General features: G+C 39.5%; 7 protein-coding genes across 9 annotated transcripts; 4 read left to right on the top strand and 3 right to left on the bottom strand.

Moving 5' to 3' along the window:
- The first annotated feature begins 2,283 nt into the window (after positions 1 to 2,283).
- On the top strand, positions 2,284 to 4,167 carry LOC113122901 (olfactory receptor-like protein COR6). The gene is made up of 2 exons (XM_026294563.1): positions 2,284 to 2,802; positions 3,751 to 4,167. Exons 1-2 carry the CDS (start codon positions 2,284 to 2,286, stop codon positions 4,165 to 4,167), a joined length of 936 nt encoding a protein of 311 aa, XP_026150348.1.
- Positions 4,168 to 18,196: 14,029 nt separating this feature from the next.
- LOC113122900 (olfactory receptor 4Q2-like) lies at positions 18,197 to 22,297 on the top strand. The gene is made up of 3 exons (XM_026294562.1): positions 18,197 to 19,106; positions 21,808 to 21,847; positions 21,946 to 22,297. Exons 1-3 carry the CDS (start codon positions 18,197 to 18,199, stop codon positions 22,295 to 22,297), a joined length of 1,302 nt encoding a protein of 433 aa, XP_026150347.1.
- Positions 22,298 to 23,753: 1,456 nt separating this feature from the next.
- Positions 23,754 to 24,695, top strand: LOC113122898 (olfactory receptor 8D1-like). Its single transcript, XM_026294560.1, has one exon. The coding sequence runs from the start codon at positions 23,754 to 23,756 to the stop codon at positions 24,693 to 24,695; it is 942 nt and encodes a 313-aa protein (XP_026150345.1).
- An 8,654-nt stretch (positions 24,696 to 33,349) lies between these two features.
- Positions 33,350 to 50,208, bottom strand: agpat3 (1-acylglycerol-3-phosphate O-acyltransferase 3). 3 transcript variants are annotated; one of them, XM_026295111.2, is made up of 10 exons: positions 49,987 to 50,208; positions 41,358 to 41,415; positions 40,893 to 41,123; positions 40,226 to 40,395; positions 39,928 to 40,089; positions 38,310 to 38,463; positions 38,116 to 38,218; positions 37,555 to 37,630; positions 36,844 to 37,042; positions 33,350 to 36,294 (listed from the first exon to the last, which is right to left on the bottom strand). In XM_026295111.2, the coding sequence occupies exons 3-10, from the start codon at positions 41,068 to 41,070 to the stop codon at positions 36,203 to 36,205; spliced, it is 1,134 nt and encodes a 377-aa protein (XP_026150896.1). In that variant the 5' UTR covers positions 41,071 to 41,123; positions 41,358 to 41,415; positions 49,987 to 50,208; the 3' UTR covers positions 33,350 to 36,202. The 3 variants fall into 3 exon arrangements, with proteins under 3 accessions (XP_026150896.1, XP_026150898.1, XP_026150897.1); XM_026295113.2 differs by lacking the exon at positions 49,987 to 50,208 and adding an exon at positions 49,898 to 49,916; XM_026295112.2 differs by lacking the exon at positions 49,987 to 50,208 and adding an exon at positions 49,184 to 49,348.
- A 2,076-nt stretch (positions 50,209 to 52,284) lies between these two features.
- On the bottom strand, positions 52,285 to 58,721 carry LOC113123999 (pyridoxal kinase-like). Its single transcript, XM_026296435.1, has 12 exons — positions 58,668 to 58,721; positions 57,693 to 57,821; positions 56,945 to 56,999; positions 55,228 to 55,332; positions 55,051 to 55,134; positions 54,920 to 54,954; positions 54,637 to 54,722; positions 54,457 to 54,502; positions 54,247 to 54,358; positions 53,808 to 53,944; positions 53,630 to 53,696; positions 52,285 to 53,455 (listed from the first exon to the last, which is right to left on the bottom strand). Exons 2-12 carry the CDS (start codon positions 57,771 to 57,773, stop codon positions 53,331 to 53,333), a joined length of 933 nt encoding a protein of 310 aa, XP_026152220.1. The 5' UTR covers positions 57,774 to 57,821; positions 58,668 to 58,721; the 3' UTR covers positions 52,285 to 53,330.
- Positions 58,722 to 61,074: 2,353 nt separating this feature from the next.
- On the top strand, positions 61,075 to 67,810 carry chpfa (chondroitin polymerizing factor a). Its single transcript, XM_026296174.1, has 4 exons — positions 61,075 to 61,562; positions 62,843 to 63,407; positions 65,036 to 65,218; positions 65,391 to 67,810. The coding sequence occupies exons 1-4, from the start codon at positions 61,279 to 61,281 to the stop codon at positions 66,651 to 66,653; spliced, it is 2,295 nt and encodes a 764-aa protein (XP_026151959.1). The 5' UTR covers positions 61,075 to 61,278; the 3' UTR covers positions 66,654 to 67,810.
- A 6,256-nt stretch (positions 67,811 to 74,066) lies between these two features.
- On the bottom strand, positions 74,067 to 143,606 carry asic4a (acid-sensing (proton-gated) ion channel family member 4a). The gene is made up of 10 exons (XM_026295747.1): positions 143,031 to 143,606; positions 85,362 to 85,506; positions 84,836 to 84,963; positions 84,568 to 84,721; positions 80,365 to 80,418; positions 77,978 to 78,131; positions 76,156 to 76,247; positions 75,903 to 75,982; positions 75,252 to 75,359; positions 74,067 to 74,204 (listed from the first exon to the last, which is right to left on the bottom strand). The coding sequence occupies exons 1-10, from the start codon at positions 143,604 to 143,606 to the stop codon at positions 74,067 to 74,069; spliced, it is 1,629 nt and encodes a 542-aa protein (XP_026151532.1).
- Between the last annotated feature and the right edge of the window lie 573 nt (positions 143,607 to 144,179).

The raw sequence follows: 144,179 nt of genomic DNA, 5'->3' as shown, positions 1-144,179 counted from the left end.
AAGGTGTTTGCAAGTCTTGTACTACTTCATATGCTTTGAAATGGGCCAAATTTTCAATGTGGCTGCACAAAGGGTGTCTCTTGTCAAGGAAATTTCTTTAAGATTGAGAGTTGCTAATTCTCAGAAACAAACACAAGTGTGATGAATCATCTCAGGTTTAATCACGGGCACCCGGAGAGAAGTCTATAGAATTCTCTGTCGATCTGTTACAGATTAAGGGTGATATAGGTTGACAAAAAGGGGTGGACTCCTATTGGAAAAAGACCCCAAATGTTTGTTCAGGTGTCTTCTACCTTCAGGCCTCTACCACCACTAAACAAACTGTTGGCAGTTTTTTACAGGCCTCTAAAACCCTAAAACACTACACCAATAAAACACTAAACCCCTAAAAACCAAATACTGTGCATTCTTTAGCCTAATGTATTGAAGTGACCATTTGACCACCTATTCCATGCTGTGTAAACACTCTTCTTCCACCTGTCTGCTCCCTCTGGTTTTAATTTTTTCATCCACTTACTCCCAGAGATGAATTATGTTTTTAGCACCATTAACACAGAAGAACACCATTAACACAAGAACTAAAAAGGCCTCCTCGTGTTCCTTTGTTTTTTATTTGTGGGACATTTGGGTTAGGCTGTAATGCACTGGTTTTTCCCCCTGGTTTGTTGGGCCCAGTGAGGTGTGGAGAATTTCTGGATATTGCTTTGACCCATAGTGATAACCCAGATGGCTGCGCTCCAGTGAAACAGAACATTGGTTACATATTGTAACCCTAGATTCTGTGAATTGGGTTCAGCCCTCTGGGCTTGGTCCTTTGAACTACCTGAAAAACAGGCTGGTTCTGTTTTTTGGGAATTGTCTACACCCACCACGGGTGGGTGTAGACAATTTTCTTTTCATTCTGAATTAGTGGATTTCTACCCAATTCACTTTTTTACACAGGTGAAAGAAATGAGTTTCAGTTCATTGGAATAAATAACAATATGAATGTTTAAAAACAAAGTGTCTTAATATTTTCAAGCTGGCAGTGAAAGATCTTGTTTTCCTCTGACAGAAAAAAAAAATACAATCAACTTTTGTAGCTCCCTCATTAGTGCCAATATTAAGTACTGTTATCCAACTGTGGTGCAACTGCAGCTGTTGGTTGTGCACAACTTCAGTGCACATATAATTGCATACGTCGGTGGCGCAAAGCTGCTGCATGTTTTTGCAGCAGTTTTTTTCAGATCTTCTTTTGCTGTGGTTGTAATGCTTAGTTCGTCAATCACCAGCTGCCACAGCAGCATCTGCTTCACTATACTATATTGAAGTGTTGGGTGATTTATGCTTCTCATTTAATGTGGACTGATAGTCTCCTTTGCATCCCTAGTTCCCTTTATAGGCAGGATTAATGAGATCTTGCCTAAGGACCCCTACTAAAGGTGGGCCACAGCCGGGCTTTGAAGAGAACAGGTGGCTACGGGTGGAACTGACAGCAAGAGTGGGAAAACTGAGTCAAGGAAAAACCAGACCAAGAAACTACAGGTGGAGGACAGGGAAGGTTCTGTGAAGTTGAAACCCTGAATTATGCAAAGTACATGCAAATCAAATAAAAGTCTCTAAACACGTGGTAGACTCTCTCGCAACAGCTTTCTGCATGCACTAATGCTCGTGAGCCTTCTCAGAAAGGTTGTGTGCATTCTTGTTGTAGATGACCTCTGTATTACATGTCCAGTCCAGTGTGTTGTCCAGGTGGACAACAAAGTATCTGAAGCTTCCCACCAGCTCCACCTCCTCCACATGAATGAAAGTGGCATTGACCTACTGCAAGTCCTAATGCACAACCATCTACTTCTCCTACTTTTAAACCACCAATGCTCATCATCATTCTGGCTCAACTTTGACTTATTGTACTCACTGAAATACAAGCATACAGCTCTCCTGTAGAATAACAGATGACTACAGATGAGATGGGTGAGTTCACCAACCTGTCTGATTGTCTGGCTCAAATCAGACTTTGTTGCATGGATTCAGAGTGCTTAGCAGTTGTTTTAACTTGTAATAAAGTTTATAATAAAAGAAAGTCTTATACATTAATATATTTATGTTGACTGCTTTTTAGTGAAAGTAACTGCCACATCTCCAATTGGGTTTCAAATCCCAATATAACTGAGTGTCACTGCCATGAGGTAACATAAACAAGTGCTAGATCATAACACACAGGAAGCCCATTTAAATTCTTCCTCCAACACATTAGGTGTTGAAAATACAATTCATAATGAGAAATACTTCAGTGAATTTATGATGGATAATGTATCAGTTATTACAACGTTTACTCTGTCAGGGTTAAATGGTACAGCAAACTACAGGGTCCCCCTTTTTGCTCTCACTTTACTGTGTTACTGTGTGATTTGGCTGGTGAATGTGACTGTTATTGTGACAATCATTGTGGACAAAAGTCTTCATGAACCCATGTACATCTTCCTCTGTAATCTGTGCATCAATGGACTTTATGGGACATCTGGATTTTATCCTAAATTCCTGATTGATCTTCTGTCTCCCACTCATGTCATATCTTATGCTGGATGTTTTCTGCAGGCTTTTGTGTTATACTCTTCAGCTGGTGCTGATTTCTCTCTGCTAGCTCTAATGGCATATGATAGATATGTGGCTATATGTCAACCACTGCTGTACCACTCTGTGATGACTAAACAAAGGATTTGTGTGTTTGTGTTTTTTGCTTGGGTTATGCCCTTTTTTCTGTTGTTCGTGTCCTCTATAACATCAACAAAGTTATGTGGCTCACACATACCAAAGATTGTCATGATTTGTATATCAATTTGTATGGATCACAACCCCGTCTAACACTAGCACCCAGGACACTGAAGCAGAGTATACCAAGGTTTATTAAATGCAGTACAATGAACGAAATGTGGAAAGTGGTTGAAGGCCAATGGTGATTAGTGATGATCCAAGATGAGTCGGCAGGTGGTGGTTTCTCCGACGGCCAGTACCGGTACAACCGGGCTGGTCCTCGCAGATGGAAGTGATATGACCGTCTCAGGTCCGCAGAGCAATATCTGACGGTGTATGGTTCCCTCTGTGGCCTGCCAGAGGCCGGGCTCTCTCCAGGCTCGGAAAACAGGAAACAGATAAGAGAACCAGGTTAATAAAGGAAAGACACAGTAACAGAAACAGTTCTCGCACCTGAACCTCCTCCGGAGCGGGGCGCACAGTAGGTGCCTGTTTAGTGTCAACGAACAGTAAGATAGTAATCCACTAGAGAGAAAGCGTCCCCCTCGCCGAGTCTATTCCTCTCCGTGGGTCCGATACTACAGTGCAAGGTCCATAAGCTAGCTCCTCCGAGCCGTATCCTCTTAACCAAAAGAACAGAAGAACGCTGGTCACACTGGTGATTCCTCCGATCTCCAGTAGTGCCGGGAGCTAACCGGCTCTCTCGAGAAGAGTCTAACACAGTCACCGAAAAGAAATGAAAAGTCACTTGCCGTAAGCTGATGATTCCTCCGATCAAAGCAAACAATACCACCAAACATATACTGCCGAAGCGTGAATCCTCACGGGAGTAATGCAAACAAACAATCTGGCGATCTGTGTCCCCACGATCCCTGCTACTTAAGCCAGGTCCGCAGGTGACACAGATCAGCAATCAATAAGCAAAGAAACTGAAAACAACCAAACCCGTTCCCGTCATGATCCACCAAAGTAAAAGCAACCAGGAAGTCCAGACTGCGGATCATGACAAAGATCTACTGTGTTAATTTTTACATTTTTAATCTAGCTTGCTCTGTTTCCATATTAAGTATTATTATTGCATACTTTAATTATACCTTTTATTTTGGCCATGCTGTTTTTGTTGTTTGGACTTATATATATATGATCAAAACATGCCTAAGATCCAAGGAGAATAGGAGTAAGTTTATGAAGACATGTTTGCCACATTTATTGAGTTTAACGGTTTTTGTTGTGTCTTTGCTGTTTGATGTGTTCTACACACGACTTGGCTCAAAAGACTTATCACAAAGTGTCCAGAATTTTATGGCACTGGAATTTCTCCTTTTTCCTCCAATTGTCAATCCCCTCATTTATGGTTTCCAACTAACACAGATAAGGAAAAGAATTCAACATTTTGTGAGTGGTACAAGAAGAGTTTTTAGACTAACATCCTGAATTGTTCACATTTTGGTTTGTGAAATACACCTGATATATCTAACACTAACTGTTCTAATTCTTAGACTGCGACATTTATACATTAGTACCATTCAATGTACAGTGTAAAGGATGACTTACAGAATTAATTAAATTGATGTGGTGGGAACATTATGTTATATCTTAAGAGGGTCAACTAACAATATTTCTCTATTTTCATCATATTTAATGTGTTTTCAAACATATGCGGCTTTCACAAAATGTGTGCATGATCATAAATCATAGCCTGGTCATCAAGTTGTTTTTCGAGTTTAGTATTTTTAAATTTGTGTATGACAGCTCATTTATTTCTTGTTGCACTGTGCATTTATTGAACAATATCTTTGAGTTTTTCTATAAGGAAAAAAGCAACACACAAACAGCATGTGTAGGAAAGATTTGCTATTTCTAGTGGCAGATATTACTTGTCTAGTGTAGATGATGTACACAAAGCATAAAACATACAAATGCTTTCTTAGATTGTGAAATAACTACATTAAATCTGATGTACTAATTTATTTGCAAAATTTTGTTTATAATCATATAGTGTCTGAACAATAGAAGTAGTGCCAGCATCTTTGCATCTTGGTCAAAGCATCTTTGAATAATATTTTATAAAATTGAATAAAGAAATTAATTGTGGTCATCTGAAAAATTACTAGTTTAATTTTTTCCTTGTGAAGCCTTATCTCCTAGAAATTACATTTTCTGTATATACAACTAGATATGTTAATTTACATATGTATTAAATTGCAAATATATTGACCCTGTACATATCTGTTGAAAGGTTTACAGTAAGCATAGTTGATTTCTTCCAAAGTATTCAATTTTCCAGTACAATGTGCACCTGTAGTTACTACATTAAATGTTTTATGGGCATATTTGGACACTCACAGCAAGGGAGTTAAAGGAAGGGAATGAATGCATTCCCTTTCACATTCAATTCAATTGTAAAAATGTGTCCAAACTTTTGGTGTATATGAATGCAGCTTCGGGATATGCTTATCTTGTGGGAAGCTGCAGTCACTCTGGTAAATATTTTTTTTACCAGTCTCAAGTATAAAGCAGTCTTAAACATTAGTATCAGTATCAGAAACAGGTTTATTGCCAAATAAGTGAGGGGTTCACATTATAAGGAATTTGTTTTGGTGAGATGGTGCATACATAGAGCATAGACCTGACGAGTAACATATAACATATAATAAGTGTATAGAATAATATAATAAGCAGCATAGATAAAATAAAATAAAGTAAGGTGCAGTGAAATAAAAAATACTGTATGTATACTTTTCTTATTTACAAAATGAATTTACAGAAGAGCAACACAGTGTGGCTAAGTAGTTCAGTGGGATAAACAGTGCAAAAGTCATCAGGTGGATGACAGGAACAAGGTACGCTGACTGTGCTAAAGTGACAGAGTATAGCAGTGTTATTTGGAGTTAATGAGTCTGATGGCAGATGGGAAGAAGCTGTTTTTATGGCGTGAGGTTCTGGTCCGAGTGGACCGTAACCTCCTGCCTGAGGAAAGTGGCACAAAGAGTCTATGTCCAGGGTGAGAGAGATCAGCTGTGATTCTACCTGCACGCCGCAGAGTTTTGGAGATGTACAGGTCATCAATAGATGGGAGGTTGCAGCCGACCACCTTCTCAGCAGAGCGCACAATGCGCTGCAGTTTGTGCTTGTCCCTGGCAGTGGCCCCAGCGTACCACACGGTGATGGAGGAGGTGAGAATGGATTCGATGATGGCCGTGTAGAGCTGAACCATCATCTTGGCTGGCAGCTTGAGTGGTCTCAGCTGCCGGAGTAAGAACATTCTCTGCTGGGCCTTCTTGATGAGGGAGCTGATGGTTGGCTCCCACTTGAGATCCTGGGTGATGGTGGTGCCCAGGAAGTGGAAGGAGTCCACAGTGGATATTGGGGTGTCTGTCAGGGTGAGGGGTGTCAGTGGAACTGAGACTCTCCGAAAGTCAATGATCATCTCCACTGTCTTCTAGGCGTTCAGCTCCAGGTTGTTGTTGCTGCACCAGGATTCCAGACGGTCCACCTCCCTCTAGTAGGCAGACTCATCACCGTCTGAGATGAGTCCGATGAGGGTGGTGTCATCCGCAAACTTAACCAGCTTGACAGACTGGTGGTCAGAGGTACAGCAGTTAGTGTACAGGGAGAAGAGCAGAGAGGAAAGTACACAGCCTTGGGGGGTTCCGGTGCTGATGGTCCAGGTGTCGGAGACATTCTTCCCTAGCCTCATGTGCTGCCTCCTGTCTGTTAGGAAGTCAGTGATCCACAGACAGATGGAGTCAGGCACGTTCAGCAGGGACAGCTTGTCCTGAAGGACAGCAGGGCACATTGTATTGAAGACAGAGCTGAAGTCCACAATCAGGATCCTGGCGTAGGTTCCTGGGGAGTCCAGATGCTCCAGGATGTAGTGCAGGGCCAAGTTGATTGCGTCGTCTACAGATCTGTTAGCTCTGTAGGCAAACTGCAGGGGGTCTAGGAGGGGGGCCGTGATGGTCTTGAATTAGGGAAGAACCAGTCGTTCAAATGATTTCATGACTTGAGACGTCAACGCCACAGGTCTGTAATCATTGAGACCAGTGATCCTCTGCTTTTTTGGAACGGGGACTATGGTGGAGAATTTGAAGCAGACTGGCACGTGACATGACTCCAGTGAGGTGTTGAAAATGTCTGTGAACACAGGCGTCAGCTCATCAGCACAGTGTCTTAGGGTGGAGGGGGAGACACCGTCTGGGCCGGGAGCCTTGCGGGGGTTCAGTTTCCTGAATATCCTGTTTACATCCTCCTCCAGGATTGAGAGGGCTGGAGATGTGGGGGAGGTGGTGGGGTTGAGAGCGGCTTTGATGATGGGTCTTCTGGGTGGTGTGGGCAGGGGGTGTGAGTGGCTGTGTTGTGATGGGTTGAGTGTAGGTGTCAGGGCAGCCTGATGAGTCCTCAAAGCGACAACAGAACTCATTCAGGCTGTTGGCTAGTCGAAGGTCATCAGTGGAGTGGGGGGATTTAGGCTTGTAGTTGGTGATTTGCCTAAGCCCCTTCCACACAGAGGCCGAGTCGTTGGCTGAGAACTGTTGCTGGAGTCCTTCAGAGTACAGTGATTAAGCTCTTCTCACCTCCTTGCTAAACCTGTACTTAGCACTTTTGTAGCTCTCTCTGTCCCCACTTAAATGCCAATTCCTTCTGTAGCCTCAGCTGTCTGAGTGTAGCTGTGAACCCGGGTTTGTCATTGTTGTAACTCACCCTGGTTCGTGTTGGTAAAATACTGTCCTCACAGAACTGTATAGATGACGTCACAGTGTCTGTGTACTCGTCCAGACCGTCTGTAGTAGCTCTAAACACATCCCAGTCCATTGAGTCCACACATGCGCAAAGCTCATCCACAGCCTGGCTAGTCCATTTTCGAGTTGTTTTTACCACAGGTTTGGAGAGCTTCAGCCTCTGTCTGTACGCGGGAATCAGATGGATCACGACGTGGTCCGATAGTCCAACAGCAGCACGGGGCACTGCGGGATATGCTCCGCTTATTGTGGTGTGACAGTGATCACGCGTGTTTTCCTCTCTGGTTGAGCATTTGATATACTGTTTGTATTTTGGTAGTTCTCTGCTCAGATTTCCTCCATTAAAGTCACCAAGGACGATAACTAAGGAGCTCGGATGTTTTCGTTCCACACTCAGTATATGGTCCGCGAGTACACGCTGAGCCTCGTGCACGTCCCCACTCGGCGGAATGTAAACACGAGCGAGGATGAATGAATGGAACTCACGCGGAGAATAAAATGGCTTGCAGTTAGTAAGTAAATATTCCAGATCAGGAGAGCAAAAATGGGAGATCACAGTCACGTCGGTACAACAACCACTGTTAATGTAGAAACAGAGACCACCACCTTTTGCCTTGCTGGAAAGTTCCCTGTGACGATCCGCTCGGAGTAGCTGGAATCCCTCCAGCTGTAGCGCGGAGTCCGGTGTTTGTTCACAAAGCCACGTTTCCGTAAAGCACAAGACACAAGATGAAGAAGAGTGCCTGTTTCTTCTCATCAGCAGTGCTAGTTCATCCAATTTCTTGTGGAGTGAGCGGACGTTGGAGAGGAAGATCCCAGGTAGTGGTGTGCGCATTCTCCATTGTCGTAGACGCACAAGCGCGCCGGCACGCTTTTTTGACCAAAACATGTTTAAGAGCTCTTCTCTGGTGTAAGAGCAAGCAGATACACAGTTTACGCACAAAAACAAGCAAAACAGGACGCACTAACACACCAGGGTGACCGTACTCGGCGCCATCTTGGTCTGTTTTTTTTTTTTTTTTTTTTAGCTTTGTGCTTTTAGGTTTGAGGACATGGAAAAGGCTTGACAGAACAACTGAGTTTCTTATTAAATGTTATTTGTATAGCGCCAAATCACAATACAATCATCTTAAGGCACTTTGCAAAGTACCCCAACACATCCTTTATGAGCAAGCACTTAGGAAGTGGAGAGAAAAAACCTCCAGCAGAACCGGGCTCAGTTTGGGCAGCCATATGCCTCGACCAGTTGGGGTAAGTGGATAGAGGAGACAGAAAAGAACAACTACAGCTCCATCAGCAACAATAAACAACAAATAGACACTGAAGGTTGGGGGGGCCAGTAACTGCACATCAGCAATATACAGCTCCAGGACCAGGGACCCCTGCAGAAGGTACAGGGAGAGAACAGTGAGAGAGGGAGAGAGCTCAAACTAGGGGAGAGAGAGAGCACAAGGTTAGTGACATTCAATGGTGGAATATACATGTGAGGGGGGAGGAGAGGGGAAGGGAAGGGAGGGGACGGTTAGGGTAGGGGAGCTCAGTGCACCGATGGTCCTCGGGCAGTCTAGGCCTATAGCAGCATAACTAAGGGATGGTTCAGGGTTACCTGAAGCCAGCTCTAACTATACGCTTTGTTAAAAAGGAAGGTTTTAAGTCTAGCCTTAAAAGTACAGAGATTGTCTGTCTCCTGAACCCAGACTGGGAGCTGGTTCCACAGGAGAGGAGCTTAATATCTAAAGGCTCTGCCTACCAGTCTACTTTTGGAAATTCTGGGAAGCACAAGTAGACCTGCACTCTGAGAGCAAAGTGCTCTATTGGGATAATATGGTACTATGAGGTCTTTAAAGTATGAAGGAGCTTGATCATAAAGGGATTTGTATGTGAAAAGAAGGATTTTAAATTCTACTCTGTATTTTACAGGGAGCTAAGGAAGAGAAGCTAATATAGAAATGAGTTACCACAATCTCATTTACAGTAATAAATGCATGGACTAGTTTTTCTGCACAATCTATGAGATGTTCCGGGTCAATACCATGTGAGCCAACAGCGAGTACTGTCCATGATCCAGTAAGCGGCCACAGAAGGCAAAACAAATCAGCACCCAAGGGTAAGTCAATCCACATAAACAAACACAGATTCAGAGGGAAATCCAAAAATCGGGGTCAGACAATTTGTAACATGGTCCAAGAGCAAAGAACTGATAACAGCACAAAAACCATACAAAACGCCTGGGATATCTCAGTGACTAGACACGTCCCCTGGCAGACACTAAATAGTTGATTTGGGGAAAGTACACCTTTGCTGTGTCCTTACAGCACGGGAAGCCTGATCAGGGGACTGCTGCTGAGCTGCCATAGTCCTTAGACTCCCTTCCCTGCAATGGTAGTCCTGACAGTTTTCCTCTTAGTGATAAGTAGTATGCAGCTCTGGCTTTACAGAGAGTTTTTTATGTTATTATACTGTTTTTACAAGCTAGAGGCGCGGATGTGTGAATTGTCCTTTGAAGCTAGCTTTCTCAGATTCACTACCTTCTTTTTTCTTTTTTCCTCGGAATCAACAGCCAGGCGTCTCCAGTGCTCCAGCCAGTGTCTTCAGTGTCACAGCCTGTTTCCCAGCCGGTTCTTGCTGTGGCCCTGCCCGGGTTTCCATTGTCCACGGCAGGCTTTCTAGTGTGCGTGCCAGGCTTTCCAGTGTCAGTGCCATGCTTTCCAACAGCACCAGAGTCTTCAGCCAGCCTGGCAGAGTCTCCAGCCAGCCTATCAGAGTCTCCAGCCTGCCTGTCAGAGTCTCCAGCTAGTTTCCTGGAATCACCAGTACCTCAGCCTGAACCGCCAAATCCTCAGCCTGAATTTCCAGTCCCACAGCCTCAATGCAGGCAACATCACCAGAAGAGGCCATCTTAGCCTTCAGTTCCTCTGTCTGAATCTTCGGGGCCTGAGCCAGCTCCACCTGAGTTCCAAGTTCCTGGAAACCACTGCAATGATTTCCTGAGTTTCGTCACGGTGGGTCAGTCTGTCCAGCCGAGGCCACTACGTCCCAAGTGCAGGATCTTCCTGGTGTTACTTAGATGTATTAACATATATGGGGTTGCAGTTTATACATTTATACACAACAAAAATCACCAGTATAAACCATGCCGACGCCATTGCATGTTCTTTATCTCCTGGTCTTTCCAGTGGGTTGGTTTCCATCGTGAATGCCAATGTTGTCATGGCCCTGATCATGGACTTCCTAGTTTTGGACTTTTATTTTGCTCTTGTTTCCTGTGTCACCTCGATTTATCCCAGGTAGTTTTATGTTCTATTATGTTGATTAGTTTTACCTGTGCTTGTTCTGCCTTGGTTGTCTCTGACCCTTTTGTCTCTCTCCCTTTCTCTGTGTGTGTTTGTGTCTTCTTTAGCAACTGGGTGATTGGCCTCACCTGACCCTATTCAGTCATTAGTAGCAGGTGTATACAGACCTGTTCTTTGCCTCACCTAGTTGCTGGATTATTCCCCATGTCTCCATGGTCCGTTCTCCATGCTCCTTGTCTTTGTATTGCTATGGCAACTTCCTTTGTTTCCGGTGTCTCACTGTCTCCTATTCTCTGAGTGTCGGTTACCTGCCTGTTCCTGTGCGAGCCTCCCTTCTCCTGTGTCTCCCGGTTCCCTGGTGTTGTGTGAGTCCATTATCTCCTGGCTATTCCTCATGTGAGAGAGCGCACTTACCTGTTCCTCCGTGTTCTCTCTCTGTTCTTGTGTTCTTCGTTCCTGGACTCTAGCTCCCTGGTGTGTGCATCTCCTGGTCCCTGTGTTACCTGTGTCACGCACTGCCTCTGTGTTCCTGTCCTCAGCACCATTGGACCTTCCCTGTGTACAAACTTCAGTTTGGTGATTACCTGTGTTAATAAAGTGCTCTGTCTGCACCTTTGGGTCCAGTTACATTAATACATGGCACCCCGCTGTGATAACTGTATCTCTTGCTCCTGGTATTCCCAATGGGTCGGACGCCAATGTCGACACCAGTGCCGATGCCACTGCATCTATTGTTCCTGGTCTTACCAGTGGGTTGGTTTCCATTGGCGATGCTGCTGTCTCCTGTTCCTAACTTTCCCAGTGGGTTGGGTTCCACCACCGATGCCACCTCTCTGGCTTCGGCAGACGCACTTCTGCTTGCTCCTGCTTCTGCCAGTTTTACTTTGCTTTTATTCCTTTTTACTTCATGTATTCTTACCTGATGATTTTATAATATACTTTTTAACATTATTTTACCCCTTTTTTACCGCATTTGGAATTTTAGTGAGGATTTTATTTTTAATTTTATTTTTGATCAACCTCCGATGACCATGCCTCTCTTCCCTGAGGACGATCACAGCAAACTCCTACAGAAAATCACTATGCTGGAAACTAAAGTGCAAAGGTTAGAGATGTACGTGGAGATAAATGGACTATCTGGGAAAGAGGACACTACTCTACCACTCTACCATAGTAGCAGACAAGAGCATGCTAGTATACAGATAACTAGCACTAACAAGACCGAGCAACAGGAGGGTTGTGTCCGGGTAAATAAAACCACTGGTATCAGTCCTCCTTGGAACGCTCTCGGAGCAAAGCCAAAGACTAAATCAGGACAAGCAACAGGCAGAACTCAGCGCCCAGAAATCTGTGATGAGACAGGCTGGCCAGCGTTACCATCCTCCTCAACTCCTGTGCAGAGGAAAGCACAGCCATGGATAACAGCTAAAGGGAAAAGGAGCAACAAAACTCCTAAGAAACTAACTGTACAGCTACAAAATAGATTCGCTCCACTATTGCAGGACCCTGGATCTTCATCTGATCACTTGGACAATCCTCCACATCCACAGAGAGGGGTAAGGTCTGAAAACTCAACAGAAGACAGAAAACTAAGAGGAAAGCTAACAGGGCCTCAGACTCTGATTGTGGGCGACTTGGCCATAAAAGATGTGAGACGGATGTGCAGTAACAACACAAAAGTGCTGTATTTCCCAAAAGATATGGTCTCTGACACTACTGACAAAATCCTGAGCATGGTTGCAGAAAACCCAACTGTGAAAAACCTCGTACTACACACAGGGGCAAATGATATTGTGAAGCAGCAGTCCGAAATCCTCAAAAAGGACTTTAATAATCTGCTAAACACAGTAAGGTCTCTAAATGCAGAGGTTTTTGTCAGTGGACCTCTACCACCAGTCAGAGGAGGAACTGAGAAATTCAGCAGGTTACTAGCACTGAACACATGGCTGTCAACTGCATGTGATGTCCACTCAGTACATTTTATTGATAATTTTAACCATTTCTGGGATTGCAGGCATCTTTTTAAGGGAGACGGATTGTCTCTAAATAAATCAGGAGTAAAAGCTTTCACCTCCAACCTATTTTTCTTCCTGCGCCACAATCTTCCCTCTGCCAAGGACAAGATACGACGGGAATCTGCCAAGGACAAGATACGGGAATCTAAACAAAATGAAGAAACATCAAAACATCCAAAGCCAACACTTCCCCCCGAATGCTCTAACATGGAGAGAAGTCAGAGCAAAGATGAGGAGGCCACACCCCCTCCACCAGCAGACACTGCCTGTGAGGATTCACTTCCCACAACCCCGCAAACCCTACCTAGTTCACCCGGGGCATCCCATTCCCCATCACCAAGAACCTCGCCAACCTGATGAAGCACATCACTACTGGGCCCAAACTGACCTCCTCCCCCAGTGTCATTTTCACCCCCAGAAGCCCCTCAAAGCGGCATGCCCCACCAATTCCTCAGTAAGCTCTGCTGCAATCATCACAATTGCAGCATCCACCAACCCCTCCTCCACACCGTCACCAAAATCATTCTTTGTCTCCACAGCCTGATAACAGCACAGTAAGCTCTAACTGATATGTGCTGGGTCCAGGCTGCAATACTGTTAGTCATGGCTCTCTCCAGGAAAAGCCGGGGCCCAATATGCAAATAGCTGTTTCAATCCCAGTTTTGATAGGTAACAGAAAAAGTTTGGTAAATCTACAGAGAAATATGACTTACCCAACACCTTCTGCAAATTTATATATCCCTTGCCAACCACAGTATGTCCCAGAACATGGGGAAAACAATGTTTTTAACACACTAAATTTAGCTCTTTTAAATGTCAGGTCTTTGGTAGGCAAATTATTTTTAATCAATGATTTTATTATTAAGCACAAGCTTGATTTTATGTTTTTAACCGAAACATGGTTAGGACAAGATAATAATGCTGCAGTTCTTATTGAATCAACCCCTCCAAATTTCAGTTTTATGAGTGAAACAAGAATACATAAGAAAGGAGGTGGAGTTGCTATTTTATTTAGTGATAGCCTCAAATGCAAAAACATATCATATGGAAAGTTTGACTCCTTTGAATATGTTGCTCTTCATACCAAATCCTCCTGTCGAGCAATATTTGTAACTATTTATAGACCCCCAAAGTACAATGCACATTTTTTTGACGAGTTTGCTAAATTACTATCTATTGTATGCATTGATTTTGATTGCATTGTTTTAGTGGGTGACTTTAACATTCATGTTGATAATCTCAATGATGCAAGTGCAAATGAACTCTTGAACATCCTGGACAACTTTGGGCTTTCTCAGCATGTAACAGATCCAACACACATCAAGGGACACACACTGGATCTAATAATTTCTAAAGGTCTTAATATTTCTGAGGTGGAGGTGACCGATGTTGCTCTTTCTGATCATTACTGTGTTTTTTTTAAAACAACCACCCCTGCTGTTTTGCACACAGGCGAAACAGAGGTAGTCAAAAAGCGGAACATCAACGAGAAGAGCTGTGCATTATTCATTCAGGCTTTTACATCATCACCAACCATGCCATCAGCCCCTGTTGATGATCTTGTAAGAAGTTTCAGTTCCAAAGTTATGACTGTTATTGATTCCATTGCCCCAATTAGGACCAAGGTATTGTCAGCAAGAAAAAAGTCAAAGTCACCTTGGAGAAAAGCCACAGTGGTTAAAATTCAGAAAAGAATATGCAGACAAGCAGAACGCAGGTGGCGAAAAACCAAACTCCAGGTTCATTTCGACTTATACAAAGAGAGTCTTCAACACTATAACCAAAAACTAAAAAATGCAAGGCAATCATTTTTCTCAGAGGTTATCAATAGAAACAGCAATAATGCCCGCGCATTGTTTTCTGTTGTAGACAGACTCACAAACCCAGCACCCTCTCTTCCTTCTGAACTGCTGTCCAAAAAGTCATGCAATGATTTTGCAGCCTTTTTCACAGACTATTAAAGATATTAAAGATAAGACAAACTATCTCTAGCTGCAGTCCTAGGAACATGACAATATCACCTGTGCCTCCTTGTTCTCCAGCGAATCTAGAACATTTTGATCTCCTTGATCACAGAGCTCTGACAGAAACGCTTCTACAATTAAAATCTACATCATGCTGCCTTGATATTTTACCAACAAATTTTTTTAAAAATGTTTTTAACAGCTTAGCTCCAGATGTATTGCAGATTGTCAATAGTTCTCTTCAGTCAGGGCAGTTTCCCCAGGCCTTAAAAACTGCTGTTATAAAACCTCTTCTTAAAAAGCCTAATCTAGATGCTTCAGCAGTAAGTAACTACAGGCCAATATCAAATCTTCCATTTTTGGGAAAAATAATTGAAAAAGTAGTTTCTCAACAAATTCACAGATTTATGGTGCAAAACAATCTTTTTAATGCACTTCAGTCTGGATTTCACACCAACCACAGCACAGAGACTGCACTTATTAAAATTTTAAATGATTTACATTTAAATAATGACGAATCCAAAACCTCTGTTTTAGTATTACTGGATCTCAGTGCTGCATTTGAAACAGTTGATCATGATGTGCTGCTTCATAGACTAGAAGCTTGGGTGGGAGTTACTGGCTCAGTGTTAAATTGGCTAAAATCTTACTTACAAGATAGAGACTATTTTGTCTCACTTGGTAACTATGAGTCTGAGCGAACAAAAATGAAATGTGGGGTTCCTCAGGGGTCTATTCTTGGTCCTCTCTTATTCAATATCTACATGCTGCCCCTTGCTCAGATTATGGAATACTACAACATTGACTACCATACCTATGCAGATGACACCCAACTTTATATATCAGTATCATCTCATGATTATAGTCCTCTAATTTCATTATGTGAGTGTATTAATCAAGTCAAAGAATGGATGTGCCAGAATTTTCTCCAGCTCAATACAGACAAGACAGAAGTGATTGTTTTTGGCCCCAAAAATGAAAGGTCAAAGGTCATTGCTCACCTTGACTCCATGTCATTGAAAGCTACAAATCAAGCCAGAAACCTTGGTGTAATCATTGACTCAGACCGGAATTTTAACAACCACATAAAATCCATCACTAAATCTTCCTATTACCACCTGAAAAACATTGCTAGAATAAAAGGTTTTCTTTCTACACAAGATGCAGAAAAACTTGTTCACGCATTTATCTTCAGTAGGTTAGATTATTGTAATGGCTTGTTCACAGGTCTTAGCAAAAAGTCAATCAGGCAGCTGCAGCTAATCCAGTATGCTGCTGCCAGAGTCCTTACAAACACCAAGAAACTGGACCATATCACACCAGTTCTCAGATCACTACACTGGCTTCCCGTTAGTCAAAGGATAGATTTTAAAATTTTATTGCTAGTTTATAAAGCACTAAATGGTTGTGGATCAAAATATATCCAAGATATATTAGCTCCCTATGAGGTTTCCAGACCCCTCAGGTCATCTGGGACAGGTCTATTGTGTGTTCCCAGAACCAGAACCAAACAAAGTGAAGCAGCATTTAGTTACTATGCTCCTCACTTGTGGAACAAACTTCCTGAACACCTGAGGTCTGCTCAAACTGTCAGCTCATTCAAATCTGGACTGAAAACTCTGTTGTTTAACTGCTGCCTTCGAATAATTGTTATCTTTGTTTTCTTAATGTGCTTTTATGTGTTATTTTAATTTACTTTACTTGATTTAAATTTATTTTATGTTAAATGTCTTTATTTTTAAATGCTCTTTTCAATGCTTTTAATGCTTTTAATGTAATTATATGCCTTGTAAAGCACTTTGAATTGCGTAGTGTATGAAAGGTGCTATACAAATAAATTTGCCTTTGCCTTTGCCTTTGCCTTTGGACCTCAGTGCGCCAGCAGCAGCACCCCCTCTCCAGGTTATCCTAAGACTCCTGTTTTACTCCTGTGTCGCCTGTTTTAGTTCCAGGTAGATTTATGTTCCTCTTCTTTGATTAGTCTCTCCTGTTAGGAGGAATTAGGTTTTCTCTGCCCCCTGGTTTCTCTCCCTCATGTGTGTGTATGTGTTCCATAGGCAACTAGGTCATATCAGCCACACCTTACAGTGAATAAGCATTAGTTGTAGGCAGTATTTATACTAATTCTAAGCTTCACCTAGTTGCCAGATTGTACTGCAAGCTACTGTGAGTGTATGGTGAATTTACCGTGTTCTTATCCTTTCCCTGTATGTGGCTTCACTCTCCTGAATCTCCTCGGTTTCCATCCTGGTTCCTGAGTTTGATGTCTCTGGATCCTGTTTCTCTGTGAGTAGGCCACTTTCCCCTGAGTCCTTCCCTGTAACTGTGTTCTGTGTCTCTGGAATCCAGTGTTTCCCCTGGGCCCCTTTTCCCTGTGAGTTACCTTGCTCCTCTGAGTCTTCCCGGTCTCCTCCTGGTTCCTGAGTCTGGTGTTTCCTAGTTCAATTGCCAAGTGAGAGAGCACACTCTCCTGAGTCCCCTTGGTGTCCCTCTCTGTTCCTGTGTTCCATGTCACTGGACTCCAGCTTGCCTGCCACACTCTCCCAGGTCTCTTCCTGTTCTGGTGTTCCACGTCAGCAGACTTCAGCCTCCTGGTCCCTTGTTCCAGCCAACGTTTCTAGTGTCTCAGCCGATGTCTGGTCCCAGACTTCCTGGTTCCCATGTCTCCTAGTTCTCCCCCTGCATTCTTGGACTCCTTTTGTAAATTCTTTGGTTCTTCTGACTTTTACCTTTTGTGTTAATAAAGTCTTTGTCTGAATAAAGTCTCCATCTGCAATATTGGGTCCTCATTAAATACATTTAATTTATATACAAACATGACAAATGTAACTGCAATGAATGTGACAACAGAGTGTACTGAAGGCAAAAGCATCCTGTGAGTTGTAGGGTTTTTCACCTCTTTGGGGAAGAAGTCCTTTTTCACTGTTTTCTGCAGCCACAGGGCATGGGGCTTATGTGTTTGCCGTTCAATTACAAAAAGAGCCTGGTTATATTAAATGATCAGAAATGTACATTATTCATTTAATACATCAATGTCCTGAACCTTTAAAACCACCAAAACGCCTTATCTTTCTGGCTCAGCTTTAAATTATTGTATGTGCTATAATACAAGCATACAGCTCTCCTGTAGAATAAGAGATTAATACAGACACCAACCTGATTGTCTTGCTCAAATCAGACTTTGGGGCATTGATTCAGAGTGCTCAGCATTTATTTTATATTTTATTACTTTACAATAAAACATATTATACATTTACATATTTACATGCATTTACTGCTTTCTAGTGAAGGCAGGTGCCACTTCCCTGATTGGCAGTTTGAAGTCCCATGTTAACAATGTTATTGAATGTTGCTGACATGAGATAATATAAACAAGAAGCCCATTTCTTCAGTTCTTCCTCCAACACATTAGGTGTTGCAAATACAATTCATACTGATCTGGTGATTTTATGATGGATAATGTATCAGTTATTACAATGTTTACTCTGTCAGGGTTAAATGGTACAGCAAACTACAGGGTCCCCCTTTTTGCTCTCACTTTACTGTGTTACTGTGTGATTTGGCTGGTGAATGTGACTGTTATTGTGACAATCATTGTGGACAAAAGTCTTCATGAACCCATGTACATCTTCCTCTGTAATCTGTGCATCAATGGACTTTATGGGACATCTGGATTTTATCCTAAATTCCTGATTGATCTTCTTTCTCCCACTCATGTCATATCTTATGCTGGATGTCTTCTACAGGCTTTTGTGTTACACTCCTCAGCTGGTGCTGATATATCTGTGCTAGCTCTAATGGCATATGATAGATATGTGGCTATATGTCAACCTCTGCTGTACCACTCTGTGATGACTAAACAAAGGATTTGTGTGTTTGTGTTTTTTGCTTGGCTTGTGCCATTTTTTCTGTTGCTCATATCCACAGTAGCATCAACAGCAAAGTTATGTGGCTCACACATACCAAAGATCTACTGTGTTAATGGGTTAATTTCTAATCTAGCTTGCTCTGTTTCCATATTAAGTATTATTATTGCATACTTTAATTATACCTCTTATTTTGGCCATGCTGTTTTTGTTGTTTGGACTTATATATATATGATCAAAACATGCCTAAGATCCAAGGAGAATAGGAGTAAGTTTATGAAGACATGTTTGCCACATTTATTGAGTTTAACAGTTTTTGTTGTGTCTTTGCTGTTTGATCTGTTCTACACACGACTTGGCTCAAAAGACTTATCACAAAGTGTCCAGAATTTTATGGCACTGGAATTTCTCCTTTTTCCTCCAATTGTCAATCCCCTCATTTATGGTTTCCAACTAACACAGATAAGGAAAAGAATTCAACATTTTGTGAGTGGTACAAGAAGAGTTTTTAGACTAACATCCTGAATTGTTTATATTTGTGATTTGTGAAAGACACCTGATACATCTAACAGTATTGTTAATCATTAGACTATGTGACATTTATACATAAGCACCATTCAATGTTGTACACTGTAAAGGATGACTTACAGAATTAATGAAAGTGATGTGGTGGGAACATTATGTGGTATGTTAAGAAGGTCAACTAACCAGTTTTATCTGTTGTACTTTTAGTATTTCTCCATTTGATTCATATTTAATGTGTTTTCCAACATATGTGGCTTTTACCAAATCTGTGCATGATCATAAATGAGGCACTATTTACATTTTTTTTAATCGAATCTTATTTCACAAGTTGTTTAGTATTTTAAAATTGTGCGCAATAATATATTTATTTCAAGCTGTCCTGTGCATTTATTTAAAAATACCTCTGTCTCTGTGAGTTACCCTAAAGAGTACCACACACAAACAGCATGTGTAGAAAAGAATGGCTGTTATTTTTGGAACAGATATTACTTGTCTAGTGTAGATGATTTACACACAGTACAAACAATTCAAATGCTTTTTTAGATATAGAAATAACTGCATGAAACTTGACTTGTAGAATAGAAGTTTGACTAGTAGAATATTGTTGCTAGTCTTATAGTGTCTGAACAGTTGTGACAGTGCCAGAAAAAGCACCTTTAACTAATATTTCATAAACCTGAACAGAAAAAATGAATGGCCTTATCTCCTAGAAATTACATTTACTGCATATGCACAACTAATTTGCAACTGGACATACATTAATGAAATGTAAATTTGACTGGATTACATTTTCTATTAATGTATTGAGGATATGTTGTTAATTTACGTATTTATTCCGAGTTGCAAATATATTGATACTGAACAGAACAAAATGTCTACAGTGAGCATATTTGTTTTCTGCAAAAATATTCAGTCTTAAAACAGAGGGCAGTTATTCTTCCTGCAGCCTAAACTGTTTGTTGGAGTCTGCTCCTGTCATGTTTGATTGCCACACTAAACCACACAGTGATGGATGAGCAGAAAACGGACTTAATGATTCCCCTGTTGAACTGTACCTGGAGCCTGAGCTTGTGCAGGTGGTTGAGCGGTATGGACTAGAAATAGTTGGGCTCACCTCCACACACAGCCTGGGCTCTGGAACCCAACTCCTTGAGAGGGTCTGGACTCTCTTCTACTATGGAGCTGCTCGCCATGAGAGGCTGCGAGCTGGTGTGGGCTTGCTTATAGCTCCCCAGCTCAATGGGGAGCCTATGGGCCTAACAGCAGTGCAGAGTACCCAGCCTTTTTGGAGTCTCTGGGAAGGGTGCTGAAAGGTGCTCCACCTGGGGACTCCATCGTTCTGTTGGGGGACTTCAATGCTCACATGGGCAGCAACAGTGAAACCTGGAGCGGCGTGATTGGGAGGAATGGCCTCCCCAATTAGAACCCGAGTGGTGTTCTGTTGTTGGACCTATGTGCTAGTCACAGCTTGTCCATAACGAACACCATGTTCAAGCATAAGGGTGTCCACTAGTGCACATGGCACCAGGACACCCTAGGCCGGAGGTCGATGATCAAAATTATGGTTGTGTCATCTGACCTTCGGCTGTATGTCTTGGACACTCGAATGAAGAGAGGGGCACAGCTGTCAACTGATCACCACCTGGTGGGGAGTTGGATCCGCTGGCGGAGGAGGCGGTACAGATTCAGCAGACTTAAACGTATTGTGAGGGTCTGTTGGGAATGTTTGGCTGAACCCTCTGTCAGAGCGGTCTTGAACTCACACCTCCGAGAGAGCTTCAACCAGAACCTGAGAGAGGCTAATTTTTTTTTTTTTTGGCAGTTTTTGCCTTTATTTGACAGGACAGTGTTGAGACAGGAAGTTTTTAGGGTAGAGAGGAGGGGAGGACATGCAGGTATATAGGAAAGACAGACTCGGGAGTCGAACTGGCGTCACCTGCGTATGTGGACGGGCACGCTACCGCTATGCCACCAGCAGCCCCCATGGAGTTTAAGTATCTTGGGATCTTGTTCAAGAGTGAGGGAAGGACAGAGCGTGAGACTGACAGACGGATTGGTGCATCGGCAGCAGCAGTGCGGTCAATGTCCCGGTCCATTGTGGTGAAGAAGGAGCTAAGCTGAAAGGCGAAGCTCTCTATTTACTGGTTAATCTATGTTCTGACTCACACCTATGGTCATGAGCTCTGGGTCATGACCAAAAGGACAAGATCTCAGATACAAGAAATCAGCTTCCTTCGCTGGGTGGCTTGGTGCTCTCTTAGAGATAGGGTCAGGAGCTCGGTCACCTGGTAAGAGCTCAGAGTAGAGCCACTGATCTACCACATCGAGAGGAGCCAGCTGAGGTGGCTCGGGCATCTGTACCGGATGCCTCCTGGGCACCTCCCTTGGTCTCTGGCCTTGAGGGGGGAGTACTGTTATGAGTCCCCTTTTGGGACTTCCTGCCATGGACCTTTTATGCTGAAAGGACTTCCTGTTTTCCCCCTGCATCGGTCCCCGGCAGCTTTACGTTTGTCTTTAATCATTTGCACCTGAGTTCAATTACCTGTTTCTGCCTTACTATAAGTACTCCTTGTGTTCTTTGTTTCTTTGCAGAAGCATTAACCCCAGTTGACGTGCGTAGATGGTTGCTGATTGTTTAGTGTTTTTGTTATATGCCTGATGTGGCAAAGTACGCCGCCTCGCCAGCAACTACGTTAACCGTGACGACCGGTAATATTTGTGTTTTCCCTGAATCCTGGAATTTCCAGGAAAAAAGATTAAACGATTCTGTCCTGCATTTGGGTCCTGTCTCTCCTTCCTCCTTCCAGCACCCCAACACATATCATTATGAGTGTCATCCACTCAACCAGATGTGGTCAGAAAGCGGCAAGGAAGGGTTTTCCTCGGAATCAACAGCCGGGCATCTCCAGTGTTCCAGCCGATGTCTCCAGTATCTCAGCTGACTCCTGTACTCCAGCCAACGTCTCCAGTGTTCCAGCCAGTGTCTTCAGTGTCACAGCCAGTGTCTCCTGTTTCCCATCTGGTTCTTGCTGTGGCCCTGCCCAGGTTTCCATTGTCCACAGCAGGCTTTCTAGTGTGCGTGCCAGGCTTTCCAGTGTCAGTGCCACGCTTTCCAATGGCACCAGAGTCTTCAGCCGGCCTGTCAGAGTCTCCAGCTAGTTTACTGGAATCACCAGTACCTCAGCCTGAACCGCCAAATCCTCAGCCTGAATTTCCAGTCCCACAGCCTCAATGCAGGCAACGTCACCAGAAGAGGCCATCTTAGACTTCAGTTCCTCTGTCTGAGTCTTCTTGGCCTGAGCCAGCTCCACCTGAGTTCCAAGTTCCTGGAAACCACTGCAATGATTTCCTGAGTTTCGTCACGGTGAGTCAGTCTTTCCTGCTGAGGCCACTACGTCCCCAGTGCAGGATCTTCCTGGTTTTACTTAGATGCATTAACATATATGGGGTTGCAGTTTATACATTTATACACAACAAAAATCACCAGTATAAACCATGCCGACGCCATTGCATGTTCTGTATCTCCTGGTCTTTCCAGTGGGTTGGTTTCCATCGCGAACGCCACTCTTGTTATGGCCCTGGTCATGGACTTCCTAGTTTTGGACTTTTATTTTGCTCTTGTTTCCTGTGTCACCTCAACTTACCCCAGGTAGTTTTATGTTCTATTATGTTGATTAGTTTTACCTGTGCTTGTTTTGCCTTGGTTGTCTCTGCCCTTTTGTCTGTCTCCCTTTCTCTGTGTGTGTTTGTGTCTTCTTTAGCAACTGGGTGATTGGCCTCACCTGATCCTATTCAGTCATTAGTAGCAGGTGTATACAGACCTGTTCTTTGCCTCACCTAGTTGCTGGATTATTCCCCATGTTTCCATGGTCCGTTCTCCATGCTCCTTGTATTTGTATTGCTATGGCAACCTCCTTTGTTCCCAGTGTCTCGCTGTCTCCTATTCTCATTAAATACATTTAATTTATACACAAACATGACAAATGTAACTGCAATGAATGTGACAACAGAATGTACTGAAGGCAAAAGCATCCTGTGAGTTGTAGGGTTTTTCAACTCAGGAGCTTTGGGGAAGAAGTCCTTTTTCACTGTTTTCTGCAGCCACAGGGCATGGGGCTTATGTGTTTGCTGTTCAATTACAAAAAGAGCCTGGTTATATTAAATGATCATAAATTTACATTATTCATTTAATACATCAATGTCCTGAACCTTTAAAACCACCAAAACGCCTTATCTTTCTGGCTCAGCTTTAAATTATTGTATGTGCTATAATACAAGCATACAGCTCTCCTGTAGAATAAGAGATTAATACAGACACCAACCTGATTGTCTTGCTCAAATCAGACTTCGGGGCATTGATTCAGAGTGCTCAGCATTTATTTTATATTTTATTACTTTACAATAAAACATATTATACATTTACATATTTACATACATTGACTGCTTTCTAGTGAAGGCAGGTGCCACTTCCCTGATTGGCAGTTTGAAGTCCCATGTTAACAATGTTATTGAATGTTGCTGACATGAGATAATATAAACAAGAAGCCCATTTCTTCAGTTCTTCCTCCAACACATTAGGTGTTGCAAATACAATTCATACTGATCTGGTGATTTTATGATGGATAATGTATCAGTTATTACAATGTTTACTCTGTCAGGGTTAAATGGTACAGCAAACTACAGGGTCCCCCTTTTTGCTCTCACTTTACTGTGTTACTGTGTGATTTGGCTGGTGAATGTGACTGTTATTGTGACAATCATTGTGGACAAAAGTCTTCATGAACCCATGTACATCTTCCTCTGTAATCTGTGCATCAATGGACTTTATGGGACATCTGGATTTTATCCTAAATTCCTGATTGATCTTCTGTCTCCCACTCATGTCATATCTTATGCTGGATGTCTTCTACAGGCTTTTGTGTTGCACTCCTCAGCTGGTGCTGATTTCTCTCTGCTAGCTCTAATGGCATATGATAGATATGTGGCTATATGTCAACCTCTGCTGTACCACTCTGTGATGACTAAACAAAGGATTTGTGTGTTTGTGTTTTTTGCTTGGCTTGTGCCATTTTTTCTGTTGCTCATCTCCACAGTAGCATCAACAACAAAGTTATGTGGCTCACACATACCAAAGATCTACTGTGTTAATGGGTTAATTTCTAATCTAGCTTGCTCTGTTTCCATATTAAGTATTATTATTGCATACTTTAATTATACCTTTTATTTTGGCCATGCTGTTTTTGTTGTTTGGACTTATATATATATGATCAAAACATGCCTAAGATCCAAGGAGAATAGGAGTAAGTTTATGAAGACATGTTTGCCACATTTATTGAGTTTAACGGTTTTTGTTGTGTCTTTGCTGTTTGATCTGTTCTACACACGACTTGGCTCAAAAGACTTATCACAAAGTGTCCAGAATTTTATGGCACTGGAATTTCTCCTTTTTCCTCCAATTGTCAATCCCCTCATTTATGGTTTCCAACTAACACAGATAAGGAAAAGAATTCAACATTTTGTGAGTGGTACAAGAAGAGTTTTTAGACTAACATCCTGAATTGTTTATATTTGTGATTTGTGAAAGACACCTGATACATCTAACAGTATTGTTAATCATTAGACTATGTGACATTTATACATAAGCACCATTCAATGTTGTACACTGTAAAGGATGACTTACAGAATTAATGAAAGTGATGTGGTGGGAACATTATGTGGTATGTTAAGAAGGTCAACTAACCAGTTTTATCTGTTGTACTTTTAGTATTTCTCCATTTGATTCATATTTAATGTGTTTTCCAACATATGTGGCTTTTACCAAATCTGTGCATGATCATAAATGAGGCACTATTTACATTTTTTTTAATCGAATCTTATTTCACAAGTTGTTTAGTATTTTAAAATTGTGCGCAATAATATATTTATTTCAAGCTGTCCTGTGCATTTATTTAAAAATACCTCTGTCTCTGTGAGTTACCCTAAAGAGTACCACACACAAACAGCATGTGTAGAAAAGAATGGCTGTTATTTTTGGAACAGATATTACTTGTCTAGTGTAGATGATTTACACACAGTACAAACAATTCAAATGCTTTTTTAGATATAGAAATAACTGCATGAAACTTGACTTGTAGAATAGAAGTTTGACTAGTAGAATATTGTTGCTAGTCTTATAGTGTCTGAACAGTTGTGACAGTGCCAGAAAAAGCACCTTTAACTAATATTTCATAAACCTGAACAGAAAAAATGAATGGCCTTATCTCCTAGAAATTACATTTACTGCATATGCACAACTAATTTGCAACTGGACATACATTAATGAAATGTAAATTTGACTGGATTACATTTTCTATTAATGTATTGAGGATATGTTGTTAATTTACGTATTTATTCCGAGTTGCAAATATATTGATACTGAACAGAACAAAATGTCTACAGTGAGCATATTTGTTTTCTGCAAAAATATTCAGTCTTAAAACAGAGGGCAGTTATTCTTCCTGCAGCCTAAACTGTTTGTTGGAGTCTGCTCCTGTCATGTTTGATTGCCACACTAAACCACACAGTGATGGATGAGCAGAAAACGGACTTAATGATTCCCCTGTTGAACTGTACCTGGAGCCTGAGCTTGTGCAGGTGGTTGAGCGGTATGGACTAGAAATAGTTGGGCTCACCTCCACACACAGCCTGGGCTCTGGAACCCAACTCCTTGAGAGGGTCTGGACTCTCTTCTACTATGGAGCTGCTCGCCATGAGAGGCTGCGAGCTGGTGTGGGCTTGCTTATAGCTCCCCAGCTCAATGGGGAGCCTATGGGCCTAACAGCAGTGCAGAGTACCCAGCCTTTTTGGAGTCTCTGGGAAGGGTGCTGAAAGGTGCTCCACCTGGGGACTCCATCGTTCTGTTGGGGGACTTCAATGCTCACATGGGCAGCAACAGTGAAACCTGGAGCGGCGTGATTGGGAGGAATGGCCTCCCCAATTAGAACCCGAGTGGTGTTCTGTTGTTGGACCTATGTGCTAGTCACAGCTTGTCCATAACGAACACCATGTTCAAGCATAAGGGTGTCCACTAGTGCACATGGCACCAGGACACCCTAGGCCGGAGGTCGATGATCAAAATTATGGTTGTGTCATCTGACCTTCGGCTGTATGTCTTGGACACTCGAATGAAGAGAGGGGCACAGCTGTCAACTGATCACCACCTGGTGGGGAGTTGGATCCGCTGGCGGAGGAGGCGGTACAGATTCAGCAGACTTAAACGTATTGTGAGGGTCTGTTGGGAATGTTTGGCTGAACCCTCTGTCAGAGCGGTCTTGAACTCACACCTCCGAGAGAGCTTCAACCAGAACCTGAGAGAGGCTAATTTTTTTTTTTTTTGGCAGTTTTTGCCTTTATTTGACAGGACAGTGTTGAGACAGGAAGTTTTTAGGGTAGAGAGGAGGGGAGGACATGCAGGTATATAGGAAAGACAGACTCGGGAGTCGAACTGGCGTCACCTGCGTATGTGGACGGGCACGCTACCGCTATGCCACCAGCAGCCCCCATGGAGTTTAAGTATCTTGGGATCTTGTTCAAGAGTGAGGGAAGGACAGAGCGTGAGACTGACAGACGGATTGGTGCATCGGCAGCAGCAGTGCGGTCAATGTCCCGGTCCATTGTGGTGAAGAAGGAGCTAAGCTGAAAGGCGAAGCTCTCTATTTACTGGTTAATCTATGTTCTGACTCACACCTATGGTCATGAGCTCTGGGTCATGACCAAAAGGACAAGATCTCAGATACAAGAAATCAGCTTCCTTCGCTGGGTGGCTTGGTGCTCTCTTAGAGATAGGGTCAGGAGCTCGGTCACCTGGTAAGAGCTCAGAGTAGAGCCACTGATCTACCACATCGAGAGGAGCCAGCTGAGGTGGCTCGGGCATCTGTACCGGATGCCTCCTGGGCACCTCCCTGGGGAGGTGTTCCAGGCATGTCCCACCGGGAGGAGACACCAGGGTAGACCCAGGACAGTGGAGATGGTTGTGGACTTCAGGAGAAATGCCCCCACCCACCGCCCTCTCACCATCATGAACAGCACTGTAGCATCAGTGGAGTTATTCAGGTTCCTGGGCACCACCATCTCTCAGGACCTGAAGTGGAGCCTGCACATCGACTCCAACGTGAAAAAGGCCTAGCAGAGGTTGTACTTCCTGTGCCAGCTGAAGAAGTTCAACCTTCCAGAAACGCTGCTGACCCAGTTCTACTCAGCGGTCATCGAGTCTGTCCTGTGCTCCTCCATCACTGTCTGGTTTAGCTCCGCCTCTAAATCAGACATCCGAAGACTCCAGAGGACAGTTCGGACCGCTGAGAAGGTCATCGGTGTTCCCCTACCCACCCTCCAAGACCTGTTCACCTCCAGAGTGAGAAAAAGAGCTCAATCACTCTGGATGCCACCCACCCAAGCCACCACCTCTTCCAGCTCTTACCCTCTGGCCGGTGCTTCAGAGCTCCAAACATCAAGACAGCCTGGCACAAAGGAAGCTTCTTCCCTCAGGCCATCCAACTCTTAAACTCGTAGCTCTCCACCATTCCCTTCCACCACCTGCACTATGACGCTGGCACCTTTTTGCTCTTTGCACACCAATTAGTTCCCCTTTCATCCTGTTTTTCAGGTTATCTGTGCATTTTTCTTTTAGTTTTTTGTAGCATTTCTGTAGCATTTATGTTTACTGTTTGACCCTTTGTAGCATTTGTATTTATGTCTGTTTGCACTGGAGTACCTGCCCCGTACCTAAACAAATTCCTTGTGTGTGTGTGCACACTCACTTGGCAATAAAGCTCATTCTGATTCTTCTGACACGCTGGAGGACTATGTCACTCGACTGGCCTGGGAACGCCTCGGTGTTCCCCCAGATGAGTCCAGGGCAACAGAATCCCTGAGAATCTCTGAATCCCTGCTTAGACTACTAAGACTGCACTCGCAACCCAGCCCCGGATAAGCGGAAGAAGATGGATGATGGATGGACAATGGAATGTGCCAAAAACTGGTAGAGCCTTCCTCTGGAAGCTCCCTATCTATCTGCTCTGTCATGTGGCCTCAAAGTGGGGTGTCTTCATTGTGGGGTGAGAGTACAGGAAAGCCTACAGGGTCATCAGGTTGGCACCCTTACAATAAACAGTGTTTGGTGAAGTTGCTGGTGCACATGACACCAAGAAGGCTCAACAATGTGTTAGAGCATCCCAGAAAAACATCATCTTTGCCCGCACCCACACCCCCAGCAAACTACTCTACCAGACCTCAGGCCGACCTTAAAGATTGCTGCTGACTTGGACAACTGGACAACTACTAAACTAACTAAATTAAACTAAGCTAACAGCAACAACTTAATGGGAAAACCTATGTTCTCTGGTCCATATGTTCCCCAGGACATACTGCACATGGTGGTTTTCTGCTACATCGTGTGTCGGTATTTGAACCAGTTCTTGAATCCTGGATAAAAGCTAGCAATTAAACATAGGTACCAGGGAACATAGGTACCTGGGAACTCAGAAACGCACCCCAAGTTAACCTAGTTAGTTTCAAGCCTGCCTTATTTACCCACCATTTTTTAGAGCTAAAAAAGAACAAAACAATTGCTGCTGGGTTGGACAGCCTGCACAAAAGCAGACAAAGCAAAACAACAAACGTCAGGCCTCTTACTTACTAAAAAATAAAATAACCATTCTTGCCTGCTTGGACAGCCCTGTTAGCAGAAAATCTAAGCTAATAGCAGCAAGCTAACAAATAATTCAAAAGCTGAGAAAAGAAAACAAAAGAAAGAAAAAAAATAACTATCCCTGCCAGCTTGACACCCCTCTGGGCAGCATCCAAAACTGAGATGTTCAATTAGTAGCAGTCATCAGGCCTGCCTTATGAACTAAATATTTTAAAAGGATTAGGCTAATAGCAACAAGCTAAATGTGGCACATGGCGCACATAAATAAAAATAAATATAAAACAATAAATATCACTGCCGGCTTTGACAGCACACTTGAAGAACAAAGTAAGCTAGTATCAAAAAGCTAACATGTTAGGCCTCAAGTCTGTGTCATACACCAAACATTAGCACAGAGATTGCTGCCAAACACCAAGCATTTGCTTGAACTAGAATTGTTGCTGGCTTGGACAAAAAACAGGCAGACCTTACCTGTCCTGGTCCCAGTGACACACCTTTATTGTCCTCCAAAGCCATTTACTGGAGGTTGATGCACGATCAGCCATATTTCTTGATGCCTGCTATAAGCTCTGTCCTTTTATACCAACTCACCCATCAGAGAAAAAACAGACTTGCCAACAAACCCTCTACAACAGGGGTATTCAACTAAAATTTAAAGAGGTCCAGTTAGAGAAAATTTCTTGAAGCAAAGGTCCGGAAGATCATAATGTCTAACTAGTTAGTGTGATATATATTTAAGTAGCCTAGTAGTTTTATCAATATCTGCATGTAATCAATACCTGACTGTCAAATCAAATGAATTCAGTACAATTCAAAAACTTTTTGACAATATTTATTGTCATGTAACACACAACTGAACATATATGTATGGCTGTAGATATGTATAATGTTCTCTCATTAACTAAGTTCTCTCTCTTTCTCCGTCTCACTTTACAGTTTCTCTCCCTTTGTTTTCTACATGTATCGCTCTTTCTTTTTCTTTGTACTGTCTTTTCATGCAGTGTTGCCAACTCGTCAGTAAGGAAAGTAGCTATTGGCTGTCCTAAAAGTCGCTAGAAGTCGCTGAATGACGTCATCGCGTAATTTGCATAATATCCATGGCACATGCTGTAATTGTGATGGACGCTTTTGCCAACTTCAGAAATGGAAAGTAAGAGACAATTGTGATTCTTTATAAGAAATAAGGGACAGAATAAGGGACACTCAAAATATTTGTACTGTGCCATATAATGTAGCATGACGGCCTGCAGTTAATAAGTTCTCAGAACTAAACACATTTGCCTTGCTGTAAATGGCTGAGGCTGTTTGAGTCAAATGCAGTGATTTATTTTAGACAAAGAACATTTTACTTTTTATTTTATTTTTAGGGGCAGCATGGTGGCTGAGTGGTTAGCACTGTTGCCTCACAGCAAAAAAGTTCCTGGTTGGAAACCCATCAGGGGCCTTTCTGTGTGGAGTTTGCATGTTCTCCCTGTGCTTGCGTGGGTTTACTCCGGGTACTCCGGTTTCCTCCCACAGTCCAAAAACATGCATGTCAGGTTGATTGGTGACTCTAAAATTGCCCGTAGGAGTGAGTGTGAGTGTGTGAGGTTGTCTGTCTTTGTGTGTCTATATGTGGCCCTGCGACAGACTGGTGACCTGTCCAGGGTGTACCCCTGCCTTCCACCCGAGAGAGAGCTGGGATAGGCTCCAGCGGATCCCCGTGACCCTGAACAGGAAAAGCGGGTATAGAAGATGGATGGATGGATGGATGGATTTTATTTTTATTTTTTTATTATGCCATGCATAGTACAGATCACGCACATACATGATCGCACGCGCGATTCATTTGCAGTCGGGACGCGGAGGCGTGAACACTTCCTGCTGTGACTGCAGCTGGGGGGAGGGACTGCTGCGAGAGGACTGGGCCGCCTGTGAAGGCTTTGGGACGGGGGAGGGGCTTGCGGCTGCAGCTGATTTGAAGTCTTACGGCGGCAAATTGAGAAGTGTAAGAATGGTGCAGTACAAACACATCAGAGAATCCAAAATTCTCAAGTAACACCAGAAAAAGTCGCCAGATTTGTCGCTAGTCGCTTTTAAAACAAAAAGTGTCGCTAGAGGGGTCTGAATACTCGCTAAATATTGCACAAAGTCGCTAAGTTGGCAACACTGTTTTCATGTGTAACTTGCCTCTAGCTCTGTTTACACTGTAGAGTTGTAATATTTACCGCCTAGGATGCACAGACTTGATTGGCTGAGTGGTATCACGTGGGATGACTCAACTCGCATGCAATTGGTCTGTGTGTTTCCACTACTGTAAAGTTTTAAAAAGCTGCTCCGGTGGAAATAGAAGCGCCCCGTTAGGTTTTAAATCATAATCTTCTGCTTTGGCTGTACGTCCGGGTCCGTATGGGGCGGCTTCTGGGTCCGCACCCGGACCGCGGTCCGCCTGTTAGTGACCTCTGCTCTACAACCTCCACTTTCTCCTTGCTGAGACTCCTGGCCCTGTGCTTTGCACTGCGACATCTCTAGATACTGAAAACATCATCTCCAGTCTGGCCTTAGCACGTTTAAACCCCTGCACAGTCGATCCTCTGTCTCACATACTTGGTCAAAATTACGATTGTGTTTTTCCACCAGTTGTCATTAATCAGCATAAGAGGTCCCTCTACTGTCCACTCTCTGTCCCTGTAAGAACTGATGGGTATGACCATGAGGAAGGTCCGGTTGGGCACATGGCAATGCAGGCAGCCATATTACTGTTTACCAGGCCAGGGTCGTGGACAAAGTAGAGTATCAACTTTTCAGGGGTGTTAACCACAATTGCTTTATGCCCATCGTCAAGAACAGTCTATCTCCTAACACACATCTTCACGTCTCTGCTGTTGTGAAACAACTGTTGGCCCAGTATGGTGTTTCGCAAGCTCTTCTCCAGCCAGTTGTGTCCCAGGAGGATAACCCTCAGCTTGCTAAACAGTGTTTGTCTTCTAGTAGGAAACAAAGGTATTGATTAGGTGGGAGTGAAAACAGTTTATCGTATCATACTCAGCCATAACTCAAGTTTTCTAATAATTGTTTAATAATTATTAAAATTTTATGTGAGAATCAAATATAAAGATTCACTAGCTATTTTAGTAGGGAAGTTAATTTCAAACGGATTGTCTTCTTCACTTGAAAGTTCATTTTTGGATCATGTTTGTCACCAAAACAAGCTCAGTCCAAGCTTTATTTAGTAGCAGAGTTTTTGAGAACAATTATGCAATAAAATAGAAAACTGAAGATAAATGCGGCAAATTTGTCAGCTTATTTTCTAAGGTCTAGAATAAATTGAGGGGTTGTTTTATAAAGTCTGTTTTTTATGATTTGACAAACTGAATTACTACTGGCAAAAGCAAAAGTAAAAATTTTCATATACTTTGACAAAAACACTGTATACATGTTAGTCTATACTATACATTTAGTCTATACATTTCAACCAAAATGTGATGAGTTGTTGTTATTCAGATTTGACTGACTTACACCCATACAGTCCTGATAAATCAGGTCTGCTGACTTATTTAGTCATGATTATATTGATAAATAATTTCAAACCAAGTTTTTGGAGACTTTAAAGAAGACAGGCCAAGCTATTTAAACATTTAGTATTAACAAAAGCGAGAATCACACCTCCAGCTTCCCCAGACAGCCTTTTTATTCAGATTCAAATTCAGACATAATGCCACAGCCGTTGCATTGCCAGTCCGTTTATGGTCCCTGAGTCAGAATTAATTCGATTCAGTGACTGTGCAATAATGCACATCGTGCAAAAACCAACTGATGACAGTAAGAAACCATAATAAATTACAAAGCCTGAAAAATGTTTTGTGAGCATCAACTGTGACTACAGCCTTCTTGTCTCTGGCTTTCATTAGATGAGAGCAATTGCTGAAGGTATTTACAGCTTCAAACCTGATAGATGAGTGTTGAGTGCATTTGCACTCAAGAGGCAAGCTCAGTTTAAATGTTCTTTTGTAGCTTTTCATCATTAGTATTGTTCATTGTAGCCTGAATCCATAGTTCCGTCATTCAAACTTGCTTTTGCAAAAAAAAATAAAAAAAATCAAGAAAAAAAATCAAGAAAAAAAGAGCATCTGCCATTTCTAAAAGTGACCACTGTCATAATTTACATAATTTACATATTTATAGTCTCAACACCCTGTCACATTTTGTGACTACAAAATGTCCAAAAGAACAGCTACGTACATCTTTACATTTTCTAAAAGTGGATTTGACATTCATAATGTATTTTATGTACATTTTTTCAGTTTCTACATACAGTCACACTATATGCAATAATTTAATGGAAAACTGTAAATGTATGATGGTGAATGAAAGAAGATGGATGCCGGTGTATCTTTGTGAAAATGGCTCTTGATAGAGGATAAGAGGCGGAAGGTGGAAAGAGTGGAAAATTGTTTTGTGTGCATTCAGCTAGCCCTGCAGACTGTTATCTCACGCTAGACAGAGAGAAATTCACGCAAATCCAAAGAAATTGAGAATAAGAGCGCTTAGTGATTAAATCCTTTAATATTCTCAAGTGATTGAATAGAAGACATAAAAATAACCTTAGAAAACAAAACAAAGCTGATACAAGAGGTATCACTAACGGAATCATCTTTGGGTGTCAATTTGTAATGTTATTTAAATCTACTTCAGATTTCCAGGAAAAAAAAAGCACTGCAAGTTAGTTCTTTACTGAATTTTTCTTTACTCACACAAATAAAAAACAGTGGTTTGAACTTTTTTCTGCCTTGGACAGTTATTCATTGACAGGAGGAACTGTGTTTGTATCTGGTGATGAACGTTGGAATTTAAGGAAAAATGGATTTTTAGAAGAAAAATGTCACAGCATAAGACCCCAGAGCTTTTTACAAATATCTGAGGTAATGCAACTCAATCTCTGTAAAAAATATGGATTAATTGTGAACAGCTCATACATAAGAGCTGACCTCATCCAGCCCTCATTCCTATATGTTCTTACAGAATCTTACAATAAGCTACTTCACAACTACTCCCAGCAACTTGCTTTCTGTACTTGACATTTTTTAATTTTCAATCCTTCACTACAACAGGGGCTCAGTTTGAGTCTAGATTATTATACAACACTAAAGCAGCACTGTCTATTAAGGCTTGCATGAAATCTGTCTGGATTGCAAAAACTCTACAGGAAGAGAAAACACAAAATACACCTGCTGAGGAATGATGATCCAAAAAAAAAAAAAAAAAAACCCCTTTATACTACATGTGGCACAAGAGGGCAGAAGTGAGGAGAGAGCTGGACGTAAATATATTGTTTGCATTTGGGGACCAGAAAATGTGGCTTGACACACTGGTAGAAAGCTGCTTGTACTAGAGCAGCTGATGTTTTAAGATAAGAAACAATATAGATTAATGTGAGAAACAATATAAAGCAACAGCATCTGTTGTAATTGATTTTAAAATTATAAAATGTATGACACTTCAAGTGCTCCAACACACTATGCAAACCATTTTCCTAGGTTTCCACTTTAACGGCTACAAGTGGTTTATAGACCTGCATCCATTTTCACACTAAATGAATGCATGTTACTACACCAAGCATTACTGTAATGGGAAGATGAGGGTGAGTATTCAAATATAATATAAAAGGTAAGGGGGTGCTGCGATGGACTGGTGACCTGTCCAGGGTGTTGCCTTCCACCCGAGAGAGAGCTGGGATAGGCTCCAGCAGATCCCCGTGACCCTGAGCCAGGAAAAGCGGGTATAGAAAATGGATGGATGGATGGGTAAGGGGGTGCTGTTTTAAATGGGTGGTGAATAAACAATCACATAAGCAAAGCTTGATTTAAGGCAAAGGTTAAAACATCACTACTACTGTCTAAATGCAGAAAGGAAACTAATATGCTTTGAGGTTACACAAAGACAATTGGTCGCCTTTTTCTTAAATATAGGCCCATTGCTATTGAATAGTATTTTAAACAACTTTACTGAGTGCTGATTGAATGAATGCCACCATATGGGGGTCAGAGATGGGCAAATTATGTTTTCAACATTAATGATATTGCTTGTTTAAAGCAAATGCAAACAGGAATAGAGGTTGGAAAGAGAATAATGAGATTGAATCAATGGGGTGTTGGTGCTATGGGCTACAAATGACACCTCTAACAGATAGTGGGTATTCTTGCTAAGGATGATTTTTTTTATCCCCAATCAAAGCTCTTGTTGTAGTTTAACAGATACCAGTCTTTCCAAATCAATATATTAGCAGGTCAGTTCACCAAGATCACAAGATTAAAGTAAAAAATGATTTTGCCACTCTGGTGATATTTAGCCCTGGAGATGATGTGGGAATTATAGTTTGAGATCACTGCCCTGAGATGTCTAGTGTTAACTCAAAACAGAGCGGGTGTGAATTTAATGACATTGGTGGTCATATAAAAATGACTTGTGAAAAACTAAAAAGTAATGTGCCAACCATTCAGATAACCCAATAATGTCAATGTAGACAGTTTCTGATGAAAGTGTCGGTAATTGTGCAGAATAAACACAGATACTGCTTTTGGCGCACTGCTGTTCAGTTTTTCATGTATGCTTTTACAAAGATCTGGGCACCACCAGCAACAAAATTTTATTCACTTCCTATTCTTGGCATGGAAGGGGAAATCCCAGATGAGTGATGAGTGTAAAAAAAAAAAAAAAATCCAAACTGGAAATAATTTTTGTTATTTAAATAAATTGACTGTTTAGGATTAAGGAAACCAGGCTGGGCCTCAAGGCACCGGTTCCCAATACAAGTCCCTCTTAGTGGAAAAAAAGAAAGTAGGGACCCATGCATGTTACAGACTGCAGTAATACACTAACCCTAGGTGGTGGTAAAGACTTACACACACACACACACACCCTCACACACACACACACACGCACGCACAAAAAAAGATCACACACATTGGTTTGTGTTATGTGCGGGAAAATTAGTTAATCACTACTGATGACAGTGACAGGAGGTGGAGGTAGGTAAGTGCAAAGCAGGAAATGGGCTGACTGGCTGTCCATGTGACCTCAGAGAGGTTAGGAGCTTAACCTCAGGTGTTACCAGGATTTAATGGGGCTTGGATGGGGACAGGATTAGGCAAGATGCAGAGGAATATAGTAGTGCATCTCTCCCTCCTTATGTTCTGTGTTACAACAGAGAGCTTGACCACTCAGACCTTACATGGTCTCTCTCACTGTAGTGCCATTATTATTTCTAATTCTGGTCTCTATTATGTTTTCACAGCTGGGCCTCCTCCTCAACCTACCAAGTGACTCAACAGTAGGAGGAGAATGGAGATGGGCAGGGGTGAGACACCGTGGGGCGACTGCACAGAAACAGGTGACACACTTTAGTTTTGTTTTTTGGCCTCCTGGTCACCATAACTGGAGCCTGTTTTCTTCACCTCAGTGACCCCTATGAGGCGGCGGATAGCTACGGAGGCTGGGGAGAGAAGACAAGAAAAAGGTGGTAAAGGAGAACAGCAATTCATATATATTAAAGAGTAACTAAACCCAAAGAATACTTTTTTCAGCCAGAAACCAGTGCATATGGGTATTTAGTAATGTTGTTGATTGACTCAGATCCAAATCTTGTCATTTTAGTGCAAAATACTTTAATTCCATATATTGTTACAAATATGCATAGATACTGCCCTCTACTGGTTGAAACCACACTACTGCAATCGAATTAATTGGTAGCAGGTGATGTGTATGGTGGCAGTCTTTGTCACCACCTGCTGTCTCCACCTCAAAAGATATCTCTGTAGCATATGTGCTACAGACTAGATGTCACTGTTCATTTTTCCCTGGACTCACACTGACTAACTCCAGCCTCACACATCCACAATCCGTCCCCAACTTCACCACTTTTTTCTCCCCCTCCCAGCCTCAGCCCACATTATTGTATGTATGTAAGAGCTTAGTGAAAACAGGAAAGAAGTTTATAGATACACTGGTTCTATTTTAGACTCAATGTGCAGAATTTGCTTACCTGTGATGAGGAAGATGATGAAGCCAATGATGAGGAGAGGAGAACCACTGACTACTACTCCACAAGCAAAGTTGATTAGGGGTGAAAGGAGCAGAGTAGCCCAAAACATGAAGTTCAGCAGTGTCCATGGACGTCGATGCGGAATTATTGTTGGTCCAGGAAACTTGCCTTCCTTGTTGTACAATTCCTGCAAGGCATCCTTTGGGGGAAGAATTTATTTATATATTATAAATTGATCACCCCTGCCATTTCTTAATTTGACCTGAAAAAGGTAATATCCATTAGACTTACATTAAACATGACAAACTATAAAAAATGATGAAGTGATCCATTAAATCTGAACATAAATGTTCTCACAAATATTTTTTCTGTGATAAATGATCTAATTAATGTCCAGTCAACATGTAAAAGCTAGGAAAATATAATTTTATAACTATGGCACACACCTCCAAACACCTTAAAAATGAACAAAAAAATTACAATTAAAAGTTAGAGAGAAGAATATGTGTTTTTTGGAACCTTTACCAGAATTTTAACTGTGGGGCACCAACCTGCAAGTCAAACCATGAATTCTCTGTGGTGTTGGGTTGCGTACAAAACAAAACAAAACTTGGAAATTGTGTCACAGAGCTTCCAATCCTATTTTTTTACTCAACTTTTGTCCTTTTTGATTTTGATCATGGAAAGTGTCTTTAATGTCTTCATTTTTACCTTCTCCTGGTAGAGCTTGTGCAGCCAGTTGGCACAGTCCTGCTCATTGTCTGGTATATCTTCCACAGGGAACCGCCTGAATGGAAAAGAGTAAATAAATATAAGACTAAATAGTCATTTTGGTTTCAGTTACAATAAACACAACACATGTAGCCCGTCATAGCATTTTCTCACCACCAGAGGACTCCCCCACCTAAAACTGATTTCCACTCTGCACCATAGAGAATCTATTTTTCTGTGGATTGATTTCAGTCTCTAACTTTAAGTTTAATTGTCTACTGCAAACTAAACCATGGCTCCAAAAAACAGAAATTATTTTTTAGTATTAACTTTTTTCTAGTATTGTTTTTGTAAAATCACAAAACACTGTTTCTTTAACATTACCACAAAAATTAAAACAAAATATTATGTTTTTTTTTTATGTGTGAAAGTGTTCCTTTCACTAGTTCTTTACCCCAGCTTTTTACTCATTAGGAATATCCTGGGCGACAGTTACTGTTGTGTACAGTATAGTGCATCAATATTATAATAACTGAAAGGTATAAACAGCCTTACACTTACCTTACGCTCATGTCAGCTTTGTATTTCTTGCCATTGACGATGCCCAGTAGGGTGGGAGTTTGGTTGTCTTTGAAGTTCAGAGTCACATCATAAACAGCAGTTACTGTAAGACAGGGAAAATAATTATTAAGAATAAAAACAACGCATGTGAACATGATGAGCTTTGGGTGCGTGTGTGTCTTTGTATACACCACCTGTGCCCTTAAGGCACTGCAGCGTGGTAGTGAATCCTTTGGTTCGAGGTAATAGATGATATTTGAGCTTGGGCAGGCCTTTACTCTCTGCAACCTGCATACTGATTTGGTGCTTTTTCTCTGTAAAGCGAGTGCCTTCGCAATACAGAAGAAACTGTGGAGGGAGAAAAGCTTTGTTAATACACATACCTGCAAAAAATAAATAAATAAATAAATAAATAAATCACATAGACTTAAGGAAATCTCCTTTCTCATGTCCCATCTACGAACCTACTTCAGCCTGTTTGAATTACAACCTCAACACTTATTAAAAAGAAGTCACTAACTTATATCATTGCTAATAAAGCAGGTGGGTGGACAATAGCTCTACCAAATAAAGAGTAATTTGTTTCTTTAAACACACAAAACTTAGCACTGCCCTGCTGTTTGACCTATGTGTATTTAGATCAGGTGCCAATCTACCTAATGTCATGTGGTGAACTGGTCGAGCCATTTGTGTTGAATCTTCACACCTTCAGTAAAGAGCTGCAACAGACAGTGGGGTCTGCTGCCACCAGGTAAGATGGCTTGAATATAAAGTACTTGTTTATTTAAGCTGAAAAGAGATGAGCACTGAAGCACTTGGAAAGCTTCTTCACACTGGGTTGGCACAGTGGAAAGTCTAGTTCATGAAGTTTTACAGGAGGGAAAGAAAAACACCCACATCCCCTCCTGTTGAGAGGGTTCACAGCTGGTGAACTCAGTGAACTGCTGCCAAGAGGAATCTAGGTAAGTAAAAGTAGGTCAAAGGGCAGCATCCAGATTTCTTCATATTTTCTAACAGTTTGCATTTTATTTTTATAAGGATTGGCTAAAGTAAAAAAGTAAAAAGCAAAATTCAAAATTTTCACAACTTGGATCTTGTTTTTCTACTCCTGGTCAGTGTTTCTATTGGTAGTCAAGGCACTGTGCTCATGCTCAAGTTAGCAGCTAAGATCTGGCATTATAAGCAACACACAAAATCACACAGGGTTTTAATGTTTGAAAAACTTGTGAAAAAAAAAACTGCTCAGTGTAAATACATATAGACTACATTTCTGCATGGCCTTTGACCTACTTTACTTGTTCACACAGATTTCCTCCGCAATGAAGGGTTAATGCATGATTGTTACATTAGATTAGATTATTTTTACTTTCACATACGTTCTGACAGGTTTTAGTGTCTGTTTCCTGACCGCAACAAATGACTTGGTTCAAGGTTATCACAACTCACAGAAATGAGGACTAAAATAGTAACACTTAAGTCCCCCTCTTCCATTTTTATTAAATGTTCACATGGGGAGACTTCTACCATTATAATTGCTAAAACTAGGAAAATGATGACTGAGTTGTTATAAACTGAAATAAATAAACCACCTTCACACTGTGTATCTAAAATTCTAAATGGAAACATCTACATCTACACTTCACTTAACTGATGTACAACATGACGGTTTTTTATTAAGAGGCCAATTCTTAGGATGTATTTCAGAAATCTGTTTGTGTAACTGTGCTAAAAGTTGACTGATAAATGGATGTGCAGAAGCATGAAAATAAGTCTAAAAATCACACAAACACTGCATGTCTAACTTGTACCTACCCACATATATTCAGGGTAGTCTTTGAGCCTGTTAAGTCCTTGGAAAACCGTCTGTCGGTCCTCCTCCCACTTTCTTTTGCAGAAAACTATTTCTAGGAAGTACCAGGTCCAGCCAATCAGAGGAACCTTCAGTAGCTCATGTTTGGCTAGCACTTTGGAACTCTAAAGAGGAAGGACAGATGCATAATTTTCATAATGAAACATGGATTTGTCAGAGTCAGGAATGAAGTACAAATCTTTCTTGAGGCTGCACACAAACACCCACAAATTCACAGTCATATTTTGCTGCATTACTAACCCCCAGGACTCCAAATCTTTCACACATAGTCCAGCCACAAAGGAAGTCGATCTCGAAGTTGTGGTTGAGGATGATGATGACATGTTCTTTTCCAAACTTGTCTACCGTAGCCTGGTCAGTGTATAGGGTGCATTCTGTGCCTGACCACCACTCCAGCAGCATTACCAGCTCTGCACAGACAACAGCACATAATGTGCATTAGGAAGGTCCTGACAAACACATCTGTTGATGATTTCAAAAAAGAACTGCACTTAAAATTACTCATCTAAAGCTTTGTCCAATTACATGCCTGGTCTGCTTCTCCTTTTTGGTGAATGACAGTAATTAATTATTCAATACCCACAGAGAATTATCAGCAAATGCTGCAGGTGTATGCGACTAGCTTCTTTCATTAACATATTAGCGGCCATCTGCAGAATAAGCTCTTATGAACACACTGAACACCATCTGCCCAGCTCCAAACAGCTGACAAAGTTAGTAAGAGCCTGGTGACACTGTGTGAAAATTAATCTCAGAGCTAAAAGAAGATTGAATATTAGACAGGTAGCCAGGTCATTACTGGACCGGTTGTCTATTTCTTGGTTACATATTTTGAAATATAAACAACGTATTTGCAATAAAGGAAAATCAATTACAAAGCAACAAAACAGGTGAATCATTCACTCACGGCTCCAGAGAGAGTAGGAGAGTCGGCAGTTAATTCTGCGGTAGAGCTGTTTGTTGATCGGCCAGAGGATGCAGGTGCAGAGCTGGATGAAATTTATGATGAGGCCGCTCACTACGAATACAAAGCCCATCAGCAACTGCAGAATGAACAGGCTTTTCAGGTAGGTCAGCAGAGCCATGGCTGAGGAGCATGAAGAGTTGAGTAGGCTCCTCTCTATGTGCTAGGACGGACCTGAGGGAGGACAGGAACAGAGGAGGCAGTTCCACAGCAGTGAGAACAAATTCAGTCAGAGTTTTAAAAAAAAAAGGGAAAGCACAAAGGGTGAGAGGGTAAAATAACTGAGGTGCAGGGTGACAAATGATTAGACACTAAACAGTGTAGACTAAGGGATTTGACCTGTTTTTGTCTCATACTCTGCAGGCAAACATGCTTCCAAAAATTCAAAAGGAGAACAGTGACTCTTACCAGGATGTGATCAGTTTACAAACCGCGTTTACACGGCCCTTCAGCCAATACTACAGACCTGAGAAAGACAACACAAGAGAAGGTGAAGTAACAGTGGCAGAAGAAGACAGGAAACATAGATGATACAGTGTCATTGCAGTAAAATTTAATGAAGTATGCTCTGCGTGTTGCATTAAACAGGTTGAGTTGTGTTAGCCAATGACACGGGGAGCAGACAAAGCCTTTATCACTCTGACTATGGATGGCAAATTTACATGTACCAAAACATAATGCTATGACAGGACATCTTACACTGTGGCGTGCACACTGTAGAGGCTGTAGCTGCATCTAAACACCACTGACTTTTATTTTTGCCATGAGAAACATGTTGCCTGTGTGAGTTTCCTCCAGACGAACTGGACACATTAAATTAACACATGATGTAACTGCCACTAGGTAAGTATGTGACTATATTTGTTTAAGCTTTGAAACAGCCTGTGAACCAGTCCAGGCTTTTTTCAAGTTTAAGCAAATCAAGGATAGGCTGAACAAGAATAAGCAGCTGTACAGAACATAAATGGATAAAATTGATAGATCTCTATTATAGGTAGGGATCTGTCACTGATCTTTAGATTTATACAGGCTGTGTGCTGTCAAAAAGCCAGGTGCCCAGTACATGCTGTTTTATTAAAGAACATCTCACATTACATGATATCCAAGCCATAGACATTCTGCTTGCTTAACTTCTATCACCATAAGATCAGTGCCAAAAATATTAGGCATTTTTGTTTGTGTGACAACAGGTGCAGGCTGTCCAGAGGCTAGTTGGCCTTGAATGGACTGTTCTCACATCTGTACCAAAGCCCATTAGTGTTGGTTAAGCCTTTTTAATGCTGTTCTGAGAAACATGTCTAATCAGCCCATAAGGTGATGGTTGTAGAGAGCTGTAGTTGACTGGGCTTCAACTTTGTTTGACATTATTTGTCTATATTTTTAGTGGCAGAATCAAATGCCAACATCTGATTTTATAGCTAAAAGGCATATATTTATATGCCAAAAAAAAAAAAAAAGATCTAAAAGCTCTAAAAAGAACCCACACTTGCCCAAATAGATAAAACAAATCTAAATATCATTAAACCAAGCCTTTGTCGACATGAAATCAGTGTCTTCTTATAAATTAATTAAAACTTTAAAAAAATTCATTATGGGTCTGTTTTAAAACAGCTTGAAGCTGTAAATCACATAGGTCACCTATGAATATGATTTGATTTACCATGACAAGCACTTCAAAACTAAAGCATCTGTATTACACTTCATAAAGTTTAATTCATTGTGTACAACTGGCAAAAACGAAAGCTGTTCGCTTTTAGACCAACGGCCTGTAAACTAGACAAGAGAGACAGAAACAGTGTGGTTGAGCGTGTCACACTGATACGTCTTAAAACACAGTCTTGTTGACAGAACAGAAATCTACTTTTTGTTTCTTTAAATATTGCTGATTTACATACTTTTTCATAAATACAACTATATGACCATGCAAATGTCTGAACATCCAGCCTATAAGCAGATACAGAAATCCAAACACATGTAAAAAACAGTGTAACATGAGTTCTACTCTGAGATCCCGACAAGTAATAAACCTGCCTCTAAATACTGATGATCAGAAACCAGCTGAGAAAGCATCTATCTTTACCTCAAGTCGACATTAAGCTTACAGCATTCACTGAAACTCAAGTGAACCAACCTAGGCTTCAAAGTTGAAATGAGGTCAGTTCATTGTGTGTAGGCAACAGGTCTCATCCAGTGCAAATCAATCCTCAAAAGACTGCAGCACAAAACACAGACCCAAACACTCCCTGGGCGTCACAAAAAGAAAACCTTGTCCACAGAAATTCAGTGCCCTGGGCAAACAAACATAAAAAATGTTTCCAGGACATGTCTAAGTATGACACCACTGTCAAGAGTATATGTGTGTCATGTACCACCTGACTGTTCTGATTATCAGTCCAAACATACATTATGTTATAGATATAACCTTTGTTCCTACTGGGAAGGGTAAAGTTACACTATTGTACATTTCACTTGTGGCTTTTGTAACACTTAAATAATCAAGGTGAGCAGTGTTTGTTAAACAGCTGAATGCATTATAACAATGTAGGAAGTACCAATATAACAATATAAAAGGAGGTGTACAGCCAGTAGTGCAGAAAATATTTCACAATTAGTTCCTAGTAAGTTCCTCAATCTGTTGTTTCTCTGTATTTGTATATAATCACAGGGCTTTATCAGTGACTGCAGTATAATCTACACTGTAGGTGTGCACCTTTGCCACAGGCAGATCATTCGTAGATCAGAAAATGCCAGGTCAGATGACAAATTGTCTGATGCTTGATTAACCTACAATGCACGCAAAGTAAACGTCTGTTGTGACATTTTCAACAGTTGATAAATATAGGAATGTAATTTTAAAAATAACCAGATTTGAAATGACAGATAAATTGCTTTATGCAATTGCTTTAACTTATATCTTCGGGATCAACCTATTAACTTTTTTCCCTTTTCAAACATTTGCTGGTTTAGATTATCGTCATGAACTAAATTGTTGAAACTGGAAACTAGCTAGAGACAGCAAAAACATTTCAGTCTGCGTTGTTCGGCGACTAGCTGACAACGGAGAGATTCCCTGGGCAACTTGTCAACTCTGCATGGGGCAGCTCAGACAAACATGCTATGAACTTTGTTCTCATTCCCCTCCACCTGTACCTCTTTCTGCCCTGGTCTCTTTCTGCATTCTCAAACAATTTAACCGCAAAATTTCATTCAAGTTTAAACACAGACCTTGACTGACACATTGACATGTCTTACCATAGGTTTGTGCACATTAACAGTACTTTGAAATTATAACTTCCCTTTGCAAACTGCAACAAACCAGCATCATTTTTTTAGTACTGATGTAAAGTGACAAGCCAAGGTCTTGAGAGAATATCAGTCCCCATTCAGCTGCAACTGAAAGAAGCAATATGTCAGCAATGTGATTTGTTGATGTATGCCGGGCAAATTACTTTTTTATTTAAGCGTCCAAGTCATCTGTATAATTGGCCACAAACATCCTGAAAACGCTACATCAGCCAAGCAAGATAAATAGTATGTGAAATGCACTGACGCTATTTGGAATCTTTCCAGAGCTGTTTTTGCATACAAGCAACAAAAATGTGTGACAGCAGATAAAAGACAGATGATTAATATAATTAAACTGTAAGGATAACAGGCAGCAACCTTGCCACACATCATTAGGCACAAAATCAGAGTATGTATTACCCCATTGTACACACATCATCTGTACCAACACAGCAAAATGACCTCAAACAAATAATTTCCAGTATTTAGTCCACCGAAGTAAATGTCAGTACTAGAAGAATACGGAACTGTGTTCCCACATTCCTCAGGTGTTACACAGCAATTCCCTCAGTATCACTTGTCTTACCATTGGCCAAAGACGTATTAGTGAAAACTACTGCACTTAGGAAACACAGGACTTCGTCCATACAATTATTAAAATAATTAAGCAGGAACCTGTAATGTCCCTTCCACAGCAGAAACGGGCCTAATACTACAAGAGTAGCCGAGACTTCAAAAGAGATGAGATGAAGCAGGGTACCAGACTAGTGCGTCTGACCTGGCCTGCTCCTCAAAACAGTGATACCGCCAAAGCTCATAAGTGCAATTAGCCCTATTTATATGCCTAAGATCAGCAAGTATATTCTATTGTTACAATAGGCTGACAGAATGATAGAGCCCAATACAATACAATAACAAACAGTTTTGATAAGGATCTTTTAACAGTTGGAATCAAGATATATATCTAATGGGTGAATGCAGAACCTTCCAGGGCTCTCTGATAAACCGTCTGTTAAATAGAAAAATTTCTCAAGCACCTCTCACATCACTGAACTGTATTTTCCATTTTTTATGGGCCTACAATTGACTTAACGGTGGTCAAAATATATCAACAGTTTCTAAGACTGCACTAAATGGCAAGGCTGTACGTCTGCTAAAATGTTATGAACAAGCTTTTTCTCACAATAAATAGCACATTTGCATAGAGAACTAAACACTGCAAAAATAAATCTCTGTATCAGCAGCAAATACATAAACAATTCTGGATTACTCAGTCCAAGTGTAATCGATTGGATCAGTACTCAACCAGCTATTTGGGTTAGTAGTTCAGTATTAAGAGCACACAGTAAACAAACACCCATTTTGGTGCTCACACTTAAATCTCTCTTCAGACTATCACCAATACTACACTTAAACCAATAACATTACTTCATCACATCATGTTAATCAAAATAAATCAATACTTTCTGTAATGCTGTGGTTTAGACAAACCTCAGGACCTCTCTTGTAAAGACCATCTCTCAAGTACAAGAACTAAAAAACAAAAACAAGAACAAAAAAACACTATTTGTCAGGAAAAAAAGCTCTAGAGAAACAAACAACATTGGGTTTGACTGAAAAAAAGCCAGTGATAGTGACTACAGGGACGACCAATGACCCTGCTTGGCCTGAAAGAAAGATTAGAGACGGTGACTGGGTTAAAGCTGCTTAAGGCCAGGCAGCTGCTTCTGCTTTGCATCTCCTGAATACAGCTTCTATGCCAACAAATAAACACGGCTTGCTGTGAGTCAGATATGAAGCAATGTTGATATGCACTTGAAAGGACGCCAGCTACATATTGGCACATCGTTTTATTTCTAAAATATGCATTTGGCTAGTGAAGGGGTACACTCTTATCAGTGCGAACAACTTATTTACCAAAGTGGTATGCTGACTTGTATCTCTTTTACAAGTTCTAACTGGTCTGGCAGGACTCATCCTCACCCACTACAGTCATAGGCCAAGCCATCTCTCTCACATTTAACTTACCAATAGACATAGTAGGCCATTGCCATGACCACCAACGCCCCACAAATCCCAGTGAAGATCATCACGGCACTCTGATTAAGCATTTTGGCTCCTGATATGTCACCAAATCAACACCAGAATAAAAATATAAAGAAAGGCCTGTCAAGAGCAGTGGACAGTCACAGGCTGTGCTGCTTCATAGCCATGATAATCCAACAGAAGGAAAGGGAGAGATGATGATAAGAAAACATTCAGATGCCAGATCTGGAATTTCTGGTAACCTGAAAAATTACCAAAAAACATGGATCTCCATTGAGAGCAAGTTAAAAAAGGAACAAAAAACCTCTAAAGGCCAAAGTGTACTCTGAATAGACCTAAATAACGAATGCTAGACAGAGTGAAAGATGGCTTGCTTCTGAAAGGAGGGAGGCACACATACTGTAAGTAGTGTCTTACATGCTTTCCCATCCTCTAATCCTTGGATCAGATTAGAGCTGATTAGCAGGCTATGTGCACCCTGAATATGTCAGATTTCATTAACATTAACAAAAAAAGGTTGTGCTCGGTCCAGGAAGGATGGTGTTAGCAGAATGGCACCTGTTACACTAGAAGAACTGATCATAATGTGGAATTACTTGCCTCATCTCGCCACTGGCCACCTGTTGGTAATACCTACCATTAGGCAGAAGTGATGAATAGAGGTCAATTGTTTCCCTAAAACCCTGCAAATGTGTGTTGCATTCTCTGTGTAATTGCAGATAAATTAACCCAAAGTCTGGAAATTAGAAATTTTCATCCTCTACCATCTACTGTCTTCTTGACAGTACCATATGTACTGAAAATTATTTACAGGTGATCTACAGTATAAATCTGCCACACAAGAAGTCAAGACATGCTAAAGGGCAATCCAACAAGAGCCTCTGGGTTCTTTCACAGAGCTAATGTGAAATGTAGTTCAGACCACCTGGGAATGAGATGCAGAAATAAACTATCAAGCATTGAGTGAAGCAAATAGAGCAAAGGTTAGAGCACAGTCCTGAGGGCTAGTTACTGGGATTAAAGCCAAATATAAATAAAGATAAAAACAATACATTGTGAAAGCTGGGCAATGAAGATCATTCATATTTCAAAGCAAGAAGCGCTCTCAGTCCTGCACACAGTATAGCTGTACTGTCCACTATGCAATAGCAGCTTCAGTTATGTAACTGTTTGTTAGGCAATGGGTGATATTTTAGAGCTACATTCCTTACTACCACTACAGCCAAAAGATGCACTTGAAGTTACTCTTGTCAGGTAAACAGTACTGAAAAGTGCAGGAAATACCTTCGTACACACCTACTCCAGACACAAAACAAAAAATAACAGTGGATGACATGACATATGGCAATAACACATATAAAATAATATATAACATATAAACAATCCATAATGATGACAATTATTTTTACTTATTGAGTACATCCCTCTTGGTGTACCTGGAGTAGGACAACATAACTGAGAAGGTTAGGATACATTAGGTACTCTTTACTGCAGTCAGCAAAATAATGGATTCATAACGAGTAAGTGAAATTGTGAGTGAAGAGAAATTGTAAGGTCGAATCTTAAGTCTCTAGGTGTCACACAAAATTATTGAAGAGGTTCATAGAGGTATATATTGTTAATGTGGGATTATACTCTAAGATGATACTGCTCAGATAAAGACTTATCCAGACATGCATCTTTCAAAGTTGCACAGGGGTTTGAAGAGACTGGACTTTAAACTAATTTGCATTTGTATTATATGCATGACTCAAGCTGGAATTTTTCCTTCACCAGGCTACACGTAGGCAAGTGTTTACTGGGGTCACTCAGATTAATGTGGTGGTTTGTTTTATACTTGACTGTAGTATTTATGCGTTATTTAATAACAGTTTCAAAGATCTGTCCTGTCAAGAACTGAAATAATAATTTAGCATGCATGTTGTGATTTCAGTCTGTCTGCAACCTACAGTTTACCTATCACACCTTTCTCTGCATAGGCATTGTGGAGATGTATAAGTGTATCTTCAGGCAGGCTTAATTCCAGAAGAGGATATACAGCCTGACATGTTTTGAAATAGATGCCTTAATCTGGGCACCACTGCAACACATGCGTCTTATTATAGAGTATGTAATTTGTTTGTAGATATCATGTTCAAAAGCAGTGTAGGACATTTATGTACAGTCCTGCTCTGCTGAAGGACAAAAAAAAAACACACACATACATACTTTTAAAAAAAAAAAGATGTATACTGTATGTATTTAAAATTTAAAGTAGATGAAATAGTTAAGGACCACTTCTTACCCAAACATTAATCACCAGGTTAAATGCTGTTGTAGTTGTGCAATGTATTGTACATTATAATCATTATAATCGCAATTAGTGTTTGGTCCACGTTGTGTTTAATTAAAGAATAGCCAGAAATCACCATTACCACTAACTAAGAAGACTTGAAAAAAATAAATAAATATCAGATAGCAATGTCATTTACCAAATAACTTAAAGACACATACACACCACTTGCACAATAAAAACTAATTATTTATTACAAACAGTCATTAATCACTAGTATCACCCAGTGCACAGCAGCCTACATATCTCTCCTGCATATCTCTCAAACTCGGTCTGTGTTCAGAGGCTCCTAATGTGGCTCTAAAATAACTGTGTGCAACCAATGAGCAAATGTATTGTACAAAATCCCATCTAATGTCCATAATGGCTCATTACATCCAGCTACTGAATGAATGAATTCGCTATATAAAGCTGTAGTCCAACTTGACTGGGCAGTCCCGTGAGACCACAGCTGCGTCTTGCTCAAAGCATGAACTGTGACTGCATTATTGGGATCACTGGTAAACATCAAAACAATAAGAACAACCGTTCATAACAGTGCTAGCGAAAACGGCACAGTACCAATACTTGCCTGTCACGTTCTGCTCTCCCCTCTGGTTAAAACTGAGACTGAAGCCTAAAGTTAGCACTGGTTTAAAGAGCCGCAGACCTGAATGAACTCAAGTAACCTTTTACGTATGATATGTGGTAGATACGCCAGTGGGCGCACGTGACGTAGTGACAGTGGACCACAGACGCCCTGCAGCGTAAAAAGCCTGCTTATAGGAACTCGTTGGCAATTACACTTTATGCTACGTCAGTATACTTCCAGCTTTGTTTCGCAGCTTCTGAATAAAGGTGCACAGGTAGACTACGCATCAGTGCGGCATGGCTAGTTTAGCAAAGGCTCTGCTAGCAGCCGGAGCAGCATGCCGCTGGGTTTATCTTTCCACACACGTCTGGACTGTACCGTGGCCGGGCACCTCAGCTAGCTGCGCAGTCAACTCTAAGTTGCAAACAACAGACACAGCTATATTTGAGAAAACACGACTAGGGCTAGCAAACCTGCCCAAACTATTGCCACCATAGACGACACATAAGTAAATCTCGGCTGACACGTTAACGTCAGTGAGCAACTTAAACGTCACATCAAGGAGGACACATTGAGCTGCTAATGGGACACTAACATGCTAAGCTAGTCAACCGTCCTAACTAATGTAATGTTAATGTCTGTATTGTGGTGGCTATTTGGACTATTTAATTGTTAACACAAGTTGCATACACTGTTTGTAAATAGTGCACTAACCTGTACGGCTTTCTAACGCCGTGCTATGCTAGTTAGCCAGCTAACGTTAGCAGTCAGTAGCCGTTACAATAACGGTACTCGGGGCTTACCTGAAAATGATTCACTTGGGAGTGGGGTCAGTAGATGCTGATATACTTCCCGTTGCTTTCTGGCCTTCCGGTGCATAAAATTACGTTGCTAAGAAGCTTTTCTTATTTTCTCCGTGTTCTGAAACGCGATAAAAATTAGCTGAGGTGAAACGATTTGTAGCAGCGCTATTGTTTGTCGGTTATAGCCCCACATTTCCTCAGAGCCCATCTGAAGGTGCCCTACATCCGGTGCGGCTCCTGCTTCATTGACATACTCTAAATAAATAAAAGTCTGAAAAGCAACGAAAACAATGGGACAAGTTCAACTACCGATTAAAGTAGTGGAACTATAATTAATATAACATAAATTTAATAAGTGTGTATATATAATCCTATAATCCTATATATAATATATTCGTAGCCTGCTATAAATTGTTAATAGAGGAGGCTAACGTTATAATTACTTAGATATTCTCATGTTTAAAATTCATGAATGTAATTGAAAGTATGTCTTTGTCTCACAAAGGGAAAACATGTCAGCAACATCCAAATAATGTACAGTATAAATTCCAGCAGTAATACAAATATTTTTTTTTATGTTATACTGGATCTAACTACCTTATATAGACATACCCTAATCTATTTGTTCTGTGCTACAACTCTGCAGATCAGATTACTCTAATACATTTCGTTGCACTTGCTACTTAACAACCAGTGTCTGGCATCTGCTTTTTCTTGTCTTTACCCATTAAGTATTGTGCAAAGTGCACGGCTTTCTAACGCTGTGCTATGCTAGTTAGCCCGCTAACGTTAGCAGCCAGTAGCAGTTGCTACTCTTTGCACATTTTCCTCCAGGCTATCAATTTTACAGATCAGTGTTTTTAAGGTGGTTTCATTCCCTCAGTGGTTGTACACGTCTTATTAAGTTCAGAGTTCTTCAGCCCTCTGCTGGTCTATATGCAGAGCTGCTTTAGTTATTATGTGAGACAAGCTTGGGAAGAGTATCTTGTCTTAAACATACAAGGCATTTGGCTACTGAGCTGTTCACTACAACATGTATTTCTCCCCTTCCTTAAAATCTGGAGTTTGTCATTCACATTACATTGTGGGCTATGAATGAGACATACTTTTAATTTTATGTACTGTATTCAGGTTGCGCTTGGGCAGACATGCTGGCCTGCCTGGTTATTTGGGTTAATGCTGGCTATTCATACTGTGGATTAGGTGTTGGCAAAACAGTTGTGTCACCTGTCACTAATCACAAATTTACCAGGCAAGACAACTTGCTTATTTGTTTACCCTTTGTATGTCTTATAGTTTATTTCTTTTTTTTTTTTTCAACCTATTCTTTACTATCATGATACATTAAGATCCAATGCAGTCATATACCTTGTTTTGGGGATTATATTTTTCAGGCTTGCAAAAGAAAAAATAAGTAGATATAGTAAAACAATCTTGGGGAATAACAAGACTCATCATGTACAAGACTCATCTTGAAGCTTAACAATAAATAATTCAAATAAAACAGTTTCATTAAAATATTAATAATTTATTATTTCTGTTCTTATATTGCTCTATATGAGAGCAGCAGCTCAAAGTTTGGCACTTGACTTTCTAATGTTATGTGTGAGGATCGGATGTTACATTGATACACAAACATTCACAACCAATGCTTTTTCGTTCTAACCCTGTTAAAGACATTATATAGCCTGGTCTCTCACAACACAATCTTTTCTTGAGATATGATGACAGCCAAAAATGAGAACAATGACGATTAGTAAATATATTAAAGATTATCTGTGCAAATACCTCAATTTGAGATGTTTGAGACATGGATCTAACACTTCTGCTAGTTAAAGAAAGCATTGTATAATTTAAAAAAGAGGTGAAAAATATTTAGAAAAATTACTAAAGTAAACAATTTTAGACATCAATTAATATAACTATCAGTACAGTTAAAAGACAAAATAAAGTCAAGTATATTGGATTAATGAAACTGGATAGACCACACAGTTATGGAGCTTTTTTGGCATTATTCAATTTGTAATTCATTTTGCCAATTTGGTCATGCAATTTGAAAATACAGAATGCAATTGACAATTCAATATGAAAAGTGGCAATTCACTACTCATTCCCATGGTGTGAAAAAGTGTTGGCCCCCTTCCTGATTTCTTATTTTTTTGTTTAAGTTTAAACAGTTTTTCACACAGGGCCATTTAGTTTTGGATTTTGTTTCCCCTTAATAATAAAAACCTTCATTTAAAAACTGCATGATGTGTTTACTTGTGTTATCTTTGACTAATATTTAAATTTGTTTGATGATCTGAAACATTAAAGTGTGACAAACATGCAAAAAAATAAGAAAGCAGGAAATGGACCAACACTTTTTCACACTACTGTGTACTGTTTATCCTACTGGATAGATCATGATATATAGCTGAGCCAAAACAGATTATGGTCTGTCCATAAAAACCTAATATGGCACTGTGCATATTAAATTATCAAATGCAGAATGCATTGTTCAAATTACATGACCAAATTGCAACTAAATGAAGAGGCCAAAAAAAAAAAAACAAAAAAAAAACTTCCATACATACTAATTGCATAAGATGTTTGACATTTTGTGGGAATTACAATACATATCTCAGCTCTTTCAATGCACCCAATCTGAATGTATAAGGTGATAACATTTTACCTAAACTTCATAATAAAGCAGTGCATTTATTTCTTTGTATTGTAAATATCAGAAAACTCATGATGTAACAAAATGTTCTTTGTCTCTGAGATCAGTATTTTGAAATTATTATTTTTACCAGAAGCCATTCAACCTTTTGCTTTTGCATTATGCGTTACTTCTGGCCTGACACATAATGCTTTGATAATATTACAGAGAGTGTACTTACAGTATTACTCCTTGTGAGCAACAATTTAAAGTACTTTTGACGAGTGCTTACTTACTATCACAGCCAAAACAAGTAGAGGTGTGGTAATGCGTGCATCACAGGTTTTGTGCATCTTCTACTCAGTTTAACGAGATTAACTGTTTTATGGCAAGAAATCATTTTCATTACAGTAAATACAATTGAAGTGCACCTATTCTATCATTAAACCTACATACTGCTTGTAAATGTCCTTTCTTTCATTTTAAGGGTAGATGATGTCTACACAGGCCTTTGTACAGACACATATGGCAGTGACTCCAATGTGTTTGTGAGCAGAATGTAAATAGAAATCCTGCTGAACCCTCTTATGAAAACAGTTGTACTCATCAGAGATTGTGTAAGGCAGAGACACGTGTGAAAATCCTACATTTGGCAGACTGCCATGATTTGAAATGTCAAACATTCATGGAAATGTTACAGTTTTCACTGTGAAGACTGTAAAACCTTAGCCTCCACTACAGTGGCAGGATTCTCTATGTCAGCTTTGCTCTGAACCATCCTCAGCTCCAGTTGTGCAGGACTGGGCCTGTTCCCAGGGCCAGCTAGCTCTGAAAAAAAGAGGTTGGGTTACTGATCCACTTAGCAATCCCAGGAGAATTCTGGAGACATCATAAAGGGAGCAAAACAGTGTCCCTTTGTGTCTGGTAAATTACTTCATGACAAAGTAGAGACTCCAAATGACAAACAGAAATTAAACACACACACACAAACACACACCCTACCCCTGGCATGGGTAATGGTCCTCTTAATGACATGGTGCATGACTGAAACAGTTTTTTCACAGGCTGTCTGTGAAGAACAGAATGAACTAGGTTATAGTGCATTAAGCTGGCATTTTTCATCAGTTTTAGATTTGATTCCTTCAGTTTTTTTTCAACAACAGTACAACGTGTTACTGACCTTCAGGTCATTGGGGTGATGGTGAGTCCAGGCTAGCAACATGGCAGCAAACAGGTCTCCTGTCCCCACAAATACAGCATCGACTTTGGGGATGTCTATGCAGATTTTCTGACTGCTGTTGGTCCCATCTGGCTTCACTACAGAGAGACAGGGTAGTAGTGGCAAAACAGCAGGGCCAATAGTTAAAAGGACAGTAAATATTTTTATGTACTGATATGTTTTTTATGTAGTTGCAATGTAAGTGTTATTAGGTTAAAAGGGCACAGCATCCCCATCAATTACAATGGCAGTGTTTAATCCTGTTTACCCAAAGACTGGCATCCATTATATGAAGATTGCCCTGAGAAACTAAATATCCAAAACATGTTACTGTAAATCCCAAAATGTCTTTTCAGTAGATCAAGCACACCCTCTGGAGAAGGCTGGCCTGGCACTTTACCAATTTTTTGGCTCCCAAGGGCAACTAGGAACTGATCCCCATTTTTTGAAGGCAGGTCTGTACTAGTTAGGACCACAGTGTCTGGACCCATTTTATGAAGCAAGTCCATAACCTGAGGAACAGATACAGTCATGCATTATATACGCTTGAGCTGTTTGCTGATAAGTTAAATCCAAATACAGCAAAATTAGAAATGCTTATGATACTTACCTCGACACCATCTTTCTCTGTGTTAATTTTCTTTCCTGTTAATAGTCTGGGGAAAAAAAAAAAGCCAGATTAGCATCACACCTATATTCATTTTTACATGCTATCCTTTAAGGATTGTTTAAAGTTCTATTGTAATGTTTAATCTATATTTGTTTTAACAATGATTGCAGGTGCACCCACTCTGCTTCAAACTGGTTGGGGGTGAGGATGTCAGCCAAAGGCACTACTTTGTTCTTGTAGACTGGCAGCAGGTTCTCTGGAACATACTGAAACAAGCAGCAATTATGGGATTTTTTTCCCCAAAAGCATGTTTCCACCTCTTTACACAGCACACCTTTCTTTATAAAAGGGCATTATTATAAGTGAAAGGTTAGCAGGTTCCTTGTTTTACAGTGTGTTTTGACCGTTAACTTTTTGTATGATACGTAGAAGGAACACAGAGAATTCATTGTAGGATGTTTACCATAGCACCGTGGTCTCCCATAACAGGATCACAAACTGTGGAGGAAAAAATTCAAATTAAGATTTCAGACTACAATAAGAAAAGATGATGACATTCACATTTCAAATTAAGATCTGTCATCTGTCACTCACCATATACCAAGCTGGGATTGGCTTTCTTTAGCTCCTGAATAATGTCAACCACCATCTCCAGGAAGGACGTGTCTCGGCTGTACCCTTGGGTATGACAGCATAGTGTCCATCATATTTGAGTGTCCTCTTCTCCACATTTCTTTACCCTAGTCTATAGGACAAACCTCTTTGACTCACCTGTAAGGATGTAGTCATAGTGGTTCACTTTATTGAGCTTGATGCCCTCATATAGCACATTCAGTTCCTCTGCTGTTAGGACCTGTCCCTTCCAATGAGCATAGCCTAAGATTCAAGAGAGATACAGGGTATTATTCAAGAGAGATACAGGGTATTACAACATATGGTTCTTAGTGCTGTTCATATCTCACCTAAAATGAATGAATAAAAACAAATACAAAAATATATATTTGAGCGTTCTTACAATAAATTTACTAATAAATTGAACTGGTATTTGTTGTGCTGTGTTCAAACTAAATAAACAAATGTTCCTTTTCCTTGCTCTGTCATCTCATACCCTACTCCCTTTGCTGAGGTTCCTCTCCTCTGTGTGGGTATCCGGTGCGAAATGGGGCCTCAACTGACTGAATGGGATGCTTGTATCTCAGCTGCCAGCTTTCCCCCTTTCTTTGTCCCCCTTTCACCACTGACCTAGAATAAACCCTCAAAAGCTGTTCATGGACATGCACACACACTTTGGTATATTCTTGATACTGAAGCACAGAGCACAAACTTGACACTGAGCCAGTGAGAGCACCTCCTGCAGTGAGGACCAAACAGAAAGTTCCCAGCAAAGTAGAACAGCAGTGGTTAGAAGAGAAGGTGTACATTAATGCCCCCACTGAAAGTAAAATATTCTGATGTTGTTTACACAAACTAGTGTACACTTCCACTAAACTAGGAAGAGCATTACAGCCTAGTCAGTTCTGTAATTTGGTCCAAAGGCTCAAAACTGGCCAGTTCCTTCAGTCATAAGAAGGAACAAATGTTTATACTGATTCAAGTGGTTACTGTGAAAATGTCTCCGACCCGTGTGGTCAAACCCATTCTTCACATACTTTGGTTCATGAACCCCAGATTATAATCCTATCATCTGTGCAGGTGGTTGGCACCAGTGAGATGTATCAGGTTTCATGTTGTTATTGTACTTAATGAAACAAAAACATCTTTAATGCTCAACTGCACAAAATGACTATAACACAGTATATCTATGAGGTGATGATGAGTTGCTGATTAATATATAAAAAGGTGGAGGTGAGGATTTCTGCCTTTATGGATTTAACCATGTGCAATATAATAATTATATTACAGCACATAATGAAATGGATATGCAATATTTAGGTGTGGTATTAACTGCTTTTACATCCAAAACTTTTTATACTATACTGCTTTTTTCACTAACAAGGGAAAGTACACAGACTGTGATTAACTCTGCACTTTGCACTTTTGTACCAACACCTAAGCTGCTTCATTAAAAGTACAAAGTGGAGTGCTCATGTCAACAAACAGTTTTGTTTGCACTCATTGTTTTACACTCAGGCACACTGTGTGTATCTCTAGATTCTATCAATTATGTTATATATACTTTATGTCTTTTTCTAATAATTACCAAAGCAGATTTTCATAGTGTTTTCAATGCTTTCCTGTATTTTTACCAGCAGCAGCTGAGTATTCATGGCACTGAGCATGAACCCTGACAACGACAGCTGTCCCCCTTTTCATTTTGTACATGTGACCAGATTTCCAGGAATGGCTAAACAGGTTTTACTTTTTTAAATATCAAAAAATGTCTGAGTAGAACTGAAAAATAAATGGTGGAGTTATTAAGGAAGTAAAAAATGAGTAAAAATACACTCATTTTTTTTCACACAGAGAAATGCTAAATCACTTAGCCAACCTGTGTGATTAGAGAATTGGACGGAGTTGATAGAATCCACTTCAAAGCCCAGTACCTGAGAAAAGACCAATGAAGCAGCTGTTAGAGGTGAGAAAGGTGACATACATACATGGCCATTTCTAAATGAATTTCTGAAAGACACCATATTAACAGCATGGTTAATTACAGTTTTTGGCCTTTGCATCATTCAAAAAAGGACCCTCCATACATATTTTTTGTTACTGTTACATAATGCTTCAGTTTCTGAATACTTTCTCCTGAATTCAGGACAGCCATTACTATTGTTATTGTGTATTATTCATCTGAAAGTCGCCAGTTATAGTGAAAGGTTTAGTCTTCAACACACATAAACACTATTTCTTTCTGTATAGACAAAAAAACAACACAATACCACATCTACATATTATTGTGGTTAATTTTTTACCTGAGGCTGCCCTGTACATTGTGTTGAGAGTCATTGTAAACCCTAACAGGCTAAACCATGCTGACATTTCTAACTGAGAGGTGATCCCTTTCCAAAGTTGATTTTGGTGGCAGCCGAGTACTATATTTTACACCCACTCCGCATCAATCTAGGCGTGTAAATTTTAAAAACTAGAAAATGGCCTATGATGTTTCAGGCAGGACACATAAACTGTAGATCCCTCAGCGAAATCAGGAAATCACGCTCTCTAACCAACATATTCTCCATATTGTTCCCTGTTGAGTTTTATGCTGTTTTTCTCTTTCTTGGTCTCCAGGTTCTTACCTGCAGCGGGAATGTTGCCGACTTGTTCCCAACGTATCCCCTGACAACGTGACTCTGAATAGACAGCACACGGCACTCCATCACCGCGACTCCAAAACACACACACAGCAGACCTGACGGCTCCTACAGCTGCATGAAAATGAGTACAGGCGCTGACAGACTGAAACTTAGGCTGTCTTAGGGCGTGAGAAACAACTCTAGCACTGAAGGACAGAAACGGTGCTGCTGTTACTGACAGTTGTAAAGTTCTTCTTCTTTTCTGTACTGGCAGACTGAAAACCAAAGGTGCATACTGCCACATAGCGTGTCGGAGTGTGTAGTCAATTGAATTACACGAGTTTCGCAAAAAAATGTATATCCTATTTTCAAATCCGGTCTCCATAATATATGGAATTCATTTCCAATTCCTCATGAAGCCGTGATCTGTACCCAGAAGTGATTTAAATGTCTATTTACAAATTCTCTTCAGGCAGCTGTGGACACCTAAACAGGTGCATTCACAGGCTTGTGAGTAATGTGGGAGAAACAAACTTCCTATGAAAATAACTAAAAAAAGGTAAATAAACTTTAATTTCAGATAATTAATCCCATTTACTTAAGAAAATTATTGTGTTGTGAAATCAGATATGTCGTTCCGTGTTCAAGAGCATGTGGTGTACATGCATCACCTGCTCTTGGTTTCACTGGAACTGATAAACGAATGAATGAATTAAACAATAAATGTGTATGTTTAGATTATAATTAAGCCAACAGAGCATCAAGGCACCACGAATTAATATATACCATCATATACCAGATTCACATACATTTTCAAGCAAACTCCATGTCACCAAAATTACAAATTACAAGTTTTTGTTTTAATAATGAAAATATTATATTTACAATCAAATTTAGTCTGAATCAGGATTAGAATATATACAGTTATAGACAATTATGGTAACTTAATGCTCATAGCCATAGACTTTTGGTCAATACCTTAAACCGTGCTCAAGAAAACAGGGGCTGAATGTTGCAGCTCGCCTCATGAATGATGAAATAACGGTAATATTAACTCATCATGTAGCGCCCTCTGTTGGTGGATAGTTAGCAAATCTATGAACAGTTTGTTAAGATGTGCGCAAGAATTTGTCACATAGTCCACACATTCAATAAATTGGCAATTATATATGATAATTTGGTGCAGTGTCACCAGAAGACACAAGAGACTGAAGATTTACTTTGTGTTCAAATACATAAAAAAGACTGAAAACATAACTGAAAAGACTGAAGACATAACTGTGAGTGAAAAGCACAATGAAAATACACACAGTGAGGACACATATTATGTTTGTGTATTTTAAGTGATGACATCAAGTAAAGAAACATTTTCATTACTTAAGGTTTACTATAGTCAAACAGGCTAAGCCTTTATTTTTAAAGGGGTGTGTTTATTCCTGGGTCTTTACTCTTTAAAAAATCTTGTTTTGACTGACAATTGCAAACACTTCAGTTCATGCGTCTAGCTGATATTGGAAGACTATAAAAACAAGGCACCCCTGCAAATGTACAATACTGAATACAATACTGGCATTGTCTGTAACTGGAAAATGTTATCTTATCCTGCTGTTGATACTGCTTGGTGTGTGGGTCAGAGGCACAAAGGGATGATACTGGGAGGGATATACAGAAAGTGAAATCAAGGGAAGTGAGTTTCATAAGAGAAACCAAAAAAGATGCAATTGAAGGACAGAGTGAGCAAACCAAAAACCACACTGACACCTGAACGAGGAGTATAGAGGACAAAAGAGAATTAGGATGAGAGTGTATGCATGAATGAGAGGCAGAGGGGGTGACTAATAGAGCTTGCAGGTGAATGAAAATAACAAAACTGTTATTTAATCCACTGTGACATCAACTCATTACAAAGTAAACTGCACAACAGAGAGAGAGAGAGAGAGAGAGACAACAAAGAACAACCTGACTGTGATGTTGGTTTGTTGATGTGAAAACGCCTGTAATTTATGAATCCACTATTGATTGTGGCAGTCGATGCAGTGGAAATACAGATCTTTTATGTTCCTGACTTAGATCTTGACCTGAATAGCTAGGGCTCTTACTGTGGTGCCTGGAATAATTTGATTAAAGGACAGCATTTTGTTAGAAATCCATAGCAGTAGACTCAGGACAGTGTAAACCCTCCCTCATGCTTCTAATTTTTTCAGCTCCAGTGAAACCAAATCAATATAAAGTGATCCTTTTTAAATTGTGTCTGTTTATTGCCAAATATCTAAAAATCTTTAGCTTTGATTTCAGTCTTTGGTCAGTTTTGTCCTGTGGTGCTTTATTTTAGTAATCCAGCCACTCAGAGCTGAAAGTTGCTAATCAGTAAAATGCACATAAAGCATCTGCAGCAAAAAATTTAAAATTTAAGCTCTGTATAAATCATTAAATGCATAATGTCTGAGATAGAAATGTAAGGTAAATTCAGTGAAAACCCCAAGTATTTCACTGGGTAGTGAATGTTATTAGGTACTGCATGTCAATGCTACTATATTAGTATTACTATGTTACAAATATTATATATTACAAACAGAAATACAGAAATGACTGGTAAAATGGTATGAATTGTAAGACTGTATGACAAAGAAGGTAAAAAAAGTGGTGTCCATTAGGGGTGCACCAGTAAAAGAGGTGGGAAGAAAGATCCATACATTTAGTGGTGGAACTTGGTGGTAGAGGTCTGTTAATAAAGGTGCTCTTGCACAAGACATATCACATTATTAATAACCTACTCACATATTAAAGTATGATGTTGCTGCATGTTGGTTAAGGTGGAACTTATTTTAATATTACATGGACTTTTGGATAATCTAAAGCTGTCAAATACATGAAGTTGAGAAAAATGTACAATTACTTTCACCTGAATTGTAATGAAGGACAAGTTTAAAGGGAATGTGAAAACAGGCCAGTACTAACAAGTACAAGTACAAGCAAGTACAAACATCAGAAAAATATGCAAATGCAGGTACAATCACTAACAAACACAATGGTTTGAAAGCTTATATGATTTGTCAAATTCAGGGTGTAATGTTCACATGTTAATATCAGTATGTGATTTCTGTTTCAGTTAAATCAAATAGGAAACACAATACCTATTACAATTCAATAGGCTAAATATGGCATATACAATCTATGAATGGAGACAGTCAACATCCTGCAGAGGGACTGTGATTTTTCCATAACTTTACTGAATACATGTCACCTCTGGTTTGTTAGAAAATTGCAGAAGGACTTTGTTCTGTTCGACTTTTTGTTAAATATCCCTCCGCCTTGCGCAACCTGTGTTCATCCACGCAGCCTGGAACTAGACCCGCCTCCGTTGCTAACGTCTGGTCGGGGAGGAGTCAGGTAACATGTTAGACTGACACGTAAGACCCCTGAGTAAATTTTAAGGGAGAAGCTGCATCTTTTTCCAGACGTTTAACGTGGGTACAGCAGCTTCGCATCAGACTTGATGTATAGTTGATCCGCGCTGGACCAGAGGTCTCTCGGGGACGCCTTTGAAACGACGCGGGATTGTCGGGGAGTGAGACGACCGACGCACAACATGAGATTCTCAGCGTTTATTTCTATTCTTCGGTCAGTCGGCCCGGTCGTTATCGGTATTTCGTTGGGTTTTACGTTGAGTTTACTTAGCGTAAACTGGACGGACGAAGCTTGTTATTTAGACGGTAAGGAGGGTGAGGACGTGACTTCGGGTCAGGATGGACTGCTTAAAGGAGCCCGAAAGCCCAACTCTATTTACACCGATGTGAAGTCCGAAGAGGATTTTGAACCAAGAATAGTCCCGTATAAACAAGTACAACAGAGTGTCCCGAAGAAAGTTTTCAGGTACGCTTTGTATGTGCTGTTAAGTGGTGAGCAAGTAGGCTGACAAAATATGACTTAAGCTTGTTTTGGTGCAGGCCACATCATTGTAACGTTACAGGACAGCAGGCCGCAGCTCATCCCCAGCAAATGAATCAGTCATTGTTTAGCCCACTTAACGCTAATGCCAGGTGTACAGGTGTCACGGCTTGATATGCGGTTATGAGGTTTTAAAAGAGCAACGCACTGAACGAAGCTGGTAAAATCAAGCACCGACTAATAATTCAGGCTCTTTCCTTTCTCTGATGTTATTGGCCTGTTATTGTAACGTTAGATGACCACAGAAAGTCTACTTCCTCTACTGCTAAGATTGACTACAAACTTTGTGCTCTGTCTCCCTGCTGAAAGAGATCTGTTTCAAGGCAAACATGTCTTAAGCTTTCTTGCATAGAGACCTTGTTTGAATGTGAGCCCTCACACCCAAATGCTTGCATCTGAGAAAGAGTTTGCAGAAAAGTTTTGCTTAGTTTCGAGATGTAAACATTAAAGCAGACAACCTCTGCCCTGCAGTGGTCGAGGTGGGGTTGTCATTTCAATGTATCTGACCATTACTTGATAATCGTTTAGTTTAGGAAATGTCATTAAGTCGTAACAAATGCAAATCAAAAACGATTGTCTGAAAAAATAGTTAATTTCTTTTCATTCTTCTGATAGTTACAGTTCTAAAAAGAGCCATAAATGATGCCATTTACGCAGGTCATGGTTGCAGTGATGAATCATAATGCAAGTTCTTGCATGTTTACTTTACCAAAGAGTTTTTGGTTTCTCTTGTTAGTCAGTGTATCTGTAAGGATATTTGAAAACACCCCAAAATTTCATCAAAAAAGGGTGTCTGCACATCCGTCAACAGCCCAACAAACCATGTACCTCTCAGATTTAGGACAGCAAACTTTTAAGGGGAAACAGGACTGGAGCACACATATTACACAAAATTATGCAAACAAATTAGAGTAATTATTTCACAACTTTGTGTTCATCAGAGTAAAGTTTGTGCTCCAAATTTCATATCTGTGGACAAACCCACGTGATTAAATTAGATCCAGAATTTCTGAATTTTACTACTGTTTTCTGTCATTTCTCCCCACTGATATCAGTTAATAAACTAAACTTGGAAGTTATAGAAATAAAATGGACAAAATAACTTCTTTTGTGGGAAAATTGCTTCATGTATTTGTTCCAAGTTCTTTTAGTGTTATTTTTATGAAAAGCCACATCTATTCAGTAGCTGTTCATTTCTTTTTCAGGGCTAAATACATAAGCACAGAGTTGGGGATGCGAGAGCGTCTGTTTGTTGGGGTCATGACATCCAAAAACACCATTAACACCCTTGGTGTTGCTGTCAATCGAACCATTAGCCATCATCTGGACACTGTAATCTTCTTCACTGGCATGCGCAACCGCAAAGTCCCTCATGGCATGTTTGTGGTCTCTCATGGAGATGAGAGAGTCATATGGAACATGTTCCAGACCATCAGATACATTTTAGACCATTACATCAACGAATATGACTGGTTCTACTTTGTCCAAGATGATGCCTACACAGAAGCTGACAGGCTCAAAGCCTTGGTGGAACATCTGAGTATGGATCGAGAGCTTTACATGGGCAGTCCTGAGGAGTTCATAGGTGGGGAGATGGAAGGGAAGTATTGCTACGGAGGGTTTGGGTACCTCCTGTCAAGAACTTTGCTCCTGCACCTCCAACCCTTCCTTGAAAACTGTAGGAACGACATTCTAAGCACCAGGCCTGATGAGTGGCTCGGCAGATGCATCATTGATTACACCAACACAAACTGTGTCGGTGAATATGAGGTTAGTTAACTGTATTTTTCACTGCAGAACTCCTATTTATTCAGTAAATACATTTTTACATTTATAAAGCTGTTTCTGTTTGTTATTTTTTCATGTTTTAAAGAAAGAAAAGGAAACAGTTGATAGTTAAAATGAATGAGGGACTACAAAGAAAAAAACGCTCAGAGACGGTTATTCAGAACAGCTGTGTGACAGCTTACAGCAGGGGTTTTCCTTCTCAACACAAAACTAAACTGAAATGACAGAAATCATGCTTTGCCTGTGGGACAGCACTTAAAACTGACAGATAGCTATATAAAACTGTAATTACCATTTTAGCACCGAGGTGCTATTTATATTACATAGTGGATTGCTAATACCCTTCAGCCTTTCATTTTTTTTCTCCATGGCTCCATGGAGTGGATAAACCTGCAAACAGAGCACTGCTGAGTTCAGCCTTGCTTAGGTTCAATGGTTTGAAAATCCCCTGTGGGTCAACATGCTCAGCTCCTGTAATGGCATTAGCATTTAAGGTCAAACAAGCTATGTGGAGCCTTGATCTGTCCCAGTGCCCTTTGAGGTAATTGTTTGTTGCATTTAGCACAGTTTGAGTCATCCATGCTAAATTTTGTAGCCATTTCCAGCACATAAAATACAGACAACTTTACACAACTTTGCTATTCATATTCTGTACAATATATTTATATATTGTACATAAAGGCCTACATTTTGTTGTTGACTTTTATAAATGTTATAGACAGTTTGTCCTCCTTGGCCATAACCCAGAGCAGGAAGCCATCTTGTTTCACATTTTGGAGCTAGTAGCCTGGCTAAATAAAGGTCTCTGAGCCAGAAGAGTTATAGTAGAGCCCCTTAGATAAGGCTAAGAAGCAAGGGGGAAGTTAAAAGGCTTGGTGTGGGAGAAGAAAACAACCTGAAAACAGAGCCAAACATAAAATTTTCCAGTTAAAGAGAGCATTGATGATAATGACATGGACAATGCTTCACCACCCTGTAGGGGTATAAGCTGTTAGCAAATATTTACAACACACTTGGCACAGCTAAGCAATGTCTCAATTCTTTATTGTTTGTATAGCTTGATCAAATTGGATTTGTTTTTTTAATGACTAAGCTCCTTAGGTTACTCTGTTTTCACCTTAAACAAGTATAGCCTAAAGAGGTGCCATTGTGAGTCATTTGTATTATTAGGGTTCACATTTAAATTCAGTTTTTTTTTTTTTTTTTTAATTTTTTTTTTTAGATAAACTTTATTCATCCCCAAAGGGAAATTCAGAATTGTTATTAAAATGTTGGCCTTCTTAGCCTTTCAACCTGAGTGATCATAATTTAATAATGTAAAGTCGTAAAATTAATTAAGATAAAGCATCTCTTAGACCTTATATTCTCTATCTTCCTGGTAGTAACTAATAAAAATCTGCAGTTTTATAGCAATAATACTGTGTTCTTATGAAACTAATTTTGGTCTATGCAGTGGAAATGAGCCCAAGATGCTGCCTGTATAGTGGGTAATTTTTGATTGAATAGAAGTACTATAGTGTAACAGCTAAGCTTGGAATAACATTTGGTATGTTTCTTTTATGTTAGATTGAATATGCTTCATGATAAGACTGCTCTGTGTTTTTTCTCAGGAGCTTCATTACCACCATTATGAGTTGGGAAAAAACTCTGATCCAAGTAAGGAACAGAGTGAAGAGTTCATGGAAGCTCTTACTGTCCATCCAGTGTCTGATCCTGAACAGATGTACCGGCTGCACAGATACTTCACTGAGATTGAACTCCAGAAAACTTATAATGAAATTGCTAAGCTGCAGGTAAGCTGATTTTCAAGTGTTACAAATCTCCTATGGTTCAGTCAAAATTAAGACCTGACCGCTCTGAGCTTATCTTGTTTTCATGTTGTTTTTAGCAGCATAATTTTAGCGTAGTTGTTTCATTTGCGGGTTGGTAACTGTATAGGTCTAAAAACATCTTCTGTTTCCACAGGAAGAAATAAAGAATGTGAGTGCAGTTGCTTTTGAAGGTAACCGAAGCGCCCAGTGGCCAGTGGGGATCAATCCACCTTTTGAGCCAAAATCTCGGTTTGAAGTTCTAAAATGGGAATACTTTACAGAGAAGGAAATTTATTCATGCGTTGACGGTGCTCCCAAGTGTGAGCTGCGTGGAATTGACCGTATGGATGTGGCTGATGTCATTGACACAGCCATAGTTGAGCTGAACAAGAAGTACAAGCCCATATTACATTTGAAGAAGCAGCAGCTGGTTAATGGCTACAGGCGCTTTGACCCTATTAGGGGCATGGAGTACACCTTGGACCTTCAGCTGGAGGTGATTAACCAGAAAGGTCACAGCCGTTCTATCACAAAGAGGGTTCATCTGGTGCGACCTTTGAGCCAAATAGAGATCATCCCTATGCCCTATGTCACTGAAGCCACAAGAGTTCACATCATTATACCTCTTACTCTGCAGGACAGAAGCTTCGTTGACCATTTCCTCGAAGTCTTTGCCTCTAATGCTTTTGAAACAAGCGAAAATGCTATCCTAACATTCTTGTTTATTTATGACCCAGTGGAGGCACAGCAGGTTAACCAGAATGATATATTTGCCAGCGTGAAAACTCAAATTAATGCTTATGAACATAAATACCCCACAGTGAAAATCCCATGGATAAGCGTCAAGGCAGAAACGCCATCCCAGATTAAGTTCATGGACATCATATCGAAGAAGCACCCAGTAGACACACTGTTCTTCTTGGCTAATGTCAACACAAATATCAATTCTGAATTTCTGAACCGCTGCCGTATGAATTCTATAAACAACTGGCAAGTCTTCTTCCCCATCCATTTCCAGGACTACAACCCTGATGTTGCTTTTCACAACCAGCCACCTCCTGCTGTAGCCGATCTGGTCAAGGATGCAGGCCATTTTGACCGCAGGTCATTTGAAGAATCATGTTTTTATAACTCAGATTACATGGCAACACGCACACGAATGGCGGCGGACGTCCAAGAGAATGAGGACATTCTAGAAACAATGGACATCTATGACATATTTGTGAAGTATTCAGGTCTGCACGTTTTCAGGGCAGTAGAGCCAGCATTACACCAACAGTACCGCTATCAATCGTGCAACTCACGACTCAGTGAGGACATGTATCATAGATGTGTTCAGAGTAACTTGGAAAGTCTTGGTTCTCGTTCCCAACTGGCTATGCTGCTGTTTGAACAAGAACAAGGAAACAGCACATGAAAAGACCTGTGAAATGTTTGCTCCTGCTCTTGTTAGCTGTGGCTGTTGAAATAGATGTATGCAAGACTTTTGAAGTGAAGAGGAGCAATGCATCTATTACAAACCATAAGTTGACCTTGTCCTTTGTTCTAAGCATAACCCATGTATGGTGCTGTAGTTACATACTGTATCTGACACCATCTTCTAGTGTGCATCGAGGGTTATATGGTTTGTTACAGTTTTTAGCTAGTCTGTACTCATTCTAACAGAACCTTTTTAAAAAATGTTTACAGTATTTAATCCTTGGAGATGAGTGCATAGAACCTAAAGGTTTTTGCTACTCTCACAATTGCATTGAGCACTAGACCACTACAAGGTAGAAATTCAGCAACAGAACCTTGAGATACTGTGGGCTTTTCTAGTTCTTATCGTTAAGGTGTCAAAACCTTCTGTAACATCTTTATGAAAGACATTTCTCTTTGCCGTTTTGCAGTCAGTAGGCTGTGTTAATAAACCAGTGTGCTGTTTATAGCTGCTCATGGTTTTGTAAGGAGGCTGTGGTGTTAAACCAAGTTAACCAAAAGTTCAAAATGACCAAACGTTTTAGTAAGTTTTGCTTTTCAGTGGAATCAGAAAACTTAATAGCAGCATTTTCATGTTTAAAATGTTGTTTGATTTAATGTTAATATTGGAAGATTTTTTCAAATGGAGCGTCACCACAGCTTGTTTGACGGCACTGGAGCTTTGAACTTTTAATATTTACTCATTTGATAGTTACTAAAGTGCATCTTTGTATGCGTGCCTTGACACTGACTTCTGATATGCAGTTTTGAAATTATCTTTATTCAAGCAGATTTGCAGTACAGTCTTTATGGTGATGCACATTCTGTGTTTTTCAGTAGAACTATTGTTTCATGAATAGTTTTGCAGGTTTGACTAGGGGGAGATACTATCTTTCACTGTGGACAAGGTCTGCTACACAACTGGGAGAACTGACTGGTTGTTGGTTAACCTCATGTTTTTTATAGATGAGTTGGAAATATTATTATCCAATCATCCACACCAGGCAAGTTAATGGAAACTATCTAATGTTGGTCTTCTGAGGTCATCCTAGTAGGCCAGCACTTTGTATTTGAGCTAAAAAAAAAAAAAAAAAAAAAGTTTCATGATGCAAAAAATGTAACGTTAGAAGGGAGAGGGAAATTGTTACTGGTACCATTTAAACAATTTAAGAATTTAGTTTAGAAATAATCAAAATTGAGAATGCAAATAGCATTTTCCCAAGTCAAAAAGTGTAGACCATATATATATATATATATATATATATATATATATATATATATATATATATATATATATATATATATATATATATATATATATACATACATACACACTAAAATAAGATGATCCAAAGTATTTTAGACGGTGAAAATCGGTAAGGTGTTGAATGGTGTCATTGTTTTCCTTTTACTGAGCTGGCTGCTTACAGTCACAGTGAAATTCAATAGGAGGCCTTTTCTCTAATATTGAGTGGTGGTGAAACTAGCGGTACTCGACAGCAGAAAGTTATTAGTAGATTCCAATGTGCAATATTTCAGATAACACAACTGGACAGTTGTCCAACCTGTCCAACACAACTGGACAGTTGTGTTATAAGAGTACAGGACTTTTAATTTCAAAGACATTTGTTGCAAGTACATATACCACAGTACTGTGCATGACATTACATAAGTTTCTAAATCTGTGCTGTTTAATGCAAAGCAAATACACTGTAATCTTTTTTTGACAAGACCTGTAATGTATTTTGCTAACACTAGACACTTTGTCATCAAATTTACTTTGAAATACACAAGACTCACACAAGTCCTTTTTATTTAACCTTAATTGGATTAAAAGTATATGTTTCATTCACAGTGGTGGACTTAAACAGTATTTGCTGTATTTACTGCCATGAGAACACAGTCCACAGAGGTCGGCTGTTGTTGACTTTTTGCATTTATTTTATAACGCATCTCTTTCTTGATGAGAGCAGTTTTTTACCATGAATGTTCTTTATAATATGACACTAACAATGTGCAGAAATGTAAATTGAATCTTTCAAAAACCACTGTGAAAGTTGGAGGTCTGACATTACGATATGAAGTTGTGATCTGTTTTGTCTTTGCTTTCTGTACTTGTGAGAAGCTGAAATGTAAGCAAGTATGGCAGACTGATCACCCTGTGTAGTTAACACAGCTCCCATCGCTGAGTGAAGCCTCTAAGTATTGTGTTCATAATTTATTTATCTATCATTTCTTTATGAATGATGCAGATTCTAAACACATCTGCACTGAAATGTTTAAATGACATTCTCTGTACATATATAAATATTTTATAGACACTATTTTGAAGCCTATGTTTAAGCTTTATTTACACAGCAATATTTTATTATGGTAACAAATTCAAACACATGCTGTATCTTTGTATTTTGTGCTTTCAAAATCATGTCATCTGACCTTGAAGACAGTTTCAAATGTATTATTTAATTCTCACTTTGAATCAAATAATATTTTTCAATAAGGGTATACTCAAATTTTTAATTTCCATTGATGTTTGGACCTATTGGTTTACAATATTTTATGCACATAATATATTAACCAAAGCAAAATTGTTTTTTTAATGCTTAGTACTTCAATTATGACCTGTACTTCCTAATGACTGTGAATTATTGTAATTTTTAAATAAAGACTATTTGAATAGAAAAAATATCTTCATATTTAAAGAAATAAGTTTTATATTGTATCTACAGCATCCGGTTTGTCCTTTAGGTGTCAGCAGAAGATCACGTTTACCGTCTTCCGTACAGGTTCTAGACCATTACAGGCTGCCAGCTGCTATACTGACAGTGTTTTTGACCATTTAGAAAACACAATCAACACAATCATTCATGTCCCCAACCTGTGCTCCTTGGGACTCTAGTTAACATTGCTCCTCATGTCAGAGAAGGTTTAGCTGGGGTTGGTGAAAAAACAGGGAAAATGTTGAAACCTTAATTACAGCTTTAGTTATTTCAGGGGTCCATATGCACTACCCCGAGGCATGCTGTAAAACCACATAACTGCAGAGCAGCTGGTATTTAATTGTAAGTCATTATTTTGTACTTTGCTTTATGTTTGAACCCAGGACTTTCTCCTCCCATACAGGCACACAGTTGTTTGAAGTCCTTGAGAAAGTGGTACTAAAAATATTCTTTCACAACAATTTGGGTTTACCTGGAAGGTATGTAAAGAAGCCAGTTTGCACAAGTTTCCAGACCATAAGAGGAGCGGTTAAGCACCCACTTATCCAAAATACATAGTGATACTAAGGATTCTTTAAATACCCTGTATGAGTTGTGCCATAGTGTCACTTACCTCTGAAATGCCTTCAGTCTTGTAAGTCTGCAAGTCATTTTTAATATTATATTTGCCATAGGTGTAAAAGCATTAAGATGTGTGGAAAAACAAAAATACATTTTGACACCATTGTAAAGAAAAACAGTAGAAAACATGGGGTTATAAAGTAAACTGGATTTAGGAGGCACTGTTTTTATCTAAACTTTAATAGTCATGGTATTTACCATATTTAACATTTATAAAATGTGTTCTAACAGAGGAAATAATCACAAGATCACGTATCTGTACAAAATGTGAGCATTACTTGTTAGTGCAGTGATGGTCCATTTCCATTTCTGTGAGATAGGGGATGAAATTTCTTCTTATGAATTCCTGACACCTGCTTGCATCACCTTGCACTTACATTTTCTCTTAGATGACATCTCAGTCCTCAGCTAAAAAAATATTCATCTGGAAAAAAGGGGCAAAACAGCAGATATTCAAAATTTACCATTGGTGGCTGATTAGATTAAATTGAGTTTCATGGATAATGCAATAAGCACACACAGGCTGAATGTCATAGAGCTATAAAAAGGTCCAAAGGAGCTGTGCAAGGAGGCAGTTTAGATTAGAGGTACAGGGAATCTCAGGAATGTGAGCTACATATTGTCAAGCAGTGAAGTTGTCCCATCTGCTACAGACCTGCCACCCACAGCTCAGTTCTGTCCTGTACTACCTCACGCAGACAGCTACTGTCAAATCAACTGTTTTTAATCTGCGTTCTATGTTTTGGGACGCAGAATTAACCAGGTTCTATTTTACAGTGCGTCTAAACACAGTACCTCGATGATAAAGAACCTCTTTACCTTGACTCCAGGTGCTACCTTTCAAACAAAACTCTACATGATACTTCAGCCTCGTATTCATCTCAACACACCAGCCCCTGGTGTGACTTGTCTGAGGATAGCTACAATTATTGATGACAGAGGAGAAGATTGTTATGCATAGCCTGTACAGGATGCCATCAGAGACTGTGATTGGGAACCTTTTGAAAATGTCAAAGTGACACATGATTATGAATATTAAACAGCCATGTATAGTCCATGATTACTTGACAGGAGGACAGGATTTGACAGATGGAGGCCTGTGGACTCTCACTGTGAACAAAAGTGATGTATAGCAATATTGCAGCTACAGAATTCACCAGTCAAATTACCAGAAAAATTATGTTGTCATTTGTAAACACGATATCCTGTAATATGAAGTTTTTCATAAATTTAGATAAGAATTCATGATCTGCCACTTTTTGTGTAATAAATTTAGACATTTGTTGTTCACACTTTTAAAAGAGCTATAACCATGTGACTTAGCACATGTAGTTCCTATGTTAGTCAGGTTGTGTTTGCAGTTATCCTGCACTTATTGCCACATAGTCAATATAAAAAGTGGTTAATGGGACAACAGAGGAGTAATACACTGATAGAGCAATATCTGACAGCAGCAGTTATCAGAAGTCATTCTGAATACTTTCTAGTGATTCTCAATCAAAACAGACAACTAAGACAAAGAAAGCCTGGCCATCCTGTAAGTAATTTTAGAGCTAACTCCTATAATGAAGACAATATATTATGAATGCCAGTTCATGCTTGCTACTTGTATATGTCAAGTCATGTTAAGCCAGCTAGATTGTCCAGCTACATTTTCAGTCCTAATTATTACTTACTTATTACTGTAAAGCCCTCTCCACTGCATGAACTTAATGAAGCCTGACCTTGTAGCCATTCTCAAAGGTTCTGCTTTGGTTTCCATCGTTTTCTGCCTGTTTTTCTAATCCCAGCTGACATTAGTTGTGAGGTGGGGTACACTCTGGACAGATCACCAGTCTATCACAGGACTGACACATAGAGACGCACAAACCCTCACACTCACATCTACACTTAGGGGCAATTTAGAGTCACCAGTCAATCTAACCTGCATGTCTTTGGAGCTGAAGTGCCCAAAGAAAGTCCACAGACAGTGGAAGAATGGAAAGGCTCCAGGTCAAAAGAGGTTCAAATCCTGAACCTTCTTACTGTGAGGCGACAGTGATAACCACTACATCACTATACTGCCCCTCGGATAAAAGTTTATTGAACAAAATCTACCCAGGGGGTAACGCCGAAAGTAAATTTCAGGTACATTTCTAGATCTCCAGAAGTATAATTGTCTATATAAAGTATAATTGTCTAACCAAATAACTTGTCAAATAACAAGCATAGGGTGTGGAACAAGATTTAGTTGTCTGCTTCACACCCATGTGTAACTCAAAATGCCAGTTAAGTTACAAAGGATAGTTGGTACCACTGCTGCCTTTTTAGCAGTGGATCACATAAGGAAGAACCTCGACCAAATGCTCACAAGATCTGGCTATGGAGATGTTCCAGGTTAAATTTATGCAGTGGAAACAGGAAGCTAGAGAGAGAGAGAGAGAGAGCAAGCTGACCTTCCACGATAATGACAAATATTACTATGAATGAATCAATATAAGGGCTCCATTTTAGTCCCTCTTTGCTAACTTGTGCTCTTAAAATGTGTGATGACCTTGTCCCACCTTCCCAGGTTTAAGTAAACCAATAAAAATATTACCCTCCTCTCTGCGGCTCCGAAATTGGATTTATTAGATAAAAACCTTACTACTGCAATAAAACTCTCCTAGCTTTCTTGCTAACTCTTCTGATTCTCAAACCTCCCTTTTTGCATGGATCAGCTGAGCTGAGCCACCTCGGTCTAATGTTGCTCAGTTGGGTGTGCAAAATGTGCAAGCGCACGTGCAAACAAGCACACACACAAACTGATGCCAGGTCTACACTGTAAATAGCTGCTTCTTTTTACAGTGGTTCTGAAGCACAGCAGAAGGAGACAACTTGGCCAAAAATTAAGTTCCATTTCTTATTGCTCATGTCAGCTTGTGATGCAGCCAACAAAAAATGAAGAGTGGGCAAGAAGAATAATTTAAATGCAACCATGACATAACTGTAAAAATGTTTTTGTGGTGTCTTGGACAAGGTTTAGGTAACAACTAAAGAGTTTGGTAAAAAAGCCAGAGATATAAAAGGAAATGATGGAAATAACATTCACAATCCATACAGTCTACTTTTGTTAGTTCAACAAATTGATGCGAGGCAGTCCAACATCTGCAGATTTTAAGTGTACAGTAATTGCTACAATTGTGATTGCTATTGTCATATAAAAGTCTTTTCTAAAATGTATAAATAACTGAAATTATTATTACATAAATTATATATCAACTGAATATAAATAACAACCATTAAAACAGGACTTTTAGAACTTCCTCATTTTAAATTGAAACTTTATGTACAGGTACAATGCTACTCTCTAACACCTTAACCACAACAACATCTCTCATGGAAAGATGCTGCCAGGTCTTCTAAGCCAAGGTCATACATTTCAGCCTAAATTATTCCCCTCATATTTTGGATTGATGTAACATGAATACGATTTACTTACTGAAGTATTCCCATTTTGTATACAATATAGAACATATACAGATAATAGTATCTCTTTAAATAATTACAATAATTTATAACATGTAATGGCTTGATATGGTACAGTGTGTTTTCCATGAAACTGGAGGATGAGGACAGATAAGTGAAGGGATACAGTATAGGTAGAAATCCGAGATGCTAGATGAAAAAATAAATCTGATTTTCCTTTTTTCGGAGTACAAACTGGATCAAAGTGACATGCAGTCCTCCACTTTTTCCCTTGTAGTGATCATATACCAAATTATGGTCCTGAAATCACAAAGTGCCCGACTTCTGACGTGAAACAGCATGAAGTTGAGAGGGGTCCCATCCAGACAGAGTGAGGAAGAAAATAAAAAGCTGTGTCCAATTTGTGCCTACACACTGTACATACAAGTGATTTGTTAGCAGCACAAGTTTGGTGTTTGACTTTGGCTGTAGCTTTTCACTGGTGACAGCAAACGACCAACGGAAATGCCAAGGGTCTGTTATTAATCTCAACACAGACAGCTCATATGTTTTGCTGTCACCAGGACTGGAAACGATGGTTGGCTCTAGCAAGCAAAATCCTCAAACACCCCGTGGTGTCCGGCGTGATGGTGGTGAGGGTGAGGATGAGGGTGGTGGTGGTTGGGGAGAATTGTGTTGGCGTATGCCCCCTCTGGGTGACTCCGTGTCATGTCATTGGGCTCCTGTTGGAAGTAGAAGATAATGTCATTTAACTCAAATAGATTTTTATAAGTTTTATCAGTAGTAGTATAAGTAGTATCTTTATTTTGGAACAAACATTCATTTATTTACTGAGAATCAGATGAGAGAGTCAATATCAACTTCAAGTCTGTAAACGAAGTACGGAGCTGGAGTCGGGATGTGGTTAACGTCGCTCAGCCATCTCCTGACTCCTGCTCTGTACTTCATAAGATTGAGCTTCTCATCTAACTCTTGAAAGAAATTAAAATGTATGCCAAAAGTTTTCAGCTGAAATGTATTAATTTAGTTTTAAAAGATTTTGGCAAAACAAATACAATGAAGTGATAATGTATGCTGTGTGTCTGGATGCAACAACAAAAATTTGCAGGCTACAATGACAGTGTCATTTTCTCAGCCATAGCTAATTATTCTTAGTTCAATGAAATTGCCAAATAACAAATCCGACTCTTGGATCTTGTCTCCTAAATACACTGTGTAAGCTGGTGTGAATAACACTTACATTTGCAGCTTTTCTGAGAGAAAAAGACCAGCGACTAGCAAGGTAGACAGAAGCTGAGTGCGTTTTCAGTGCTAATAGATTTTCCTAGTGGGGTTTGCAGCCCATATCCTGAACTAATTCAGTGTGTACTGGTGAACTGAAAAGTGAAATTAGCCAAAGTTTTACAGCATAATAAATGAAAACTGATAACATAGATTGTCTTTTGGTTTCCATGGCTGACTCATTTAAAAAAGAAAACCCTTCATTTTAATATGTACTATGGGGTTGAGACACAGTTACGTGACAATAAGTACAATGTTCAAAAATAAGCAACTACAGAATAAAACTTGTGCAAAGTAACTCCGAGAGCCAGAGAAGACTAATTACGAAGATTTCACTTTTCATTATTTTAGTGGAAGAAAAATATTAATTAGTCTTCCTCAATGAATCCCTTGTTGTTTTCTAATGCAGTTACAGTGCTGCAGGGAAAGCTGTATGCTTGGCATGTAAACAGTGCTTGTATGATTTGTTACGGTACAGCGTGCAGTACCTTTGCTTTAATTTCTTCTAGACCCACTGTTGCAACAGTGCTGGTCTGCTGCTTGTTCTTTTCCTCTTTCTGCGGCCTCAGTAGACGTTGTAGTCGGTGCTTGATCACCTGATTTCACCCAGAGCACAGCAGCGGGGAGGGTGAGCAGAGATGAAGGATGGAGGCAAGAGAAACAGCACAGACATTAGAGTTCCCCGCTCTGACCTGACTTTGCTTTATTCATACATGTTTGGCCGTCAGCAGCTAGCTGGCTGGAAAGCTTAAAGGGGATACAGCTGAAGCAGGAGATATGATAAGATAAGGGAAAGATTTGATGATCAGCGTTAGTAACATGTCCTAAGCATAGACCTGAGCGGATATTACTTTCTCCAGCCTGGAAATCAAATAAAACTCCTCACATGCAGAATTTGGTGATAACATTCACACTGGCAGTCCTCGGATTTTATGATGATTGCATGCGGGATGTGGTAATAACACTGAGCAGTAAGATTTGTAAAATAACTTTGTCAAAATTGAAGGAAATTAAAATCAGCAATATAACACTATGTGTTTTGGAAATGGTAACTCTTGTTGCAGCAGAATTCTACTAATTGTACCACAACTACTCGAGGTGTCATTCCATACTGTGAGTGGCTCCCACAGACACTTTACCTCATAGATATAATCCAGTATTTCTAAGATTGTCAGGATGCTGGCTCCAATGAATAAGCCCATCTGTCCACCAATGTCACCTGAAATGTAGAGTGTATTGAAGGACAATGGACACATGTCAAAGTAAAGCTCTTCCTGTCGGCTACTAATGGCAATGAAAAAAAGAGTGCCATAACACCGTAACGGTAGCAGAGTGAAATTTGAGTGACATTTGATATTCAGAAAACAGAAAAAAATGCAACTGAACTCTTACCTAATAAACCAGCAACATCGTAGGCTTTCTTTTGCTCAATTGTTTCATAGTTCAAAGCCTCAAAAAAGATATCTAGGACCAGAAAGTTGTCTCTGGAAAAAAAAAGAAAAAAAGAAATGTGACATAGAAAACAAAGTGAAATACATTTGTGCTATTTTTTAAATTTACAAAAAAATCTAACATAATTTCACAGAATACCATACCAACTCATCTTTTTTCTTGCTTTAGATTGTGATAATGGGATTGGCAGGCCTACAGCACTTTATGTAGATCTAACCAACAATTGTGAGATAATGAGGTGTTTCAGAGTTTAACTGAGATGAGCAGAATGAACACTGACAGCATGCTCAGTCACTACCATGTCTCTGATCTCTTTGGATTTAGAAAGTCTGGCAATATTAAGTGCTGTGAGGCATCATGAGCTCTCTGGTTTAAGCGTGTTTACTTTCTACCACATCCCTGATGATTAGGTAGTGAGAGGAATTACAGTATAAGCACATTGTCAGTGCACTGAATTCATTAAAATCTAAATATTAGCAGAGGTTCCTAAAAACATATTGTAGAACAGGATTAAAAGTTGTGTGGAACAGTGGAGCATTTGTTATTACTGTCACCACATAGCAAAAAGGTTCTGGGTTTGAATCCCATTTGATCTTGGGGTCTTTCTATGTGCATTTTGCATGTTCTACCTGTGCCTGCGTGGGTTTTCTCCATGTAGCCCAGCTTCCTCCCACAGTCCAAACACAGGCAGGTTAGATTGACTGGTGACTCTAAATTGCCCTTAGATGTGGATGTGAGTGTAAATGTTTTTGTCTCTGTGTGCTGGCCTTGTGATGGACTGGAAAACTGTCCAGGGTCTACCCCGCCTTGTGCCCAATGTCAGCTGGGATTGACTCCAGCTCCACCCAGGACCCTTGATAGGAATAAGCCTGGATGGAGATTCTGGTCTAATAATGGTGCTAAACACTCACAGGCTCAACAAAATCATCTATCTTAACAAATTCTTAACTGCAGCCACTTTTTTTCTTGTGCCTTACCTCCTCCCATTGACTACACAAGGAGAGATGCAAGGAGAGTGGAAACAAGCTAACATGTTTTTAGAGAAATGAAAGGGCCTTCCCTCTGAAGTGTCAGCTGAAGAAACATCCATTTCTGATGACGGTGGTTTAGCTGCACCAGCTGTCAGTCGGCTTTGTGCTACATTATTCTGTATTTAGACTGTGCTTAGTCACAGTGTGTAATTAACCATTGCTAATGTTTTTAATTGAATAATTCTTTGCATTTAGTTTATAAATTCGTTATTCAATAATCCAGTTCATGATTAGAATGTTTTATTATTATTTTAAAAAATTATTTATCCCCCCACCTCCCAACAAAAACAAAAACAAAACAAAAAAAAAAAAACCATAGTTCTTGGTTCTTGTTCTGTTATCTGTCTGTCCACTTCTTTATATAACCGAATCAGCTGCAGTGTCCAATCACCAACAAATGTCTAAGCTGGTGCTTTGGTCCTTTCAAAGACTTTTCTGAAGCTCTAGGACAACCTTTAAGATGGAAGGCCAGAACAACTTCTGGGACAAGGAAAGATCGAAGAGCAGGGAATGATCAAATAAGGGAATTGGGATGTGCCTGTAAATTAATGGAGTTAATTGTACGTAGTTGTCAAGAAAATCTTTTTTTTTGTTTTTTTTTGTTTTTTTTTTTGTACTTATGGTTGTGTGATCATGATCACAGACTGGAGGTCACAGTTTATAGTCTGGTTTATTGATCACCACATCACTGCTCATAAGTGAATTTAGTCTTGTTGAAGGCTGTGGCGTACCTGATGTAGTCCTCTGACTTGTCATATTTCCTGGAGAGATAGCGAGCAGAGCCCTTGCTGGGGATTTTGACCATGGAGAGCTCTTTACCGTAGCGGGTGAGATTACAGGGTGTCTCGCATGGACAGGTATCCCCACTGTTCTTCTGTAACTGTGCTGCAACACAATGGAAAGGTGGTTTAACAGATACTGCCTGGGTCAGTTTCAGTGCGGATTTTTTAGCAATCACTCTCACAAAAAGTCTGTGAGGAGTATGGAGGACAGTACTAAGGTAAAATTTGTTACCAAATGGTTGCCCATTTAGACAACCAGCAGATACAGCACTGATATTCACTTAGAGTTGTCTCTCACCACATATCAAAAGAGAGACCAATGATCACTTTCTTTTAGCTCTGTATAGGTCTCTACCAACTCCTCAGAAAAAATATCTAGTTTTTTAGCTGTGAAATGCTCCAACATGTTCACCAGCTACTCGCTGTCTTTGTCTGTGGGCAGTTTGTTGCTGGGCAGATGGCAGACAACAGATTCATTAATTGCTGAAAACTGAAACAAGGTTAATAAAAGTGGTGAGAGTGAACAAAAATAGTAAAGCTGTGGACCATAAAACCAAAAATAATTGGCTCAAACGTAATAAAATGTAGAGTTGAGGAGAAAAGCAGAACTGGATAATTTGTTGGGTTTGTAAAGTGCCTTGAGATAATTTTATTATGATATGGTGCTGTATAAAATTGAGTTGAATTGAATTAATTAAATCTGTGGGTTTGTTGCTATCTAAAACCTTTTTCACATTACACAGAATATTTTGACCTATTGCTAAAGTAAAAATATTGATTGGTACAGCTTTAATATTTTCTGTTAATCTAGTTCTTACTATTTCCCCTGAAATTATATGCTTCTCTTTGTTTCTGGGAAAAACTGAATAGTTAGGGTACTTCAAATACAGACCCAGTCAACAGTACAACCACTTTTGTAAATCTGCACAAGTTATATTAGACTACAAGCAACCACAGCAACAGCACATAAGGAACATTTAAGTTTACATGTTAATTCTTATTGTAATGACAAACACAACTCTATTTTCTTAAGTAGCTACAGGGTCTGTACAAATAACTAGAATTGTGTGCTGATGCAGTAAAAAAATACCAACTGATGTAGATGATTATACCTTTTCTCCGTCTGGCTTCTTCAGTAGTTCGTATTAAGGCTTTCTGAAGGCTAAAATGTGTGTTTTCAATAAGAATGATCAGAGAGGCAATAATTTGTGCCAGCATGCAGCATCATGTTGTTAATTTGGATTTCACTAAATAATTACAGTTTTTAAATTAAGAATGAACAGTTTACAAGATTATTTCATGGATAACATGTTTACCAAAATGTCAGGTCATGTCATGTTTTTCAACACTTCTCTGCTAGTGGTGTCTGCCATATTTGTAGCAATGGTGTTTACAGTATTTTAGTTACAGCATTTTCTCTGAATGAAGTACAATCAGTGCTACTGAGGGCTCTGCAAATGGTACCTGAACTTACAGTGCACCCAGTTAACATACAGGCAAGAATTTCTCACAAAATAAGAAACACAAAAACAACACTATAGGAAAGTAAAAAGCTGTCCAGTCTCTCTTTTCTAAATGTATTCAGTCCAAACAAAAACAGGCAAACGGAGCACTGAAAGTAGTAATTACAATTTGATGATTTATGTGTTTTATAACTCTAACAATTAGGTTATTTGTATGCAGGAGCACAGTGGCATATATTCTTTGTCTGATGTAGGAACTAAACACCTTTACAATATAAATACATAAATTATATTTTAATTTATTACCTTTCATGAAGTGCAAATTCATTCATACCATTTGACTCAGGAATATGACCCGCAAGAAAAAAAGCTCAATTTTTGTAAGATTTATCTAAGATTTCATTCAGCTATAGTTTAAATGATGGCTGAATTTGGTGGTGAGACACATAATTAAATTTCTGGCTTATTTGGCTGAGAAATGATAATTGTACTTGTATGTCTGCCACGGCCCTAAAAAAAATGCTTTTTTTACTGCAAGTGAAATGCCTTTGAGACCAAGGTCCCTTTGTTCAGTCTTGATGTCTGCTGGAGGAAAGTCAGTTTGGAGTCAACACTGAGCGTGGAGGGGCGCAGATATGCAGAAATGGAACGTTAAATATTAACAGTTCAACAATAGAAGCAGCACAGCCATCAAACTCTAAAGTGACTAAATCACAATGAGGAAAAGTCATTTTAAAATATCCAGTCTACCTCCAGGTATTTGTATTACAGAAAAAAAAAAAAATCCTTATCATATTTACTGATTGTGTTTCCGTTTCCCTTTGGGGGAATCTGTTGTAATGAGAAAATAAATGAAGGAAGATTGTTTCTTACCGAGTGCTTTGTCAACACAGTTGATTTTACTGGGAGGGCAGATATCTGCAGTTCCTGGAGAGGAGAACGGAAAATGAGTCTGATCAATCAGAAACAAAATGATCAGTGACCCGTGTCTGCTGCAATGAGCAACTGTGGCTGTGAACAACACACCATAGCTTATCATTCATCTCCAAATGAAGGCAGGCACACAGAGGATGACTTCCATCCATACAACCTGGGCCGTCTTGGACGTCTGTCCTTGATTGCACTGAGAAATGGAGCATGCTGGCTCTACCCGTGAGGCATATTTAGAAAGTCTTTAAAAACCAATCAATGAGTCACTTCCTCACAGACAAACATATTTCCCAGGCCATTAATGACAGGTATTCATCAGCAGCAAGATTAATTGGCATGTGTGTTTGTCTGTTTGTGAAATGTTGATGGGGTTAATGTTTTGTGGAAGTCTCCATCTCAGTCACTAATAAATGTTAATTAATTCACAGTCAAAAAATATTTGATGATGTTAGGAGCCTTTGCAGACACTGAGCTGAATCTGAATGGAGTTAGATTTATTTTGTATTTCTGTATAATTTTTTTGTTTATAGAATTTTAGAGTAAATAAATCATGATTAAACATAGGCTAAATTAAAGAACAAAAAGAAAACAACAAAAAATATAAAAGTATTTAATATCTTTTGAAGTCTTTCAATAGTTTGAGTTTGGAAAGGCAAAAGCTTTGTCTCTGCATATTGGCCACACATCAAGACCAAGAACAACTTAATAGCTTTTATTTTTGGAGGTCCATTCAAATATAGAAATAGACTGAAACACTAAAATATTAATCTTGAATCAAAGACTCTCCAGAAAAACACAGTTTTGCTTCTATGTGTCACAGTTCAGGTGTTACCGTATGCACGAAAAACATTAAATGTTTTAAAAACGCCCATAGGGTGGCACAGCCCACCATGTAGCACAGCCCACCGTGGTGTCTGATTGCACGTTCCTCGACAGATAGCCGAAGTTTTAAAGAAATTGCGGAAATTTGCAATGTGCAATTTTGCAACATCAAGCTCACAAACAAGCAACCACTGTGTGAGCATGGCATGTGTCACCAAATACGTCTAATCTACTACATTATGAAAACAACACAAACCTCAGTGGCAAAACTAGTTCAAAAGAATGATAAACTGCAGTATAAGCAACAGATTATTAACAAATGTGGGATTATGTGAACATATGCTGAGGACAATGTGCTGGCAGGTTGGGTAATCTGTACACAGTTGTTGGATTATGAGTACAACACACAAATTCATTGCAAACATTTGGGCTGTTTCCTCAAAAAAAAAATCTAATATTGAATAAATATAAGCAACACAAATCAGCCAACTAATTCTGCTGCTGGGCTACAGAGGACTGTTGTGGAAAAAAAGGATATTGTATATTGTATAGGAAGCAAAGTGGTTTAGTGGTTAGCACTGTTGCCTCACAGGAAGAAGGTCCCGGGGTCGCATGTGGTGTGGAGTTTGCATGTTCTCCCTGTGCTTGTGTGGGTTTTCTCCAGGTACTCTGGTTTCCTCCCACAGTCCAAAAACATGTATGTCAGGTTGATTGGTGACTCTAAATTGCCCATAGGAGTGAGTGTGAGTGTGTGAGGTTGTTGGTCTCTATGTGGCCCTGTGATGGACTGGTGACCTGTCCAGGGTGTACCCCTGCCTTTCACCCAAAGAGAGCTGGGATAGGCTCCAGGAGCTCCCCGGGACCCTGGTTAGGAATAAGTAGGTATTGATAATGGATGGATCGTAGATTGTGTAAGATGCAGGTCTGCTACTTCTTCAGTGACACAGCACTGTGTTGTCTCATTGAGGTTGTAAAAAGATTTCCAATTCACAAGTTGGCCTCATGCTGCCTTGGCACTCTTTGGAACCAGTTGCTTTCTAGAACATTAAAGAAGGAATCTCAGTGCACTTAACATGCAACAATAAATTTTATTCACTATTGATATGGGCAGTGAACTAAAGCGAGCTACACACTACCTGACCAAAGGCCTCTTCTAAAGCCACAATGGGCAAACAGCCTAGAAAAGCTTCCACCTTTATTAAGTCTGATATAATAAATATCATATCTGATGTAATACATCTGCTCTGTGAACAGCCCACACAATATAGTGATTACAAAGTTACCCTGTCCCTTTTCTTACTGTCCCATTCATTTGAAAAATTGTTCCAATACAGACACTTTTTGAAAGATGTGTATTTTCTCAGCTGACGACTGACACTTTTTATACATTTGGATCAAGAGACAGTACCCTGACTAACCGGTTTCAAATCAAAAGCAGTGAAATGTCTCCATGCAAATGTCTCCATGCTTGATATGGGAGTTAACGGGCAGCTAGTTTCCCCAGAATCATGAGCTCATAGGAAACACAATCACGGTGTCGTAGTGAGGTAGGCACTGTCACCCTGCAGAGCACACAAACTGATTAGACACATGTCTGCTTCACAGCCTGTCGAGATCAAATGATTAGCTGTGATTTCTCTCTATAGATCAGACCACCACTTCGGTGTGGCCTGCACAGCCTGCAAATGGAAGTTTGAAATGTGTGACTGATATGTAAATGTGTAACCTGGGAAACACATTATTTATTTTTTATAGCCTGGAGTAGACATTTTCTTTGTGAAAAGTCCATAAACATGAGGGCTAAACTTCTATTAAAAATGTTTGTACCTTAAATCAAATGTCTTATAATTTGTTTTTTATTCACAGAAATCTTCTGACTGTGCTAAATAAAACTACAAATATAAAGGGCACTGTTTAAATACGGAAGGGAAAATGACTCATGCATGCATTCTAAGTTGCCTGTCTTAACTTTAAATGCCACCACTCTGAACATGCCTAATTGCTGGACATCAGTCAGACAGCTTGTGTTTAGTGAGCCAGCTCTTTGACTGCACTCTGGCCCATGATGACACACACATCACACACAAGTGCAAACATCTTTGTGTTTGCCTGACTCTCCTCTACAACCTATCCCCAAGCTGAACAGAGAAACTGTGTAAATGGTGGATACACACGCACACATATTTGTGTCACGCACTATATTTGGGTTTGCTTGATTATTTACCTTCTATGGTGTTCACATTATTTCACCTCCAAACTGCTAATAAAACCATGTACAGTATTTACCTCTGATATATTTGGGTTTGTCATTGCTTCATTAATTTTGTGATTTTTATGTTAGTAGATAAATGTGCTGTAGTCCTTTATGTAATATTCTCAACTTAAAACTGGGGTCCACTCTCCCATTCAAGCAGTCTGATTTCTCTTTTTTTCATTAAAGATGAAAAATAAAATCTTAAATCTGATTCAAGAAACATCGAGATTCCAGTTTGTTTTGTGACAGGTGAGACTCAAAGAAAACAAACATTAATTTTAAATTAGATGTGTGCTGCAGGTAATCTATTATCCTGTAAGAAAATTCCCACATAACCTTCACTGATGTTTGCAAATCATGTAGCAGACCAATCACAACAATTAATCATAATAATTAATGAAGGCCAGAGGAGTACAACAAAACAATTCCACAACACATGGGGATGGATGAGCAAAAGCATCCAAAACTGGATGAGTCTTTAGTCTGTTTGGTCAGTGGCCAGACAGCCGACAGCACTGCTGAAGAGCGTCCTTCTCCTGATATCAAGTGTTAAGGTCAGGCATGTGGCAGCCCAAAATATATATGTGCTGGAATTTTTCAAGTGGACTGAAAATGATGACTTGTTTAACTCAATGGGCCGTTGTTATTATGCAAATACAGGGTTGGCTGGATGTTTGTTTTTCCATTAATCTAGAATAAACAATTGGAAAACAAATGGACATACCAACTTTTACTGAATTACTGTTGGAATATTCTATTTTGTTAGTGTATAGAAAGGAACCATTCTCAGGAAAGATGTGGATAGATTGCCTTTCTGGCATTGTCTGTCAAGCACTGGCACTCAAATTCATACCTACGAGCAATTTAGGGTTCACTAATCAACCTAACTCACATGTCTGGAGACTGTGGGAGGAAGCCGCAGTACCCAAGAATACCCCTGGAGACAACAGGGGGAAAGAAAAGACTTGAACCTGGAACCAGTGCTGACCACTGCTACCACCCATTGGTAATTCATGTGAACAAATTCATTTTTAGGATTTGTGCGAATACAACCCAGGGGATGATCTTACCAGGCATATGCACCATCCTGCAGTTGCATACTCGTAGGACCTCGTTGGTCTCGCAGAGCAAACGGCATGCACTGATGCTGTACGTATCATATCCGGGGAACTTCTCTTTGCTGGTGGAGCGACAGTTCCCCCATGGTTGGGGCAGGTAGGTCAGCTAGGCACACAGATTTATTAGTTCCTTAAGGGCCACCAGTGGTGAACATTTGCAGGGAGAACAGCAATCTGGTAGGGGAAACAGAGGCAGTGTGCTGTGATGAACAAGACCTACCCTTTGCTCCTGACATGAAACAAAGGTCTGGAAGCCCGGAGAGACACCAAAGCCCAGTTGGTGGATGTAGGGAGGCTCATCCTGACTGTGGATCTGAACTCGAATGCCGGCCTCGAGGGACGTTTCATCTTCAGGATGAAACGGAGCACAAGCATGGAGTGTTGCAAAGAAAGAATACAAGGGAATTTCAGAAGGCTGCCTCATCTGACAGCTTGGACTCAGTTTGATGCTAACTGCAAACCATATTTCAGTTATGTTTGAAAAAAAAAGCCAGTGGGGATTAATATTATGTGACAACTACAGTGCAAGCACAAATGTGAGGTAGTGTATTTTGTTCAACAATTTCCTTTTAGAAATCACTATTTTAAGGTAGCAGGAAAGTAATCAAAAAATGCATTATTTACAGTACGTGACTCAGAGAAACTGATGGAGGTTATGATTTTTTTTTTTACTTAAACCCCAGCAGAGGTATCTCATGCCATTGCACAGGATAGGATTACACTGGACAAATAGTTCTGAAGCTTACTTGTCTCTCTCCAGATGGGCAGATACTCGTCTTGCTGGATATCCAACATGATCTCCAGCCCATTTCCCATTCCGCCCTGCTTGGTTTTCCTAGAAGTGGTCTTGTTGCCATTAAAAGTGTAGCATTTCCCATATCTGGTGTAAACCTAGAAGAGAACAGATTCATATCATGACCTTTGCCACAAACATAAAAATGTCCATAAGCTGGATGTGACGAGCTTTGTGCTAGCGGTGTATTGAAATGAAAGTAGAGATAATGGAGCACAAAATAAAGAGAATCTGCAAGTTACCGAATATTACCCACAAATCTCTGAATGCAGTCTGCTGTCTCAGTCCCTCATGGACTTTGATAAGCTTTATTTGAATGAATTCCCAACATCCACCACAGAAACCCTGCACAATGCTGCTCAATAGTACAACCATCCCACTGAAATATCAAATGGCATAACAGATTCTTTAATCTTCCTTCAAAAGAAAACAAAAGAGGCAGTTTTAAATGAGCTAGCCCGTCACCACCTATCAGAGGAGCTGTCTCTGTGGGGGACACATCATCTCTCTGTTTATGCCTCTCATCTAAACTGCAGAAAACATCCATCTTACAAGTCATTTATCTGTTATCTCCTTTGAGTTTCACAGACACAATCTGTGACCCACATGTGAACAAAAGGACATTGTTGTCCCACCCCCAAAAAACCAAACTCCGTAATGGTTACTGAGCCTTTGGTTACTGAGCCTTTTAATACACAGACTTACACTAGAAAAAAATCACATCTGAACTAAGTTTTGAAACATTTCTGCTCCTGCCTTTGATTTCACCAGTAATAATGTGTCAAAAACAAAGACACAAAATGTTTATTTTAAGTTAATCAAATTAGCCTTTAAGGAATGGACTAAATGATGAACTTATCTGCTTAAAGTAAACCTTGAATTGCCCCTAGGGGACAAATAAAGTTCTTGATTGATTGATTGATTGATAAACTGCAATCAGTAGCACATCTGGCTAACTAGCAGCAGTAACCATTACGGCAACACTACTGCTTAGGGCCAAACTGTGTCATTACCACATTAGTTTGTCGCATCACTAACATTAGCAGCAGGGAAGTTTACATGCCAGCAATCTCAGCCTGGGTTATTGGTGTTCCTTTCCCACACACATCATATTATAGCAGTCTGACTTTGCATCTTTCCTGGTCACACTACACAATGAATTTAAAACTAGTTCTACACCGACAGGTAAAAGATCAATGCTTTTTCTTTATTTAGATATTCAATCATTCTACATCTACATCTACGGCTACAAATTGCATGTTTAAGAACCTTGTACAGAGTTATCATTTTAACAGGAATCAGCTGGAAGTATAAAAAGCTGGGGAAGCAAGAAAATCTGACTGAAAACCCCACTGATATTTTAAACATTTGCTTATAACTAAAAATTCAGCCTCAGAGAAGAGCCTTTCTCAGCAGTAGCTGGGTTGCATGACTTACTTCATGATAATGACATTTCCTAATAAAAAATATTTTTATTAATATTTTTGTAGTTAAAATTTTAAAAGACTGACTTATAAGAGCGTGTTGGTGAGTTTTACCAATATGGATGAAGTTATCATGATGTACGTACCCATGTTGCCACACTTGTAGTTTTACTTTATGGGATGTGTAGTTTTTCAGATGCTAAAAATAACTTATCACAAAAGGTTCAACTTCTTGTAGCCAGTGTTTTAGGCAATTTGTCTTGAATGTCTAAAATATGGAAAGAAATTCTTCTTCTTCCATTATATTGATTAAGTGGTGCTAATGAAACAGAATCTAACCAGGATAATATCAGCTGGTTAGATAAAGGCCTTAACTGGACCAGACTGTGCTAGTTTCACCTGCTTCTTCATGAACGTGGTGTCATTATTTTGATATTTGTGTTAAGATTCATACACTTTTATTTATTTGTAAAGCAAGTCGGCCTATAAAAATGTTTTAGTTCCTTTTAAGAAAAAATGGATTTTAAGAATGAAATGTTTATGAATTAATACAGTATCAGCATTATGAACCCTTCTGCACATGCTGAACCCCACTGATCCTGAGAGTACAGCTTTCTCTTTTGAAAGAAACATCTATAATACATTCTTTTCCCAGAAAAAAAGAGTAAGTAATCTTTTGGATTCATTTTGTACAGACATCAAATAAAAGAGGACAGTGATGAAAGTATTAAAGCTGAGGAAATCATATGCCAGGAGAGGTCAACAGACAAGACTCTGGAGAAATGACAGTGAAATAACAATTGAGCTGAATAGGCGGCAGACATATCATTAAAGAGAGACTGTGACGGACCCAGCATTCTCCAAAGCATTGACGTCTGTGTTCTGACTTTGATATCAGCTTGATCCACCTAATGAGCACTGTGATGTCTAAATAAGGAACGCCGGTGGAACAACACAAGCTCTCATTTACAGACCACAGGGTGTATTCACATCTGAGATGGCTGAACAACAAATCAAAGCCATGGTTGTGAGGTTCAGTCAAGTAATTCCCTGGAACAGTGAGCAATTTTGCAATGTCCACAACAGTCATTACAGCAAGCAACGAGCACTGTTTATACAAGCTGCTGTTTAGACGGACAGCTGTATTTTATGCAATAATAGACCCTGGGGCCTTTGATCTGGGTGTCTATGTGTTTTTGAATGCATAAGAAATGGTTATCATGAGAGCAAGTCTTTGCTGAAGATTCAGGGAATATGGTAATGCAATAACTCTGGTGTCTTAGTGGTGAAAACTGGTTCACTTAGTTCAGATTGCCACTTTCCTTTTGTTTTTGTTTTTGCTTTTGTTTTTTTTTTGTTTGTTTTGCGTAAATCACTGAATTTTTTCCAATCCTGTATAAGTAGAAAATAGGAGGTGGAAGAGTGGGGTTTGGGGCCCAGGGAGAGAGGGGTTCAAGCATTCAACTGTGACTTTTGACTGACATGTGCTATTAGGTTGAAATGGTTTAATCTCTATTTGGCCGATGCGGAGCAGTTGAGGAGGTAAGCTGCACTTATCATTGATCCTCCCCTCCCTGTTCATTGACACACTTAAGCCTCTGCAGGCAGACTTTATCTGATGGAGCAGTTAACACAGGCAGGAGGATTTTACTTTAGAAATGCTCAAAACACCCCAACCAAGCACATGGGTTCTGCTCTAAAACTTTGGGCTCTGGAGGACGCCAGTGTGTTCACAAACGATATCCCCAGAGAGTACGGGGAAGTTTTCTCATCATCTCACCCAGGAAATGGTTGTTGGCAGAGCTTACACTGGTTTATTTCTCAGTGTCTGAACCTCCCAACCCACCCACCCTAACCCCCACTTCCCCCATTTCTGCATCTGCAGCGTGATTGATGGAGCATTTTTCTCTTGTTACATCTTTTACCAAATATAGCAAACGTAACAGGACCGACTTTGGCAATTCCCAAACGGGGACTTGGCATTGAAGTTGACAAGCTGAAACAGAACAGCAGCCTGGTAGTTACAACCCAAATGAAAAGAGGTATTGTACTCCTCTGAGTATCTCAAGTTGTATATGAGAGCTAATTATTACAGCCCCTGAAGGCAGCATTGTCCGCTTTGTTGTCATTTGGAGGTCCAAGACAATGTCATTGTGTGTTTCTGATTTTTAGATGGAAAAGAGATCAAAACATGTGTTACAGTTCTGCATTCAAATGCTCTCATAAACCTCAAACTCTCTATTACACTTAATGCCATATGCTCCCACCCCATGTGCTGTGTTCATATGTTATGTATTCACTAAGTATTTTGTTATTTTACTATTCAAACATGACCAAGTGGGCAAAGCAATTTAGCCCCAACCCTCAGGAGCTCCAAATGCCTCAGGTTCATAATTTATAAATTAGCTTAACTAAAAGGTGATTTGTTTAAAAATAGCGGATTCACAACTAAAAACCACAACAAACTGAAAAAACAGCCATAATTAAGTATTTTTTAACAATAATGGACTAAAGGACTACTTACAGTATAGTACCTGGTACTAGCAGGACTTGCTTGATTGCAGGACCTTGAATCCAAAGCAGCTAAATGAACTATGGCCCTCAACAATTTTATTAATTAACCACGCGTAACACTGTTTTTGGCTGCAAATGGCAGCTGTTGTTGGGAAAAAAAAAAAAAAAAAACCTCTAAAAACCCACTGAATGCTACTTCAAACAGTTAGCGACAAGCAAGTGGACAGCAGCTGTGGCTCAGGAAGTAGAGGAGGTCAGCCATGAGCTGAAGTGTTGCTGGTTCGATCACTGACTTCTCTAGTCCACATGGTGAAGTGTCTTTGGGCAAGACACTGAACACCAAGTTGCCTGTAATGGCTGTTCTGTTGTTGTATGGGTGAATGGGCAAACAGTGTGGAAGTGATTTGAGTGCACTTGAATGTGGAAATGCATTATACAAGTATAAGACCATTTACCATAGTTGAACAAGTGACTAAACTGACTGTTTATGGCAGGCCCTGCGTTTTATCAAATTATCACAAACTAACTCACAGAACCACAAACATGACAAGGACACTATTTCACCATGACAATAGTGGTTGATTTCTGAGTCACAGATTAAAATATAATGAAATGACCATGTGCAGTGTGCTGTGTGTACTGCACATGATGGCCACTTAAACGCATAAAAACACAATGCAAGGACAGAGGGGAGAACAGAGGTCCTTATTATCTCTGATGCCATTTTCCTTATTAATCCATCACTACCGTCTATCACTACTTCAGTCTAATTTGAATATACTGTACATATGACAATTATTAGCTCTGTCTGGCCTAGAACAGGGATGGATTTTTCTTCCCATAGTTTATCTAAAAAATATCTAAAAAATATTTTTTTATTTAAATTAATGCTGGCTTGTGTTCACACAAGAAAATCCCTCAAAGCTCATAAATGTTATTCTGAGATAGATAAATAAAGTTACACTTGACTAGACTATACAGTGAAATTAAAAATGCATAAAGATAAAGCTCTTTTTGAGCAGCATTGTAGTTTGGAAAGATGCCTGACTCCATGTCATTTGCATATACTGTGTTTCACCAATTATAACATAACTGTCTGAAATGTCATTATGTCTCTTTTGTCAATGTATTTTCTTCCAAAGTGCCCTGTGGCATTCTCTGTCTATCCATACTGAATGTGTTAAGAGACCAAGCCCATACCATGTAATTCATAAGCTGTGGTGGAGGAAACCCTCAAACAACCTCTTTATGACCATGATCTGACAGTCCCATGGCACTTTTCCCTTTAAATAACCTGCAGGAATCACTTCAGTGCTTCTTCGGAGGACATCCATTTTCAAGCAGGCTGCATGTCATCGGGTAGCTCGGCGAGTATGAGGAAGGAGGATTTGAATTCATTTACGGAGGGGAATAGAATATGCCTGAGCACTGATTGGCAGCTGAAAACCATTAAGGCTGGTTCACGCAGGTTTAAGGTTGAGACAGAGTATTCCTTGATTTAATGGCTTTATTACAACCTCCCAGCAGAAAGATTCAAATCACAATGTGACATAAACAGAATATTTACATATTTCATAATGGTGTTTTTTTTTGGACCAGTGGTGTAAGCAACTGGGCTGTCAGTCTAAGTACCACACTCTTTTCTCCCACATATATATATATATTTTTTAAATGATCAGTTTCTATAAACTAGTTAAAGATTCAAATTTCAATTATTTTAATTTTTTCATTTTACAGAATCCAAGGTTTTTTTTAAAATTCTGATCCAATAGTTACAAAAACAAAGGGGGAACTGCACTTTTATGTGAATGCAATTATGTTACCTCATCGCCAGATATGCTTTCTTGTAATACTAAATGGCTGGTTATAATGCAAAAGCCATAATGTTATTTCTACAAAAACCGTGGCAGCATAAGGGAATAACATGACTCACACACAAAGAAAACAAATTTTCCTGTTGGAAAAACAAAGGATTAAAAAGTCTGAAAGTTCGACATTAGCAGGCAGTGAAATATGCCCCAGTTCACACACACTTTTTTGTGTGCATGATGTTTTCTAATAGTCACCAAACAAAACGCAGCATGAAACCTTTTATTCATTTCTAATATGGCTTCTATGGGTAGGTGATACACACAGTGTGTAATATAATGCTAATTTCCCTGTGTTAAACAAATACATTAAACAGAATTGCTATGACAAAGCATAAATCTTACATAGTGTCTCTGAGTCACTGCCATCATTTTTGCCAAACCTGCACAGCTGGAGACAAGGCACAGACATTACAATGAAAAGAAAGCCACACAGCTGAAAAATACCCAGGCACCTCAGTTCAGTCAAAACGGTTTCTGCCAACAGGCAGTAGAAGGTAAACAAAGAGGATGTGATGCTTTAACCATTTCGTTTCTTCTGAAGAACAAAGAATGTGCAGAATTAGTCTTTAAAAGAAAAACAAAACTGTACATAGGCTTTAAGTGGAGGACACATTTTGCTGCATCCCATATGCTTCATTAAGATAGGATGTATTACAGTGCTATTGCACTGCATTAGACATGTACTAAATAAAGTGGTAGTTCAGTGTATTTCTTCATTTATCTGAAACACGATGTAAGAAATTCCTTTAAAAATCATCCCTCTACTGGGACAAAACCTTCAAAATCTTTGGAAGTTATGAACAAGGATAAAGGCAAGCCTGCCAAAAAAAAAAAAAAAAATCTGAACATTTTTAGCTCAGGATTATAAAAAGAAAAATGATAGTGATGTGATGACATGATGTGATAAGAACTCATTGCTTTCTGCAAAATCTTTCGTATTCTCATATACCACAGTTCAACTGCATAATTCATAAATAATCCTCAATCAAACGCTAGGCAGATTACTTTTATCACCAGTCAGCGCTTTAAGATCTCTGCATACATACGGTGGGGAGCAAATACAAATCTGCCTAACATCACAACCTTCCTAACCCCAGTTTCAGATAAAATAAGAGATGAAAATAACAGTGTGGCTAAACATAGGAGAAGCCCAGACATGCAGACTGGAATGTGAGGCACACAAGTTTTGTGCCATTAACCTCCATCTCAATGTCGGCCTCTGAACGTGGCACCGGGGATGCTGCCATGGACGTCCATTCAACACATTACAGTTAATGTGTATTGGTTCCAGCCTTCATTACTCAGCTGAGTGCCGAGATCTCAACGGTAGTTTAATACAACCATTCAAGTGAGGTAAATACTGTATGATCAGCAGGTTGTCACCACAGTTGGTCTTATTCTGCTGTAAATTATAATAATAAAACTCAAAAATTATTATAAGAATTGTAAATGAATGCTGGGTATAATAAGTGTTCTCAGCAGAACCTCAGATTAATAAGAAGAAAAATATAAAACTTTTTGAATTTTGTAGTGTGGTCATGATCAAAGTCTCAGGTAGATTCACTCTACAAGATGAACATACTTGCTCTATCATTTTACTTAATACCATAAAATGATGAGCTCGGATGTAAACCTGCAGGGCTTGTCTCAGTCATTAGTGTAGGAGTTCTGACTCATCTCTTCTCTCCGTCTGCTGCCCTCTTTTTAGTTTCCATCAACAGAGCATCAAAAATATGTGGATCACCAAAGCCAGAACAGTGCACTCAGCAAACCTCTCTCTCTCTCTTCAAATGTTAGTATTCCCTTTTTTTCTGTCCTTTTTTTCCTCCAATGCTGCTATTTCCCGCATATCCAAGCATACTCAGCTAATGGGGCAGTGCTCTTGAAAAAGAGGATGAAAATGGACAGACTCTCCAGCACAATACAGCAACACACAAATAGAACAGTCCACTACATTCAGCACTCTCACAGACGTGAAAGCTTCCTCTGAGTACAGTCTGCACTAACCTCATGGCCACGGGCCCATAAAGGTGCGGTTTTATAAATGTGATTAGAAACTACTGTCATAATGGGGATAATTCATCTGGATCACCATAGTGAGACAGGTCCCTCATCAGTCTTTATGTGTAATTGAGATGAATCATTTCCTACAGCTACAGCCTGTGCATGGGTCCGACCAAATGGTAAGTAAATCTTGACCTTAAAAGTCGAACAGAACAGCACCAATTAATTGTGCTCCACAGGGGAAAATTGTGGCCATTACCCATTTATCTGCATTAAAATGAGTCAACAAGGTTGGTGATTTAGTATCTTTAACCCTCTAGAAACCTGAATAAAGCTAAAAAGAAAACTGAACTGACATAAAGAAGCACAGATAAGTGTTCAATGAGTCCCATCTAACACTGGGTCAACTGAGTCATCCAGGATGGCTCCTCTGGTTAAGCTATGGGTATTTTTTGGCCTGTGGTGGTTTAGGAATAATTTCAGGCTATTAACAGTATACTCCTATAGAGCTTAAGGTCATAGCTCAGAAGAGAAGTGCAGACTATAGTTATGCTGAATGTAACGGCGCTCTAAAGGCAGCAAAGGAGGACGTTGCCAGCTATGGTGGACACTGATATAGCCTGGGAGAAATCTGCCCTGGGCACTGCACCGGCAAACAGTTCTGCCTTAGGCATTTGTCTGTCGCCTTTGTTTTTCTGCAGCCATTTAGATATTCAGGTTTAATTAAGGTACCTCTGTCATTAACACAGGATTTCATTTCCTAAGCTCTCAGTCTCACACCGCTCCCTGTTTCTCTCAGACTCTGGCACACACTCTAAAACACAAACACTCCCACCCAACTGCCACTGAAGAAACACCGTCACAGTTCCCTGGCCAACCTTTTATTTAGTATTCATCATAACCAAGACACCTGCTTTGTTGTTTTTCTTTTCCAGGGAACTCTGGGGAAATGATATCTGTTGGATTGCAGCCATGTTAGGGTTGATGAAACTTCCGGAAAGGAAAAGCAGGATCTACTATCTCTTGACGTGAAACATCAATATAAAATATGGTGCCCCTTCAGGGATATGAGAGAGATATACATGCAAATAAATATCAGCTGGTTTGCCACTTGGTGCAAGTTATTCATAACTGAACACATATAATCAACATATTCAAATGCTAGTGAGTGCAAGTATTTTATAAAATGTGACTGGTGCATGACACAATTCTAAATAAATGGGGTTTTTTTCTACTGTTGTTATCCATTGCAAAATATCTGTTGTCCTGGGACTTCTAATGACATGCAACACTTCCTTTATTCACAAGATGGTGCAATAAGTGCACTTACTTGCCCACTTACCCACTCACTTATCCAAACCTTCCTCTTTTGGTGAGCGCAAGAGTGAAACAATATTTGCCTCTCAACCGTGTAACATTTATGAGCATGGGGATTTGTGTTTTTTCATGCTACATAAATCGTCCAAGTAAACAAGTCTGATTAGTATTTTTGCTCAGGCAAAAGAGCTTGTTTTGAGTCAAAGGCAGATCTCAGGTCATTAGACTCAGCTGGATCTAAAGCCACAGCACATGGAAGTTTGGCAGACACAGAGGTTTAAACTGCACACCTAAACACACCCAGCTTAATTTGGCCCCTAATCACTATACTCTCAAATGACTGGGCTAAAGAAGGAGATAATGCAGCAATGCAACAAAGGACCAGCAAATCGAACACGACTGTCCTTGACTGACTGATCAAAGTCACAGTCAGAAACATTACAGGGCAAAATGACCATATTTCTGCAGAGTGTATCTGCAGCGGCCTGATAGAGTAGATGATTAATTTCAGTGAATTAATGATTACATTTGAGGTGGTGACATTTCTGGCATTATAAACTCATTTTCTGGTACTTATTCTGTTCTGGAACAAAAACTCCACAAGCCCATTCAGCCACCCACAATCACACAAACACATAAACACACATTCTTGCAGCACTGTCATACAAATGAGTGAGCAGCATCACATTCCAGTCATGAAAACTTAACGCCCTACTGAACAAAGCATTAATATTACTCCAAAATATAATTAATCTATGTTTTATCACATCACTAGAAATTCCTCTATCATTGGTTAGATTACTTGGTTCCCTTTCTCTGCGCCTGAAGCTCATCTATCACTATTGTTGCAACACCTACTGTTCACCAATGGAGGTCGATAAAGATTATGGATGACTGGATGCCCCTTTAATACCAGGTTATTAAGAGTGAGAGAGTGAGTGCAGAGGACCTCTGTAATCCCTGTCTGCACATCAAAGACAGGCCAGATATCTGGCCTGCTATTACCCAAGTGGCTGGATGCCACCTGTCCAGATGTTTGGCATGTGGACTCCAGTTCTGCCAAATGGGGATCATGAGACCACAGGACAGCTTCCAGGAAGCATCTGAAGCTCCCAAATCTCAAGGACAAGAGTGTGGTCAAATCTTTAAAAAATGCTTAATATTTTCTAAAATACTCTATCAATTTTTTATCCCCTATTTGCCATACATGTTGTGTATTTCAATATCCATTTAGAACCTTTATAAATATTTTGCAACACCCTACTAACAATGTTACTGCATCTGTTCCAGAGACCTTGAGAAGTTGATGGCATAGTTTCCTCACTTTCAGATTTTAATTTTCTATGAACGTACCAGGCACACTTGATATCCTGCATCAGAGGCCACAAATCTCAGTGTGGATTAGAAAGAGTTGATGTCGGGCTCTGTATATCCCACAGTCGTGACAATCCCAGGCCTGTTGCCTGGGCTCTGACTGTCAGTTAAAGAACTTACTTGTGATAGGGCCTCAAAATATTGGAAGGCTTCCTGTGGTTACAGCCCTGACTGTCAATGTGCATTTGATCTTCTTGGAGTTTACTCAGACTGAAGTTGTTTGTTGTTATTTACAGCCAAAAGCCTCAGAGTGTGTCTGTGCCTCTGTGCACTCAACTAAGCTGTGGCAGAGGTCAAGCTGATTGTCATCATCATGTGGCCCATTACTAAAACACATAACTCTGAAATGTTACATTTGATCACATATAACAAGGTCAGGAAATGTCCATCTTCTCACATGACAATGCCATGCATGACATACACAAAATAAATGCATGCAAATATCTACCATATTTATTAGAAGAAATTATGAGATCTAGGGATCTCAGTGGGCTGGTCCACCCTGAGATAACTAGACATAACAATGACAGGACAGTTTGCCATAAAATTGTACACAGAAATTCATGGTGCCCAGAGGATGATCCCGAAAGCCACTTTGGTGACTCCCCCTCTATGATCAAACACCTTCAAAATGAATGATATTCACATACATGAACATGTCATCTGCGTTTGTGCTAATTAGCAAATATTACCATGCTAATACGCTAATAAACACCAAGATGGTATTAGTGATTGATGATTAAAGTAAGAACCAATACTACACATTATAGTCATCTTAGGTCTAAATGTTAAAATACAAATACTGTATTACTTACATCTTTCTACATATTTTTTCATAGCATTGCTCATCAAACACTGTATGAAGGGGTGTGTCATAAAGTACCATGAAAATCTTTCAGCTTACACTACCTTTTTCTAGACCTTCAGGCCACAACATGGTGGCCAAAAACCATTAAAGACAATTTATTTCCAGACCATAAGTAAATCCCTGACTTTTACCCATGCAACAGTTGAATTTTCTTCACAATGAGAATCACAGTCTCAAAGGGCATGGTTGTAGACTCTTGGTGACTCTAACATGTGTTTTGCATTTATTACATTATTTATGACATTAGTTTATTAAAATATTAATAAACATGACATGTATCTACATTATCTCTAATAATTAATAAAAAACCTATAACCTATAATAAAGGGGATCTAAATAGATAAAGCAACATTACATCCATCCCTTTTTGTCATTATATAAACATTAGTGTTTTGTCATCTGTAATGCAGATAGAGGTATTTATATTTTATATCTTCTATAAGTAAGGAGAGCAATATGTATTTCCCTCTGTGTCACAGGTGACTACTGGATGGTTTCAACATTTATAAAATGAAAATATCAAGAGCCATACATTTTTTAACACACATTTGCTCCATGTGTATGAGTCTCTGTCAAATCAATTTCAAAGGTAGTAGCCTCGACTTTGACCTTGTCCTGAGCTGCTCAGATTGTGACTGAGTTCCATTAATACAACTCAGAGCAATTTCATTGCATTTAACAGACACAATGCCAACCTGAGCTCAGCGACAAGCACTTTTGCAGGCAGAAGGAAGATGATATAATGCAAATGCTTTACATATGTATCACAGCTAGGAATCAGTGCAATTCAAGTATTTGAACGTCAAGGCTTTAATAGATTTTAGGGTCATAAGTGAGGACATAATTTTATCTTACACATTTTGAAATAAGATCATCAAATATGCAGGATTATTTTTCTTGCTACAATGTCATTTGCAACCCCCCACCACTACCCCGCCTCCCTCACCCCAAACACACACATGGTTTCATTACCTGAAGGTGGGGAAGCAGCTGCAGTGTTTTTTCCTCTTGCATTCTGCCTCTAGAGCTCATATTGTATCAGTCAGATTCTAGTCTAGCACTAAAAACGCATGATTTATTATAACAAAAAAACAAAGCTGTAAACCAAGAAGAATTGCAACTTCTGCAACTCTTCTCGAGATCTATAATTCACTCTGACAGATGTCAGAAACAGAGCATGTTTATTTTAGTCACGCTGTGACAACAAGCTGCAAAATATACCTCTGAAGACATCAGACGTCTTAACATCCTGCAGTCTGTGAATTCTGCGCTGTGCATGACTTATGATTAGAGAGTGATGGCACCGCCGAGATAACTTCATTATGATTACAAAGTCCCACGCATTAGAGACTTTTTTGACAGAACAGGAAAAGGCCCACCTGAATATAAACAAAGTATTCTGTGCCACGTCTTTTCCCTTCAGAGACTCCATACACATTTTAAAATGAGCAGGTGATGGCAAGTGAATGGCATTAAGTGCAATAGAGAAGAGCAGACCTTACCATTTGCCCTCAGCATAATCACATTGGTTGTCATCATGGGCTTGAACAGTAAGTCAAACCTTCTTTTCTAAACTGACTTCAGCAACATTTCATAGACAAAAACAGTCAAAGTAGATTTTTGTTTTCCTGAAAGAAAGAAAGAAAAAGAAGGCAGCGGCAGGGTGACATGAAATTAATATGGCCTCTGAGTTGGTAGCTTAGTCTGATAAAATTCTCTCTCACTGTATCTTCGTTCCACCAAACAGGAGCAAACACAATGTCTCTAACTGATTGGTACGGCAGTCAATACATCAGCATGTGCAATGGGATGAAGAAATCAATGTCAGTGCATTCCCATGACACTTCCATCTCTGCCAGCAAGCCCTCATACAGGGATGGAAAGCCATCAACTGAACCTACCCAAAGGGGCTAGCACACACTCAATATTGATGTTTGAAGGGTTGCCTTGACGCCAAGAAGGTCCCTTGTAAAAGCCATGGTAAAGGATTACCCGAGCAAGCATGTCCTCCTTCAGCGCAGCCGAGAACACTAGTTTTCACCCTTGGTACCATTTTGAAGGGTCATTTTTAAACACAGCGAGGGATGAAACTAACAGGAAGACAAGCTAGGAGGGGCCATCCATCACCACTACTTGGCTCTACCCTGCTGTTTCTTGAGCTGCAGATAAAGTCGGCCTTATCTTAAATTAACCTTGATCACACAATGGTAAGGTCTAATCTGTAACGCTAAACTAAACAAACAAAGAGGCTTGCCCGGGACAGAAAATTACAGCTTCATGAAAATACCACTTTAATATGCTGCCCTGGTGGGTCAGATCTGATCACTGGATCACAAAGTGTAGTTAAAGTTATAATGGGTGTGAAAATAGTCCCATTCGTACCATTATTAGCCTTAAAATAACTGGTGCAACAAGTCCCCATTCGATCAATAAAGTTTCATCGTGCCTTATCTTCCTTTATTAACCTATGTAACTCTAAATCCATAAATCTAAATGATGCAATCTAAAATTTGCTGAGGAAAACATTTATAATGGATAAGTTAAATATTAAGTCTGGTTTTGTTTACACATAAGTAATTTCAATGTGTTAACATTACAAAACTATGATAAATTAATATAAAAAGATTTCAAAACTATTAATCGGAAAAGGTTTTCTTTTTGTAACAGCAAAACAGAGAGGAGCCGATCTGCAATACTTTAGTGAGCCCTGTGTCAGCTGAGAGCTTTTTGTTGAGGTTTGAGATTGTTTTATGCAGCTGAGCAGATAAGATTGATGTGCCACTGCTCTGCCAAACAGACAATGTAATTAAAGTCATGCAACCGTGGTTTATACCGTAACTGAGGCACATGTAGCCATGTTCGTCTTCTCGGCTTATTCTATTGAGACACAGATTCTAAACTAGTTTGTTTCTAACAGAAGACATTTGACAGCCTGGTAAATCTATCTCAACATTTACAAGCATATACACTATTGCTGAACATTTATGACTCATATTTTTGAGTCACTGTTATCAGTTCTTTCGTCAGTCAGCTAATTTAATGTTTAAAATGCAGAAGGTTTAAGATTTCCAACTCATAGTACATACTTCATCAGAAAACCTCTAAAGCCAGACTCAAAAAAACCTTTAGTGGAACAAGGGGGGGCTTGGTAACACAGGAAATTACTGATTGAGATCGCTACTTGTAATTGTGATGTAAAACAGAACCCAGACTAAATCCTGAGATTGTAAACACGGTCAGAAAATGTTTTTCATCTAGAGGAGATGACAAATAACAAGCCACACATGCCAAATTATCAGCAGTGTTAACTTTCCTGAACACTTACCATAATAACTGCCACTACAGATGTAGAAATAATTTGAAATAATGTGACATTAACCATTGACACAGAGTATTATTCGACTTTTTTATTGTTGTTTTACACTTGGAACATTGTAACAAGCTGTAAAAACAACATTGACCAATTTCACCCTTATCATCAAAGGTGTTATGCCTAACATGCTAAAAAACAGTTGCTTATTTACATGTCTCACAGGACAATACCAAATATCCACTTTCCTTTTTAGTTCAGGTGACAGTTAAAGGTGCAACATGTAAAATGTCAAAGATTTAGCCGCGTCTATTGGTAGATTGCAGGATGCAACCTTCTGCGCACCCCCCTCCCCTGTTTTCAGGCACAATAAAAGGGGTACAATGGTAAATAAACATAATAAATAAAATAAATAAATAAAAACAAAAAGTGCAATTCCATGTGTAGAGCTAGTGTTTGATTTGTCCATTTTGGGCTACTGTAGAAACATGGTGACACAACATGGCTGCTTCTGTGAAAGGAGACCTGCACCCTGTGTAGATTTGAAAGACTCATTCTAAGATTAAGAAAATGAAATGGTTTGTATTTTCTGGTGATTACACACTAATGACAACATATTTATGAATACTATATTCCATTTTGTTAGCTTTGTGGTTGTGTTGGGAAGGTAGTCTACAGTGATCTTACCAGAGCCTTTTCTTCTTTCTTTTCTTTTTTTTTTTTTTTTTGAGAAAGCTGCTTTTTGCATCAGTGTTGTGGAGATTTATAGTGAGATCAGAAGACACACAACAGTGAGTGAAAAGAAACTGAAATACTCCCTAGAAAAGCAGAGATATATAACTCTGGGGTTGTCACAATAAATGACGCTTTTGGTCCGTGTAATCATTTATACTATTACAAATATTGATTGATCAGTGACATTGAGGTTTAACAATGTCACTGAATGTAATCTGGGTTTTTGCAGAACTGTCCGTTATCAATGCTCTGTCTGGCATTAAGGTTGGATGTAAACACTTTAACAATATGTGAAGCGATGAAAATGATAAGAGTAGGTCAACTGGTAGAATAATGGCAAATTCAGACCTATGTCACTTTATAGGTCAAGAAAAGTCTTGTTAAACAGACTTCCACCTCACGCCCTCATAAAAGGTTAATCTGACAAATGAGGTGGTGACATTAATATCTGATAATTCAAGAGAATACAGTACATTTTACACACTGAAAGATTAATCAGATGGCTGAAATTTCAGAGAAGAAAAATACCAAAACTTTGTCAGATCTTCCTGACCCCATTGAACTGCAACACATTTTTTATCACCTTATGACTGTAGTTTATTGTAACACATAAATCGTCTCAGTATCATACTTTCGAACATCCACATTTGTTTTACCCATGAGCTGTGACCTCAATACACCAAACAGTCTTTACAGAAGACCATACCATTGGTATAAACAGATAAATATGAGAAGTTGACCCTACTGAAATCCCCAGTTTAATTAATGCCAGGTCCCCTCTCTGTAATTTGAAGTCTCCTTTATTAGAAATTTTAAAAGTGCTCTCCCCAGGGACGCTCTGAGTCACAGGGAAATTGTGGCACAATATGTTTTTAATTTCCCAAGAGGTCCTCACACAGCAACTATTTAACGATGGAGCAGCTTTGCTGAATGAAACTAAAAGGTATGCTTTTTTTTTCTTTTGTCATTATAACTGGCCCTAACATGAAATATTCTGCTTATTTACATGGCCTGCACCTGCTTTTCTTCAAAGCTGTGTACAACTTACTTTTATTTGCCTTCCACTGGGAACTCCACTCGAGTGCCTTGAGATCAAACTGTAATACCTCAGCTCCAACCAAATGGAAATCACATAAAATAAGCTGAGCATGAAATGTTGTGTTCCAATACTATTCCTAATTTGTTCTCGTCTTAATTATGCTACAAGTAGGTGTAAGTTAAGACCCTAAATTAATGCCCATCTGAAAAGGACTTAAATGAACAGATTTTTGTGACAAGAAAAGACAAACACAAACTACTACAAAAATGTTAAGGGTCATACAATAAGTGAAAGTTTAAGTGACTTATATGGCCAAGTATGGTGACCCATACTCGGAATTTGTGCTCTGCATTTAACCCACCCAAGTGCACACACACAGCAGTGAACACACACTCACACCATGCACACACACTCGGAGCAGTGGGCAGCCAATGCTCCGGCGCCTGGGGAGCAGTTGGGGTCCGGTGCCTTGCCCAAGGGTCTCACCTCAGTCGTGGTATTGAGGGTGGAGCAATGGCTATTCACTCTGTGCCACTGACAATTCCTGCCGGACCTGAGACTCAAACCTGCAATTTTCAGGTTACAAGTCCGACTCCCTAGGCCACGACTATGCATAACTTATTGTCATCATTGTCCTCTTATAAAAACACAAGAGTCCTGCGCTGGGTTGCACCAAATAATGTGGCTAATGTTTTAGCATAATGGTTTATGATTTTAGGTATATTGTGAAATGTGATTATAACTACTCCCAACTTATTATTTGATGATTTTCATCACTGTCATGTCAGATGTGTTGACCATGGAGCATATTCCACACTTGTAGGTCAGCAAGCTGTCATAATTTCTCCGCTTAGTTCAGTCAGCTAAACAACACCTCCCAATTAGTGTGTCTAAATGTTTAATAAAAATTCATCCCTATGGAAGAAGCTCTTTCTAAATTGCAACTCATAACAGTGAGTTTAATAAATCTTTCTAACTCTGTGTGTGAACTTACAAAAAGTCTGTGCCATGTGCTCCAAGTCAGGAGGTGAGATTATATTCCCAATATAATATGCAAGGCTTTCCATTTTAATAATAAAGTGATAAAATATATTCCATCTAGCTTCCTCTGTCTTTAACAAGATAGCTCTGATTGACAGGTTGACAGTGGTGTGACCACAGCTATAATCAGGCTGTTATCCATATCAAATCTGTTCCTCTGTACATCTCGATTTGGGTCAAAGTCACTTCAGGTTAGGTCCAAATGATAAGGCTTCATTAATGTCTGGACACTGGGTTTTGTAACAGGGCTTTTAGCCTGCAGTCTAAAGACACATCCATCATCTGTTTCTGCTCCCAGTCCTATGGAATGGGTTCCTCTCCCAGTCCTGTTTAGTAGTTATCCTTTCAATGTCACTTAAATATGACTACTCAAATTTAAACTCAAAGACACGTTTTCACCATTTTCACCAGGAGAGCTTTAAATCTGAGTCTTTGAGCAGTACAAAACACCTCACAGTTCATCTCCCACAGTCTGACCTTGCTTATTAAACCTCTAACCTCACAGGATTTCTTCACCTTGTAGTGAAAGTCCAGTTTGTTCAGTGTGGTGAGCACAACCCACTGTGGGTCCTTCACTACATGTTTCAGATGCTTATTTAGGAAAACGTGTTGGTGCAACCTGACAAAACAGCGGGGTGGGGGGGACCAGCCCCGATCCACCATCTTGAAAAAGGCTTTGAATCAGTCTGTGATCCACAGGCCTTCATTGTGCTGCTGCTGCAGAGCCTAACAACAGACGTGAATGATTCAGTGCATCCTTGGTATATTTATTTAAAAACACGTTTAGCAAAATATGTAAGATAATTAGTGTTTGGACTTTATTTCAGCATGCCTTCAGCATGTCAGTGATTATTTTATCAGTCAACATTAGTATTTGGCCAGTTGCATAGTATACACTGTGTAGGATTAGCAGTGAAACTGCCTCACATCATTTAGTAATGTGTGAGATTTTATTTAGCTTCTCCTCATAATTGGAATTAGAAATTTCTGTTTAAGATTAATAATTTAGACTTAAGGGGTCAAGCAAACAGCTCATTGAGTAATTAAACCTATGGCCAAAGGACATAGAATAGAACTGCCACTGATAAAAACTGGAACAGGGAGGAGCAGGAGAATTGGGACATAGAGTAGCTGCAGTGTGGGACAATTGGAAAACTAGATAAGAGAAGCAGACACTAAATCCATTAATATTTCATAAATATGTGTTATTATTGTGTATATGTTGTGGGTTGCTGACTGCCAGTTCCACAGTTAAATGGTGATGTGGGCATATTATGGCATGTTATTCCCAAAACATTTATATCATGCATTCAAAATTGAGGCAAGTAATCCCAACAGCTTAGCAAACGAACATTAAAGAACATAACATGTTGTTTTCAGCACCATGACCTTTACACGTTCTGGGACCTGCACCCCCCTCATCGCACTTCCCCACATTCATATCACATTTTGATGAAACTTCCCCACATTCAGTTGGGGATATGAAGCTTTAGAAAGTTTCTCCCTGATCATAGACGTCCTCAGCCTCTCCTAGTAGATGAGTTTTTTTTTTTTTTTTTGTTTGTAGCTTTGATGTTGGAGCTCTAATGAGAACGCAGTATTACATACCTGTTGAGAAGACACACACTCAGCAAATCAGTAAGCTGCTAAGCAACTGTTTGAAGTGCCCTTGCCCATTTCCCTTGCTTCACATTTTAATGTGCAGAGATACTGTCTTCTAATGTGCTTGTAATATACTGCATGCTCCTCGTGATGGCACAAATCAATAGATATACTAATCCTGGTGTATCCAGGGGGCATTCTCTTATCCTGCTGGATTTTCACACACTAACTTAAAAATCTGTTGAGTGGTCTTTAGGGCAACTTTCTTATTCCTGTCAGGAGTAAGAGGGATTATGTACGATACTTAGAGCTTCACCCACTTAGAGTTTAACTTTTTTCTACATGAGGCAAAAAGAAAAACTAAAAATAAAAAGACAAGTTTTACATTTACTGACATTGTGGGATGTGATAAACAAACCTAAAAAACGGGGTTGTGCAAAGATTGCCACATCAAACTGGCAGATAAAATGCTGCATTCTGTTTTCTTTGGTTGTTGACATTTTCTAAACTCAGTGGTGAAGATGGAAGAAGTTCTTTGAATGTCAAACCGAATCTACAAGCATTCAGTGGGTCACAGTGGTGTCAGATGGAAGGAGCAGGGTGGATGGGGTTGTATTTCAACCACAGATCTACACACACACACACAACACACACTTTAAGAACTGACTAAAACAACAGCTGCAGCCGACAGTGGCAGGCTTTTGTGCAGTAGTGCTAAAATCATATTTCAGCCACTCATTATTGAGCCATCTTGGCACACCTGGGCACTACAGCCAATCAGTGAGCTCAAACATGTTTAGAAGACTGTGCCTATTGTTTGTTTAATTGTGGAGTGAAAAGAATAATGTGTCATCCAGTGTGTGGGTGAGTTCTTAAAGTTCCAATTACAAGTTCCCTGTGAATTTGACACACAACCATTTGTGTCATCGTGAGCAGTCAGTGTTCATTTTCTTGTCTGATGGCAAAAATGTGATCTACAATTTACAACACTACTGCCAGTATTCTTGGTCAAGCACTGCTTTTAGACAGTGTACGATTTGAACAGTAGTGATTACACTTAGAACAGACTATATTTGACTTTAATCCACTCCTGTGTTTGCCTCAGTGATCCTCTTACTGGAACTTATTCCACATTAAGGGTGTTTAGAGTTGACATATTCCTGCCTGCTCCCTCCTTCCATCAATCTACAACTCCAACGCTGCTGTTTGTTGCTATTTTGGGAGTATCCAAAGAGGATAAAACAAGGCACCTGACTGGTGGTAAATTATTCCCCCCCAATCCTTGAACTGCGTGTCAAAGCTTAGATTTATGACTCAACTCACATCTAAGAGAGCATGGGATCTGACATTGTCACAGAGTAAAGAGATGGCGTGTAATTGAATTGAAAAGCACAAAGCCAGAGGTGGATCGCACTGGAAATTCTCAAAACCTGCAGATTTGAAACCAAGTCACGACCCTAGTGGCCATAAGTGCCATCCAAGTCAAATCCCAGTTGCTTGCATGTGTCTCTCTCTGTCACACAGAATCCAAATTCCACCATCAATCGTGGCAGTGGGCGACATGATCCCTGACAACTTTTCACATCAGTCTGGGGATTAGAGGCATAAGGTTTACGCTGGCCTTGCCAGAATCCAGGATAACATTTTTTGATTCAGCAATTTAAACTAATTTCAAGGCTGGCTCTGCAGCAATTTTCTGGATCAATGGAATGTCATAGCTCACTTGGTCACTAGCCCTCTTATCACAGGTGGCTAACGCAAAGGGATGCTATGCTAATTACCTGGTTTGGAGAGCTGGCATGTACATTCCCTCCAACTTTGTCTGACATCTGATGGCCAGACCTAATCATTTGACATAACTTATTTTAGTTATTTCCTGGCAAACAAGAGTGTGAAGAGGCAAAGACAAAATGTTTATTTTTAGTATATGGTCACACATTATTATGGAAATGGAAAGAAATTATAACTGATTTATTTCTGATGTTTAAAATGTAGTTGTCATACAATTGCAACATAAGCCTTGGGCAAAGATAATTGAAATGCATTACCTTTTGAATGGATACTGTCTGAGGTAATGCTGGGTCATGTAATTTATGTAGATATATACCATACCATTTCAGAGGACTCGTTAAACATATATATTTTTTGATTGCTATTTAATAACCCTAAAACCCTAGAACTGGACATGTATTGTTAGAAACATGGTTGGAACCCTGAACACTGGAGCACAAAATAAATAAATATCTGCAAATCATTTCCCCAGTGTGGCTTCAGGGTGGCACAGCTGAGGACACTATCTGTTGGACTATTTATTGGTCCTTCTGGCTTGCCTGATTCCTTTGAACATGAATAACTCAAATATTGCATCTGAATCTTCAAGTTATTAAATCTGGCAAGCGCAAAGAAAAGAAGTAGAAAAACTGACAAAATGACCAAAATTGCTGTAATCGGTGACATATTCAGCAGGGTTTCCTTTTCTTCTTATTTCTGCAGACATGCTATTTCAAGCCTGGTTTGGAATGAGACCAGAAAGCATTTTTGGGAAAACAGTTCTGTTTATTTTTATGTCAGGGCTGGCTCCATTTTCTTATGTTTCAATTGTCAAGGACAGAGCAAAGCTACATAGGGTTAAAAAGCAATTTCCCACATCATGACAACTGTACAAATGTATGGTGGCAAATGTTGGAGGAGAAAAGGAGGAGGTGGGGGGAGATAAGGGGGTGAAAGACACCGTGGTGGCAGTGGTGGAGTAGAGAGGTTAATCCGGCTGTTTAATCTGTGGAGGTATGGGGGGGCCTTATCTCTGCCGCCTGCTGCCATTGCGCTCTACTCCTTCAGCATCCTGCATCCCTGACTGTCTGACATCACTCAGTACTTGGTGTTTGGGGGGGGGGGGGGGTTTGACTGGGGTGAAGTAGGATAAGAAACCCAAGCTAATGCAGCTGCATTAAGTGCCAGTGCTACACCACACCTTTCTCTAAATCTCCCACACACCTTGTCTTGCAGCTTTACGACAACCACAGATAGTCAGATGCCGTTGATTCTGTTCAGCATCTTGTGGGACTGACCCCTGAAAACCTCCATTTCCTTGCTTGTTTTGGTGCAACTACGAATGCGGGATACTCATTGGCCTGGTATCTGACAAGACTGTTGGCAAACCAACGAACTGTCAACCACCCTCAGACAGCAACGAAACAAGAAAAATCCCACACGGCCTTATACAATACAGCTAGTGTTCGTATTTGGAAAAAAAACGGAAACATCTATATTTCCATCCATTAAGAAGACAGGTCTCAGTTTAGTCCATGGCTGTGATCAGTAGATGACAGTGTGATATGCACAACAGCAACTAATACTGCAGCAAGCTCAGCTCAGCTGTTATTAACAGTATAAAACAACCTGCCTCCAGGAAGAATGAAAAGAACATAGATCTCAAAATCTTTTGATGATTACTTCTACTTGACCTTACAACAACCAGTTAGTTTTTAGCCTTGGATCCAGCATACAATAATTGTCTGGGGGGGAGGCAAGACTGCAAAGAGAGACAGGTATTACTGTATTCCCTGATTTATAGCAGCAGTAATTATAAAAATTTGCATAAAGACACAGACGGCACCTGAATTCCTCCTTCACTGATTTTGCGTCTTTCTGTTCCAGTGTAGTAATCGTGTTAAAATTACCACTGCATAAATTCATGGAAAAAATACAATAAAATGATATCATTCCTTTGTCTATTTTTATTTGTTGAGTCCTTTATTGTTTGAATTTTACATTTTTACTACTATATTATTTTCCCACTCAGTTTTTCATCTCTCAAATTCTGATTATTCAGTGAATCACTGCCGGAGCAATGTACAACCGTATCCTATATAATTTATTTTAATTTATTGTTAGTGAGTTTCAAAAGCACATAATGCAACGATATAGTGGTCAGTGTGACCTTTATAAAATTTAACACAACACTGCTGAAGGCCATTGTAACTTACATTTTGGTTTGGTAATTTATTTGTTATATATTTACAGTAGCCAGACCACAGCTAACTTTTAAAATATTTGGTAGAGGTTGCAACAGAAGTTAGAGGAGTTTCTAACACAATCTAATTTTGCATAAGAGTTTCTGACACAAGAGGAAGAGTTACAAGTGTTGCCAGCAAAGGGTTCGGGACATAATTAAAATGGCCTGACACCCATGCTTTTTCAACAGTATATTCATGGAGAAAATGGCCAACTCTTAGCTATGATACTAAAAGAAATAAACAGACCAACAAAACAAATCCGCATCTCAAGCCTCAGGCTATAAAAACAATTACCAGAAAATCCGTTTATACATATACGGCTTCCTATTCTTTTAATGACTCTATTAATGATAACATTCCATTGACCAACTCTATTGTCCATTTGGTTTATTTTATACAGCAAAATGAGCAAAAACATTGTTTTGACACAAACTGCCTGTTGTCTTTATAGAGCAGATCTGCAATAAAAACAGTAGTTATGCAACCCAATGTCTTAGACTTTGGCCTGCCCAGTTGATGTTGTATCCAAATGCTACAATCATGAGAACAATTTTCTCAGCACTTGTGTCAAACTACAGTTTCTGGATATGCTGTTTATCAGGATCAAAGTCTCTGAGCCTCTTCATAAAAATGAGATTTGCAGATATGAAAATATGTCAATAGTCCTGAAAAATCCTATTAAGTGTTGTCTGTGCCTACAAACTGTTCCAGGAACTATGAACCCCAGCAGCAATTCAGGGGACACAATAGTGTGTTAATTTTTCTATTTCCACTGCAAATTTGGGAATTAGAATATTATGGTTATATTATGGACAGGACAGACACAAGCAAGCTGACACAGTCGTCTCCAAAGATAAAAGTCTGTATCATTAAAATTACAGCCATAGAATATGGACATCACAATCCCCACAGTATTGTCCGAATGTTGGTAGATTTACCTACTTAAACCCTAACCCATAGAGGTGGCAGATCAGAAAAGGCTCATATAAGTAACTTTAGGAAGAAATATTGTAGGCAGTGAAAAGAATGCAAATGACTTATCAATGACATTAACATCATGGATAAATAAAAATTCCATACCTAGTCCTCATATTGATACTAGTAACAAACAGTGGTGCAGTTTGAATGACCTCATACTGCAGCAGAGGTGAGGTCTCTGGACTGGTCTTTGTGTGTGTACAAATCATTGCTAAAAAGTTTTGTTTAATGATTTTGCAGTCATTTTTGTCAAGCATAAAAACAGATCTGTGTTCACAAATTCTGACTGCCAAAGATTATTTGTTCAGCACACTGAATGTGAGTTCAGTATGGTGGAGTTTCATTTATGTGGGAAGTCCTTTACTTGCAAATTAATTTTACAGCGAAAATTGGCAAAATGTGGGATGGTTTTTAGTTTTTTCAGCTGAGGCAACACTGTATTTCTGTGGTAAGCCCTGGCTGGCGGTGTTAATGCACAGTTGATGGCTAATGACAGGTGTATTATGTGATCATGGGATTTTAATGGCCACTTATCCCTGGCTGTCAAAGGCAGAGTCTACAGAAAGCTGCTGTGAGCTGCTACAGCAGCTGTCTGTCTGCCAAATGGGCAGCTTTCTGCTCACAGCCTCTTACTTTCTCACAACTTTCTTTTTGACGTTATTCTCCTCATCCACTTGAACAACACATTCATTTAACTGTACAGAACATTTCTGTCATTGTTCATGAGCTCCCTCTGTAATTTTTCTATCAAAGCAGTTTTAACAAGTCTGTCATTCGGTATTTCTCTCACTGAGTAGGCAATGGGGTTGATGTGCACATGAAGCACAAAGCCTATTAGTTTATCACTGCACTAATGAAATCCATTAATCCCTCTTTTTGCTCTTATCAAGGGTTATCTGATTCAGACCCTGCAACCTGCTGATAACAGCAGTTTTTAATACAGTGACTGCAAATATAATGTGCTATCAGACTATTTACATTGAAGTAAAAAATAAAGGTATATCAGAGCAAAGCATTACTGTAGTTCTTCTTTCCTTTGTATTATTTGGAAATTCAAATAACAAAAAGTGAGGCAAGCACATCTTTACAAAACAGAAATTTGAAAATAAATATACACACTGTATAGTATATGTAGATCATTGGTTTTACATAAAACAGCAGGTACTAAATGCTTTATTGTTGTATTTTGACATGGCAAGAATACTATTCTTTTCAAAAAATAATGAAGAGGTGAGGTAAGGAGGTTGGTGGTTCACTTTTGAACCATGCATCTTAGGAGAAAAATAAGTAAGAATGCATTTTCTCTCTCCTTTTCCTTCGGCAAAGAACATTTCTCTCAGTGATTCTCATGGGGAACCTTCTAAAACACATCCAACACCCACATAACTTCGATTTAAGATCTGTACCTCAGCTAGTAATATCACAGACTAACATTTCACAGTATTCTGCCCTGATGCTTTGTCTTTTGTTTCTGCTGGTGTTATGTACCTGTGATTACCCCTGGGGCATCAATCCTTTGGCTGCAACATCCTATGGCAATATTTAGAAGCACGTCTGTCTGACATTATGTTGGTTGGACAATGGTAAGCCCAAGTTTAGCTCACTCTCAGAAACATTAAACAATACAGGCAAGTGACATTTTTCAGTTGAACCTGCATCAATTTATTCTTTGGTTCAATGTATCCCTTTTCTCTTGGTAACTTCACGCATCTCATCAAGTCACATTTGAAATACCAGTGGTTTCATTGATTTCCATTAGCACAGTTCACATCCCCTGTGTAAAGCTAGGGTCACAGTGGTGAGGTTATTTGAACATTCAGATTGTGTAACACACCGCACCTTTAGAGATCACTGTAAACCCATCGTGTTATTGTGCACTTCAGTGTTCCTTTCTTCAACTGAGTATGTGTACATTAGACCTGAAAAAGAAAAGTCGGTGACATATAGTTGCTCCCTTCAGTGACATTCATTCACACTTTTTGCTCCACTTATCTGACTGCGTGAGGAGTACCTTGATAGTGGTGCTTCTGCTGTCTCGGTGCAAAACGTAAGGTCCATTTGGAAAACGAGAGACGATCAGTTCATTCCCTGTAGGATACTGGAGGGAACCAGAAAGACAGGCCTCTTCTGAAGGCACACAGCATTAAGAGCCATTCGGTGGTCCAAGGGACGTGCTTGAATGTCATGTTGAATCACATCAAACAAAGTGGGAATAAGGTCAGCATTGAAAATCATGGAAGACCTCAGTGGCTATAAGGACAAAGCTGAGTCAAGATGGGAACATGGTAACAAAGGCTGCTTCCCAAGCATGGACAGTTAAAAAGGAATATTGTCGGTTTCTGTGACCCAGTAAGTGTCAATAAAAAACAAGGTGCAAATATAATTACCCCACACAGTCCTGCAAATACCAAATCTGTCAGACATACAGTCCAATGTTTTTACTGTACCCCTCACAAATAATGGAAATACTAGTAATCTCCATGGTAACAGCCAAACAGGGCTGTGTCATCAATCCTGCCTTGGGTCTAAAATTGGATCAATACAGTTTATTTATTTTAGGACACAAGATAAAGCTCTGCTGAAAATTATTTAATAATAATAGCCTACTCCATCTCTTGCACAGTGTCATCTGGGATTGGCTCCAGCCCTTCACGACTCTCTGAAGGATGAGCGGGTATACGTAATGGATAGATGGATGTTGCCTAGCAATGTAAACAGATTTCTACTGGAGCAATTAATGAAGCTATATGTGTTTTACCAACAAAACATAGGCTTGATATTTGTCCATTCAAAATCAAATGTTTAAATTTAAATGTAGCTTACTGAAAAATACTGCTAACAATGGCTCAGTCTTACGCAGTGAACACATGTATGCTTTTACATACCAAGCATCCAACAGCTTTATCCATCCTACCATGAGTGGGACCATAAAATTTATTTAAAATGACTAAATCATCATAAATTTCCAGCAAGGTGCTTCTGTGTCAGTTGACTTGTTATTCTGAATGTTTGTGTGATGGTCTTGCCTCTGAGCTGATAAGATCAAGCAAAGAGCTGCACATGCCTTGTCTAGCATGTACATTACTGGGGCAGGCTTTTGTCAGCAACATGTGAGTGCCTTCACTAAATGTCAGCTAACAAGACTAAAAGGAAAAAGAAGCGCGTGAACACACAAGCTCATTAAGACGTACTATGATCTCCCTGGCCTCCAGCTGTATCACTAGGTAGTTGTAAAGAAAATTTAGCTGGGGAGAAAGTCAATGAAGTGATGATGGAAATGAGCCCCCCTGATGCAGCTGATTGATTTTTTTCAGTGAAAAATGGCAGGTGCGTAGGGAGTACTTGTCGGCACTACACAGACCGCAGATGGTATGGGGAATCGTTTTTACTTGGTATTCTCACTCTACCTGAATTCATCTCCGAGAGTGAGGGGGATACCGTGTGCTTTAAGATGCAGAGCAGACCAAATGTTTTGACCTTGAATGAAAAATCTAAACCAATCATCAACTAGAAAACTTACTCTGTTTTATTTTTTTTTTTAGAGATTATTCTTGTTTGCCATTACAAAATCAAAATCAAAATGTCAGAAAATCTTTTAGGTGTGACAGGTCAGAGAAAATGTATATAAGGCCAAATAAATCAGGAAAACTCACAGCACTTTAGCTGGCAGCTTCAGAAACCAGATATTTAGACATTGAATCAATGTTGATATTACAGTCTAAGTAAGGGTTACAGCACCAAAACAGCACTAAGATCTGCACTCATCTAGAGTGCCACCTGCACAAAATCATGCAGGTTGTAGTTCAGGATGTGCAGAGCTGACAAGGACCTAAAGCTTAGTCAATACCAGCTTTAAACAAGGTGAAAATAGGTGCTTTGCACTCAGTCTCAAGTTTCTCAGATCAAGGACAGAAAATAAGACTGGAGCACATTCATTTCATTCTATACGAGTGAAAACACACTAGAGCTTTGACTCCACCACTGTGTCTTCATCATAGCCAAAATAATAATAATAAAATACAATAATGAAAACTAGGGAAGATGTCAACAATTTCAGTGTTTGAATGATAATGATTATAGTTTTTCTTGCCAATGCCAGGACCTAAAGGGAAACAAACCCTGGCTGTGTGATGTACTATTGTTTCCTCTGACCTTTGAAGGAGACAGCAGACACAACATGAAGACACAAAGAGAAGATGAAATTAGAATTGTAGTTCCATAAAGGTTGAGGACTAAAAGGAGACACATTTAAAAAAATATGATTAACAAAACAAGGATGTACCTGAGCTAACAAGATAACCCTGATGACATCCCCATGACATCATTAGGGTTATTTTCTCAGACATGAGAAAGCCCTTTCTAGACTCACAGAGGACATGATAAATAGTGCTGTTTTCATGGTCCGATTAGGACTCCATGCCACGAATGATGTGAACTTCTTGTGCTTTAAGGTACAAAATTCAGAATTTGACAATCTGGGTTGTGTAAGTGAAAAACTGTTATGTTTCTGGAGTGTCAGTGGGGACATGCCTGAAGATTATTGCTGGTGTGACGATTTACAAAGGCAGCAGGTGCAACACAACATCTTGGCAATTACTTATCACACTGACATGAAATGTATAATATTCATTGTCCAGACAATTCCTAACCATGTAGGGGGTACAAACCTTACATTTTTACTACTTCTACTTCTGCCTCTAAAATCAACAAAATCTTCAGCATGCTGTTGATTCAATCTAAGCCTGTTTGAGCTTACCCACTTCCTACATGTTCTTAAAGTGCTTACCAAATGACTGTACATTAAGGAGTGAAAAGATGTGAAAACAGAGAGAAAGCATCTCTTAATAGCTGCATCTATGGCCATTTTTCCTGCTGTATTTTCACTAGAGTGGGTAGTGAGAAAGGGGTGGGTGGTGACCTCGCACCACCCACCCCTTTCTCAGGGGGGAGTGGAATACGAGAAGGGAGGGAGGATGAACAGATGAACTGATGGCCTTTTGCTGTGTTTTACAGGACTACAGCCTGACAAGGATAGTTCTCTGCTTCCCAGAAGACACCGGTCAGCTGGCTAATGTTAATTAGAGCCTGCCAACAGAGCAGGCTTCAAAAAAGGGTCAAACAAAAGATCAGTGTTCTACATTATAATTATTTCACATGTTTAAACCAGACTGTTTTTCTCTTTGAAATCTGACACCAGTATGATCTAATGAGTTTTTTTTCCCCCAAAAGTGGTAAGTGCCTGTCTATAATAGAAAAGGTAATGTCACCCACAGTCTGTATTTAATTGTCTATAACTGAAAAGCAATTTAACTGTTGTTGACTTCCACACCCTCTATGATGTGTATTGACAAATGAGGGCTTCATTATTATTACTATATATTATGATTATATCAGTGATTGTTATTTATTATTTGATGACTGTTCTCATAAGCAAAAAGACAAATATTGGATTCCTGGTCACACACTTTATTGATGCACAGTCATTTTTAGCATCCTTAAGAATGATGCACATATAGGACCAATCTGTGCTACTTGCGATTTATGTCCAGTGCCAACACTCAGTGCCAATGCAGGAATTAGTTTGCCCTGTCGCATGGTGAAAAGTGTGGCTGTAGAAGCTGTGGTGGGGGGATAAGTGAGTAGCCAGTCTGGCTTTTAGAAAGAGTTTGTACAAAGAACCCACAGAACTGCAATTAATTTTCACCCTTCTGTTTATCATGTCTTAAAACCTTTCCCTAAACATAACCAAGCAGTTTTTTGTGACTAAATGCAACCAATCCTGACACAGGGGCCACCAGATCAAACACAGCTCATCAAATGCTCGTATGTGTTGTTTTAGAAACCCGTCAAAGAAACTTTTTAGATTATGTGCACTAAACCTGTGTTTTATGTTCAGGCATTTTGTCTGCTAAGTTACCATCATAATCCAAAGAACAGTTAAATTGTTGTCTTGATTTTATAGCATTATGTTTTAAATAATGTTTTAAATTCAGCTAAATATAAAATTAAAGATTTGTGAGAATCCGCTGCTGAACAACAGAGCCATGTGGTGAAGAGGAAGGAATTCACCCTTGTTTCATAGATGTTTCTATTGAGGGCTGAGCTGGTGGTAACATCATTTGGAGGCTGTTAACCCACAATACATCAGGTGACACCTGCCTGTCCTGCACTGACCTTCCCATTTTGTCCTCGACCAGTTCCTGTCTTTCCTCTCTGGCAGTGTCAGACAGAAATCTCCCAGGGCCAAACTGTGCCATGTCCATTCACTGCTTCCACCCCGTCAACCAGCAAACATCTTTGGATTAGATTGCCTGACCCAACCCCCCCTAACCCCAAGGCTAAATAGATTCCCCCCCCAAACAGGTGGACACAGGTAAGAAATGTGTCTGTCTCCGCTGGACATTCATCACACCTGCTTCCCCTCTTGTATCCACTAAACAATGTAGCAGAGATAATACGGCATTAGAGTCTTCACCTTCATCATGCTGACATTTGTTACGCCTCAGCAGAGCTGTTGTTTGATCCAGCACATGCTTCACCATCACATCTTTAATCTGTGTAAACAAGTCAAAGGCCAGCATGGCTTAGGAGGTAGAAGCTGAAAAAACATTATTCAGGCTAAAACACACCAGCATCGTAACAGAGACTGGAGACTATAGTCATGTCACAAAGAGTCAAGAGAGTCCTGTGTGCAATCACATGAAGAATGTGGCTCTAGCAGGTGTTTTCTCTGTTACAGTCGAGCGAACAGTCTTTGTTCAGACTCCTGTGTTCATTCCAAACCACAGGCTGTATCTCACAGAGCAGAGTGTGACGTCTGAAATTGACGTTTTTAATCTGCAGTGCTTCTGCCCATGATGTGATGTACTGTACTGGCGGCAAGAACTGAGTGGTGGGAGAGACATTAATCTAAAAAATGCATTTATTTTAAAAACATCATAAAACTTTGCTGCCCACAACTGATAATAAATATGAGACTACTCACTACCTCTGTGGCAAACTTGTGAAGAATTACATGTCAAAAATAATATGATGTTTAAAAATATTTAGGATTAGTATGCAAAACACATGTCAAATCATATTTAGATACATGCACAAGAAGCCTTAATGGAAATAACCTGCTCATAGCTCTTTAGACTTTATATACAGAAAGGTTTAATGATACCATGAAAAAGTCTCATATGTTTGGATGGAAGAGGAATATGGGTAATAGATTCAACCCACTACTGTTCTCCATCTCTCTAATGTCTGTTTCCAGCAACAGTGAGCATTTGTCTATGATGACTAATGACTAGGATGTTGATAACAAGCATCATAACAATCCATGATTTATGTGGACTATTATGCTGTATTATTACATTTGTTCTTCAGGCAATTGCATTGGTTAAGATATTCATTTGAAAATTCTTTTACGAGATGATTTGATTCTGATTGATGCTATTGCACAGAGCTAATAGGCCACAGTGGGCGATTTCATTGGCTGGTCAATTGAAAATGGCTTAATATATCCTATTTATTTAATTTCAGTTAAATTAATACACGTAACTAGATGTAGACCAACAAATGAAAACACAATGCAGACGAAGTAAAAACTAAATAAATAACAGGACATGGAACCTGAAAATGAAAGCTCTACCACATCAGTCTAAGCCCTGCTGAGACTTAAGACTGCATACAAGTTGGCATATCTACGCAAAAGCACTCCACATTTTTTACCGAGACAGAATGTGCATCTCTCAATGAGCAGCATGGTAAGATGAGAACATCAGTCAGAAGAGATTTTCCATTTGAGGCTGTCAATTTGTATGAAGTAAATAACAGGCTCATGCAGCCAGTTCCACCATTTAATGTGCTCCAGCTTCAAGAGCAGACAGCTCCATGTTGAATGTGGAAACATTTTGAATGAATACAAAATGACTACTTATTAACACATTCTCGGTGAAAACAAAATGCATCATTGCCTTAGTGGAAATTAATCAAATTAATCTGTGAGGTCCATCCACCAATTTTCTGTAAATTATAATATCTTGACCAGTTTTGGATGGATAACCATTAAATGTTCATTTAATTTTGGTGCTAACTTGTGGTTTTTTTCACTTGCTGAACTAAACTAGAAACCATTTTTGACCAACTTTTAATTTGAAAACACAAAATTCCAAATTAAAATTGTGTCTTTTCTAATATAATTATTGGGTTTGGCACCTAGAATTTAAATGTAAAAAATGTGTTTTTCACCTAAACATACTATAATTTAAACTATAGTAAGATTTAGTTCTTGTTTGGTGGTAAAAGTTTGGTTTTGATTTCTGTTATAGGGCTGTTCTCTCTGTTTGGAGCACATGTTGGTTAAAGTACCACAAGACCTAATGGTGATGATGGTAACTGAAGATTTTATTCCTGTTTTATGCAAAAAAAAAAAAAAAAAAAAAAAATCCCATGCTGCTTGAGCTTAAAACATACGGCTAATTAACATGATTCAATTTAGGCTGCAGCACATATGGTACATTTCTAAATAATACTACACAACAATTCAATTGACTGCAACACAACATGGAAAATAACCAAATGGAAAGACATAATATTAATACACACATGTTCAATTTGTGTAAAAAGATCAAAGAAGTAAAAACTTCAACAATTGATACCAAGGCTTAATGTGATATTGGCCTTAAAACATGAACATCAAGTCAGATGAAGACAGTTTTATGGTTTGTTAGTAAAGGTCAGGCCAGCACAGTGATTATTATCTGTCTCAGCGGCAATCTGTTTAAAATTACCTCATTATGTCAATGACCAAATCAAGTGCACCCTTGGGCCCCATGCACTTCTCCTTAGATACGGCTTATGCCAAGTCACGGGCAACTAGTGCTGTCCTGTTAGACCTGATGAGAGCTGTAGGGCATCCAATACTACATGTATGCCAGCTAAGCCTATGGCACGTTATTAATTAAATTAAAGCCCTTTTTGTCAGGCTGCCTGATCTCCTTATTAGGATCACAAACAGGTGATGCCTCAGGCTCCTCCACCCGTTGTGAGTGCGATAAGTGTGCTCTGCAATGAGCTAATATATTGACAGCTTTCTAAAAATTGTCAAATTAAAAAGTCAAATATAGTTAAATTACAACTGACAAACTGCAAGGACATATTATGTTGCCATAATGATGGCAGGAGTCATGTTTTTGAGCTCTTTCATTATTGTGTTAAAATCAGATCAAACAACACGGGCTAAAACAACATGATGTGCATGCATGAAGACAAACATGAAGAATAATAATATGTCAGCTGAATACAACATCAAGCAGCAGCTGACACTATCCAAAATCTGGCATTGAATTTATGAAGTTTTGCCTCAAACCTTACTATGAGAGCAATATGGATACTTTCCATGGTGTGTGTGTGTGTGTATATATATATATATATATATATATATATATATATATATATATATATATATATGATTTAAAAGGTTATAAATATGCAAAATCAATTAGTGTGAACTGTGCTGTAGACAGAGTTCAGAAAAACTCATTGGTGTTTATTTAAAGTGTTGTGTAGGATTATTTAGAAATGTACCATATGTGCTGCAGCCTAGATTGAATCATTTTAATTAGCTGTATGTTTTAAGCTCAGGCAGCATGGAATAAAATCTTCACTATTACCATGATTGCCATCAGGTCTTGTGGTATTTTAACCAACATGCAAACACCAGACAGAACCGGACTATGGAAACATGGCTGTAAGGTCTGACCTTATTATTTAGAATAATAAGGAGTACTTCACATCTCTACGCACATTCCGGTAACGCCTATAGTCGCCGATGTCCAAAAATAAAAATAAATAAATAAATAAAATCCCTCAAATTCAAAACCATGTTAGAAGCTATCAAAATGCACTGAAACAGTATTCCGATTTCTGTTTCCCTTACAATGGCTCTGTTGTTTTAATTTCACCCAGTTTCCTTTGTGCCTTGTTTGCAAGGACCTGTACTCCACTGAATGCTTTCACACAAAACATGTAAGTGGCCACCCAGGTTCTTATTGATTAGACTACAGCACCCTGAAAGATCAGATCCATTTTTTGCAACAAATCAAAAGCAGTCAAACCTTGACACTTAACCCACTGAGATCTGTGCTATTAAACAGCTCTGTGTGATGGGCTACTTGTTATGGTTGATAATGTTTGACAAATACAAAAATTCACACAAAAGATCCATTTGGCTATGGGCCTAAATGCACTACTGATATTTTAACAAAGTAAAGGTCAGAACGGGTTCCACATCCACAAACATAAACAAAACAGGACATCGACAAGGTAGACGAAACTACATCTACAAGCTATAATCACAGAGCAACCATATTAAATGCAGGTTTTTGAAAAGACTGTGCTGAGAAACACCCAGATAATTCAGACCATCATTAACCTCAGGCTGACCCTAATTCAGCTTCACAATCCCCCAGATTCTGGGGATTAATGCTACATTTAAATAATTAGGGTCAGCAATGGACAAACACCACATATATAAATCCTGAGCTGACATGACTGCTACTGAATTTAATAAGACTGTGCAGCTACAATGAGCTGTCATCCTATATGGAACCGATGGATAGAAATGGAGTAGGAAAAACATGTTCATTAGCCTGTTTTGTGCAGCAGGAATCATTGTGTTTTATTACCATCCACCTGTATTGAATGCCATTCTTATTCAAAGGCATGTTAATATGGTACCAGTTTAATTATAAAACACAGCAAAGCCCAATGAAAAGACTTACCAGCCATTACTGCAGCGTGTAAGAAATAGTAAAAAAGAAATAGAAAAAGAAATAGAAAATTCTTTGCACATCAAAATAGGATATAGGCTAGACATTTTGGTAGACAATAGTTTATTAATCTTTTGACAATTCAGCAAAACAGCAAAAAGAAACAGACGTAACAGATATAACTGCAACCAATCTTACACCATTGAAACTGAAGAACAAACAAACCAGAGAGATTTGCAAAGTGAACAACAGTGTTTTTTTTGTACTTTTCTCAAGGATAAAAAACTTGTCAGCCTGAGGGCTTTGCCTTTTTTTGTTTGTTGGACTTTTACATATCTTAACATGGTAAAGCTGATGACAGAACAAATGACAGTAAAGGTAATACATTACCACTTCACTCAAGGAATTGTTTTTTTCTCTGGTATTATTATCTCTAAATGGTTACACTGCCAAAACCGTGACGCATTATGCTTTTAAACGATGCTTGGCTTTCCGAGTTGAACATATACGATGAAGGAACTCACCCGACCCCGCAGTAAAGGGGTTAACTGCTTTGTTTTACTCGCCCGACTGTCAGCTTGTCACTTTCAGATGCAGCAGAATATTTTCAGCAATAATTGCCAGACAAAGTTGGGTTACTGGTGACAGTGAAGCATTTAGCAGCTAAAGAGCCAGATATTTATCTTAGGAACATAGAGACGTAGAGGCAGAGAGGAACAGATAGAGTGTAAGTGTATTTTTTATATAAGCTTAAACCCCCCTTTTAAATTTATACAACTATCCAATGTACTTAACCACTGTAATACTACTTGTACAGTATATGTGGATAATGAATATGAACTAACACTGTGCAAAACCCAAAGTGTTGTTTCCACCTTCATCAGCCCACTAAGCATTCCTTACACTGAATCTCATTTAACACCTGCTGTTGGTATTTTGGATCAGCGTGATGTGCGGCATTAAATGCTATTTAAATGTAATGCGCTTTGCTACTAATCTACAATACATTACACAATCTGAGGCGTGTGATTTGAGGGTAAGCCACATCATTCAGCTCAAAGTCGATGTAAGGTTACTCGAAGTTGCTTTGACTATGACTATGGGGCACCTCCCAGCTGACATTAGCAGGCTGCAAGCGTGAGACTTACTGTAGCACAAATAATATGACACTTCAAAACACCTAATTGATGCATTCACTGGAAAATATAATCTCAAAATCTGACAAATACTTTAGGCTCTGTTAGAAGTGCTAATTAGGAATATTGATCCCGCAAAATAATGTTTAAGAACAGGGAGCCAGTCTCTCACCATGTAATCTACTGTGCGACTGGATGTGCCAGCTCACCACTTTTGTGAAGGTCATTTTCCCCTGAAAGCTTTGATGGTATAACTGCTTTGTTTGGGTGTGTGTTCGTATTTGGATGATTGGGGGGATGTAAGAGGTTGGTAAATATTTCTCCTCTGTCCTTCCATCTTTGGTCACAGCTAACATCTTTCCAACTATTGGAGGTTAAAATCAGTGTTGCCTTGGGCTGTGATGGCTGAGTGAGTGACAGGTCAGCGACGGGAAACAAATGTGAGCCTTCATCGCACTGGGCATCCACATAAACACTTGGCAACCCCAGGGCCATGCTCTGAATTTCTAATTCGTTTGTGATGAGGACAACAGGGAATGCGTTTTGAGGAGGGAAACCATGGGTGTCACAAAGTCTACCCCCAGCTTCCATTTACAAAGTCATCAATTCAGTGTGTTTTTCACTTCTCCCACCGCTCCTGGACAGAATGGACAGTTTTCTGTTTTCAAAAACACTGATCAGCCTCTGAGCTGCTGGGACTGGGGATATTAGGGAGAAAATGATCAGCTAGGCCTGGAGAAATGACTCACCACTGGGAGGCTCTGATTGACTTCCCTTGGGGAGGACACTGCCTTAGATTTACTTCGAAGCCTCTGTTGATATACTAGTCCAAGATGAAGCTGAAAGGACAGCAGGTATGTGTGTATATTTGTAGTGCTGCAGAACCTGAGTAACAAAAGGACAATGCGGGAGAAGGTGGGATGTCTGGCCCACTCTGTGTGGGATGTAAACTTCTTGTTTTCTATTCTGGGTAGAGTAAGCTACTCTGTGTTTCATTTGTAAGGCCAGAGCTCCAACATGAAATGTAAAAACGCTGCCGAAAAGCAGTGAAAAGGCTGAGATAGAAGTGCACACAGGGTAAAGGAATGACTGACACCGCATGAACAAGTTTAAAATCCAATGTGAACTAAATCAATTCTGACAAATTCATCTACTGTATGATACATTACGCAAGCTCAGTAACTAAACCACAGTATTTTAAACGCAACTAATGGACATTAACCTTTTAAATTTGTTGTATTCATTGGAAACATTAGAATACAATAATTCAGGTGGTACCAGACAGTATTGCATGATACTGCATGGGGAGGGCAGGAAAGCTCCTTAGGGTGTGTGTGCGTGTGTGTGGGAGTAGTACGGTAGCCCTGAGATGTCAAAGTGTTGCAATTTGAAACACATGGCATTTTAATGAACACAAGCAAATAATAGAAATAAGGACTAACAAGTTCAGCATTTAGACAACAAAAAAATCTGCAAAAAGAGAAACAACACCAAATACACAAACGTGATGCAAAAAGAAAAAAAAACGCAACCAAATCCACATGTGCAATGCAAGAAAACACAACGCATACACAAACACACTGCAAGTAGCAGTGATCGCAATGGAAATGTTTCCAGGAGCAAGTAAATATACATCTCTATAACTATGTCACGTTCAAGTGCCCCCTGCAAACATTGCAGAAACGTCCGTGTCAAGAGAATTCAGTAGTTTTCAATATAAGCACTGCAGCCGCACTCAATTAAGGAGAGTAATTATACTACTTAATATAATAATTCACTACTATGTCATAAAAATAAATGCCCTCTTTACTCCTGTTCACCTTTGGCTCACATGCAGGGTATAGACCCAGCCATGCAAAACAGCTTAACCTGAAAGCTCATAGTACCTTACATTACTAATCAAGGGTCATTTCACCACAGCTGCCTTACAACAAGCTAACAATATTATTATTTATATTATATATGATCCATTTGTATTATTTAATCACTGCAATATGCTTCATACTCCAAAGTTCTGTTGAGAATTAAAGTAGATTATGCTCCGTTTCCCGTGTCGATACGTAAAATGTATTTTATGTCTTTTATTGGATATACTCACTAAGGAAAATTCATGTTCAAATTGTGAAAAGAAATGGCCACCAGATGTTAATGCAGAGGAGTTACATTCTCAACCGGATGGTGGTGCAGCCTTTTCCATTAAGGACTTATCAGCCACCAACGAACAATGTAGACAATGCTGCATAATTAGCAGTGCACAGCTGACAAGTGAACACTGAGATGAACAAAAAAACACAATAGCTAATAACCAATGAACAAATGATATTTATTATAATTGAGTTCACAGTCCTTACATTTACCAACCAGAAAAAAAAAAAAAAACTATTCTAAGATAGAAGAGGCAAATAAATGAACCTCGCTCAAATGGTATATTTATTGCTTGATCTATCAAGGCCACCACACAGACACGTGTGTTAGTTTATGTTCCTACACAGCCTCAAATGATGCTGTTGAATGTGGAATGACTCCAAAGGCAGCGAGGCAGGCAGTGTCTCTGTGGTGCCAGTGCCTAGTGAGCGCTCTGTTGTAGCATGGTCCGAGCTAATGGAGCAAAAGGAGAATTTCCAAGCTTTTGTCAAAATGCAAACTCTAACTTTGTGCTCTGTATTTTGCCCTGATGCCTGCTATGAAAATAAAGAATTTCTTACTTCCTGAAATCGTTGCACAGACTGTGGGTCATCTACCACTACACTAAATATAAATACATTACATGATATACGTTTGGGGATGTTTTGACATTTCTGCATTCACAATGAAATGAAAAATCTGCATATGTAGGATATGCAGGTTTACTAACTTAACCTCCACTAACAGCTGCTCATTTATTTCTTTTCTTTACACCATCAGATAAACAGAAACATTTACAGAAATGTTCCACTCCAATACAAAAATAACCATTACAGTGTCTGTAGAATTAGCTGAGTAGTTGATCAATAGAGTTATACATCTGATTTTTTTTTACACAAGCTTTTCTTCTCTAATTAAGTAACTTTCTCATCACCCAATTTAAGGCTACTAAACCTCAATAAGTCCAAAGGATACAGTGGCTTTACATGATAACTTAAGTGTTGCTGTCATTGTTAAATTGATTGCAGTTAAAAAGTCTGTATATGAGTCATAGATTTACCATGATAAGATTTAAACTGAAGTGAACCAAGCCCTGATGTTAAAGTGAGTCACACTGTGCTGGCTGTGACTCAAACTTCATTAAATAGTGTAATGGTTATGTGTTTGGTATATTACCTGGCTTTGTTAGCATTCACGTTTTAAATGCCTGTCAATGAATAATAAACAACTGCTTACTCTACTGATGTTTGGTCAAAAATAAGTGCTAAATGCAATAAACAGTGTGAGCGATTTGCCACATTTTTTCTCAATCCAAGGAACCATCATGTCTGTAAATCAGCCCATTTCCATGCTATACCAGCTCCCTCATTCTAGCCTAATGGCAACGGATCCCTTGTGGTGCAGCATCTTTTTCCATCTCACTGCCAATTGTACAGGACATCTTTCACATTCTGTCTCTTCCCTGACATTGCCCCTTTTGGATTGCCAAAGCAAGAAAAGAATACACAATGCATAGTTGGATATTCAAGCTAGCATGTGACATGAAATATTTATACATGAAAACATTTAGAAAATGTGAAAAAAGCGTAGTCAATACAGGAAGATTATTTTCTGTAATTTTTTTTATGCCATACAATTTTGTACTTGAGTATTCCCATTTGCATATGACTTGAAATGATCAAATATTATTAGGGAAATCTTGGGTTGATATAGAGACCAAGCATACAGGAACTTTGAATCACTCTGTACCAGCAGACAAAATGCAGGTACCTGAAAATGACGTATAATGCCATATTCAAGAGAGTCCAAAAAGCATTTTAAATATCCTCAAGCAACTGCTCTCATGGTGCAAGGAACTGAACAGAATGCAAAAATAATCAAAGATCCACTCCCTCTCACTCTAATCTCCATGACTTTCTGCACTATGGCTGATAAACTCCATTAGAGTGAAGTTAATATATCGAGACTTGACACATTTGGCCTCTGAAGTTAAGGCACTACGTTTCACCCCACACATCATCAGCGAGTTGACGGCAAGAAATAATGTGCAGCACATACGGGAGGAGTCCAGTACACGACACAGTAAACAGGCTCAGTGCACGACTCTGAACAAAGGGGTTTCTGTTAGGGGTACACTGCATGCCCTATTTCACATGAATAACTGAAATATGTTTTAGACTGTTATTCATGCAGATCTACTGCAATGATGGAATGTGCATTTTGCTCTACAAAACAAGCAGCGGAAGATTTCTATTAATTTACCATGAAGACTTACAGTACCTGTGAGGAATTGAAAGTTGCCTCACGGTAGAATGCATCCTTACATCAACTAGAGCCTTGGTTAACATTCAAATCATGAGCCTCTTGGCTAGTTTTAAAAAAGAAATGTCAGGTCATTATGGATTGCAATTTTTGCCAGGGTAAAACGAATACATGAAACCTTTATTACCCACAAGGCAGAGCAGCAGCAGAGTAAAGACACCGTCAGAATAATTCCTTTCTTCTCCTGGTTTACTGGTCAGATCAGACGCTTCTCCCATCCCACCCCACCTCTTCCCTCCCCCCTCACTTCTTTGACAAGTTCCTAGACCAGTCATGTCAGGGTCACTGCCTAATCACATTAGGGCTTGATCAAAGTTGCAGGAGCAAGAGGGAGAGCAGCAGAACCTCATTTCTCACAGCATGGGGATTAAACCTCCAGCAACATCTCAGGATCATCGGCACTGAGTCACATCCCACAGGCCCCACAAAAGGCTTCAGCTGAGTGGTGGGCGGTGGACAGGCTGCTGAACCTGTTGTAATCTCGAAGACTGAATACGGGTGGAAAATCCAGGCTCCGCGTGCCAGTCTGAGATAGATGATCAGCTGGATAAAATATAAAATAAAATACAGGGAGTAAATCACTGCTATGGATGTCTCTGAGGTGGGTGATCAAATGATCTTACGTTTACCAGCATAGGGAGACTGTTGGAGTAGTAGTTCCCAGACAGACTTATCAATATTTCACAGAAGGAGTTACCAGAGGTTGTTAAAATTGTTTAATCACATTCCCTGCAGCAAACCGAATACCCACAATTGCAATGACACATATGCGTTTTCTCATGATACTGTAAAATCGATGTAAAGGAAATTACAGTATGTGATATGCATGGAAAATTTACAGAATACATTTAAGGTACAATAATGCCAACATTTGGAAGGGTGCAAAATATCACATCATGGTCTTTTAAGTAGTTTGGGTAGATACAGATGATCACGTTTTAATTTTAGTGAACTATTTTATGTCACTAGGTTCCTCCAGTGGGGTTTGTCAGTTAAATGGAAACTCTTACTTTACCAGTACCAGTTCATGACATAATATCAAAAAAGTACGAATTAATTAAGGTCAACGCTGTGCTGTTGCGTTTTTCATCTAAGACAGAAATCTGCTAGTTTGGTAATTGTCTAGAAGACTAGTATGGACAATTGTGGCTCAAAAAAATTAACTGGTGGATATATTACTGTCTGGTAATAGAAAAAAAAAATGCCATGTTGAATGCTCCTGTTCTCACATGTTGTCCCTGCTGGTCTCCGCTCACTGTACGCCAGTTACATCAAAGCAAGACAGCGGCTGAGTAGCTTTTCATTATTCAGTCTGCACAAAGCTGTAGCATTTAAACTTCTGTTTTTCCACTGGCTGGTGGTGCTGAGCAACTGCAGCTTTCTGGTTTCACTTCTGCTCTGTTTGATAATTTTTCTCTGTGCCTGTGAATCTAAAAAAGAAATTACATGACTGGCCTCAGGAGAGGGTGATAGTGCCTCCCACCTCTTTTCCATCATATGATCATGCCCTTTCTCTTTCCTTTTAAATTACAAGAAGAATACATTTCCCAAGTAAAATCATCTTTACTAATGCCATCTGCGTAAACAAGCTCCATCATCAACTGCACACATCTGATATTAGCTAATAAAAGTGATTCAGTGGGATACAGCGGTTTCAGGTAGGAGGCTGAAGACTTCACTGATTTCTATCTAAAATGGCAATTATATCCAGTTTTACACATGGATGGATCTCCTCCTTCATAAGTCTGTCCATAAACACAACAATACTGTAGTGACTGAGTTCTGCCTTTCAGTGTTTTCCTTCTTTGAACATTTTAAGTATGCTCAGATTCAACACTAATTATTCCAGGGTGAAAACAGACAAAACAGTTGAATGACAGCATTAACAAGATTCACACATTTGATAGGCCTGACAGCAGACAGGACACAGGACAGCTGATGTTGTTGGACCACTGATGGGAGCAGCGGATGAGACGAATGATGATATGGCTTAATTAGCTTTCCTTTTTTTTTTGGAAAAGAAAACCATCATCATTTTATTGGTTAATTTTTTTTTTGAATAACACACAGGATGATTATATTAAGTGGCAAAAATGGAAGGAGATTTTATACCAAGCAAAAAACCGGCTTCAGTTAGTCTAACTACTTAACTACAAAACTTTTTTTCCTTAATCACAGCCTACGTCACTGGGGTGACAGATCATACACACACACACAGAGAAGCAGAAAGAAAGAAAAAAAAACCCACTGATTAAGTTGTTTTGGTCACCCAAACAAAATAGGGCATTTTTGGGTTGTGTTCATTTTCAAAACAACCCATACGAGTTTCTCTGACCCACCACATCTCTTTCTAAGATTTATTCAGCATTGACCATCTTCCATGCCAAAGTTTCAGTGCGTTTGTTAGTACTCATAATAAAGTCAAATTGTGGGCTTCATTAAAAACAATGACTGTGTAAGTGAGTGAGTTCAGCTGTATCTTCAAACAGAAACCTGTTCCCCTTTTTATTTAATTTAATTTATTTAATTTTTAAATAAAGCAACACATTATTTTAGCAGCACAAACACTGCACATAGACCATTTCTGCTACAATTGTTTTTTGTGTTTTTGTTTACATCTATGCCATGTTTGCCCTTTTGTATCAGCTTAACCTTTAATAGGCTGTCAAATAAATGAAATTCACTCATGAAACATTTCAAAACGACTCAAAGCCAAATTTTGTGTCTCCTTTGTTTTGCACAGTGAATTCTGTACATAACAGGCCTGACACACATAGATTAAGGCAAAATAAATGACTTAAATGAACATGTGAATTGGTATTAACTGAAATATAACATATATATATATATATATATATATATATATATATATATATATATACACACATATATATATACACACACACATATATATATATGTATGTATATATGTATTCGCTGATAAGACGTAGTATTTTTGGCAGGTAATTTTTAGTTTACAGATCATGGCAGTGAACTAAAAACTTAATTTCAGCCTGCCTATATGACATTGTAAGGTAAGACATTGTGGCAAGATTGTGCTACTATCAACAGCCAGAGGTAAACACAACTCTGCCACTTACTGCTTATGACAGGGAGATCATTTCACCTTCGATATGGAAATATGTTTCATAATCCATATGGGAATGACAGTGCTGTAGTTCTGAAGCACACACTTTGGCTATGGCTTTAATATACCAACAATAACCCGCTTTCCTAAATTTGTTTTATGCAAGTCTGCAACACTAACCAGCCATGCAATGCTGCAAAGCACTGTTTTTATGACTAAACTGAGCTGGTGGTACGGGATAGTATGTATTGTCCAGGAAGTGTGGGTGTTTCATATTTTATTATCATCAGCCAGGTAAGGTACATCTCCCAAAGACATCTAGGAAATCAGTGTGGCCATAAAGGTTTTGCTTCATATTTTGGAGACATGTAGGAAGAACAAACTGACATTTGGGTTTTATCTTAATAATCACATATTCCACAGATGACCACTTGTTTACTGCAGTTTGACAATCTGAATATCTAAAATTTTCTGAATCTCTGTAAATTAGGGTTTGAATTTGTCTCTTCAGGCAGATTATTACCACTGTCTTTTGAGCTCTTGTCTTTTGTAGTTTACTGCTCTGCTGAATGTGTTTACTTATCCATGGGGAGCACAATCAAGGGGAAATTGCATGTTCATGGCACAGATAACACAGACTGGCCACCAGCAGGAGACACTTTTGCTGAGGCCAATTTGTCTCAGAAGCAAACTGTCACCAAGTTTTTCAGTGCAAGTATTGTCTAGATTAAACTATCTTCTTGTGTGCATGGATTTTAGCAATGATGTTACACTTTCAGAGACTGACAAGGATGGATTTTGTCTTAATATGCAGCTTTTGTAACAGAGTAATTGATCATGATCAAAACAAGCTTACATTGTCCACAAAAAGGTTTCTTTCCCAATAAAAAAAATAAGGCTGCTCACTCATTTACATTGCAACTCTTCATGCATTGCAAAAATCTAAATCCCTTACACACACAGGCAAAGGACTTCGAACAGTCCCTCTTTAGTTTTGTTTCTCGCTGCTTTGTCCACAAACCTCCAGCGCAAGTACTGTCTAATGAGATGCTAATCCTGGCATCTTACGCTGGTGTTTGGAAGGGTGAGGGTTTTATTTATTCAGTGGCATCTACTCTGTACACAGCCGATGCCTGGTGAGATCAGGCCAGAGTGTTGCATAACCTGCCTTAGAAAGAGGCACAGTTAAAGGTGACCTCTTCTGAGTATCATCATAAGCTCTGTGAGGATCAGTTCAGATTTATTTTCCACATCATAACTCAATTCTCAGTGTGGTGAGTTCAATTATTCAGAGATGCACAAAAGAAAACCACCTTTGTTGTGGTCAGGGAGAAAGGATATTTAAAAAGCCAAAATTCACATACTGATATTTTGCTTTTTCCCCCATTGTAATCATCTGGAATGTAATGGTTGAATAAGTGTGACTTCTTCTCTGTCACCATAAGATTTCCTTTAGATGTCATGCTATAGGGGCCAGCAGCTGACTTACTTGCAAGCTGAGTTAGACAGCAAGGAAATGAAGCAAATAATGGCTTGATTTGGAACACTTGAGCAGCATACGGCAGGTGGAAACAAGGGGGGAGGCTCTAATTCTGTTCTCGAGCCAGCTGGTCCTAAAGCAGAGCTACAGCCAATCTCACTGACCGCTCTGTTTCCCACTGAGCTTTTTCAGCTGAAGGAACTGTGCCAAGAGGTGTGCCACCTCTCTTCAAATCACGTTTCTCTGGGCTTTACAAGGCTCTCTCCTGTGTATAATCGTAACATAATCATGCACACTGCATCTATTGATCTGTTCACAGTACACTTCCACTGGAGCAGCCAAATGGTTTCCTTAGGCAAAGCTTTTGCCAAGAGAGATATGATAACAGCAATTAGATTATAGTGATATTTAAATACATAGTGGATTTAAGTGGTGTGGGCTGCGGTCTCAAGCTTACTCTGCTTATCGGTGAAGCTTGGTAATTTATCCAGTTGTCACAATGTCCCAGAAGTCCCTCAATGTCATGAAAATTAATTATTTATCATTACCTAAAAGCACTAATTAATTGTCAGTTTAAGGGCATGCTTTTATTGAAGACATATTCAGTCTGTCTCTGGGGATCACTTTTATCATAGTATACATACCAATTATTTATTAATACCCTGCTAATTCTCTTTAGAGCAGACAAAGTGAAGGTCAGAGAAAAAGAAGAAAGGACAGTGATTTGTGACTGAAGCCCACTGACATTTATCCCTTCACATGGACTTTCAAGATCTGTTTAGAAGGATGCCATTACCCCCTTTCCTTATTCTCAAAGTGAATGTCAAGGACATGCGTAAACAGCAATGCCATACTTCATTACTGGTCATATTTATTCTAAGAAGATGCCCTTATCACAGCGTTTATAATTAAATGGATGAGACTGCAATTTTGAAAAGATTCGTTATTTTCAGTCCCCAACTTCCCTGGGGGTTGTTTAATGAATTAGCTATTTGTCTTCTCCAGCCATGATGCATGTTATATGCTTTTCATTTAGTTGTAAGATCAGACAATCACTTTTTGAGTGGCTCTAATTATAGTAGCCTCCCATGAGTTGGCATTAAACTACAGCGGCACACAGACATCTGGTATTCAAATAATTGGCACGCTTAGAAAGGGTCCGTGGCATTTTACAGATGTTCTTGTGCACAGTTTAAAATGTGTCAAGACACCCATTAGCTGGTTCGGAGATGACACCCAAAATGCAAGAAAGTAACTAGGAATTCAAACCTTCTAACTTCAAATCTTCAAATGTTCAGCTTGGTGTTAAGGGCACCACAAATGGCATTTCTTTGAGATCACAAAACATAAATAAATAAAATCTGGTTTACTTAACAAATGATATATATCAATTTTAACACCTAGTGTCAGTGGCATGTAACGGTGGCATATGCAAGAGTTAAATGTACTTGGCCATGGAGTATAACAAAATCATCACATTTAATATTTATAGAAAATAATGCACAAATAAGTTATTTATATGACGATCAAAGAGGTGATAATGCAAGTACAGGAGATGAGGTTAAAAAAAAAGAGAACAAAAATCTATTAGAGAGATATCAAAGGTAGTTGGTTTGTCACAATCAATAGCTGGGTATAGGTGAAAATGGCAAATGGAACCACAAAAGACTCGGCACAAGATGCAAAATCCTGCTAAGGCTAAAAACACAAAAGCTAGGCTGCGCTTCACAAAAGCATTCAGAAAGATTCTGGTCCTAGTGGAGTCCTGGAAAAAGTTCTATGGACTGATGAAACAAAGATCAACCTCCATCCAAATTATAGATGATGAAAAGAGGAAAGTGTGAAGGAAAAAAAGGCAAAAGTTCATGCCCCAAAGCATGTAATCTTTTCTGTCAAATATGGTGCTGGTTCTTCTATGGTTTGGCAACGTATGGCTGCCAATAGCAATCTGACATTTATTGATGTTGTCAGAGGCAACATAATGAATGCAGAGGTACACAGAACAGTCTGTGTGCTCAGATTCAGCCAAATGCATCGAAACCCACTGGACAACAAATCGTCATGCAGCAGGACTATGATCCTGAACATACATCTACCAAACTACCCTCAGCTTTTCAGGGCGAAGCGGTGGAATATCCTCTACTTGTTAAAGACCAGAATAAAGACAAAGACAACAAGCAACATATGAAGGTGGCTAAAGGCCTGGGAGGGCATCACCAGGGAAGATCGATGTACTTTTGAACTCCTAAACTTTGGGCACATACTTAAGTTAGAGCTGTGACTTGGCACTTTAATGTAGTATCCAATAGTTTATTTCAAATTGAATGGGCTGAAGCACACAGCCTGAAGAAAAAAATGTGTCACTGGTCACATACTTATGGTCTAAACTGTACATGATAATGACTACAAAATGTTTGAACTGTCAGGAATGTTTTGTAACACTACTTTTACTGCATATTAAGAACATCATTTGTTAACTTTAGATGCAGATCAATTTCCAAACTAACATTATGACTTTGGGAACAGTATTCTTAGCACATACAGTAGGTCTTATGGTGCAACACTAGCTGCTGTAAGTGCACAGTTTCTATTATCTAATAGGACTTTGGTTCTGTTTTGTGGGTTCTCTCTGTAAACTGGGGTCATGATTAAGAGGGATGGCCAGGGGCTTTCTATGTGCACCAGAGTGCTAATTGCAGCACAGTACAGTACTCTCCAAATCATTCCACATTAGCATGTCAAAAATAGTATGGGCTACATTATTACCTGGAAATGATGGATACTGATCAACAACACAGCTCCAAGAGACAGTTTAAAAGATTGGCACTATTTTACTCTGCCCACGATGCTTTACCTATATGTGTCTCATAAATAAAAGCACTTTATATGGTCTAAGAAAAATCCAGGACAGTGGGCTATTAATGGCCCAGGGACTCCTCTCCTGGGGCAACAGTGTTAATCGGAGCAATAGGTCTCCTTCCTGCAGGATCAATGTCAGCACAAATTTCAGATTGCTTTCCTGATGCACGCCAAGTTATCTGTGATTCAACTTTAATAGGTTATTGAACGGAGCCAGCATTTAGGGAGCAGGGCTGTATTTCACGTTATTGACAATCAAATGCACACAACTTTCTCATTAGCATGCATTAGGAAAACACGGAATTAATCTTGACAACACCATTGGGGAACATGACTACAGTTGCACGCTTGTTTAAACAAACACGCCTAACAGTGACTCAGTGAGGATCATGTGACAGGAGACATGAGGAATGTAGGTAAACACAGCTTGACAGATGATACACTGGACAAAAAGCTACTGGGCTAACTGAGGGAAAAACACAAATTAAGCAAAAAATGAGATGAGAAGAGAAGGCAGTGGGTCTTCTAAATATAAACTAAACATTGCATTATACATGTATAATAATAAATCCTGCCATGGTATCATCTTTAATGTTTCAAGACCTCAGTGCATCATGGCTTCCCTCACTGTCATTTTGGATAAAATCATGGTTTTCAGCATGAATGCCAGTTTGGAGATTTGTAATCTAGTATCTCTGTCATGCAGAGAAAAAGCGAATGAGATGCCTCAGACTTATTTGACCAAAAGTACTGGTATAAAAGCTAAAGAATACCATGCAATAGATATGCATGTATTTTCATAACATTTACAGTTACATATATGCACACATACAGATATGTTAACATCTTTGTAAATGCTATGTCCAAATGATATTAGAAATCCTGATGCGTGTGCTTCTGTTCCTTTAAGTGTGCTCATGACCCTGTTATGCATTTACCCGACACTCCCTAACTGAAATGAAATGCTTGGATGACAAAATGAGTGGTGGCAAATCAAACTGGGTGTGCTAAATCAAATGACACTCCGCTGCACCTGAAGGTCAACTGTTTTGTCAACGTGGACAGCGCTGCCATTATCAGGTGAAAGATTTACTGTGCACAGGTTACTAAAAACAAGACGTGAACATACCTTCGTCTGAGAGGAAGGAGAGAAGGAGCCCGTGAATGGGAGGTTATTGTATTGTTGGGTAGTTGCTTCTGTTTATGCTTAGAGTACATAATGCTCTAGATTTACAGTCTGTGTCAGTTTCTAAGGTGTGAATTTGCAAAAGTTCTTACAGAAAAAACAAATTGATTATTGTAACGACAGAAACAAAAGAGACAGAGAATAAGTCTCGAGGCAGATGGGTTGAAACCAGGTTGCACTTAAACTATAGGCACTAATGTTTAATGCTTGTTTTTGTCTAAATCCAATTTTCCAATGAGCACCGTAATCACAATTTAAGTAAGTCAGTCTTTACAGATTGTAATGAAAATTTGTGAAAAACAGTCATGGAAAGTTTATTTTAATATTAGTTCTGTGAGCTGGCAAAACCACAGAGCAGAAATCTTGGCTGTTGTCCAGTTAATACACTCTCTGTATGCTGGTGTTTGTAGTATCACCACTTGGCCAAAGTTGGCTTTGTCGAAGAAGATATATAACTTTGATAAACAGTGAGTGGGCCGTGTTTTTTGCAGCGCAAGAAAAAGATACATAGACACCTACATAAAGGTGACAGCCTCACATCAGTTTCAGATAAATAGCTGGCAGCTAGTTGTAAGCAATGCAACAAACAGCTGGTGAACAAACAGTTTAATCTGCCACTTAAACTCTTAAGTGCATAATATCATTGTTTCATCACCTTAGAAGTTTTAAATTTGGACCTTAAGGATTCAGACCGGTGAAGCTGTCAGACTGAAGCTAATGCTCAGGCAGGTTCAGGGCTGAGCTGTAACACTGTAATGTCAATGCATAGCAAAACATTCCCAGATGTGACTTCCCAGTACTTTGTCATTACCATATGTGGACAACTATGCAGCCATTGAAGTTTGCTTAGATGTTGCTGGTTTAAAAAAAAAAAAAAAAAAAAAAAAAGAATACTGTGACAAGGATCTAAGCAATAACAACTAGAGTTTTCTATCTGATCCACATAGAAATAAAATAAAGTCATAATAGTGCTTGTTATAACTTTGTTCAGTGCTACCTAGATCACAAGTACTACCTGCAGTTTAGTCAACAGAAATGAACTGCGATTTTACTGTAATTGCAATTACAATGTTGGTGTGTAAGAACTGTAGCCAAATGAATAACCAGGATGCCCTGGCCAGGAACATGTCTTCTAATTTTGTTGGTTACTGTGATTAAAGGGACTGTGACTGATGCTAGGTGTTAACTACAACAGTGCTGTGGCTTTATATATGTAAAGGTTTTTGTCCACCATTGATTCCTCTCAGCTTTACAAAACAGCATAAAGACATGAAGAGAGGGTCCCTCCACCGCAAATGGCCTTAGAGATGGCCACTAGGTGCTACTGACATTAGGAAGGCATTGGCTTGAATTATTCAGTATTTTCTATCAGAGCACATTGCTCCATAAGTTGGGTGTACATTATTGGGTAATATAGAATGTCAGGAATTTTCAATTGCTATGAACATTACACGGGAGAAAAAATGCATTTGGTGCATTTGCTGCTGACCCAGCCTCAAGGCCATTTGGCAAATTATCGCATGCATTTCCCAAGAGGGAGCTATAAGGTACGCCAAACATCATACAGGAAGACTTGCTCAGGTATTAGCGATAAATAGAGATAGAGACAAAATATCACACCTGTCATGACACCTTAGTCTTTATGCACTATAGTTCAAACCCTCTTTGCATTAACTGTAGCCAATAGTGATGTGCCCAGAGAGGGAGAAAACACGCAAAAAGCACGTTAAAAAACATGTTTGTTGATACAACATTATCTGAAATGTGTGTGGTTACAAACTTGAAAAAAAACAGCAAGGGGCACAGCCAAGTGTGTGACATTAGACATAATTCAGAATAAGGGCCAAGTGTCCAGCCAAGCGGACAGACGAGGCCCTCGTGTTCAGACTATGCCAGGGGTAAATATTCACTATGACATTTGCGCTGTATGCTATTTCCATCGGCTGAATTGTAGCCGACTGACATTTCCATCCAAGTCACAGTGGCCATGATCTCCACATTTCAAATCTATTTAAAATATTAGATACACAGGGGCTGAATGCAGTGAGCAGGAACACCAAGCAATACATGGTGAGGTGCTCATGATGTTAAGCTGTGGTCTCAGAAACGTCCACACGGAGGAGGTTTGACAGTGTCCATTTTCTGTTTCTGGTATATTTCAATTAACTTTTATTAGGAGGTGTATTTTTAGCTTTACCTCCATTTGGAAGCAACAATAAACCAGCACATCAGTGGGCATTATAAACTGTGGGTGAAGCATTATACTTTTTGAAGGTGAGTGTTTAACATAAACTGGCCGACACTGTTTGTTTGACACACACATTCACCACAGCTCTGTTGTATTGTGCAGCAGCTTAATCGAAGCATGAATGGCTAGATGAAAGTTTGACACTTTCTGGTCTGTGCTCAAAATGATCCCACGCATTGCTTCCTCATTGGAAACCTCCAGTTTAAAACTCCTTGTGTTGCTACGTTTCGTTTCCTTGTAGTTAGACCCATGCATTTAAATAAACAGCATTAAAACAAAGATGAAAACAGAAGGACATTGTTTTGCGTCGTGCATTTCAGTTTTCATCATCATTTTAAAAACACTTTACTGCTTTTTTTCATTTAAATAAACAAATTGGGTTTTCAAGAGTGTAGTTTAGTTTTGATTAACAAATTATAAGGCTAACTGCATTGTAAGGCATCTCTATTTTTATGTCCACCTTCTGCATGTGCTATCTCTTGCAAAGTAATGAAACCTTACCAGTGAGGGGAATAAAGAAGCACAAGCCCATTATGTGGCAGTGGCCTAAAAGCAAGCTTGGTTAATTTTTCAGAGGAATTTGCACTAATGTATTCAGAGACGAGGAAACATGACAAAATAAAAAGCTCACTTTGGCAGCTGAGAAGAAAAGTGCATAGAAATTGTGCTTGGTCAAAGGCTTTCATAATCATAGCTATCTGCATGGTGAATGCTCTTCATCATCACTGTAAACTGTAAAAAAAAAATTAAAAAAAGGTCTTATTATGACAGATATGCAAAAGTACTTCATTAACAAAAATGTTGTTTGAGTCAACTATATTTTTAAGAAAAATGCAGACTCACTACTTAAATCATTTATTAGCTTTGCTCAAACAGTGACATATGTCTTTTCCCAAATATTAATTAACTTAATTAAATTGTGGGCAGTGGTGTTAGTTGGGTTGAGATGTACTTGTCTGATGAGGTCACTGAAGCAGAGTAGCTGCAAATGAAGCCTTTCAAAGTCCTAATATGGACAGACTCAATTTGAAAATGCCACATTATATTAGAAAGTGAAGAACCTCTGCAATGTGCAATGTGGAGATCAAGCAGAAAAGTAAAATGTAACTTAACTTACCCCTACAATCCTGCAGCATGTAGACATACTTGTTTAATTTGTAAGAGCTAATTCAAATTAAACTATTTGAGTTTTTATTTATTTCTGGGAAATCTAATCGAAAACCCCCTGTTGCTCTTTACTAGGTGGATCCCATTTCAGACAGAGCTGTTTCTGAGGAACATGTAATTTTCTCACATAACAAGACATCGATCGAAATCCATATGAAAAACGTCTATTTTGACTTTTGGCTCTGACTTTAGATTTTATTTCACTTTATCAAAATGCTCAGTTCCTCCCCATCCCCACATAGTCCAAGCTGTGAGTCATCTCGTATTGCTTGATAATTTCAGCGCCCTTTAGAGAAAAGGTAGACAGTCTATATTGATTGATTTGGGCTGGATATACGCTAAAACAAACAGATATCTTGTTCTAAAGATCAAATTCTTCACCAACTCTGGCAGCATTAACAAATGCAGCTGAGACTAGGCCCAAAACACAGGCACAGGATAATTAGTCACACTAGGCTTGGAGTAGGAAGGGCAGGGAAGCAATCCGACTGAAGGATGTATTGATCCTCCTGAGAGGGAGGGGTACCCAGTCAGGAGTCATGATCAATCTTGCGAGCCAGCTCTCTCAATCTGTGATGAAACCTGTGTGTGTTTATATGGGGAAGCGTTCTATTCACAATACACACTCTAAATACACATGTTCGTGTATGTGTGTGTGTGTGTGTGTGTGTGTGTGTGTGCGTGTTTGTGTGTGCAGCCACATTAACACTACCAACAGCTTGGTGTATGACTTGTCAGAAAGAGACAAATGTCTGTGTGAGTAAAAGACTCCCAGAGGTTAGAGGAGGGGATTTAGCCGTACCACAACAGCGGAAGCCTTTATCGTCGAGTTAAAAGCCATCCCTTACCCACAGATTCTCCTCATCAAACCAGGCACTCCAAGCCGTGGCACAGTGAGGAGTGTTAAAATCGGCTCAGGGAATGATAGAAAAGGTAAATCTTCCCAAATATAAACTGTTTGCATATTGGTGTTATGCAGTGGCTGGTCACAGGTGGGTTTCATCTGATTAGTCAGTGGTGATACATATCAGGAGGAGCAGCGGACCAATTGCACTGTAATTCATCTTCCTGTGATACGCAGGAGGAGGAGGAGGAGAAGGTGGGGAAGGAGTGCAGTGGGACTAAAGTGGGATGTGAAATCAGCAGTCCTCCTTTAGTATTCATTGTGGAAACAAGATAAGAGATGTGTTTTTTTTGTGTTTTAAATTTAGTTGTTTTTTTTTTCATGTTTCAATACAGGTAAAAAAAAAAAAGAGGAAAGGTCAAGCAAAGACATTGACTGTATTAGATTGTATTAGATTGTTTATGGGTTGTGGTGGTGTAATGCTCAGTGATGGCCTCCAGGGTTGGGTGTGTGGATCAGATATCAGACAGCATGCTAGGCTGCAGGGACACCCACAGCAGTGGAACTGTAGACGACTAATTGACAGGCTGTTGGAGACGAAGCCAGTCCCGATAGCCAGTCACTTTCACGCTCCCACACTCCTTGCTCTCCACCAGGGGGAAGGCGGGTAGCTGTGTGAAATGTGTGTGTGTGTGTAAGTGTGCGTGTCGGTGGGTGGGTGCACTATTAAGGGGTGTGCATCCACTAGGGAAGTGGATGTCATTCTCAGTCATCTGCACATGTACACAGCACACACAGAGACACACACATACACACAAATATAAAACTGGAAATGAAAGCGTGTGGATGGGAGTTATTTTTCTTCGCGTCAGCTCCAAAACCACATTTTACTCAGTACATCAGAGACTGACAAGTGGTGCGACCTTGCACCTAGTGCCCTTGTGCATGCTTCAACATGTTTCCCAGTAGAAATAAAGCTAAAGCACCGTGTCAGACATGTTATAGTTTTGAGGACTCATCTCTGTGAAGTCTTACAGTGGTACAAAACCTATATTTGAAATTCTCACGACACACTCACATGCTGCTCTGCTCGACATGCTAAGTCTTCAAGGTTTAAACATATGGCACACCTGTGGCACAGCACCATCACGACATCCTTTGTTTTTTCCTATTTTGCTGTATTTATATTTTTTCATGCACACCCATTATTTTTTCCTCATGAACCACACAAGGGCAGTCCAATCATTAAGATCATGATGTCTCTTTTGCGCCATTTCTTTACAGTATTGATTTATCCTAATGTGGTTTGAGATTTCACCGCACTGTGAAGGCTAGAACAGTGGATCGGGGTGAACATCATCTGTGGCTTATACTATTAAACATTCAATTATCTATAAAGCGCACAACTGGGACTTCAGTGAGTGTGATGACAGATTGCAGCCAGAGAGCTCTTCTGTTGTCCCCGTTAAACCCGGGTTTTTATAGATCACCTCGAATGCCACCCTATAGTTGTTTAGTTATCTCCATGAATATATGCAGAAGGGATCTGTCCTTGCTGAGAGCAAAATCTGATAATGCAGCAGCAAACACAGCTGAGAGTCAGAGCAAACCAATTCAGAGCTCTGTTTAAAAAAAGCCAAAGGGCTCGCTGCTCATCTCCGCGACAGCACCACACAATAGATGAACAATTATTCAGAGTTAGACTGGAAGAAAAATATTAATCTATTTATTCATGGCTTGTTGAATCAGCTTTATCTTCTGTGATTAATCCAAGTCAATAATGTAATCTTTAATTATAAAGAATGGCCTTATTACGTACATGAAATAATCAGCCCTGTCCACGAGGCTGGAAAGAGGAAAACAAATTTCACTGTGACGTGATTATGTATTTTCCTGCCGTAAATTAGAGCAGCCAGACATTGTTGTTCTGGCCCAGAGACTTGCATTTAAATAACCATTTTGAACAGTATAAGCACAAAACCCAGCTAAAGGTTTTCTGCAATATTTAAGAATTTTAAATAGAAAGAATTTTATAAGGCACTTAATTAGGCACTTAAAGTTTTCATCAAATTTACCATACTAATCTAATGAATAATTAAATTACAAGCAATTAGATAAGAGATGGAATGACACAAAATACAAACCTGAGATATACTACACAGTGTTTACAAAAAAACATATCACAATTATCACAATATTTCATCATGTAAATTTTCCAAAGAGCTCCACATCCATGTAGCGGTTGTTAGAATAAAACTCCTGGAGGTCCCGAAATGATCAGTCAAGAAAAAAAAAGAAGACATTACAAGAAGCCAATCCTGAAGGAGGGCCTGATAACACAAAGAATAATGGACATGTGTGTAGGGACGTATGTATGTGTCCATAGGAATTTGCACATGCTTGTGATATATAACACTTCACCTCTAATATTGGTTTCCTCGCTGTAACAAATGATGTGGGATTTGTGGTTCCAAAATACACACTTATGCAAAGAAGAAGTGAAGGCATACAACTGAGTTTCATTTGTACTTTGTTACTTCTACATTCGGAACCCCTGCCTGGTCCCACAGCTCCCAGTCCTTCCTCCTCGTGCACTTCCAGTGGTGTTCCCCACCAGTACTCCGAGTAAGTGATTTGTCATGCTCAGAGGCAGCAAGTAGCCTGTAACAAATCTAAGTGACAGCCCCTGAAAATGCAGATCACATCGCCGACAGAGAGGAAACAGCAGCTTAGGGATCTTTCAACAGGATCTTAATCTGTGATGAAGTTACCCAGTGTCAGAGAGCTACAGACGTTTCATCGGCTGACACGGGACAGACATTTCCTGGATGTCAGAATTGTCTGCTAATTAATGTACTCAGGGAGGACTGAGTGTCAAAGTGTCAGAGGACATAGCCATCAAAAATGCTAGAAGTACATTATAAACTTTCAGTGTCATGTTGTTGCTTCAGACTGAATTTCATCAAACTTTTCAGCTCGCCTGAGGAGCATGACATTTTCTTTTGCCTGATAGAACAACTGAGAAATATTTTTTAAAGGGAAATCCTTTTTCAAGTCACAGGTGATGTTATGTCTCCATTGAGAGGCTGCCTTAAAGACAACAAAGGCATGTAAATACCTTGGTATGCTGTTAGAGAAACCAAATGAAGAACAGTGAAATGTCATTATTTCTTTGCTTTAATTTAGTACATCAAAAGTAATGTAGGGCCATCCCTGTAATAAGACAGAATCTTTAGGTCTCAGGGAAGGTGAGCATATCAATGTTCAACATATCCTATTAAGACTTGACACCCACACTTTATCATCACTAAAGCAATTGCATATTCCTATTCGTGCAGGAGAGATGGGGAAATCCATCTCCGGCAAGGACAGTGCCTTTAATAAATAGTGCACAGAACACAGGCACAAACTCTCCCTCATTCACCTGATCCCTCCCTCCCTCCCTCTCTCTCTCTTTCTCTTCCGCTCTCTTCCGCTCTCTCTCTCTCTCTTGCTCTCTTTCACATACGCACACACATACACACAACCACTTTCTCTCTCATGGAAATTGTTTCATTCCTTTTAGTCAATCTGGCTAATGCAAAAATCATGTATGTCTGTCTTTAAATATTTAATCTTAACAGCAGCGAGACTGAAATACAACGTTGAAGAAGCATTAGTCCTTCCCTACTGAAAGGTACAAGAGCTCAGAGAGAGAAAGGCAGCTGCTCTGCAATGTCAGTAAGAGGGGGAGCGACAGGGAGAGATGGAAAGGAGAGGAAGATGCGACCCGGCTATTTTCGATGACATTTTTGTTGCCATGCACTCTGAGCTACTGGAGTTGGAGGCAGCGCTAAAAGCACACTTTGCCTTGGAAAGTATACAACCACAAACGACAGCTCTCAGGTTTTTTTCTCCAGGAGCAGCCTTTGTTCTTTGACATAGCAGATTCTGGTAAAGGCTGAAGCACACGGCTGGAGAGAAACACTGTTGCTGCTCGGAACTTAGCGAAGAGAATACAGCTCAATGACTTGAGTGAAAGCTGTGAATCTTGCATGCAGAAACGTATGGTGGGAACCACATGTCCCCTGGAGATGAGTATAAGCACAAAGAGAATTTCAGTTCCTCTTGACTTGAAGTGTTCATTCTCCTTTCATGCTTATATGTAGTTTTATATGAACAAGATGAAGTTACCTACATATGATTTCTCAGATTGTTGAAAATGTGAAAACTTTACTTTTACAAAAGTTGTTTTGATAAAGCCAATAAATCACAGTGAAGTAATGGAATATGACAGAAGTCAGGTGAAGACAGAACTTTGAGAAACTTTTTCACTCACCACTGTGAAGTCCTCGACTGAGCAGTTCTGTCCACTGAAATTGCAGCTCATGAGCATCTCTTCTAACTGATGTCCTGTCCTGTTGAAGATGTCCTGCATGTCAGGAGCAGGATACATTAAATCAGTAGGTTTGTGCCCATCCCTGTTTTTGGGGGGCAGACCTGTTAGGTTAGCCAGGTGGTAGATGTCAGCATCGGTGAGTGCAGAGAAGCGAAAGCGGTTGATATTGCAGATGGTAACAGCAGGGAAAACCATCTCCGGAGTCGCCTCCTCATTCAGTGCTGTGACATGAGGGTGCTCCAGGTAAGAGATGGCACACTTAGCTGCTTGGTACAGAAACAGTGCCAGTGAAGTCAAAAAGGCAAGAGCCCAGAGAGTCTGCCGGATGCCCAGGCGACCAGAGACAAAGATGTGGTTAATCCCATGAAGGGAGCAGGAGTTAGCAAATCCGGCCAAGTCCTTGGCCGGAGGTGTGCAGCTCTCCTCGATCAGGCTCTCCTTGTCCCCATCCTGCTTGCTTTTCTGCTTCTCATCCTCCTCTGCAAATTTGATTTTGCAAACAAATTCGATAGGCATGGGGGCAGCCAGGTCTGCGTTTTGGTTTTGTTTTTGATGGCAGCTATCAGCCCTGGATTACTTCCCTCTTACTTCCTTTGCTTTTGTCCTTGGAGCAGGAAACAACTTTAGAAAGAGAGAAAAAGACGGGAGAGAGTTTGTTGCTGCTGCTGCCGCTGCTGCCTGTGCTGTGACTGATGGTGCTGCTGCTGCTTCTGCCGCCACGGCTCCTAGTGACTAGAGCGCTGCTGCTGCGCTGCTTCTGCTCTGAACGCTTGTCTCACTACTTGATCAGCTCACACAGTCTCGCTTATCAGCAGTAATACAGCTGTCAAATGAAATTAAAAAAAAAAAAAATTAATAACATCCTTCCACACTGCCTCAGACCCACAACTGAAAATGCTGCATTTTGAGTCAGGCTAAAAAAAGGCACAGGGGACTTAATAATTCATGAGAAGGTTAACGTTGTGATTATTTCCTCCTCACTGGCACGAGTCACAACTTCCTCCGGTCATCCACATGCTTCCCACAGACAGCCCTCCTCCTGCTTAATCCACTTGTTTGGATGGTGCTTTCACTTTTTGACCTGAATAA

The sequence above is a fragment of the Mastacembelus armatus genome, chromosome 21 (assembly GCF_900324485.2).
Source record: "Mastacembelus armatus chromosome 21, fMasArm1.2, whole genome shotgun sequence".
Taxonomy (NCBI): Eukaryota; Metazoa; Chordata; class Actinopteri; order Synbranchiformes; family Mastacembelidae; genus Mastacembelus; species Mastacembelus armatus.
The sequence above is the reverse complement of the archived record's forward strand: the minus strand, read 5'-3'. Positions and strand labels throughout refer to the sequence as shown.

Bases quoted from the DNA above. Each gene is read 5' to 3' on its own strand.
- LOC113123999 (XM_026296435.1), bottom strand. From the start codon at position 57,773: ATGGAGTGCCGTGTGCTGTCTATTCAGAGTCACGTTGTCAGGGGATAC. The intron at 54,955-55,050 runs GTGAGTGACAGA...TTTCCTCCACAG, and splicing joins CAATCCCAGCTTGGTATATG to TTTGTGATCCTGTTATGGGA. The intron at 54,723-54,919 runs GTAAACATCCTA...TGCTTGTTTCAG, and splicing joins TGGGAGACCACGGTGCTATG to TATGTTCCAGAGAACCTGCT.
- chpfa (XM_026296174.1), top strand. From the start codon at position 61,279: ATGAGATTCTCAGCGTTTATTTCTATTCTTCGGTCAGTCGGCCCGGTC. The intron at 61,563-62,842 runs GTACGCTTTGTA...TTTCTTTTTCAG, and splicing joins GTCCCGAAGAAAGTTTTCAG to GGCTAAATACATAAGCACAG. The intron at 63,408-65,035 runs GTTAGTTAACTG...GTTTTTTCTCAG, and splicing joins ACTGTGTCGGTGAATATGAG to GAGCTTCATTACCACCATTA.
- LOC113122901 (XM_026294563.1), top strand. From the start codon at position 2,284: ATGGATAATGTATCAGTTATTACAACGTTTACTCTGTCAGGGTTAAAT. The intron at 2,803-3,750 runs ATGATTTGTATA...ACAAAGATCTAC, and splicing joins CACACATACCAAAGATTGTC to TGTGTTAATTTTTACATTTT.
- LOC113122898 (XM_026294560.1), top strand. From the start codon at position 23,754: ATGATGGATAATGTATCAGTTATTACAATGTTTACTCTGTCAGGGTTA.
- LOC113122900 (XM_026294562.1), top strand. From the start codon at position 18,197: ATGATGGATAATGTATCAGTTATTACAATGTTTACTCTGTCAGGGTTA. The intron at 19,107-21,807 runs GTACAAGAAGAG...GATGTGGCAAAG, and splicing joins AATTCAACATTTTGTGAGTG to TACGCCGCCTCGCCAGCAAC. The intron at 21,848-21,945 runs GTAATATTTGTG...TCCTCCTTCCAG, and splicing joins TACGTTAACCGTGACGACCG to CACCCCAACACATATCATTA.
- agpat3 (XM_026295111.2), bottom strand. From the start codon at position 41,070: ATGGCTCTGCTGACCTACCTGAAAAGCCTGTTCATTCTGCAGTTGCTG. The intron at 38,464-39,927 runs GTAGGTACAAGT...CTCCCTCCACAG, and splicing joins ACTACCCTGAATATATGTGG to TTTCTTCTGTATTGCGAAGG. The intron at 37,043-37,554 runs GTAAAAATGAAG...CTTCCCCCAAAG, and splicing joins ACAAGCTCTACCAGGAGAAG to GATGCCTTGCAGGAATTGTA.
- asic4a (XM_026295747.1), bottom strand. From the start codon at position 143,606: ATGCCTATCGAATTTGTTTGCAAAATCAAATTTGCAGAGGAGGATGAG. The intron at 78,132-80,364 runs GTAAGAAACAAT...ATTGTGTTGCAG, and splicing joins CTGTGTTGACAAAGCACTCG to CACAGTTACAGAAGAACAGT. The intron at 75,360-75,902 runs GTAAAGTGTCTG...GGGTGAAATCAG, and splicing joins TACTGGATTATATCTATGAG to GTGATCAAGCACCGACTACA.